Genomic DNA, 111,433 nt, shown 5'->3' on the forward strand with positions numbered 1-111,433 from the left:
AGTGTGAGAAAGTGGAACGGAGAAACTGATGTGAGAGGGCGGACATTTCCAAGAGCCCCTTCCCCAACTGTAAGCTCAACCAAACTCACCTTCTTCCTCTTCCTTCTTCTTTTAAGTCTCCTCTCTCGCTTTAACCTCCCCAATCCCTCTATAAATCGCCGTCTCCAACCGTCTCTTCCATTTCTGCTTCGTCAATTCTCTCTCCTCATTTGGATTAGTGATGGAGTCCTCTGCTGTTCTCCGATCCTTCAACTGTAACTCTCTCTCTCTCTCTCTAATCACATATATAAGCATATCCATACTCATATTCGAAGCTTGAGTTAGTATGCTCGCACTAGTGGTTCAGCTGTTGTTTAATTTGAGCTAGTATGTGTTTTCGTGTTTGATTTGCTGAATGAACTGTCAAAATTGGAATCGGAATGCTGTGGATTATTAAGTAGGTAGTAGATATTTTGAATGTGTTTGGTTATTTTCCGGTGAATCACTTATGAATGGATTAATGTACTGGTTATAAGTAAATATTGATATGGAGGTAAGAAGTTTGGGTTTGAGATCTGGTGTTAACCGGCACGGATTTCTATGATATAGGCTGAAGAAGGTGTGCATAGTTTCTTGTTGAGCTGAATGGATGTAATTTTACAGGCCTGATCAATTTTTTTTTTGCTTGTTTGTTTTGATAATTAAAATCTAGTATGGATAAGATCAACTGCTCGAGTTTAAGTATAAAGCGTTAAGATGTTATGCTGGATGGTATGCTTGCAGCTAATTGTTGGCCTCAAATGCTTCATCCATAGATATAGTGAATCTGGAAGGAAGTTACTGTGTAAAAAATTCACATACATGCTCTCTATTTGAAATTTGAAATCTGAAATGCAACAAAGTTGTAGTATAGTGAGTATATATCTTGATGTCATGAGACAGTCATTACATGTTTCCTATAATCGATTCTGTCATTTGATATTCCTTTTAGTTAGTGTACAGTAGTAAGTTAAGATTTGTTTCCACACACATGCTTATGGATGAACTATAACTATATGTATGAAGCTTTTTACATTTGTATGCAAAGTGAAAATTGTCAACTATTTTTTAAGCTTGATCTGAAATCTGATTGGACAACATCAAATTGCAGGTTCTGTTGGCACAGTTTCACAGATCCACTCATTTGTTGACAAGCCTGGTATGCTTCCAGTGTATAATGCCAGAAGGCCTACCTCTAGTAGATCATATTTCCAAGGATTGATGGTTAGTGAGAAGTTCATTTATTCTCCACAAAAGCGGAAGGGAGTCCTAATATCATGTGTGAAGACAACAGAAGCTGCCAAGACTGAGAATTCCAGTGGTAAGTTTTTCTATCTTCAGGCTGTAATTTTTTTTCTTTCTATTTAGCATTTAGTACACAAGTCTGTTTAACCAATCAATAACTGTGGATTCTTTACTTTATTTCCGTTCGGGTGGGTGTGAGAAAAAGAGAATTTGAGAGTGTGGTGGATTGGTAATGTAGATATCCAACTTTTTCACCACATTAAGAAACTATGGCTATTCCTTTTAGAAATAATCTAAAATGCGAAGCTTGTCAACATATTTTCATCCTAATGATATTTATGCTCCTGTAGTTTTGTCAGATAGCAAGCCAGAACGCACATCAGAGGGATCTCCTCAAAGCACTGTGTTTCCTAGTGGATATGAGGTGAGAATATCTCTTTAAAGGAAGAAAACAAAAAAGGGAATGGATATAGGAAGCCTGGTTTTGCTGCATAATCCTTCCTTTTTTCTGGGTGGATCAAGTGTATATTACTGTTCGTTATTAGTAGATTTGCTAAGGAATTTATGATCAATGATTCACACACTGCAATTAACTATAAGTTCTGTTACATATGTAGGTTATCCTTCAAATATATTATGATTTGTTATATTTGTGTATCCTGAGATTTATTCAACATCATTTTAGATCTTCCTTTGATATGCTTCATGTATTTTGATGCAGAACTGTCTTTTTTATATTTTCTATACCTAGTTATGGCTCAATGCATGAACCTCAATGAGGTTTTGAAGAGTTTCTATGAATTCTCTTTTAAGTGTATATTTTTTTCCCAAGAATGTGCTCCCGATGTGTATAGTTTAAGCTTTAAAAGAAAATGCTTAGGGAATGCCCTCCTGCCAGATGATGCTGGTTTTTTAATTCATTCCTTGTGTTTGGTTAATTTTTTTATTTGGCCAACTTTATCATTTAATTTTAGTTGATATTGAGGCTACCTAGTTAATGCTTCTCCATTCTTTCATTTAACACAAGTTTTCTTTATCATCAGGCTCTGATGCTAGAAGTCTGTGACGAGACAGAGATTGCTGAACTGAAACTTAAGGTGAATCTCTAAACCATCAAGCAACCTGGTGAACTTGCTATATCCATAAACCTTGTTTAACGTTCAAATAAAATAAGCATTTTATGGTAAATAAGAAAATGTCTCTTAAGAATCAGAAAAGCAGTGCATTTTATGATAGATGCATCCATTAGTTGGACCATGCAGTAAAGGCACAGAGGACACATATTAAATAGTTTGTTTTATCTCTATTTGTGTCAGTATTTCTGATGAATATATGTTTTTCATCTGAACACTGAGTATGGTGTATGAGAGGAGCTTGAGGCATGCGTTTGTGAGAGGTGATTTCTTAAGGCAGGAACATATAATATTTAGCATCTTACTAGAAAATCCACTTAGTATGTTCATAAAGGATTACATGTGAACCAACAGAACGGCTTGTGCTCTTGAACCCCTGTTGGGGAAAACTGCTAATTATGATAAAATTATTCCAGCAAAGAGCATGGATTCAATACCAGGTTAAAGTAAAAGTTCAGTAGACCTCTCAGGGCTTCTAATATTTTATCGTATAGCGTTTGTCTGGAATTTTTTGGTTGTATTTACATTCTATAATTTAACTGGCCATGCTCCGTGTTAGATTGGAGACTTTCAAATGCATTTGAAGCGGAACATTGGAGCCACCAATGCTCCAGTGTCTACCATCTCGCCAACAGTAGCACCACCTATTCCATCTCCACCCATGGTTGAATCAGCTCTTGCTTCCCCTCCAGCGTCTGCACCAAAACCTTCTCCTGCCAAAACTACTCCATTTAATAACGGTGCTGTATCCAAGTCACCAAAATTAGCAGCATTGGAGGCTTCTGGATCTAATGGATATGTTCTGGTTTCTTCTCCAACGGTATGTGTTGAGCCCTATGTAGGGAGGAGTAAATTTTTCTTATACTTTATTCAGGACAATATGTGTACAGCATCTAGGATTCACTTTTTTATATTTTCCTTTTCCAGGTTGGTTCGTTTCGAAGGGGCAGAACAGTGAAAGGAAAGAAGCAACCTCCTATCTTTCAAGAGGTATCTATTGCACACCTATTTTTAGTTTGCTATATGTTAAGATTTATAGTTCATAATTTCAGGATGAAAAGCACCTAAATATGTCATGCTTATGTGTTGTATGTTCATATCCTCGTTTTCCCATGTTAAATCTCAGAGTCAATGTTAAACTTTTATGTTCTTAAGTTTCATTTGCTGGAAACAAATTGTTCTTTGTGACAAAAGGTAGGTATCGTGTGAACAGTAACACTCCCAGAATTTCTAAGCTATTGATTTCATGAACTAATTCAAGAACTGAAATGGTCCTGTAGATAAGATGCATCTAGAGGATTGCACTTTTGGTAGGTAATGTTGCCAACACTGTGTGGCTTTGTGGCAACTTCACTTAACAACACTACAACTTGAGTCTATTAACAGCATCTTGCTATCATCATTTTCTTATCCAAATACTTAATGTAGTTTAACATATTTTATAACACCGTCTTGGCAACATAACCTTGATTGGCTTCTCTTCATACCAAATATGCAGGGTGATCTTATCAAAGAAGGACAGGTAATTGGATACGTGGATCAGTTTGGCACTGAACTTCCTGTGAAGGTTTGTCTCCCATTTTAGTTTCTTCATGCCATCTTTCCTGATAGACACTTCACTTATGATGGATTCTTATATCTTGAGCAGACTGATGTGGGTGGAGAAGTTTTGAAGCTCCTATTCAATGACGGAGGTATAAGACCTTATATCATTTTGAATTTATTGTACTCTTATAATATGAACATTTTGACACCAGAAACAAGTATTTATGCGAAATTCAGAGAACCAAATATTGTTAACAGAAGGTGACAGTATATTCTAAAACACATAACAATGTCAATACTTTCTTCTGATGTTTTTGGAAGGTGATTTTAGGTCAACCTAAGAAGAGTGTGTATATTGAAGTATTTCGCTTACCTGCAATTGTGTTTTATAACTTGAATGGCTATTGATTCCTTCTTTTGTCGTTTTGCTTTGAAATGTTAATGGTCCACAGATGCTGTTGGTTTTGGAGATGCACTTATTGCCGTCTTGCCATCATTCCCCGGAATCCAGTGAGCTATATCTCTCTTCCCAGTAATTGTTGTTGAGGACCGGCGAGGCTTGCAGTTTTCAAGAATCATTCTTTCCGTCTTTCTCTATTTACCTTATGGCAATTAGGGGACAGGCTATTTTGCGATATGTACTTGATATTTCTGGTCAGAAAAATTGACTGTAGATCGATCAAGGAATAATTTGAGCTTTTATAAACGCCATGTTGGACATTGTTCTTGTTATTAGTGGATACATTGTAGATGTGTTGCGTATGGAGGGAAACTACTTGCATGGGAGTGGTTTTGTACTATTTGAGTATTTGTAACATCTTTTTGGTCATTCATATTACATTTTTAAGAAAAGTGAATTCTTCCTAGATTCACAATTCCTCGCACCAATGATTTTCCCTCGAAAGTTTTCCATTTTATCCTCTCAACCCTGGAGCCGGTCGTCTGCTCAAAACTTTACTGTTGTTGGCTATCGAATGTTTTTACAGTGTTCGGTGGTTATCAAATGCTCATCTGAGTTGTTTATTTTAAGAGTTCGGAGTTCGCTACTGAAACATTGCGCTAGAGAATCATTGATCGAGTAAGTCCATGGTGTTCATTTAGACTCTTCCTAAAAGAATATTCATATCATGGAATATGGATGTTATATGACTTGGGACAAAAAAAAAAATATGACTAGGACAAAAACACACACAATCAAGATGGTGAGGTTTTTCCTTTTCTTTTCTTTACTGAAACCCTAATCGATCTCCCGCCACTTATTTTGTGTACCTGGCAGATAAGAATGATTGAGACAGTTGCACAAAATCTGGATAAAATTGATACAAGTAGCTATTTTACCTCCAGAAATGTATGTTTCAAATTTTAGATAAAATAAAATAAAATCCAAATTTATGTGACGGCAAAAAAAAAAAAAAAACTCAATATTGTAATTTGAAAAAAAAAACTTCATAATATTGAAAGCGCCTAAGCATTAACGAACAAACGAACCGGGAAGATGAAGCCGCACAGTAACACTGGCTTCGCCGCGAGTAGTCCACTCCACGTCACCTCTCCTCCCCGCGCCTCACCGGGAATCTCTCTCCGGCGACAACTCATCCACGTTTTCCGTCGATTATCTTACACTAAAGGCCGCCAAACTAGCCTCTCCGTCATTCTCCGTCGCAATCCTTCCGCGAATTCCGATAAAAACATCAGAGATTCAATACAAAATGAAAACTATTCAGACGAACCTGGCCGGAGTTCGCTCACGAGGAGACAAGCGCTACTCGCGCCGTCACTGGCGCTCGGCGCGTGGTTTTTAAAATCGGCAGTGGCGAGTGCGGCGGACGACTCGCCTCCTCCGCCGTCTTCGCCTTCAATGACGGTGCCGGTGCCCGTTCCGAGAGCTGAGGAGAAGAAAAAAGAGGATGATGTGATAACGTCGAGGATTTACGACGCGACGGCGATCGGAGAGCCAATGGCGGTGGGAAAAGACAAGAGCAAGGTCTGGGAGAAGCTGATGAAGGCTAGGGTTGTGTATCTAGGCGAAGCAGAGCAGGTTCCGATTCGCGACGATAAAGAATTGGAGCTCGAAATTGTGAGGAATATGAACAAGAGGTGCTTGGAGAGTGAGAAAGCCTTGGCTTTGGCTCTTGAATCTTTTCCTTGTGATCTTCAGGACCAGCTCAATCAGTACATGAACAAAAGGTAGTATATCTCCTATATTGAAATACTGCGTTTATTTCTCTTCAATTTGAGACTATGCATTTATTGCTTGTATTGTGTTGATGATTTTGTGAATATATGTATGATGGCAGCATAGATGGTGAAGCTTTGAAGTCATACACTTCACATTGGCCGCCGCAACGATGGCAGGAGTATGAGCCTCTTCTAAGTTACTGCCGAGATAATGGTGTTCGGCTTGTGGCTTGTGGTACTCCACTCGCGGTAATCTCTTACTCTTTACGCTTTCGTTTTTGTATCAATCAATCTAGCTAGCATTGATGAATGATGGTGTATTTATTGGATTGTGTTATTTGAAATTGAATAATTGGTAATACAAATGTGATTGCTTAAGATGTTAGTGTAAGTTCTCTGCTGCTGCATGGTTTTAGAGTGTGTTTCGTAAGTTCAGTAAGGATTGCATAGTGAACTAGTGGTTAATCTTGTATTCATAGGTCTTACGGACTGTACAAGCGGAGGGAATTCGTGGGCTTTCAAAGGCTGATCGTAAAATGTATGCCCCTCCAGCAGGTTCGGGGTTCATCTCAGGCCTCACTTCGATCACACACAGATCACCAGTTGATAGTAATTCTCTGACTCAAACTGTTCCATTTGGGCCAAGCTCATATCTATCTGCACAGGCAAGAGTGGTTGAGGATTATACCATGTCCCAGATTATTTTAAAGGCCATGGAAGGTGGAGGAGCAACTGGTATGCTAGTGGTTGTGACAGGTGCAGGCCATGTCAAGTATGGGCTTAGAGGGACAGGATTGCCAGCCAGAATTTCAAAAAAGATGCAAAAGAAAAACCAAGTAGTTATATTACTTGATCCTGAAAGACAGGACATACGGCGAGAGGGAGAAGTTCCTGTTGCTGATTTCTTGTGGTATTCCGCTGCCAGACCCTGCAATAGGAATTGTTTTGATCGTGCTGAAATTGCTCGAGTTATGAATGCAGCAGGCAGGAAAAGAGATGCCCTTCCACAGGTTAGCTCTGTTTCTTTATAGTCTTTCTTTGGGAAGTCATGGTTTCTAGTTTCTACTAATGTGGGTTCATTATTAAACTCTTAGGGGATTTTCAGATTAGAAACTTTTGTTTTAAAACTAAACTATTATTGAGTGGTTCATACAGGTGAATGACCTAGTGATTCCAGTATATGATTAAAGTATATGGGATTAAAAGTTTGATGTAATTGGGTTAAGAGTTTTGTTACTCGACAGCATTTTCCCAGCACAACTTATTCGTACCCAGTGTGACAACAAAATTTCCATCATGGAAGTACACTAACAGCTCATAATTGAATGAGTATATGGATTTGAGCACCTCATTATCTCTCCAATTCTCTTCTGAATTATGAATAGTTTTTAATGTAGGAGATCTACACTTACCAATAGTTTTTAATTTAAGTGTCTACCACTCATGTGTGCAGTAGGAAGTATGTAGTTTTAATGCAACTAGTAGTTAGCTGTTGGGATCTACAAGTGAGATCAGTTTAAACCACATCAATTGCTAATTTTGCTGAAATTTCGCCTTTACCAAAAAGCCATATTGGATTTAGCAGATGACATATGGAGGCAAGGTGAGATGTCCTATGGGGTGGGTTGGAAAGCTGCATATGCTTTTAGGAAATAAATATATATCAATTTCTTTAATGATGCTACTTTCCTTCTCTCAAGAAGACCATATTTTCATATGCTTTTCAGGACCTTCAGAAAGGACTGGATCTTGGTTTGGTATCTCCAGAGGTATTACAGAACTTCTTTGATCTGGAGCAATATCCTCTTGTTTCGGAACTTACTCAACGGTTCCAGGTCAGGTTTAAAACCTTTATACTTTTGTTAGAGTATGAATTTCATGTTATATTTCTATTTGGAAAGGTGAAGATAAATTGATGTGATTGAAGCTACATCTGAAGGGGCACATCAGTTGATCATGGCTCATTTTAGTGCAGGGTTTCAGGGAAAGATTGTTGGTAGATCCCAAATTCTTGCATAGATTAGCTATAGAAGAATCTATATCAATAACTACTACTCTAATAGCACAATATGAGAGGCGTAAAGAAAATTTCTTTGAGGAGCTGGACTACGTGATTACGGATACTTTAAGGGGGATTGTTGTTGATTTCTTTACAGTGTGGCTTCCTGCTCCGACGTTGTCGTTCCTTTCATATGCTGATGAAATGAATGCGCCTGATAGCATGGATGCTATTAAAGGTCTGCTTGGGTCCATTCCAGATAATGCGTTTCAGAAGAGTCTTGTGGGGCAGGATTGGAGTATCAATCATAGACTTGCATCTGTGCTTTTGGGTGGTCTAAAACTAGCTAGTGTTGGATTTATTTCCAGTATTGGGGCTGTTGCTTCCTCAAATTGTCTATTTGCAGTTCGCAAATTCATCAATCCAGCTCTGGTTACTAATCAGCAAAAGAAAAGAACTCCAATACTTAAAACAGCAATAATCTATGGAGGCTTTCTCGGAACTTCCGCAAATCTCCGTTATCAGGTAAAAAGAAGGGGTTGTCTTGTTTTCTCTTTTCCGGCAATTTAACAAAATAAAAACATGTTTATACATCTTGATCATGTCTTGGTGTTCTTTTGGCATTGACATGAGAATTGAATGCGATGCAGATTATTGCTGGACTAGTGGAGCATCGACTTTCTGACGAATTTTCTTCTCAAACAATACTTGTAAATATGCTGTCTTTCCTTTCTCGGACAATAAACTCTTATTGGGGAACTCAGGTTAGAATCATCTTGATACTTTTCCAAGTCGTCTTATGCTAAAGTTGATTTCTCCTTTACCTTTTCATGATCAACTATGCCATGGCAACAAAAGTTCATTTCTTACTCAGACTCAGGTTCCTTTATGGTTCATTACATTATCCTATACATGGTTCATTACATTATTGTATTTAGTAATTACATATGGTATTTGCTCAACTCTTCAGAGAATAGAAAGTAGCTACTAATGGTATACTACTGGTTTATGTGAAACTTTCATTACATCTGTAAATCTTTTTCCATTTGTGATATTGGTGATTTACAAAACCACATCTTCTATATGAAGCCTCGTTGCATCACAATAACTAAGAAGCAGTTTGTTGCATGATATTGGTTTTTAACATTTCCTCTTAACTACTGCAGCAATGGATTGATCTTGCACGCTTCACTGGACTGCAAGCTTCGAAGAGTGAACCTTCCATTTACCAAACACCGGATTCTACTATCCAGGTTGCATTGGAATGTAACAACACAGAGGAAACAAGTGTAGACGATATACAAAACAAATGAGGTGATATCCCTCTTTATACTATCATACGAATTTGCAGATTATTCTAAAAGATGCTGGCACAGATGACAGATCTCAAAGAAATGGATTTTGGACCTTAGCTTTACATATATCACTTCCATTACCCACATGTAAATTGTTTAATGTAAGTGAAACAGTTCTTGCAATTTTGGTAATCATAAAGAGTGTATTCTTGATTTGAATTCTTAGTGTTTGAGCAAATTTCTCAGTCTTGTTCGGTCTATAGGGAGGTAGGACTTGCATGGAAAAGAATGGAGAAATCTTTATGAAATCAATTTCACACAAGAAAAAGAAAAAAGAAAAACTGTTCTGTTTCTTTTCGCAGGAAATTAACAAAGGCCACTCTTAAATAACAAGAGAAACCAATCAACGAAAGAACGAAACAACAGAAAAAATCCCCAACCATGTCATATAAAGAAGCATGAATGGGTAAAGAAAGAGAACACGAAAAGGAAGAGTGAAATTCTAAACCCTATTTCCTATCATTTTCATTCACTGTAATTGTCCATGATCCTCTCATTTGTTCTACTGGGACATCATGAATTAGCGGTTCTTTATCAACAGGTTTTGCAGTCCGACTTATTGGTTTTCCTGATATTCTTTGTTGTTGCACGACTAGTACTGAAAGTGAGCACTGAAAATCCGCCGAAGAAAGCATATCGCCAATGATACCAAGCTCTGGGCACTCACTCCAGTTACCAATCCCCGAAAGAAGCTGGGAGTCCTGATGATGCATCCCCACCAACATCAAATCAAAGCAATCTACCATTGAACAGATGACAGAAGACAGCTTCGCTCCATCTTTTACCACTTCTTCCACCACAACAAACCGCTCATTTCCTGCATTAGCTCGCCTGTATTCTTCAAGCAAGTCACTGTCCTGCTTCCTTTCTTTACAATTTTCTTCTCCAAAGAGAAGAAACCGTGCAACTGTTAAGTCCACATTTGGATGACTTGCCATGCGAGAGCCATAGGCTAGTGCCTCTGCATCGTCTACACCACCTATGAAGATCACAGCAACATGGAATATAAACTGGCTGTTAAGAACTGATACCGAACCGCCTAGGATTCCCCGATCAATGAGGATTCCGACTGAGCAAGGTGCCTTTTCAATTAAATTGATGTTCAGGGACTGGTGAGCTCTGTTCACTAACCCGATGGTGCCATCTATTGCATAATGCTTGTGAAACGGCAGGATCACAATGTGTGCCTTCTTCTCAAATGCTATCCTTACAATGTCTTCGTGCATTGTTGGATAATGTGAGATGGAAGTGAACGGTTGGAGGCTGGCGCGCCGTTCATTGTACTCGGCATACTGACTCAAGCCTTTGATAATTTTGTTGGAGTTGGATGTGCTGCTGTTAACGCTGGTGTTTAGATTGTCATTGGGGTGGTGTGCTATGAGAACAGGGGTGATTCGTCCCACAAGCTCGACGAGGATAAGGGCAATGACTGCAACAGGGTTCTCTTCTGTTGCATTTGATAATTCTAGGACGTTTACCATTGTGGGAATGTTATCCTGGGAGTGGATGCAGGCCATGATTCGGAGCTCTGTCTCACGCTTCAAATGCTGGATTGTACTTCTTTTGGTAGCTGAGAATTGCTTTGAGGGATCATAGAGAAGTTTTATCAAGGGTGTCACAGCAGCTGTTACCGCTACTACATAGATCACAGCCAGGGCATATTCTTGATCGCTCAGCAGCTGCAAATTAAAGAGATTCACCATATCAGTCAAGGTTAGCATTCACAAAAATCCGATACAAAAACCAGCCAAATTATATAATCAGTGGCATATCCCAGAGCAGCTTCAATCTTTGAAGGAAAACATCTGCTGCTTGAGCATTCAAGGAAGCACTTGAAAAAAAAGAGTAAGAGAACTAATTTTGATAGAGACTTGAACCTTGGTTTGCTTCCAAATGTTGAACATAATAAGCTCAGTGATGCCTTTTGCATTGAGAATAAGCCCGAGCACAAAAGCTTCACGTATAGTCTGTTCATAATAGCAGGCTGGCAACATTACTGCTCCAATCTTGACCACGCTAGCGAAGAGAAAAATAACCCCGAGAACCCACGAAGACCGAGGATCAATCGTGTAGATGTTTGTTTTCAGCCCCGTGACGGCAAGGTATGTTGGGTAGAATAGTCCTGTAGCAAGAGTATCCACCCTGGCCACCACAGCTGAGCCTAAAGGCGGTCCGGCAGGTATTATAAAGCCAAACGCTAGCGGCCCCAATACGTAATGCTGGCTTGAGATCTCACTAAGAAATGCAAACACAAGCACAAAAACGAAAATGATGAAAATATGCGACTCCCTGACAGATTTTCTTTCCTGTGCCTGGTTTCGTATCCACATCATGATTGGCCTGGCCACAAGGAGAATGACCAACAAAAGAGCCGCTGCTTGTAGTACTGCGAGCCATGGTATTATTGTATTTTTGTTCCTCCTATCACTTATTGCAATAGCAATCGCACTCATCGTTATGCCAACAGCATCACAAAATATTGCCGTTGAGACCGCCGTGCGGCCAATGTCAGTGTTCAAAATCTTGAGCTCGGTAAGTAGAGAACCAATAACAGGGGAGCTTGTCAAAGCTTGCGTAGCAGATAAGAAGGGGAGTGAGTTCCGAAGCGAACTGTCCAATTTGGGGACATAGCGTATCAAGAGGAAGGTTAGTCCCTCAGGGAGTATCAATGTGCAAAGGAACAATGATGTTCCAATGGCCAAGCACTTCCGTTGGGGACGCACAATTCCTCCAGCATCCATCTTCACTCCCATCGAAAATAGGAAGAATATGAGGCCCCATGTTGCAAGTGTTTCGAGCACTATGATGCCTTCTACAGGGAAAAGGATGTCCGAGATTTTCTTGAGATTCCCCAGAAGTGATGGACCGAATACTATACCACTCTGCAGGCACACATTATATTTGTTCAAATTTCACAAGGCATTGCCGGGTACGTAATTTGCATTGATTTCATTTTTTACAGAGGAACATGACAGTTTTTTCCTGTTAATTCATGGTATTTACAATTTAGAGATTGAAAACGAAGCTTACAAATATGTTAGAAACGATGCTGGATTGTCCTATTTGTCGGAGCAAAAGATTGACGAAGTTAGAGAGTAATGCAACTACAGATAACTGCACCAGAAGAAGAGAAGTGGAGGAATCCAGGGGGTTTTTGCCGCTCCAAAAACCCTTGACGTTGATGGTGTTGTGAGGATTCTGACACACCACCGTTACATTATCTATTGACATTTCTCGCCTGTGCTGCCGAGGGAGAAGAAACAAGAAACAAGAACAAGAACACGAACACGAAAATTAGATGTCATGCGACACCCTACCTGCTACCACACACACTCGCAGAGACAAAATGAGCGGTCAAGCTGGTATTTTGGAAACTTTTATACTATTGACGCTTGTTCATAGATTTATAATTACATGGACTTCATCCATCTAGGCTAAAAATTTGGAACATCTAATTAAATTCGAGCAGTGAGAAAAGTGCGGTGACCACAGACCACAGTCAACCTCTGGTGACTTCCAAATCATCCGTAGTGATAGACTTGATACAATCTGCAGAATCATTTTCCTGACTTGAGCTGGAAACGGTTGGGATAGCTCTAAATGCTTTGTTACATACTTCATAGTTCATAGAGATAACCCTAAAAATAAGACGGAAAACACTATCGATTCGAACTCGCACTCATCAGATAAGGTTCTATTTTCATTGAAATATATCATTTATGTATCGAATTTTCAACCGTCAAATTTAATAAAATAATAAAAATACTATTGTAGAATCTATTTTTCTTTACTTTAATCCTAATGAAATTGTATCGCTACCCATGTACACCGACGCGCTCACAATGATGTGGGCTCTATACTTGTGGATCATATGTTTTTGTTAGAGATTGTCTAAATTTGTCTTATATCTAAGGATTTATATTTTTTCAAAATTACTGAAATTTTCTTAATTTAACTTTATTGTTGAAAAATATTCAAAATATTTTTGCAACTAATACTTCAATAAGTCTCATGTTTCATAGTTTTCAACTAAACTAAAATTACGAAACTTGCTTATATAGTTTGCGTCGCCAACAAGTGTCTCTCATGATTAATATAATGATTTATTCTATGGTTCATTAATATGCCAATACATAATACTAGTAAATCAGTCTGATATAGAAATAGATTAATCTTGAGCTAATCTACAATCGAAAGTTGGTCTGCTGGTATACCTAATAAGAAAAATTCTTACATACAGCAGCGGTCTGCTGGTATACCTAATAAGAAAAATTCTTACATACGGTAGCCGCACCACGTGGTCGTGCGGCTGCCCAATCAGAACCCACCAAAAATTTCTTTCATTCCAAAACTGCCTCTGCTTTTTAAAGTAAAATATCTAAAATACCCCCCTGCTAAAAGTCTGATTGATCAGCCCGTACGACGTATTCCTTACGTCTGCCGTACGCAGGAGTTTCTCTACCTAATAATTCAGTGTATATTTGATGTTTCATATCACTTTCCCAATGATATCATATTTTATCCTCTCATTATCCGAGTCATAAGGATAAGACTATAGCGCCCGCCTTCAATATCGTGCCTTGAATACAGTGGGCTGTGTCTGCCCATAATCATAAAAGAAAGAAAAAACATTGGGCCAGGTGGGCCCACCATTGGCACTTGTCCCTATTATAACCGGCCACATTTCTTCCTCGCGCTTCGAGCCAAATTTACCACTTTATCCTTTTAGTTTCCCTATTTATGAACCCAGAACCAAATTAGATATTTCACATTATCCTCCCCTTCAGCACACCTTGGTTCTTCTTCTACAGTTCTACTTGAAGGTTTTTACTCTCAAAGATTCTCACTTTTTAAGTCTTTCGTGGATTTTTAGTGATACCCAGATCTTTTGATCCGCAGTTTTTCAATCATGGACGTCATTTCCCGGCAGCAGCCGCAGTCGACTCTGAACCCGAACGCTCCGATGTTCGTTCCGTCGGCGTATCGGACGGTGGAGGACTTCTCCGCCGAGTGGTGGGCCCTGGTCCAGTCCTCCCCTTGGTTCCGCGACTACTGGCTCCAGGAGAACTTCCAGGATCCCCAGAATGACCCCTTCTTTTCCGATATTCCCGACGACTCCGACTACATCGACGACCTCTTCGACGAGGAACACTACCCCACCACCACCAACAACAACACACAACGTAAGTATTGGGTTTGTTTTACTTAGTCGACTCGGCCGAGTCACCGATCTAACTCGGTTCTTTCTTTCTTTTTGTCTTAGCAGAGGTGGAGGAGGAGGAGGAAGAAGAAGAAGAGGAGAAAGACTATCACAAGGAGCTGGTTTCGTTGGGACTGTTGAAGTGGCCGAGGGGTCGAGCTGTGGCGAAGGCCCCGAGGTTTATAGAGAAAGCTCCGAAGATTGTGAATGTCAAAGTGAGTCCCAGGGCGATTCAGCAGCCGAGGTAGACCGAGTTCAGTGACTCTTTTGACTCACCCGGTTTTGTAAATACTATGCAATGATTTAGCTTTCGGATCTTTGTAGTTCTTGTAATTTGCAGCCTTGTACTTTTGTGTTTGAGCAATAAAGATAACTAATTTCCGATCATGTTTGATTCGATGAGTGAAAGAAAGATGACAGCTTTTTATTGTAACTCATAGCTAGAAATTGAATTACACAAAATTTGAATTTGTGTGATCTATATACCACACTAGCTAGCAGGTGCTTAGATAGAAAAAACTAAATCATTCAAGAAGTTGCTTCGTCTTCCTGGCCCCAAGGGATTGCATTCTTCTTAATCTTCTGAAGAGCTCTGATGACTTGTTCTGTAGTAACATTACCAGTCACAATCACCTTGTTCAGCTCTGTGTCCACATTATATGTTTCGATATCTGCGAGGCAAAATCAAAACAAGGGTTTTGAGTAATTTACAAAATAAGGGATTAGATGGATGAAAGAATGAATGAGATATAGTTGATGATTTACCTTCGATCTTCTTGATGGCCTTCAGGATTTTCTTGATGCATTCCTCACAGTGCAAGCCCACCTTCAATTCCACAACCTAATGCACCAAAAATTTATGACATTAGTGCAATCAATATGAGAAGTCGATAGTAATAAGTGCCAAGGTTGTTCTTACATTTCCCATTCGAGTTTGATAGATATTTGAGGAACAATGGACCTCTCAACTCAACTGTGAGAAGAAGTAGGATTTGAGGATGGGTTTTGTTCTAATATCATATAGTGAATCCCAATTGACACATACTAATAAACAGTGGCGAGTGATTGTGGGTATTGGATTCTTCCCCGTGATTGGTGGGAATTGGCTTCAACTTTTTCTTTGTAAAGGTACTTTATTCTTGATTACTGACCTCAGAGCAACTAGCCTCCGCAGAAACCATTGAAGCTGCAGGGTTTGGCTGAGACAGAGATTGAGAATCTAATTGTTTTTTTACCTGCTTATTCATCAAAATGAGGGCCCATAGTTTGAAAGATGATTGAAAATTTCATATTCTATTCAGACAAAGAAATCTGGAATGAGCGGTGAAATTCTATGCCAGAGTAACACAAAGAAAATGTTCCCTTCTTTTTACCAGTTCATACTTTTTCTTTTTGGGTCAAATATCAAGTTATCCCACTCAGTATTTTTTTCGATGATAAATATCCCACTTTACTCCCTTTTGTTGTCTCCCACTGTTATAAAGCTAAGCCAAAGGTCAAATGGGGAAGAAAGGAGATTCATGGGTGTCATGATGAAAACTAGGGCCGGCAATTTGGGCCAAAGCAACAGAACTAACCGAATTTCAAACCGGCCCGAACCATGTTGGGCCGAAATCTCGGCCTGCCGACTATTGATCAAATCCATAGATAATTGACTTGCAGAAGCTTTATAGCCGAAATAAATTCTCCTAAATTTCAACAGATTCACCCAAAAATCTAAAAATTCTGGAAAATTGTTGTTTCCTTCACCGAATGCAAGGTAATATTGTTGATTACTATCCCTAATCTATGTTGTTGTTCAGTTTTTATTGTCAATTAGTCGAGCTGGATTTCAATATGTTAGTTGAAAAGAGACATTAGCTCTCACTATGCGTCGAGCTGGGTTTTGATTAATTTCTTCAAGTTGCATGAACTCTTCTGCGTGGTTGTTCTGTAGCGTTATTGCTTGATAGTAGGCCTGGCACGTTAAAAGCCCGCACTATTGTTAATCCGGGCTGAAAAAAGCCCGCACGTCAAAAACCCGCAAATAAACGGGCCGGGCCGTGCTAAACCCGTTGAACCCGTTAACTAAAACTCATTTCTTTCGACAACCAAGAGCAGCCTCCATCTCTCCCTCCAAACCCAAAACCCAAAACCCAGAGAAGCTAGAGGTTTCCTCATTCTCTTCTTCACCGTTAATCACTGTTCGAGCTTCTTCCACTGCCTTCGTGGAGACCTCCCCAACTGTAAGTCGGCTTCTTTTTCAAGCTTGGATTTCAATGTAATCAGTCGAAATTGGAAAACCCAGTTTCAGTTTCAAAGCACTGGGCTTTTGGATTGTGTGTTTTGCCACTTGTTTCAGTAACTTTCTAGTTTCTACTAATGTTTGATTTGATGGTTGAGTCCTACTAGTTAAATTAATTGTCTAATTGTTTTTAGTTTTTCTGTTGCTTCATGTATATGAATCATCAGTAGGAATCTCTATTATGATCTAATGGATCTATGATTGTTGTTGGACCGTTTGTTGTTGGTTTTTGGAGTTCAAATTCCTTTTTCTTGTATCTCTATTTGTTAATTTTCTTGTTGGTGATGATAAAGTTTAAATTTTGACATTTTGCAATGGATTATTATCTATCTATAAAATGATTGAAAAAGAGTAGAGATCTGGGGTATAGGAAGTTGTTTGTCTAACACAGTAGTTGATGAGATGGAATTATTCCATCAAGAAAATTTCTGGCTTGTATTGTTGTATTTGGTATTGAAAAGTTTTCAGCCTTACTATTAAATGGGATAGCTGCAGTGCCGTGTTTGGTGTGTTCACTATGTACGTTGTATATTCCGATGAACAAAGAGCTCGATCTTATGCTGCATTGAGTAAATTCTAGTTGAATGAGGATGGAATAGTATATGGACGAAATTAAGATATCCGTTGTTTATGTAGTTGTGTTTTGGTTGATAATGTCTAGTGATGCTGGTTAGTAGCAGAAACAAGAAAGGTAAAAATTCACACTTTTTCCCGTTGTTGTTATTGACTTATTGATAGCGTAATTGCTGAGTTTTGTTAATTTTGTCTATGCCTTGAGTGCTTGGTCTATTGTAAGATTTGAATATTTCCTTCCCAATCTTTCTGAATTGCTGACAAGAACACCAAAGGACTATTTGGTGTCTTGCGTTTACTGGGTATGTGATGCATTATTTACACTGAGAACTCCAATAGATGGGCGGTGCTATCAAACTGATTCAGTTAGATATAGCAACTTAAAGGGTGAATTTAGATACTATGCACAAAAATCTTATTTGTGGTTGTGGACCATTGATCTTTCTTGCAATCAGTTTTGGCCTTTTTCTTATGGACTTGCAAATCCCCAAAGCAAAAATGAGTAATTGGATGTTTCTTATTTCCTTACTCTGCAACAGGTTATTAGATTCTCTTTCTGACTTGGTCTTGGTTTTATTAAACATGCTTGATTGTATATTTATAAACTATGCATAATTAAGTCTGTATGTTTTTTTTTTTTTTTTTTTGTAGATGAGTATAAATGATGAGTCCCAATTTATGGAGGAAAGAGGAGAAGATGCAACAGCTTGATTGTATATTTATAAACAAGCTTGATTGTATATTTATAAACTATGCATAATTAACTAGTTCTAGTTGCTTTGATAAAAAGTTAAAAAAAAAAAATAATAAAAAAAATCTATTTACGGGTTTTAACGGGTTCCAATGGAAAACCCGCAAACCCACCGGGTTTGGCCCGCGAAACCCGTTAAGAACCCGCACCGTACCCGCACTATACCCACACGTTGCCAGGCCTACTTGATAGGTCCTCTTCGATTAGCTAGCTTCATTACAGTATTTAGTTATATGCAGTCATGAATCTTCTCACTAATCAGTCTAGAATTGTTCATGAGGGTGTATTTTATTTTCATAATGTCAGCAGATTTAATTCAGTGAAGCAAAACTTTTTCTTCTTAGCTAGGTTTGGGAGAAGCACAAGAAATATGGCTTTGACAAACTTCATACTGACAGTGGCTGGTGTAAGTGCTGTAGTTCTTTTATTGAGGAGTGATGTGAAACAGTCAGCTACCATATTCAGGCGGAACGTCAAACATATCCGCAAGTGGCTTGAAGAAGAATCCAAGTATGCCCTTCAGTTTTTGTTTTATGAATTATTTTCTCTAACAAATTTGTTGATATATTTGCAAACTAGATTCAATTTTAATTCAATATGTATGGTTCAGCTTTATGTGCTATTGACATTTTTTAAATTGATTATGTTTGTGTTTTTCTGGGCATTGCTAGACCTGGATACCGGATGTTTTTATATTCTGATTGGATGAAGTTTATCATCAAAGCATAGTTCTAATTTATTATCTCCTGTTGTTTGAAAAGTTGGGGCAGTAAGTTAGCAAATTGAACTTTTGAAAATGGTTTTTCTTGTTAGAGATTTAGTTTGAATGGATTTTGAATTTCCAGGTCCTAGGTCTCCATGGCATCTTGATGATGATTTTCATTCCTATTTCATATGTTTTGCTCTTTCTCTTTGGCATTAGGGTAGTCTCATTTTTTTGGTTCAGTTGATGCATTCGTGATTGTATACAATCAGAACTAAGGTGCGAGCAGATTAGACCAATTTTCAGTAACTCCATCTTTGTGTCCATGAAAAATTTGCCAAGATTGTTTTTTTTTGGCGACAATATGGCAAGATTAATTTGCTGTCAAATGGTTAGGTCAGTTCAAAAGACTTGTTTGTCAAACCTGGGCTCTCAACGTCTGTCACTTGAGTATGATCTTAAAGACTAGAGGAACTGTGATTTGATATTTGCTCTGCCTTTTGTCTTCTTTATTTAGAGGTCTCTTGCATCCAAAGAGACGCATTATATGACTCCATAAATTATCTCTCTCAGGGCAGTCCCGAAGGAACTGGAAACAAAGGTTCCGCCAAAGGATGTTCCCAAGGAGGACAAACACTAGTATGGACATGGGCACCCCGAGTGGTTCGCAGGAGTTTTAGTTATTTTGGGATCAGTCTTTGGATTTTATGTTCATAAATTGCTTATCATGCTTTTCCTAGTAGTTTTGGGTTTTTAGATATACTGATTGTAACTAGTAACTACCGCGGGAGCTATATTTTCCTAATCTGAGGTACCCTTCTCTAGTCAAGCTTATCTTTGGAAGAGTGATATCCATGGTTTTGCCACAATTTGTATGCCATCTCCAGTGCACAAGATTTTTATTTTTCAAGATTTGCTTGGTTCTGCAGTAAACTTTCTCCCCAGTTCTAGCTGCATGTAGTTATGTGACTGGTATTGGCAATAAAATATCGAGTTACGTGAGGCACCAAGTGACTTGTTTGCTCTGGTTATCCAACTTCTTTTCTGTTAATAGAATAGCATGATCTCAACTGCTTGAACTAACTTGTTGGAACTCTACTTGTAGGAAAATCAAATCGTCTGATTTTGAAATAGTCTGATATCGAATCCAATCAGACTATTCTTTTGGTGTGCAATTGAATAGTCTGATTTTGAAATCACTGTGCACCAATTTCCCTACGTTCTTTTGGCCTTGACGAGTAGGTTATCTGGATCCAGTCGGTCGAGAAATTATCAAAATTTTCTGTAAATTTAAGAATTACTCCTGTGTTTTTACTAGGGTTTATTTTTGAGCTAGCTTACTCTAATTTATGGCTCTTAACCAAACTAACTGAAAGTAGCTTAGTATCATTAAGAACCCATTGATTTTGAAGTAAATGGTCCTCCCAATTTGGTACTTTGGTACTTGATTTCTTAGCTCGGGATTAAGACACCACGCCACACCATGTGAAATTGCAAGGACACAAAACAGATGAACATACACCAACGACAATAATATTGCCATATGATTTCATGCCCATTTGGTGAACCACCCTTGTAAGGAAACCCATCAAGCTCAACCCCCAGCCAACCACCTTAATTAAGACCCTGAAGTAAATCCCTTGGCCTCCAGGCTCTTAGCATTATATTAGTTCCAGCTCTCCTCCATCCTCTGAATCTGAAATTAATCAAGGCCAATTTGCTTAGACCTCACCACAGAAATGGCTCTTGTGGAAGACAAGCGCGCAGGTGCTGAGATTGTGCATGGAGCTCAAGAGTGCTACCAACAGTCCATAGATCTCTTGGAAGAGCTGGGATTTCCCAAAGGTGTTCTTCCCCTGCAAGACCTGGTGGAGTGTGGAAGGGTGAAGGAAACTGGGTTTGTGTGGATGAAGCAGAAGGCGCCATACGAGCACTTCTTCGTTGGGTCGAACACGCGTGTGAGCTACGCGACTGAGGTGACTGCGTATGTGGAGAAGGGCAGGATGAAGAAGATGACTGGGATCAAGAGCAAGCAGGTGTTTCTTTGGGTGCCTATTAGTGAGATGACCATGGAAGAGCCAGCAACCAAGAAGATCACTTTCAAGACTCCGATGGGGCTCGGAAGGACTTTTCCGGTCACGGCTTTCATGACCGAGGAGGAGAAGCAGAAGTATCTGGAGAATAGTAATGAGTAAACTTGGGATGTCCAGCATGTTATAGATGGTGGTTAATCTCGACTTTGAGTATTCGGAATCCAAATCGGCAGTCTATGCAGACATAATGTGTTAGATTTTCCTACTTGTAATCTGAATCCATGATTCTATGAATGTTATTTTTGAGTTCGGGTATTGATTTGTTAAGTATTTAGACTTCTTAAAAAATTAAAATGGTATTATTTCAATAAAAGTGAGCTACAAGTCTCGAACATACTTCATCTCCACAAAAAATAGAGAAGGAAGATTGAGTTTTTGGTTCACAAATCAGATTGCAATTTGGTGCAATATCAGACTATCACTAATACTACTTGGCAATTTTACAATTTTCTTTATTTTAATTACTATATTACTTATATAAATAGTCAACTTGTTAGGAAATTTTCTTACAAAACGCTCATACAACCTACTATTGCGATCTGGACAATAACTTGACTATTCATAACTTGATAAGCAACATTTTTATTCTCTTGTTTCATAACGACGAAGAAAATCAACATCATAAGCATCAGTTGATATACACAAAGCCAAACATCGTAGGCATTATTGATATACACAAAACCAAAATTGCGAAATCTAAACACAAAATGCAGCGAAAAGCAATCTTGTGTCTGTCTTCTTCCGCTACTGGGATCTGATGATAACCAGCGGTCCCATCCATAAAGGATAAGAGTTCGTGACCAGCTACTGCAACTACAACATATCCACAACCGGCATGGGGTAAACATATTTAGGAATAGCGTTGTTGAGATCCTGGTAATCAACGCATACCCTCATTTTGCCGTTCTTCTTTCGAACAGGCACAACGTTGGATAGCCACTGATTATACTTGGCGACCCTAATGATTCCAGACTTGTGCATTTTCTCGACTTCTTCCTTAACCAAGACTTGGGTCTCTGAATTCATTCGCCTGGACTCCTACTTCACCGGCTTTGGATCTGGGATGGTTGGCAGCTTGTGGCACACCAAATTAGGTGCTAAGCCTGGCATGTCTTCATATTTTTCATCGAAACAATCCTTGTACTCCTGCAACAAGTCGATGAGTCCCTGTTTTTCTCCGGGCTCTAAATTCGCACTGATTGTCACTTCCATTGGCTCAGCTTCGGTTCCCAAGTTCACTTTTTCTATAGGATCTCTGACTTTTGGCGGACTATCATCCAATGCTGCCGGGGCTAATTGGATTGGTTCCTCCTCTTCTTCATGATCAAAGAATTCTTCATTAACGTACTCCAGTTTGGCTATTCGATCGTAGGCCTCCCTTTCAATTAAATTTGAAGACAGTCTGCCATATAAAGAATGAAAGGCCTCTATCTCTTCTCCTGTCGGGTCGCAATACATTAGATAGCGTCTAGAGATGGCACAACGTGGCCAGGCCTGTCGAGGTCTCCTTTCGCGAGCGTCAAACCCCATTGTGCTAGTTCAGAGGTCGTCACCCCCGTGGAGCGGCCCTTGTTATCGATGCCACAGACCTGTAACGGAGTAATTGGCTCCAGGTAATACCTTACATCTACGTAGTTCGCGAAGACGAGGAATGGTCACGGGTCTGCTTTGATCACTTCCGCTTTGTCTGCGACCCTATCCCACATGATCAGCTCCTGGTGAAGGGTGGAAGGAACACAATAGCTCCTATGAATCCAGTCGCGACCCAAGATTGCGTTGTAGGTCACGTAGCTGTCCGTAATGAAGAAAGCGTAGACACCTTCTGCTGAACCCACCTAGATTTGCAAGAAAAGCAAACCTAGTGTCCTGGTCACTGTCCCCGCGAAATTCTTGAGGGTAAGGGATGGATTGGATCTTCTCCTTCTTGATCCCTAGTAGGTGCATGGTTCTGGTAGTCATGACGTTAACTGCCGCACCTATGTCTACCATAATCTTACTGACTTTGACACCGTTGATGTCAGCCGTGATGTATAAGGGTCTCATGTGTTGTACCATTACTGGTGCTGGCTTGCTGAAACCCATGCACTGGCCCCTTTCACTGGCGTCTTCTATCTTCTTCTCATTAATTTCCTCCGCCGCAGATTCTTTTGCTGCAGATTCCTTCTTGAACGTTGAAGCTACTGAGGTGACTTCAAGTGATCGCTTGCCCTGCAATTCGCTCTCCTCCACCTGGCATTCTTGAGCCTCTACTGGTAAGGCATACCTGGCTGGTAATACGTACACCATGCTGCATGTAGTATCTACCAACTCTAGTTCTTTTGCTGGGAAATTCAAGTCAACTTCTTCAGCAAACTTTTCTCCGACGTAGGCGACCAACGAACCTTCTTCCATAGCCATACTATGATCTTACTCATCCGCTTTGAAGGGAGATTCCTTCCGTGGTGGGTCCTGCCTCTACTCCGTTACTGAAGCGTCTTCTGAGGTTGCAACCACTATACTCTGAATCTTCTTAGGCCTCCACTGTACGGTCGCGGACGAATTCTCTTTGCCCCCCAGTCTCTCCAAAACTAAGGGTTTACTGTCTCGCTCCTCGTGGGACAGTCTACGCCAGACACTTGATTTCTGTATTGGTGGGGATCTCTGGTTCGCGGATGGCGGAGAACTTCTCCTAGCGATTCTACTGAAGATACTGGGCTTTGATATTTCCCTGGGGATTTCACAAACTGAGAGGGTTGCCTTAGGATGTCTCCGAAAAACTCATGGGATAACTAGAGGTTTGGCGGCCAACGCCTCCATATGTCTTTGGTATTGCCCTGGGGATTTCACCAACTGCGAAGGTTTGATCAGTCCTTGGTCCAAGGCTTCCAGCGTCCGTTTCGCTTCTCCAAATCTTCGCTGCAGCTTTCGCTTCCTTGAAGAGCTAATTTCCACGGCCTTGCCCTTCTCCTTTGTATAAAATTTTCCTTCCTTGATGATGGATGTTAGCGCCGGAGGGATATAGGGCTTGCTCAGGACATCCTGCTGCTTGTCTGCTTCTCGGATGTTTGTCCTCCTTTCATCTTTTGCAGTTTTCAACTTTTTGAACAAGTTCGAATCGCTTGGAGAAGACGACTCCCCCAATTGGCTCTTTTCCCTAGGGCTGAAGGGTTGGAAATTCCTGGCAGACGATCCTAGTTTAATTGGTGGAAAGGATCTTAAGCGGAAAGTCTGCTCATCTTCCTCGCGGGGTTCCTGGATGCTGCACTCTTCCTTGCATCACGAACAGAGATACACGGGCGAGACTTTCCTACTGGATCTTGACAGCGTCTTTGCATTGCTTCTTACACTCTCATCCCCTTTTTCCTTCGCGATGGGATCTAAGGTCTGCTTCTCTACACCTTCATCACTCCACACTATCAGCCCATATTGATCCCAGTGTCAGGGAAGGGGTTCAAGTAGACCTGCGCCGCCGCGGTTGTTGGCGATTCCACTTGTATACTGCCATTGTTCAACCAGACTTGGATCTGGTCCTTCTGCTTTACGCATTCAGCAGTGGTATGGTTCCACAAATTATGGAACTTGCAGTATCTCTTCCCTTTCAGCTGATCTGGCCTGGAGAAAGGTCCAAAGTCTATCTTCACCAACTTCGCGGCCAACATCTCGTCCAGGATCTCATGCGCTTTGTTCGCATCATAGGTATAGCTCGCGAATTCAGGCTTGGTAAACGCTGTTGACCTAAGCTTGATAGGCTCCTTACTCAGCTTGAGCTATTTAAGGGTCGAGCCCTTCTTCTCAGTCAGCTCTAACGCAGATACCTCACCTTCTTCAGGATCCTCATCTTCTTCCGCTGGGGGCACTTCCTCGCTCCGATAATAAGGGTCGTAAGCAGTTGACCCATAACTCATAGCGGCTACTACCCTATGCTTTCCTGGGATATAAGTCCCCTTAGAAGCATTCTTCCTTGCATCCATCTCTCTGAGCAGGTGCTCGAAACTCCCTACTGCTGTGATTAGTTCCCCCATAGAGTTGAACATGCTCCCATGTTGCTTCTTGCGTTGGCGAGGCTCTAAACTCTTGATTGCCAACTTCACCAGCTCCTTTTCTAGCAAGACCATGTTCAACTTCCCTTTCTGGATCTGGAAGCGTTGAAGATAGGCAACGGCAGACTCAGTGGGCTGCTGAGCCATCTGGGTGAGTGAAGCCAAGTCGACTTCGGGTTCGATAGTCCAGAAAGTTTCCCTGAACAGCTTTTCCATCGCGAGCCAATTCGCCACTGATCCTGCTGGTAGCTTGGTAAACCAGTTGAAAGCAGCCCCTGATAAAGAAATAGCAAAAATCTTGCACTTGAGGCTGTCATCATTCTGATATTGGCCACATTGCACTCGAAACCTAGCCAAATGGGTCGCGGCGCTCTCGACCTCCTCCCTAAAAAAAGTTGAGAATATGCTGTTCTTGTACCCTCTGGGGTAGGGTGTGAGCATGATGTGTGGAGGAAAATGCCCCTTATAAACCGCTTTCCAGGTTAGGCTTTTGGTTTGCAGCCCTGATCATCTCCTCTAATTCGTCCCTTCTTACATATTCTGGATTAGGAGGAGCATGTGCTGCCATTTCGGCACCTAGCCGGGTAAGAGGTGGTGCTAGCACAACCTGGTTAGCAGGCACCGGGCTACTTATACGGATCGTATGAGGCTGGGGTGATGGTTGTAGAGTGATACCAGATCCTGGCTGGCCCTTCGCTACAACGGTGATTCTGACTAGATTTTTCCTATCTGGTCTATCCCGTAGTAGCCTTCTGCCAACTCTTGGAAGACATTCTCTGCTCCCTCGCTATCATACTGCGAGAGGCCAAAGAGATCGGTGGTGGTGCCATTGCCAAACTTCGCGATCATGCTTTGTTTCTCGCCAGTCAAAGGAACTCTCCCCTTGCTAAAGCTAGACTGAGCTTTGTCTTTATTAACTAGAGGGGTAGTCCCCACAAAAGGTATGGCAACATTGGTACTACTCCCTCTCTCTCTAGCATTTGAGGGTACGTACTTTCCTGACCCCATCGGTTGGCCATGCATGTTGAGGATTGCGCTGGGCTCACCAATTGCCTTTTTCAATACGTCTTGATCCAAGTCAGTCTTCTGCATGGCGACTTGTGTAGCTAAGCTAGATCCTTCATTGTGGATAGCTGCCACCTTTGAAGCAATATTTGTGGTCTGGGCGGCCTGGGCAGCTATCATACCTACGAGTTGTTCGTGGTTTTCTTTGGCTTGGCTTGCCATATCTTCTATGCGACCGCTAGAATTCAGCATATCTCGCCCGATTCGCCTGACTATGTTGCAGGTAGCCCATTTTGTAGCCGCGAAATCCCTGCTCGTTTTATCCCAGAATGCGGTATTGTTGGTCGACATGATGGCTAACTGCTCCTCTATGCTCGCATCTTTTGGAATGAGGGTAGGTATGAACACATCAGTTGTCGAGTCCTCCAAGTCAATGTAGGTGTCGATAGAAATATCACTGACCTCCCTAGGTTGGGTGGTGGCAAGGTTATCGCCCCTAGGAGCAGGCTGAGGGCCTATTCCCTGCTCAGGATTCGTCATCTCTGATGATGGTAGGCTGAGAGAAAATCTTCTTGTAACTTGCTCTTCAGAAAGACCTCGACAATCCACACAAGAGTGCGGCTTGTAACTGGAGGTCTTATGCTTTGAGCAGTTGACGTAAACCTTCTGGTAAGGATTACTGCTTGACTTCCCAATGGTGATGGACTCGAAGGCACTTTATTGAAAATGTCCCACTGAGCGTGCCATAATGTTTGGCTCCAGCTTTACTTGGTCAACAGTCTCTTTTGAGTGATGTAGTGATTGTGCGGGCGTGCCAACACCGTGGGGTGTAGTCGTCAGGGATGTCCCTTGACCTGGCTTCTTTTTGAGCGACTGTGGACGAGGAGAGCACCAACCTCATCACGGAGTTCTTTTCTATGCCTCGTGAGTGAGGACTTTTGCCTGGTCTCTTCGTATCACCAAATTGATACTCAATATCGTAGATTGAGCAGAGCAATTACTGGGAAGTAGGAGAGAAGCAGGGGTTTTGCTAAAGCGTGACTTTAGCTTCGCTAGTTCGCGAGGGTGTTACCCTAGCTTTGCTGGTTCAACTGATGTTGATGGCAGACTGCTCCGAGGGAGGCTTTGCCTGAAGTGTGGTCACCGGTGCTAAAGCGTATCTTTAGCTTCGCGAGGTTGCAAGGGATAGGTTGGTTGTTTCAACCAAAGTTGAGGGATAGCTTGGCTGTTTCAATCGAAGTTGAGGGACAGGTTACTCCAGAAAGACTTTGATAATCTGTAGAGATTAATTCATTGATTCATTGTCCTTGTTTTTTCGCTTTAGCCCTGGATATAGGCCATTATGTGAATTCCCGATCCCCACAAAGGTAAAAGTATTATATTCTGGGCCATAGGTATTGGCCCTGAAATAAATTACCTTGGGAATCTTGCAGCCACCATAGATAGATAATTGTTAATTATCTGGTGGTCTAGATATAGCTAAAATATAAGTAAAGCCGACTACTTATTGGATGCGAACGGTTGGAATATGCTATTTTAACATATCCTTGTGAGCGTTCCGCAATGGTGGCGCACTTATATAGGCATGATGATATATTCCTGCTTCTCTGCAATTAAAGGTGTTGTCCAGTTTAGCACGCCCAGCACACTCCCTTAATTGCGCAAGAAAACCTTCGCTGTCTTTCCTGACTCCCACGTGCGTAGAGAATCTTAATGATTACTCGGGGTGGCCTGTGCAAAATGGGCTTTCTATGGGCCTTCTCCGACATCTGTCGAGAATCATGTAGTTTGGGCCGCTGACAACGGCCCGCTATGCTTAATCCATTAAAGGATTTTGCCAAAAATACTTTTTGGGCTCAAACAGTACGGTGCCTCCTTTTCTTATACACCATGCAATACGTAGTAATACGAGTACGTATGATTATCAGACATACGTTGTTGTTTCAATTTGTCTTGAAAAAAGTGGTCTTCATTTCTAAATAGTGGCTCTAATGAGATTAGAGAATTCAAAAAATGAGCGGAAATTTGGCTATATTTAAATAAAATTGGCCAAATTTGAGGGAAAGAATTGTTTTTGCTAAAAAATAACATACCTAGATTTTCGACATATCCAAATAGTGACCCAAACACGCTTGAATCTAGTTTAAAGTTAGCTTCGTACTTGATCGACATGCTTCAAGCTGAGTTTAAATGATGAGGCTGTAAACTATATATATATATATAATAAGAGTGTGTACAATTGTCCATAATTATCAATAACTAATTTTGAGTCTCCTAGCCTTTAACTTGGATCTTCAAATAACCACCTTATAAACTTGTTTCAAAATGTTAGCCTTTCGGCTATGGTTAAGACATCAGGAATACATAGAAACCAAACATCAAAGCTTAGGCTTGCCTCAAAAGTTTCTTTGCACCAGCTGCAAAAAGAAACCCAACATCTAAAAGTGAATAACAAAACTAGAGATTACTCCATCATCATCATTACTTCAAAAAGCTTAACAAGGTTTTATAGTATAGTTGAGGCCAAACAGATCACATTATATGATTTGCCTCGAAAACTGAAAGCCGATTTATTTAAGATATAACCGTTGACCAGAATACCTCATGGTCAACCACTTGTCCTTCCCCCATTGGTGCGTTGCCTGGCCTACGTTATAGCTTCTCCCCCATTTAGGTCCTGTTGTTTTATTAGCTTTGTGCTTTACCGATTGGCAATTTGGTTGAAAAGCTCTCATCTTTGCTTCTTTATTCAGCTTCTCTCAACTTTTGCTTGTAGCTGAGCCCACCTGAGGGATCAGATTACCAACAACATTGCACAATGGGAAACGCCTTTAGGCTTCTTTACGGTCATTGCTGCAAGCCCACCACCACAGACTCCGATTCTCTTGGCCCCCACGGCGTTTCCGCCGCCACTGTCGGCGTTTCGGCTCTCGCCCACGATCTCTTCCACTTTGAGAACACCGCCCAGGTACGTTTCCGAAACTTTTCGGCTATACAAGGCTTAAATTTGAGTGAGAATATTGTACACACATGCATAGTGATATATGAAGTTTCTGCCTTTCTGGGTTTTGTTAATGTTGATCCAATCAAGTAAAGTTGACTTTTTTTAATTTATTTTTTGTAACTGTGATTAAGGTCCCAGAAGGACTGAATCAGCATGTAGTTTCATCCAAGAAAGCTCAAGCTAACTGGTGAGTGATGATCAAAATCTATGTCATTAGTTTAGAAATGAGAGAGAAAAAATTGGTTTTCAAAGATTTGATCTTTTATGTGTCTGAATTTCAAAATGTGTGAAGGTATAGAAAACTAGTTGAGAGCTGGCGAGAAGCGAGGCCACCACCAATAACAGCTGAAGAAGCAGCTAGGCTTGTTATTCAAACCCTCAAGAATCACCAAAAGGCTGATGTTGAGGTACATTTTAAAAGCATTGCTGTTAGAATGTTCGGCTTGTTGTATAATGCTAATTACTATGATGGAATTTAGTGACATATATAGAAATGTTTTTGTGCTTGTTTTGGTTATAGGGATTATTGGCTTTCTATGGTCTCCCTCTTCCTCATACTCTGGTCCAACTTTCGGCTGGGGTCCCAACTTCATTGCCTCAAGGAGTGAAGTATGAATTCCAGACACTACCGGTAATAAAAACAGTATTGGTTATTTGCTTTCTTAGTACTCATTTTTGGCTGGACCAAGTGTTTTTGAACTAGTTCTGATGGGTAAATCATTTTTGATGAAACCACAGGTTGATGCAAAAGCAGTTCAAGATGGCGATTCAGTGACAGTCTATGTAAGTACAGCAGATCCCAGGGAGTCATCATGTGTTCCGAGCGAGGTACAGATGGCGACCATCCAAAGATCAAAAGCTCGCGAGAAGAAGAATTATACCAAGGCAGATGCACTTCACAAAAAGATCACTGACGCTGGATACCGGTTGGATATTCATATGCCCTCTTAATAAAACTCTTTTAATTGGTCATTTGGATTTACTACCATGTAGATTTCAGAAGAAAGGTTGTCAAAATTGCTTTTCACTCTCCATTCAGGGTATTGCAATTTCAAAACGAGGATGTCCTTGCACGAAAGTATAGGATTCGACTGAGGTAAGATTATCAGCTTATAGGAGTTCAACTAGCTGCAGGTTTTTCTACTAGTGAAAGTTAATTCATTCTAAGATAAAACAGGGGTATAGATGCACCAGAGGGTAAAATGCCTTATGGAAAAGAAGCCAGAGATGAGCTGGTTAAGCTTCTTCAGGGAAAGTGTTTGAGGGTCCTTGTCTATGGGGTAGATCGTTATGGCCGTGTTGTAGGTGACATATATAGCAATGGCATATTTGCACAGGTACTATATGATACCTAATAGGAATCTATCTCTTCTTTATAGTTTATCCTATTATCAAGTCTTCTAATCTATCTCTTTTCCTTCTCAACTAGGAAGTAATGCTGAAGAAGGGTTGTGCATGGCATTACACAGCCTATGACCGACGCCCGGAACTTGCAAAAGTGAGTAATATCATATTACTATATGTACTAGCATTTTACCAAAGTCACATATTATGATAAAATTGTAAAGTAATCTACCATCTGAGAGTATTTATGTTTAAAATTGAAAGAAAAGCACTTCAAGAACAAACCCTTTTAAGTTTTATGTGTTACTTCCGCTTACAAAAATTTATTTCCATCTATCAAACATATCAGTGGGAGAGAGAAGCTCAAGTGAAGCGAGTTGGGTTATGGGCTTCATCAAACCCTGAGAAGCCATGGGAATGGAGAAAAGATAAACGTGAAGGCAGATGATCAATTGCTGACAATTGTAACTTATCCAAACCACGTCTACGGACGTCTGAATGGAAAAATTACTAAGACACAAGATTATGTCTTTAGTGCTGGATGGAAGGTCTGGTGAAGAATATCTTTTGTAGTATATGCAAGTGTTGTAAGAGTAATATCCATCTCAGTGGGTGTACAAAGTTACAAACAATGAACTGTATCTAGAGTGAGTTGTGTATTCCTGCCTGCCTGATAGTCTTTCAGTGTATTTGAATTGTAGAATGCTCTGTACCTAATTTTCTTTGCAATATTAGTACTAGAGAAAAAGATACATTCTCATAAATAAAACAATGTGCTAACCTTCTTATGCATAGCACTGCATTCTGATAGGGTAATATATTAGTACTAGAGAAGAAGACTAATGGCCTTTACAGATTCTCCTAATAAAGGTTCGTTCCCCTTTATATGCGATACACTCGGTTTGTTTCGATTGAAAAATACAAAACATATATGTTAAAAATACAAAACATATATGTTTGATCTTTTTCTTTTTATAATTACAAGAGACGATTTGTTGAGGACTTGATTATATTTGTCATGCCAAGCTACACTCATTTTCATTGGCTAGTTGACGATTGAAAAAGCATTATATTTGAAAGCTTTTTCTTACTTGTGCTTTACTACATTGCTACAAAAATCAAACACTTCTGAAAAGAGAATACAATTTTTTGGTGGAAGCTCAATTATAAACATCTATATGCGGTCCATATGCGATTGATTCACATATAAATTACAAAACAAGCTGACAAGAGATTTTGATTCAAGGTGCCAGCAAACTTTAATTAGGCTGGAGCAGTGGTCCAATCAAAGTTGTGCTATTTGATTTATTAGTTTTCTCCAATATCACACCATCACACCCAGTGTAAATATTAACCATATGAAAAGTTGTTTCACCAGTGAAAATTGATAAGTTGTACTCCCTATTGTATATACAAAAGTGTCATTTATATGTAAGTTGAGGCGCCGATAAAATCATCTTTCACGCTAATTCCATTTTTCAGTGAATCATGATCATTAACATAGTAGTGTTCCCCTATGAAAATACAAATTTTATGATTTATGCTAACAGATGAAGCATGTTGACAAGCCCACAGGTTGAGGTTTGCAGATGGCGAAATAGTGACAATCATGTTAGTAATCACAGCAGATCCCAAAGAGTCATCCTGTGTTCTGGGTTCCGAGCGAGGTAAAACTAAAGAGGAAATCTCTACTGGTAAAGTATACACTTACTGAACATCATGGACATTCTTCTCATCTCTTCAAGTATCATGCTGACAATTCAAGCAGGCTGAGAGGATCACCTCATTCTTAGGTACATGGAGGTGAACCAACACTGTATAACCTAGAGGCTGCTCTTCTTGAAGTGTCCAAAACCATTGCCATCAGTACAGTTCTACATCTGGAGAAGATATCCACTGCCCTCAAAACCAACATTACATTATCGTACCTGATATGCTTTGAGATTTATTCGAATCACGTTTATGTGAATTGCAGAACGATCTGCATTACTCTTTGCTGTCTAGTTTTATTTTAGTAAGAGTTGTTAATAACAAAATGTCGCAGGAAAACATTTACTACACATTTCTATAGAAATTCCTTCCCATTTAATCTAGCAGCTAATTTCTTGGTGACCAGAATGCGATACCCCTTAATACAAAAGCTTCATGTAACTCCACAAAACTAAGTTCTTATACAGCTATAATAAGAACTACAACTCTTAATTTGTCATTATAGATTTCAGAACTCATTCACTTGCAAGTTGCATTAAAGGCATAACTTCATATAGATAACCAAAATACTTGCTTATGCAAAGTAAGGGTAGATATCAATTCTTATATTGCTGAGTTAGCAAGATCACATCAAAATCAAACCACAAAGCTTCTACATTAACAGTAAGAACGAAAGAAATTTAACCCAACCTCAAAAGTAATTTTGAAACGAAAGTGTAGTTGGCCTTTACTTTGCATCCTCTTCCAATTCATCCGAGTCGGAATCACTTGCGTGGTAACCTATCAGAGAACAACAAAAGATCAATTTAAACATGTCACAACTCACAACCAACCAATGATGCAACCAGAGAGAAGGAGACAGAGTCTACCTGGTTGCTTCTCGCTTACTTTCCAAACCGATCTTCGACTTCTTGAAGCTCTACTGATCCAAGCATGTCCCTAATATACAGATAAATCACTACCATCTTCAGAATGCACAATTCACAATTTCAGAACAAGAAAAGTGGACATCCTAAACATGATAACTTATAGTCTCATCTGCTCACAAAACACGAAAAGCCTAAAACTATCAAATGCTTCATTGCACAGAATCATACACTTACAAATCCACATTCTCTAAACTCATATACTAAATAACCATAATCATGTATCCAATCCTTGCATAAATTTCCCAGTTACCACATTAAGCACCCAGTTTCCTATACGAAAATAGACTACTTATAAGCCAAGAGATAACCAAAAACTGAGCAAAACCAAAGAAGCCCAAAAACGAAATGCAGAAAAAGATGTGAAATTGAAGCTAACCCAAATAAAAAACCAACCTTTTCTGGGTTTTTCTGAACACCATAGCCACTATGATACATCTGGCCCACCAAGACCTGCATTGCGGAGTCGCCGCCCTTGGCCTCCTTGAGCGTGTCCTGAAACCACCGCTTGGCGCAGTCCGATACGATCCGGGCCAGCGGGACCCGTCTCTGCTCTTCGGAGCTCTCCATCTTCAGCCCGGCTTTCTCCGGGTCGACCCGGAGAATACTACCCGTTTTCGCGGTTTGCGGCGGCGAAACCCGGACTTGGGTCGGGCGTTTCGGGGGGCGCGAGAACTTGTCGGAGGAGATGATTCGGGTCAAGTTTTGGAGCCGGGTCGAGGAAGGAAGTGACTTTCCCATTAAAGGTGGAATCTTTCTGGGTATTATGGATTGGATTTGTTATCTGGGTTTCATAGAATTAGTGGCTGCGTTTCTGGGATCTTCAAGTTCTTAACAACCTCCATTTTTCTTTTTCATGTTTGGAGTGGAAACCCAATTGAATTATATATTCAGACACGTGAGAAGCTCGTGCGTATGAGGTATATATATTGGTCTCTCTTTTGATGGACATGAGTTGGGTTGGGCTAATTGAAACTGACTTCTTTCTTTGTTAACCTACTTTCTTGGGTTTCAAGAACTGACAAAATCCACCATCGCCCAAACACCTAGGGTTTGCTTGATGAGTCATTGTTTTGGCGTTATTCCCAAGGACTACATGTGGTATTATCGGTGGCTTTTTATTGTCAATATGATGGCAGCGGTTTATCTTTGCACGTAGTCTGACTGTTTGGGGATACGGTGTTGATGAGGGTGACATGGTTATTTTCAGTGTTGGCGGTGAGAATTTACCGTGACTTTCGGGATTGGTCTCGTTTTGTAACTCTAAAAGATGGGGTATTAAGATGGTTAGGAATTGGGCTTGCTTGGCTCATGGATGTCATCATTGATGATCCACCCGTAACTCAAGCTATTTTTAGAGAGGAGAGTGGGGAACCTATGTTCACACTGATCATTCTCATATTGTGATTTAATAATAATTTACTAATAGACTATGTTCAAAAGTAATTGAACATAGACTTCTTTGGAAAATAGTTTAATTAGTCAAAGCACACGCATTCTGTAATCTGTGTAATTATGCTATTATAAAACAGTCTCCACCAAAACGTGGTTGATGCTCTGTTTTCATCCATCAAACTCTTATTTTCTCATGTGTTTCCCTCTTTTCAGGGTGTTTGTCGAAGCTCTTATCTAATTGTGCCTTTCTTATAAGGTTATGAGAAAAAACGTAAGAGCAAGTGCACCGGTGCTCTTTTGCCCGGGCACCACCTCAGCTTTCCTTGATTTTGACTGGCTATAATGAATATCAAGCTTCCACCGGTGCTTGCTTGACCGGGCAAGCTTTGGCTTTGCATGACCCAGGTCAAAAAAATGGGCAAGCAAATGACTAAATTCTTGACTGGGGGTGAGGGCTGCCAGCTCGGCTGAGGAGAGAGAAGAGAGAGTTTCAGGGGTGAAAGTGAAGAAAAGCAGAAAAATCTGTCCTTATGAAAAATGACCATAAATTTTTGCTATTTATAGAAAATTTTCAAATTTTCAAAAATTTATAACTAATTCATACGAACTCCGATTTTTGCATTCCACATATGCACGAATTCGTATCGACGATCTCTATAACTTTCATAAAGGAAGTTTTCCCAAATTATGTATGTGTAAAAAGTCGATTTTCGAGACCCCCCTAAAATTATATAATAATGAACAGTGTTGACCGGGCAAGAAAAACAACGAGTGTAAACCCATGTCCAGTGGCAGTGAATAGTAACTTGACTGGTCGAATTCTCGACTTCTCGACTTTACCTTTTCTTGACTACGGGTACACTTGCTCTAAGGTTGAATCTTTCTCCAATCCGGTGCTCATTAGTTTTTTCCTTCATTAGAGGAGAAAACATGCTTATCTTAAGCCATAATTAACAACTCTTTTACCAAAATATGGACAAGATCAAAGTTATTAAAGTCCCTTTGCCGGCTTAAAGCTTTATTGGACCTTAACTTGTACAAGCCGAATCAAAGTCTCACGTCATTAATTCGAAGACTTTTGGTACATGTTGCAGTACTTGTGTCTTGTTGTAATCTAAACACAATAGGATACATAATATATTAGCAGCTTGTAGATTGAAACTTGAGAAACCTTAATATACTACCTGAAAATCAGAAATACGTAAGTAAGTATCCGTACGTGATATGTAACGTGTCTATCTGTACAGTGTTAATTATATACTAATTAAGAAAAAGAAGACTGCATAACAAGGATTAAGAAACCTACAACTTGTTAATTGACCATTAATTACACGTAATTAATCATCCCCCACAATATAAGTACTAAAATTATCAAATACAAATATACAATAAACACCTAGGGTGCTTCTGTTAATCTCTACACGTAAGCTGATGCGTGTAATATATTAGGGCATCTTGTATTTTGATATAGACCTGAACATGCAAAGAAACTTACAATAACTTGTTAATCAACCATTTCTCAAATAATACTCACAAACATGAGCAATGAAATGATTGAAAACAGTAAACATATAGTGCAGGGTGACAAAGAACAATCAATAAATAATGACGTGTGAGACTTTGATTAAGAAAATAACGATAGTGATATCAACAATCCAAGATAAGACTAATCAGTAATCACTGAATGGATTTGAGTTTAGCTAGACATATGGCATTATACGCTATAATATGCGATAGATTTTTATCGAATATTAGCATCTTACCATAGGACTTTTTCTACTAATTAGATGAGTTTTCAAGTAACCTATCAATCAATTTCCGTAAGCGATCACTTAATTAACAACGATAATGGCCAAAGAAGTAGTCTTCATCTAATAGGAGCTGTAGATTATCAGCATGGCCCTAACATTATCATTTTTTTTTTAAATTCCAGTATCTCAAATTAGTCTATTCGATGTCCAGTTCTCCACGCATGCATGAACCGCAAATAGTTCAGGCCACTACCTTTGTTGGTTTTATTCTCTACTGAATATTATAGGGGAATCGATAATGCTGGATGGGTTTCTAGCTATTGGGCGTGCATGGACAATCTTTGTTGGGGTAAAGCAATTGAGAAACAGTTTGCTTTTCAATACATTTACTGAAAGTTTTTGATACTGCTGAGAATTATATGTACAATATATTCAAGGAATCTTTTGAAGATCATTGGAATAAATTCCAATCCAGATCCTTCTTCAAGTGTTGGATGAAAGGTTCCGAACTAGGTCCGAATCCACCTCACTCCACTCGATCAACTAGGAATATAGGTATAAATTTGTTCTTCAAAACCCTAGTTTCGATACAAAGAAGTTGAAATATAATCATACAAAGAAGTTTTCCCTACAAGTAAAATTGATAAGTACATGCAGTGAGTGGTGAATCATTCCCTAGATTGCTAAGTCTCCCATGCATATATAACTTTTATTTTTCAAGAGATAAAAGGCTAAGGGAAGTGATATTTACATACTCTTCTGTGTTAGAAATTATTAAGCACACACTCTTTGGGTGTTAATTATGACACAAAAATATGTATGTTTTACAAGATGTTCTCTTTATGTTTATTGTAATATGGGGTTCAGGCTTTATGTCCCCTCATGTATTCTACAATTTCATTAATCAAGATTTGAGGGTAGCCGCACCAGCCATATTTCAATATATATATATATATATATATATATATATATATATATATATATATATATATATTATGTTTTATATTTTTAAAGAAAAATGGTGTGTGAATATCATCTCCCATGATTAATAATTAGCTTTACTCATTTTCAGAGATGGTGCGCGCCATTGCTAGCTTTTATTATTTTATTTCTTAACATCAATTTTTTTTTATTCGCTTGATAATTGACAATTACTCACTCAATCATCCCTCACAATTATAAGCATTGAAATGATTTAAAACAATGAGCATATAGGGCAAGTAAATAAGGAATGATCTAATGAAGAAAAGAAAGAAAATATGACAGTGATGACAAGACAAAATTAAAGAACAAGACTAGTCATATTTCTTCAAGAATTACCAAATTAAAATGTGACTTTTTCTACCAAATAATTGAATGAGTTTTCAATTAAACTATCCAATGTCTTCCGTAATCGATCACTAAACACAGATCGAAATGGCCGAAGTAGTCTTTATCTAATAGGAGATTTAGGTTATCAAATATTGCATGGCTCTCTCATTATCATTTCCAGCATTTTTTGAATTCCAGCATCGCAAATCAAAATAAGTCTATATTCTAACTCTACGCATGAATTGCAAATAGTGCAAAGTACTATATTTATGGACCATCACCTTTTGTTGGTTTTATTCTCTACCTAATTGCAAATATATCGATACTAAAATTTGAGGATATATTACTAGTAATAAAGAACAGTTGTTAGAAACAGTTGATATGGGTGTTCCTAGTCTGCAATATCGGAATTATCGACAAATATTTCCATCTTTGGCATGATTACTGGAATTGATTGGATCAAATCATCTCTCTAGTGTTGGGTACCCGGAAGGTTCTAGACTAGGTTCAAATCCACCTCATGCCGCCCAACTCATCTAAAGTGAAAAGCAATTCAAGAATATTACCATATGTGAAGCATATATGTATCAACTATCAATTCCTAACTTTTCCCACATGGAGAAAATAGCTCAAAAAAGAGTAAAATATTATTGTAGAAGCAATCAAATTACTTAATCGATTCTTTATTCAATTTCATTTCAATAGTATGGGGGAATTTTAGGGAAGTCGAGAGTGACAACCGCGTTAGATTGATCCACAATATTTTCAATGAATAATTCCTAGCTTTCCACATCAATTGTAAGTTTGTAACATGAATATTAGTTAAGTTGTGTAATTTTCATAATAGTTGTTGGAGAGGCTTGGACGACCACGACCATGACCATCTATTCATGCGTTGCATAACTTGTAGTTTCTTAAATTAAAAAAAAAAAACTTTCTTAATCAGATCAAATATCTCCAATTAAAATAACAAAGCGATCTTAGGGCATCATACAATCATGTTCGATCGAATTTGAGGTTGGTGACAATGAAATCTAATAAACAAAACTCTTTGATGCATTCTATCGGGTTAGATTATCAGATCGGGTTTTTCAGGAACAATACGATAGAAATCCCCGAGCATTATTCGGTTGTTGGGGCCCGATTATAAGCAATCGGATGGAGATAACGTGATAAGGTCCCATGAAATGATGATCGCGTTGTCCTTGTGCTCCAACATGATGATATTGAACGATCTGATATGTTTCACTGTCCACGTGATCAAAGTTTCCCTCGAAGAACAGTGGACAATCCCAAACCTATGGAAATTGGACCATTTTGATTCTCCAACCCTAACTGGACCATTTTGATTTTCCAACCCTATCTATCTCCTCGTTCAAAATTCTTATCACTTTGTTTGAGAACCAACCATGGTCACGAGTCAGGTAGTCAACAATCACCACTTGAAGAAAGGAGTGACAATCGTGACTGTTGACTGTTGAGTTGCATATGTACACTCTTTCTGGGAAATTCAACCATTTTTTTTGTTCAATTTATCATTATTGATTGAGATGTAAGCGCTTTTCTTCCTTTGGGACAAGAACTTGGAGACTTGTAAACGGATGTTGGTTGTATGACTTTTATTTTTGTAGAATTAGTCAATTAGACTTGAACCTCCGTCGTAAAAAATGACTTCTTCATATTCATTAAAAAATTTAGCCGAAAATAGGCTTAACTTTCTAGTCAAATTATGATGTCAATATTGTTTAATGTGTTACAATACCTTAGAATTTTATGTAACCGTATGATAAGAACTACTAATCTTAAGTCCGGACTTGATTTTTTGACCACTTATCAAATCAATTGTCTTTAATTTAAAGCTTTCTAATTGACTCTAGCCAAACCGTGAAACAAATCAAGTTGTAACTCATCTTATCACTTGGTCTTTCGCTGATGAATTTTGCTCCGGCAATTCTCAAATAACTGTTAGTATAGATAATTTTCCTCTTATTAATTAAGATTATAACTTATTTCCAAAAAAAAAAAATTAAGGATATAACTAGGTGATTAAAATATGGTATCTGAGTTAAAATGCCGACTGTAATTGTAATTAGGTGGTTAATGAAAGTTAATTATCGCTAATCATCAGTCCAGATTCATTGCCAATACTAAACTCCACAGATTATCGAAAACACACGTTTTTATTGCTCGATAAGAATACCTTAACATAGACGCGTCAGGATATGACCAAAAGGCCCTCGACCCCATGGTTCCACCCAACACCAGCACACACACAAACAAACAACAAAACCAAACTAAACGACAACAACCCGAAACCAAACAAACAAATCCTTAACGGGTCTTACATCTCCGTGACCCCAGTAGCTTGCAGGAGCCACTCAGAGCACGACACGCAATCCCCCTCTTTATTTAGATAATAATAATACCTATTAAAAAGTAAAAACCACGCGCCACACGAACTGACTTAGATTGCGAGGACCAGACCCGGAACCGACTTCCCGACCCGGTTGGAGCTCTCCCAGACGGAGGGGCAGCGGTACGATGTAATCTCGGACGTCGATTTGGAGAACTTGGACGGTGTGGATTTGCCGGAGTTGCCGAGGCGGGTGACGGTGAGGGAAGTGTTGAAGTACTCCCTGACCTGGGTGATTATCCCATCCGTGACAGTCCAGGCGTGTACCCAGGAGATCTCCTGCTCTGGGTCACAGCCCTCCACTAGGACGACGGGGCCGACGGAGCAAATAGACTGAGGATTGAACAGAAACGACGCGTCGTTTTTGTTGTCGCAGCCGGTCAGCAGGCGCATCAAGAACTGGTGGGTCGGCGGACCATGGAACCACCACTCGAGGTCGGCGGCGAGGACGGCGTGCACGGTGGCCACGTCACGGGTGCTCAAGGCGTCATAGAGTTTGAGAACCAGCCGGTGATTGCTGGAATCGGAAGAAGAATCGTCGGTTTCTTGAGATAACGCCAGTTCTAGCCTAAGCCCACGAGGCGGGTGCTCAATATAGAGAGAGAGAGAGAGAGAAAGAGAGAGAGAGGAGATTTGAGTAATGGGGGAAGATGAAGATGAATGTGAAGAGAGAGAGAGAGAGAGAGAGAGAGTTGGGGTCTTTGTGTTGCAGATGAGGGTGGCTTTTATAGCCATGTGGAGGGGGTGATGAGGACGATGGGTTTGCAATACGCTGCAGCCGTTTTTACGTTTTTGTCGATCTTACCGACCAATGGGAACGGTTGAATTTGGAATGGGGGCGTGTGAGGGGGACGTGGCGTGTTTTGAGTGGTCTCGGTGTAGGGAACGTGTGGGGTGCAGTGCCGTATGGGAATTTTGGGCGCGTGCGAGGAAGGTGAGAAGCGAGGGAGGGGGCGAGGAGAGTGAGGGAGTCAAGCCAACTTTATCTGACAAAATCGACCCCACCATTTAAATCTAATTACTGCAATTTATGGGGTTTATGATTTTGCTAAGTAGGATTGACTTGATAATCTAATTACTTTACGCTAATGGGTTCCTGGTCAGTAGCCGCTCCTTTTTGGCCGGTCGTGGTCAGTAGCCTTTAACCACTACAAAATCAACGAGTCACTAGGTCGATTTTCTGTTACTGCTTGTTTTAAAGTTTACGATTTTTATGCTTTACGATAAAAGTTATACACGAGTCATTCATTTAAGACACGCGTTAAGTTTGATACAGAAAACGATTGAATATCTAGATATACATGCGTGGAACTTGGTCAGTTAGTCATACCAATATGTAGAAAAAAGAGACTGAAAAGCTAACTACCGTACTAGAGATTCTTACGTAGGCACCTGTGCCATGTGTCCGTAGAGCTAACCAATCAATGTACATGCAGGGGGTGTTTTGGGTATTTCACTTAATAAATTAAGGATAGCTTCAAATTTTTAAAAACTTGGTCCCATCTAGTTTCTGAGTTTTGATTGAACAGTTATACTAGACATGTAGCACAACTGCTCTGCGTAAGAATTTCTCCAATCATAATGACCAATTTTATAATAAGTTGTTATGTAATATGGCCAATATATATATATATATATATATATATATATATATATATATATATAATTTTTTTTAAGGACCGATATATCTGTTCTAACCTTAATTAAAACTTGATTTTAACGTCATTCTATACATTGAAGAAGAAATAGAGGACAGTCAGGGCACTGGAGAGGGTTTCAAAGGGCTTTACTCTTTTGTCAAAGGGTCGGTGGAAATTTATTTAACTATGGTCCTCGATCACAATCCTTGCAATTACATATCTTTTACTTAAACTAGACATTAAGTGAGATTGTGTCTGAATCACATTACCATAAAGTATTGGTGATTGAAAACTGAATCCGATCGATTTCAACTTTACAAAAGTAGGACTGTAGGAGGAAAGCCCGTTCTGGAACGGAAGCAAGGAATAACCTTGTTTACTTGAAAGCGAGGCTTTGAAAAGTGGAACTTGATAGAAACCCACGCATGGTCCGCAAATTAGTGGCGTCATGGACAAATTGAAGGAAGCTATTCCCTTTTTCATTAGGTAGTTGCTGATATGGACTGTATAGTCACAGCAATAAGAAAGTTATTTTCTTGGCAGTTGAGAGTTGAAACCAAATTCATGATTCTCCATTGATGGATTCAAAGCTTGGTGTCACTGAACCAGTCCTAGATGGCTTATTTATGAACATGGAGTGTGGCAGTAGTCTTCATAGGCAACTAGCTAGTTGAGCCAAGGCTATGTCTTCGAGCTGAGAAAATCTTCATATATGTATATTCATACGTATACATTATATGTGTCTATCTCTCTCATGTACTTACTTAGTCTTGATACGGATTTCCAATAATACGTTTGATCTTATACGATATAAAACTTTCTGCATGTAAACTTTGACTCAACGTGAGTCATGAGTGCAGCACAGCAAAGCACTTCTGTTTGCACATCGGACTGTCAAAATAGGGTTGCTTTCGGGGGAGTAATAATTGAAGACAAATTGATTTTGTTTTCTTCATAGCAAGAGGGTATAGAAAAGGCTCATATATAGTACAAAAAATGCTAGACTGGATTCACATCATCTGATCTGTAACTCACTCATTTTATACCATGGGATCCTAATCAGGCAGCTAGAGTAGTTCATGGTATACCAAACATGGATTACTGGTTTCATGGCTGTCCCTGTACTCACTCTCATCACTTCGAAAACAACAGATTTAGATTTAAGTTTGGAGTAACAATGTGCAAAGTTATTTAGGTCATATTAATTCATTCATGCCCATAAAGGATATGCCATGCATGTCTTTTCCCACTGTCTCTAATATTTGTCAAAGGATCATGATAAGTGATAAGGACTGGCACTAGTTGTGCAATTATATATCAAAGTGGATTGAGATATTAGTCGTCACTTTCCCTGGAATAGCATCAATTTGGAGATTCTTGTCATAATATGGATCCAAAATTAGGGTAAATAACCAAGTAACCATGATCGACTAACTTAGCATATGGACCTTGTAAATAGGTTAGATTTTGGTTAGTTTAGGGTTTCATTAACTTGGAGCTGGTAGGCAGGTACCTAACCCGTCAAATCTCTTATGCGGGCGGGTTGTTTTCTTAGGTAGTATACTTAAGCGAACTTAATGTAGCACGCGTGAGTCGGAAGATTAAAATTCGAATCTTCCCTTGCGCTAGGGAATCTAGATGTGTCATATTTGCAGTTTTATTCTTTCAATTTGTCATAGAATCACGTATAATAGGTTCTCAGCTCAGTATATAGGATTTACGTTGATGGTAACACAAGCATATATAAGGTATTACATCGGCATTTAACATCAATTATTGTAGACTAGATGATGATGATATAAGGTTTTACCAGTTCATATTGTCAACTTGTGCATAATGCACATTCCATTGGGCAAATATTCTGCATGACTGATTCATAATAGGTACCTAAAAAAAGTTATTCAAAAAAAAAAAAGATGTAAAAAAACAAAAAAACGAAAGTATAATATAGGGAAAATAAGATTCGAAGTTTTGAACTCAAGTGCAAGATTTCAAATGTGATTTTATCTTCAAGTTGCGGTTTAATACTATATGGGTCCTTAAACCCAGAAGGACGATGAACCTTTGGATAAACAGCGTTTTAAATTTTAATCCTGCTTGGTACTTAAGTTGCGACAAGTAAGTTTTTGTTTTTTTTCAAGATGAAATGAATGGACCTTATATGTGACACGTACTGTGAAAGGTGCAAAGAACAATGATCCCTTGCCAAACAACAAATTACCCGAAAAGAAGAAAGAAAAAGAGCTAAAGGAAACAATAAAATTAGAAATTTGAGTTTACAGACACAAAGAAATGACTCTGTATATAGGGAAAAGAAGTCACACTTTGTATCAATGAGGGTGCAGTTTACTCGCTCTCTTGGTCGCTCTCTTGCTATCGATTCGTATATTATGTTGCGATGTATAAAAATTTAAGGCCTAAAAATTGGGGTTCTGGGGAGGCTGCCTTCGCAGCCAGGCGCTTCCACATCCACGCCGGAATTAGGATCCTCCTTTTGCAAGGGGCCGAAAGTTTTGTATAGAACAGCAATTATAACTGAACTTATCGTAATCAATAAACTTATTCCAATTGCTTCAAAAGGTCGTTCAGAAATGCTGTAACCCCAGTGTAAACCACAAACAATGTATTGTGAAAAACAGTTCACTTGGAACAGAATGACAATGGCCACCATGTGTGCCCGTTCATGCGGCTTCTCTTTCGCAATTTTGCAGTAAAACCTTCGAAGCTTTGAAGCATCTTCTGGTCTCCATCTGCACAGCAGAAAGAGGTGGTGGCACCACCTTGGATGCTGGTACAAACACAAAATGGTGAAAAGTAAATTGATAATTTGGACATTTACTTCAAACCATAAATCGTGCTGGGACTTTGTTACTAGTCTGTGTTTCAACAATCCGCTCAGGAGAACAAGCATGCATATAAATGAAATACAAACACAGATGAACCACAGAAAATGAAGCATCTTCAATGGCTTTCTGCTCCATGCTTTGAAAACGTCCACTTTTTCTTTGAAGGAAGTCATCTTGAATTTTTTGAAGACACAGAAAGTTCTATAGGTTAAAGTTAAATCTTCAAAAACTAAGGATATGGAATCCTTGGTTACTCGGAAATGTTAAGACAAAGAAACTGTCTTTTTAAAAGAGCAATGTGAACAGTACAAAAAATGAACCAGAATTGAAACTGCAGAAGTCGTGTTTCTCATGGTTGAAAGAAACAAGAACACGTTCTAACAGTCTTATTATTTTTCAAAAATTTGTTTGTAATTTTCAAGCCTAAATGTCAGGGACACCACAATTATCTATTTCGTTATTTGTTTACAATTGGTTGCAACATCAGTCGGAGACACCAAAAGGATAAAATTTACTAGTCCAGGAAGGTACAAGTAACAGACGAAACTTCTAAAAACCTGCAGTCAAAAGCTACTGAATTTATACATGAATAATTCAAACAAACTTTCTAAAATTGTCATAATGTTAGAAAATGATAAACGATACATAATATATGTGAAGAGAATTTCAATGTACTAAGCACAAGTATACATATTGTCTAAATTAAAAAAAATATACGTGTATAGATAACAATAATTAACATACCGAACCTCTTACGGCCTCAAAAGCAATACACTGGATGACGATATAAGCTATTACCAGTCCATGCTGTCAACTTATGTAGGCATGCCAAATATTCAAACCAATCTATCTCTACACATTCCAAGGGACACGTATTATGTATGACTTATATGTAACAGAAAGAAAAAAAAAAAAAAAAACAGGAAAAAAGAAACAAAAAATTCACAATAGGGAAAGAAGGGTAAGAAGGAACAATTTACCACACCAAGCAGGGTGGTAAACAGTGCAGAAAATATTTCACAACGCCTCCAGACTCTGCTTCACAAAAGCATTGTCTTTTGCAGTTAGTATCCTTCCTGAATTCATCAGCAGTGTGCACATCTTAATAAGAACTTCTAAGCTTTTCAATCTGCTTTGCTTCTATGATTAACCCTCTATATCTTGTCCTTTTATCGCCGATGGAAAACAAGAACAGAAGCTACTGATCTTTTATATCAAATCACTACTGTATTACTTGTCATTCACTTGAGTTATTATTCTCATATACTTCATTGCTAACCCAACAGAAACAAAGCAAAAGTTCCAAATCTCTAAGCAGGCAAACTAATTCTTGACTTTTAAGTCAAATGCAGTAGTATTGCTCAGTGTCAGTACAGAAAGATTGCTGGGTCAAACGCAGGTAACTTAACCACAGTTCTAGTCAGATAAGAACAACAAAAGGAAAATTAACAACTATATTACTCAGAACAGAATAGATTGTTCATGTACGAATATCTAAGCAGATAATTTCTTCATGAATAAAGTACCATGTAACTATCAATTATCCTGTGTTAACTATTGATGAAACATTTCAAAAGAAAAAACAAGGATGCAGCTCAACACACAAAAGATTGGTGGAAGTTTTACAAACAAATCTACAGGAATTCATATACAAATCATAATGCTATATAAATCTTATGCCTAGTTTGTGGTGCTATATGGCCTCTCTTTGTATCACCGAGGGTGCAGGTGCGGTCATAGTTTCATCCTTACCTGTTGGATGAGATTCTTCTTTCACTGAAGAAAGCGCCCTATCTGGACTATACAGTCCCTTTGAAAATCTGCTAGGACTTGGAGAACCAACCATGCCAGTCTTAGTTGGGCTTGAGTAGTTCCCCAAAGGAGAACTTGGACCAGACCGAAGTTGACCCACTCCATCTTCACGGGGCAAGGGTGACATTGGTAGCTGGCTCCCAATATCTGTTTCTTTTTTACAAAACTTATCTTCTACAATGTCATAGGAATTCCCCGTCCTCACTTCCTGAGCAAGAGAACACCAACAACAGAAAAGCCACAATGCGCAATCAGACACTGCCGGTTCACCAAAACAGAAGTTATAAGAAGGCAAGTTAAATCTCTTTCTCATTTGGATCCTCCAAAAGCCACCATAGAGCAAACCAAAAACACAGAGAATAATGCCAGTTACTGCAAGAGACTCCCGAACAGTCTCATTGTCAATATTAACAGCAGCCAAGTTAAAGATCCAGAAAGGAGCCACGCAAAACAGAATAAATGTCAGAATATGAACATACATGTTCCCGAACCCAAGTCTGTCCATATTCCACCCAAATACACAAAAGCTACAGAACAGTGAGACATATGCAAGAGAAATGTCATCCCAAATATCCAGTATACCTCCAGTCCATTTTGGGGTAGTCTCAATGATTCGATGTTCATCCCTGGATGCAAAAGAATACCTTCTCACTAATCGCTTTAACCTCAACTTTTCAGCTGCTTCATCAGTGCTAAACTGAACCTGCGCTTCCTCATCCATGTCATAATCCTTCCCAAGGGGACTGACAATGTTGTATATACCAGCAATTGCAGGTGCACCAATTGCAAAAGATACACATATTCCAACTCCTATGGCTGGTCGTTCAGATCTTTTGTAACCCAAGTTTAAACCACAAAGCGCATATTGCGCAAAGCAATTCACATGGAGCAGAACAACAACAACCATCATGTGTGCCCATTCATGTGGCTTATAAGTCCCATTTTTACAGTAAATCTTTCTGAGTCTAGAAATGTCTTCCGGTTTCCATCTACACAGAAGTACAAGGTGGTAAAATCGCTTTGGATGCTGGTACAAACACATAAGAGTAAAAAGTGCATTGAGAATTTGATTATTCACCTCAAACCATGCATCTCTCGAGGACTTCTTTGGTAGTGCATGGTTCAACATTCCAGTCATGACAAGAAACAAAATTGCACCTGAAACAGCAACACAGGCAATCCACAGAAAAAGAGCCATGTTCATTGGATCTCTAATCCACTCTTTGCTCATTTTCATGAGCGAAGGCCAATCAATTTTCTTGGAAAAGACCCCATTGATCCTTTCTCTGAAACCATGTCCCCTTGGCGAAGCCACCGAGCGTGAAATCTCATCTCTATCCATAGCTAACCGCTTAAATCGGGCAGATGCAGAACCAAATTTCAGGAACCTTACCCTATCAGAAATAACATCATGAAACCTCCTCTGAGGCTTTTCATCGCTTAACAAATTCCTACTAGACACAGAAAGGTTGTCCAAGGGAACTGGAGCCTTCACTCCACCACCATTAGAGCCTTCAATTTCCTCTTTTTGGTTTCCATTATCAGTCGAAACCATCTCAAATCAGGACAAAATTGACAACCAATATCAAAACTGTGACATCAACCTCGCAGAATGTACCTTTTCTTCAATGTTTCCAATCAAGAGAGTTGCATGGAATCTCAAGTATAAACAGATGAAAAGTGCCCTCTCTCTTCTTTCCCAAGCAAGGAATCTACAGGCAAAAGAAACATTGAAACCGAAAGAATTTAAAACCAGGAAGCAAACCAACAAACCAAAATCACCAATACTCAAATTCCCAATATACAAACCAAGCATTGGACCCAGTTCATAAAACAAGAAGATAAATTGCCACAGTAAACCACAGAAACGGATTTTAAAGAACCAAACTTTCATCAATAAGAGTGGTTACACAAACAATTGAGAATTGCCCAGGAAGTAAAGACATCAGATTCGACTAAAAAATCATAAGAACTCTACCCAGAAAAAAGAAGAAGAAAAAAAGACAACAAATACAACCATTCAAATAAATTGCCACAGTAAACCACAGAAACTGATTATAAAGAACCAAACTTTCATCAACAAGAGAGGTTACCGAGAGAATTGACAAATACCCAGAAAGTAAAACTCACAGATTCGACTAAAAAATTCATAAGAACTCAACCCAGAAATAGAAAAAGAAGAAATCAAACAGAAAGCAACCTTTACAAATGAAGAAATGAGAGCATAAAAGAACAAAGCTTGGACATACCTAAGAGAGCAGAACAACAAGCTCTCATTGAAGGCTGCAGGTTACAAAGGAGGAGGTCAAACAAAGCGTTAAAGCGTCAAGTGGCTGGCAGAGGCTGGCTCTTCCCCTAAGAGGAAACCACCAAACGCCGTCGTTTCGAAGATAAAGAAAGAGACAGCCATGTGGATGGTGGTGATTCGAATTTCACGCTGGTTTAAACTTTAAATTGCGTTAGAGGGACTTGATCACCTTTTGCCACGTCGATCCTTTGCTCTTTGGTGTACTCAATTAAAGAAAGGAATCATATTCTTTGTTTAGTGGGGGGTCAAACTGCTCATCTCAATTATTCATTTGCCAACTACATCTTCCTCATCTGTCTATGATTATGATGAAAACGGATTCAGACCTCCACTTGATCAACTTGGTAACATCTTTCATGTTCAATGAAGAGTCAAAGTTTTGTGATTGTTGTTTTTGAATTAACAGTATAATATTTCAATTATTGAACCATATTATAAGGTTGCCTGCATGAGAAAGTTTTCAGACATGCAATATTACAAGATTATCAGAATGAGCAAGTCTTCGTTTGGCATGTAGGAGATTTTACCAAAGCAATCTTTCAAAACTCACCTTTGTGAAAAGACTGCTCATGGAGGATACATGACAACTTTTAACCATGTCGTTCTATTTTCATAGAGTTTGGCTAATTTTGAAATATTTACCGTATATTAATGAGAGTTGTTACTTTTCATGGAAGCCAAATATCTTTTTGAATCAGGTACATCACCAATTATAAGTTAAATGAAATCACTGCAAGTGTCCTAGTGGTTCTTGCCTAATTGGATGTGCTCCCCAACCTAGGTTCGAACCCCGAAGCTGTCAAAGTGGCCAGACACTGTGCTGCAATGCACAGTTGGAACATTTCACATGCGCCGAAGGGGTTTATCTTGGGCCTAGGAAGCCTTTGGGTTCCCCTTGACAAAGTCAAAAAAAAAAAAAAAAAAAGTTAAATGAAAGTTAACAATTAATGTTAAGTTTGTAACAAAATTCAGATTCTTATTGAGGCCATTATTATAAACTTGCATTCCAGACCATAGACTTATGGACTTTTTTTTATTAATAGTTCATTCTTTTACGGTGCGTTTTGTTAATAGTTCATTCTTATGGATGAAATTTTTTTGAAATTCATAGGAATTTATAAATGATGGAATCTTTAACTCCATTAATCTAAAATTCCATTAATTGCAATTTCTATTGAGATATTTAGGATTTGAAATCTGTAATAAATTAAGAAAGTTTAAAATAAATAAAAAAATAAAATAGAAAAAAGCCTTGTTTCGCAAATGACACATATTTGGGTGGAAATTGAAGTGAGAAATTTAAATAATGAATTCATTCGTTTTTTTCCACAGAGAAATTTAAAATTTCCAATCTGATAATGTCAAACGAGGGAATTAGCTTGTAGGAATTATGAAATCCTAATTTTCAATTAAATTCCATCATTTTTTCCCTCATCCAAACACACTCCAATATCACATTGTTCAATTTTTTATTTTATTTTTTTATTTTCAAAGAGGAATATCACATTGTTCAATTGAGTTGAAACCAGATTGATTATAAAAAAAAATGACCACATCAAGAACATGGAAAACTATATATGTAGACATGTAATGTGGAGTGATAAAGATTTTCATGCACTTCCATCAAATTACCATGGCTGTTAAAGAAAGAAATAATATGCTGAATTCCCAATTTCCCACGAATGATACACAAACAAAATGCAATACGAGATCATCAGACGCAAGACAATGAAATAAAAAACTATCAGAAGAGAGGATACTAAAAATGAATCCACGTATTTCTTTTTCTATTGATGGACTATATACAAGTACACCAGACCAAGAAATAGTACTTGATATGAACTATACAACTATTCTAAGTTTTCAGACAACAATGTATTTTGAAGAAAACAATCTCTTGACTATATACATTAGTATTCTGCTCTACTTTTGAGTATATCTTCTTTGTTGGTTCTAGAAGTTATACTCTCGAGCATTTCTACTTCTTTCTAGCTAGAACTCGAATGGAGTGTTTGAGACACGGTTGGAGTCAAAAGCCTTCTTGTCCTGAAAAAGAAAGCAAACAACTGTCCCAACATTTCCATGAAAACTAAGCAAATTAACTTGTATAAGGGGCAGTAAGATGTGCTTACCTTACAGAAGAGCAGTATTTCTCAACTGCTTCGTTTGTTTCTGCGCCAAATAGGAACCATTTTTCATTAGAAGATATACATGGATCCCAAGTTCCCAAATCTACACGATATAAAAGAATTTAGTATCCATGCTCACAAGACTGAAAAACCACATTACACACATTATATTTACAAAGGTAAAGCAAACCTTGAAGCAGCACATCATCTCCATCATCATAGACTTTCAATTTCTAAAAGGCACGACCATCAGCGTCAAATAGATAAGACACTCTACAAAAAGAATTAGGTTGTTCCATCCATGTAAAGTAACAATTAGCAAAGTGAAAACCAAACACCCATGATGAAGAAACCGAAAAGGCATTTCATCTATTCTTAAAAACAGTATATATGAACTGAAGATAATAGAAAGTGGAACATACATTTTGATTCAAGACTTTTGCTTCAAGCAACTTTTGCATGAGCTTGAGCTGCTTCACTCTTTAGTACGTTGCAAAACAGTAGATTCATTATCTGAAGTTGAAGCATCATCTCCTGTAGTTGTGGCCTTGGCCAAGGCCACCTTATATACCTTTCAACTGTCGCTTGACTCATCGATCTCATGTGAAAAAGATTAGTTTGTATAAGTCAGAAACTACATGTAGGCTTCAAAAGAAATTGTCAAAATCTAATTTCATGTTACCTTAGCCTTAGCAGCATAAACTTTTCCGTTTGGTCTAATCTAACTTCAGATGAGTGTCCCTTAGATCTGAATAGTTTGCATTTGCTTAGGTAGGTTTACCAGATTTTCTTACTGTAAACGCATGATCAGTGATCAGTTATAAGTTTGAAGTACATTTCATAAACTTGTGACAGTGTTAAAATTCTCTATCGATTTCAATTATTTTTGTAGCTTAATAATACATGAATAAAATTTGCCAGGTGATGTCTTCATTAGGTGTGATATCATACATTGAAGTTAACAAGACCGCAAAGTACTGTGAAAAAGAGAGGATCTTCCTGAGAGAAAGTCAGAAACAAAGTACGATAAATAATTACTAAACGCATAGACGATAGAGTGATGTTTGGTGAACTGCCTCCGTAGATTAAAATCTGACATGGAGTTCGATAACCACGGTTAGTCTCTCGGTGCAGCAATATTATTGTTCTAACTCTATACGTAAACTTCCGCCAATCTTTCAACTCGGCATATACCTGGTTTTCTTATTTCAAACAAACTGTCACAATTTTTTCAAGGAAATCAAGCTTCCAGTGAAACTGTAGATATTATCAACTCCTCTTCCTCTTCTGGCACATTTTATGGTGTCACATCTTAGATCCAAAAAGTAGCACACATGATCCTAATGCCGTGCTCCCATTCAAGACAAGTAGTTTAGGACATCCTACAAGTTTTTGGGTATTGACCCAAAATGTAATCTAAAGCCCACGCTTTCTTAAGGTAACTTTTCATTATCCAAATGTGAACATACTCTTCTCTTGAATTATTATCCACCAAAGCCATAGATCCTTATATATTAAGCAAGTGAATATCCTCAAGCAAATCAGAGAGTTTCCAAGTCCAAATTCACCATGTAATTTCAATCCTTTTAAGGCGGGATGAGAAGTCCAACAAAACTCTTCTTTCTTGAAGTCGAAGGAAATTATATGGCTTCCTCCTCCTGCAATATTAACATGGCTTCCTTGTTCAACCAACCAATGCATGTCACCATATGCACATACATTTTTTTCACTTAATAAACGAGGAGGAACTGATGGTATCTCTAGCCATGAGGATGAGTCGGTGCCTAATACATAAACATAAGCTGTTATTTGGTAATTTGGCTGAGCCCCACTCTCCCAAACGCAAACAAGTTTGTATACATAAACATTCCACGATTTGGAACTTTCATGTAATTCTCCAACCCTAATCATCAATCAAACATAAATAAAAAAAGTGGAATATCCGAGCAGTAACAAACTAAGTAATGTTCAAAAAATAATATACGCAAATATTCTATATGTCAACGATTTAACTTTGATAACTAAAATTCTACTAGACATACATTTGAAAATAAAATATTCATTATGTAGTTGATCGATGGATCTGATAATATGTATTAAAGTAAATTTCAATCTTATAACAAGGAATAATGGAGTAGTTGAAACATACTTTTGATCGAGAACAAGAGAAGAAGATGCGGTATCAAGAACTTTGAGACATCGACACATACAGTTCAAAAATCTATTCCAAAACCTGCCATCATTTATCGATTTTTCGAGAAGTAGGATAATCTGTCTACGTTTTTGTGAAGGAGGATTGTTGGGTAAAGCGTACCGCGGCTACGTATTACGTAAGCAATCTCGGCATTTCCGATGCATAGCTGAGTTCGCAATCACCTTTTTTATTTTTTATTTTTTCTGATTAAAAGAAAAAAACAGCCAACCAATCATAATTGCCATGGGAACTTACTTACATAACAAGTTTACTTAATTGAAACAATTTACTCGCGCACCAAAGTCGGCAATAAAACGAAAGACCCCATACATTATCTGATTATCACACAAGAAACCCAATAAAATTTGTGCACATCCACTCTGATTAGATACCAAACTACAGTAGTACACATCGTCAAAGAAGTGCAACTGAATGACAATTCCAGTGCAATGAAATTCAATCTTCGAAAACCAATAAGAGGACCACACAACATCTTGTACTACTATTAGTTTAGGTCAGATCATCTTCCTCCAACTCCTTGGCTTTCAGCTTTTCCTTCACTCTCAACAGTAAGGTGGTCTTCCAAGAATCCTACATGGAGTTTCATGCAACAAAATTAACATAAATGCAAGAACCGCAAAATTAAGTTTATAATGGAAGCAAGCATTATGATTATATCAAATTTGAAGAGACGTGTACCAGTGGGGTCATGCTATCAAATTCCTTCACCACATCAGTGAACTTAGCAACATCTTCTTCATCAAGCGAAGCAGCAATATCCTGTCACAAAGCACAAAGCAAAGTTAAAACCAGTTGACAATTACAAGTCATAACTAAAAGAAATCTTCTAGTTGATAAACACTACACATACACAAGACACGTTATAACAAAGAAAACAAGAGTGTAAGTTATCCTTTTCTCAGTTCGATTGGAGATCAAACTTACTACTTGCAAACAGAATAATCCAAAACTGAACGGCTTTCTATATAATAGCAACTCACCTTTAAAAATCTGTACTCCCTTGTTCCTGAGAAAGTTGGATCCAAATCCTGTAGAAGTACAAAAATTATGTAAATTTTCCGAAAGATAAAGGGTACAACATGAAAATTCTAAACAAGTCACAAACTTAAAACCTCATATTTCTCTAATGCATTGCTGATTGCAACAGGATCTCCTTTGCAGAGTTGGCATATCCCAGCATTAAGAAGATGTCCTTTGACCCCATACTTCAGCAAGTTGTTGTTGAGCGAGTGCCGTGCAATTTCCTCATAAATTTGAATAGACTTGGGATATCTGCAGAAACATTAGCAATATGTGCATTGATAAGAAGCCATCACCTCTAAATACGCCTCCTAACTAACCATATTGATAATTAATATCTACTAGAGCCATTGTTCACAAAATTCAATAATAGGTTTAATCAAATAAAAAGTGACAAGAATCCACACAAAAAAAACTAATGTTTCTGCAATCAAAATGATTAGACACATCAAGTGAAGTTCATTCAATGAAGGAAAGTCCAGTCTGGTTGCATGCTTTCCTCAATGCTGTTTTACCAAGTCATTTATCTTTTTTGTTTAGTTTGATGTAACCTGTGTTAGCTGGAAGGGGATTGTAGGCAAGTGTTCTAATGAGGCAATTGTTTGCAACCATATACTTCCCAACCATTTTTACATAGTTTTCAATGAAACTGCAGTTTCAAATATAATATATTAGACCAAAACTTTTCCCTGAATTTAATTGACAACGAAAAAGAGTTGAATAATAACACTAAATGACACTAATAAACATTAAGGAAATGTCCTAAGGTACTGCAGGTAAAAATGAAAGGTCATGAAAGGGTGATGTCATATCATGACATATAGTTGCAGATAAGAATAATAATATTGCTAAGCTTTATAATTAAAACTAGTTGCAAATATTAAGAAAGCACAGTACAACTAGCAGTCACGAGATGATCAGGTAGGTATATTCTATAAGATCAAATTCACCAGCCAGACAAAACATAGGATTCTCCAAAACAACAACTTGGTGCAAATTGCAAAATATGTAGGATATGTGACAAACAAAACAATAACTTTTGACTGCCAGAATATTAGCAAAATGTAGACAACTTACTGTTCAATCTGAGCAGCAAATTGAGCAACTTTCTGCTTGCACTGGTTGGCAGAAGTTGTTACTTCTTCATTTTGGAAAAAATCAGCAGCTCTTTCATAGAAGTCAATAGCCTTCTCAATGTTTTGTTCAGATTCATATAACTCGGCAATTTCCTGCATGGGAAAAAAACAGACCCCGATGTTACAGAATGACTAGAATGGTTTCTATAACATTATATGCTACAGATGTAGACTGCAGAAAACATCGAGATCAAGAAGAAAGCAGGATGAAAACTAGTCATAATCATATGAATATGAGGTTTAGCCATTTGAATTCGCATCTTCCATTTTTCTTCTACACTTTCAAGTGATCTAATCTAACATTTTAGTTCCTTTCCCATATCAGTCACTAAGTTGCATCTGTCTATATCTAAGACACAGTTCCTCTTAACTTATCACTAATAGGTGTCCCAGATCTTTGTAACAATACTAACCCAGGGAGTGTAGGCTTGTGACTGAACCTAACCAGGTGGAGGGTAGTCTTGGTATGTTCACTTTAGTAAAATCACAGTGAGTATGCCCCTAAACCCTCAGCCTAGGAGGTCCTCCATCCCGGAACAGGTTAGTAGCAAAAATAAAATAAAAAAATAGGAAATTTTATTAAACAAAATACCTTATAGTATCTTGCAGCCATATTAAGCCTTCCAATATCACAAAGCAAATTTACACCCTGCTCTAAGCAAGAAATGGACTCTGCAGAAAACAAGAATCAAAATGTATGATTATGACTAACCTATGTATAAATAAGTACAAAGAAAAGAACAATAGAAAATTAAGAATGAAAATGCAAGTAGAAATGGTTCGAGTCTATTACATCACAAACTGGCATTATTAGCAACATTAAAACAAGATAAACCAAAGGCAGGTCCTGACAGTACCAAATCTTTTGTGCGAGTAGTACAATATAAACTGTTAAAGGAGGCTATGTACCAGCTAACAAGGGTGAACTTCTACCTATAGCTAGAGTAAGTACAACAAACGTTGTAATTCTAACTTAACAACTTGATTTCAGGTCACTTATTCAACCAAGAATACAGACTGCATCTTAATTCATTTGACCATCTCAGTTTAAAATACTGAAATGCAAACAATGCCCTCCCCAATGATTAATAGATTATTTCCCTGTATGAGCCGTGAACCAAAGCTACACACGTAAGATGTAACACAATACATAACATACCATTTACAGATGTTTTCTTGTAGCAATGTGCAGCATCAACATAAGCTGTGGCGGCTTCATGTTTGCTCTCAGTCTACATGGAAAAGTATTATCATCATGTATTGTTAGGGACATTTAAAATAAAAAAGATATTTCTGGATTCTGAAACACCAAAAGCACCAACCTTTAAATGACAGTTTGCCAACTTGACATATGTTGCTCCAGCTTTGTCCCCTGAAACACCACGTCCCAAAGATTAGAAAGCAATAAAAACGGCATTGGAAAAATCTAATAACAAGTTTAAAAGACATTATCATTGCTTGTCAGAGAGTTAACAAAGCACTACTTCCAAATTAACGAGAATAGGAACCACCACATGTACAATAAGGCTTTCCAGGCCCATCAGTTAGAAACCGCGATAATAAGTCAGAACTTGATGGTACATGAACACCATATCAAGCATAATATCTATTTCATCTCATTAATCGACAACTTCCATTTATTAACACTTCATTGCATAATTTCATTGCAAATTTCTCCCAAAACAACTTTGAAACACCATTCCCTATCACGGTAATACACTTATCATTAAAACCTATAAGCCTAATTCATCAAAGTTCTAAGCTCAGACCTTTTGCCATCCCTAAAATCCCAATTAAATCAAAAAATCAAACAGAATATCATTATCAGATCCTCAATGCAACACTAACTATCCGATTTAACTGAACCAGCAGAAACATACACGATCAAATCCGAGACGGATTCGATGCAATCACACACAAAATCCCAAAGGCACCGTAACACCTCGATCCAAAATTTCACCGCAAAGCAAAAAGATGACGGGAAAAACAAAACGATCGGGGCGAAATCGAGGAATTAGAGAGAGTGAAACTCACAGGATTTGGCGAGCTTGTAAGAATTGGCAGCTTTATCGAAGAGTTCAGCGGCGTCTTCGTATTTGGAGCCGAAGAGGCCCCAACCGCCGAGCTTCTTCTCCGCTTTGCGTTCGAAATCTTCAGCCTTAGCTATCTGATCTCCCATTGGTTTTAGATTTTTTTTAATTTTTTTTTTTTGGTTCAAAATCTCTCTCTCTCTCTCTCTGGAGAAGAATGGAAGGGTTTGAGTTGAATGGAAGGGGAAAACAGGAGTCTTGAAGAGTTCTTCGGATTTCTGAGGACGGTGACGCGGCTAAGTCAAGGAAAGCGGGCTTATTTGAGGTTGAGAGGCCCAAGGTTGTTTAACAAGTCAAGGCCCATTGGGAATTGTCAACTATACCAAATTATTCTCTATTTTGTCTATTGCAATTGAATAGAATTACATGTATGAAACTAGAGTTTTGGAAACTAATCAGAATCTAGGGGTACTTCTCCATGGTAAGTTAAGGAGAAGTCAGTTTTAAAGCTGTATGATCATTAAATAAGTTAAAAAAAAATTGGTTAGACTTTAGAATCATATATCTTCTTCTTTTTCTTTAAACGAAATTATACCGATTTAACTCTTAATTAAGAGCATTAATCCAACGTCACTAGATTTCTTTAGGGGAAAGGAAGCAACACATTATGTCAAAGGGGGGTTTTGACTTTTTCTCATATTGGAATAATTCATTTGAACGCGGTAAAGAAACGCATTAATTAATAAATAAATAATTTTTTCAGAATAACAATCGTATTAGATAGAAGCACGATATCATGCACATTTTCTCTTTGAAAGATTATTATTATTTTTTTTAAATAAAGAGTTAGTGCGGCAGATGATTTGAATTTCATAGTTTTGAATGTTTGGCTTATGAATCGTGTATCCATGATTTGCGTGAAAATCAAATAGAACACTATGGGTTTAACATTAATTCCCCTTATCTATGGATATCCTTGTATCCATATTTATCATCACAAACTCGTTGAACAACTATATATCTGGATACGACCAAAAGATCTCCATTAAAATAATGAGCGCACCAACTATATATGCTCTGATAATGCAGGTTGCACTGTTGCGGGCTAACCCAAAACTGAAGGAAGATGACGAACCAGCAAAACAACGATGAAGCCGGAGTGGTCGCTCATCCTCTTCTCCATGACTTCAAAATCCTAGAAGGTCAAACTTCTTCATCATCCTCCATACAAGGCGCTTCATTTTCCGGCGCCGTTTTCAACATCTCAACCACCATGATCGGAGCCGGAATCATGTCTATCCCGGCCACCATGAAAGTGCTGGGAATAATTCCCGGGTTCATAGCTATCTTAGTAGTGGCAGTCTTGACAGAGGTCACGGTGGAGTTCATGCTAAGATACACGAACTCCGGCAAGTCGGAAACCTACGCCGGCATGGTGGGGGAGTCGTTTGGACCGTTGGGTTCGATTGCTGTGCAAGTCTGTATCATCATAACCAACCTGGGTTGCCTCATCATTTATTTCATCATCATCGGTAAGCTCTTCAATTTTTTTTTTTTTTTTTTTGTTACAGGGGAGGCCTCAAATTCAATGTGCATGTCTTTAATTCATAATTGTTGCATTATCCAATATGCCTAATAAAACAAAGAAGACCCATAACTGGGTTGATGTCTGATCGGGACATACAACCACCCACCGCCCGTATCCAAACAACAGAGCAAAATTCATTAGGGGTTGCAGTGATTCAGAGTATTAGCGTCGAAAGTTAGTTCGATTAGCTCACTCCTGACTTGCGGTGTTCTAGAAAACTAAAAAAAAAATTGATTCAAAACGGAGTACTAGTGATGTTCCTTTTGCTTTTGACAACAGTTAAATCTCTGTGACATTTTTTGGTATACACTAATGGAAGAAAGTTTCAAACTTTTCGTTAGGGGATGTGCTATGTGGGAGTACTCAATCTGGAGGAACTTTGCATTTGGGAATGTTACAAGAATGGTTTGGCATCCATTGGTGGAATTCTCGAGCTTATGCGCTTCTTTTCATTGCAATATTTGTGATGCTTCCATTAGTCTTGTTACGCCGAGTAGGTCAGTGAACTTTGATCAAATGGTTGATGAACAAAAATGTGAAGTTGCGCAGGTCTAGTTTTCCCTCATTGCTTGTTGCTTGAATTGCAGATTCACTGAGGCACACTTCAGCAATATCCATTTTGTTAGCAGTGGTTTTTGTTGCCATATGCTCTGCAATGGCGATTTATGCTGTGTGTAAAGGGAAAGCTCACAAACTGAGACTATTTCCGGACTTTGCAATGGTCTCAATATTTGATATTTTCACCAGTATCCCAGTCGTTGTGACAAGTTTTGGATTCCATGTCAATGGTGAGGAGGATACCTCAATTTTTGGTCTATTATATGGTAATGTTATATGTAACACTAAATTCTGATGCATTTCAAATGTGTGAGTGAATGAATGCAGTTCATCCAATTAGAGCAGAGCTCGGTGAGCCTTCTGATATGAAGTTAGCTGGTCGGATTTCTCTGCTGATCTGTGTTGCCATTTACTTCTCGATTGGCTTCTTTGGCTACCTATTGTTCGGGGACTCAATAATGGCTGACATGCTAGTAAACTTTGATCAAAACTCTGGCTCCACATTCGGGCAGATGCTCAATGTTGTTGTTCGATCAAGCTATGCAATGCACCTCTTGCTTGTGTTCCCCGTTATGAACTTTTCATTAAGGGCCAACATAGATGAACTGCTCTTCCCAAACAAGCCTGTTTTGGCGGAAAGCAACTCAAGATTTCTAATCCTCACTTGTGTCTTGCTCTCATTTTCTTACTTTGTGGCAATAGCTATCCCAAACATATGGTACTTCTTTCAGTTTATGGGATCAACCACTGTGGTTTGCCTCTCATTTATATTCCCTGGTGCTCTCATTCTCAGGTAACCACATTCTGACCCTTTTCACTTCTCTAGCTTAGCGCTTGCAAGCAAGTGCAATACTTTTCGCTATTACTAAATCGAATTTGGTTTTTGATTCAAATTTGTTAACAGGGATGGACATGGGATATCAACAACAAAGGACAAGATAATAGCAATATTGGTGATAGTTTTGGCTGTGGTGACGAGCTCAGTTGCAATCTCTAGCAATTTCTACACTTCAACTCAAAGCTCTTAAAGCCAGCAAATGCTACATATATAACTCTGCAGATTGGGCACAGGTTTTTTTAATGCCACAAATTCTGCTCCAGCTAGAGAACCAAATTGGATTCATTACATTTGTCTTCCTGCGAAATTTGATGTATTAATGTGGAACCGAATTTAGAGATAGAAGTTTGATCTTTTCCTTCAATTATCATATAGGGGCCAACTCCCTTCATCATCAAGTTCATCAAATTTGTCTACAACTATAAGAACAAGATCATTAGTAGTATCTCTGGCTTTCCAATCCACCATTAGTTAATTTCGATCATATAAACAAACTTATCTGTTTCTTTCCACGTTGGAAAGCTATATCTATCAATCTATGTTCCTCTTGAAATGACCCCTCAACTACTTGTCTCCAAAAAGAGAAAATAATTTCCAGAAGTGCATGATCTATCGAGAAACAAAATATAAAAAATAAAAATTGAATTAATCATAATCAAATCAAATTGTGTTGGTAATTTCGGTAGAAAAAAAAAACAAATTAGTAAAGATCATGTTACTTTCACTAATTTATGGATTTAGATGTTTTGTGGCTTGATATATGCTTATTCAATAATTTATTAATACGTTCTTTTAAAACAATTTAAACGCATTAGTAAAGTTTACTTGTTCACAAAACAAGAGCAAGACTAGTCAATAAGAGCTTGCTAGAACCAACTTTACAAGTTAAAAACTCACAGATTATGAAGAAAAACTTCATGTATATTTCATACACGTTTAAAAGATGATTACTTTAGGTTGGTACGTGTCTCATAAAGGGTAGGCCTTCAATTGTCTATATCTATAATTTAAATGATGCCTAATCATGAACAACTATGCTCAAATACTACCGCAATATGAATACCAAACTCATGAACAATCATTTTCAACAGCTAAAAAGACGTGGGGATTTCAATTTACTTCGTCAAAAATCATATTCAAGATTATGCTTAATGTTCGTTGTTCATAAGAAAATTCAATTACTTTAAGGCCTCGTTTGGTTCGCATAATGGAAAGCTTGGGAATAGAAACTTTATCTTTTTCTGTGTTTGGCATGCCCAAGGAAATGAATAACTTTTCTGCATGAAGGGAAAATAGGCGGAAAGTGGATCCTCCCACACCTCATGGGATTCATTTTCCCTTCTACCTTCCCTTCATTAATTGCACATTAATTGCCTATTATAAATATTATTTTAAAGATTATTATACCAATTTATCCAAGAAAATTTTGAATATTGAAGTGTTTATGTTTTTATATTAAGAATACTATTGGAAATTTGATGTTGCTTACTTTCCTATTCATGCACAAACCAAACATTGGAAAGGAAAGTAAAATACATTTTCAAATTACTTTCTTGACATTCCCAAATATTGGAAGGGAAACTAGTGGGAAATTTAGCTTCATATGCTCATGGAAAAGGCCAAGGAACCAATTTTCTTTCCTCAAGCCAAATGAGGCCTAAGTTTAAATTCAAGACGAAAATATGCTAATTAAGATGATTGACTATGATTTCCCTAATTGGTAAATGACCATGTGAAAACAACTCTTCAATAACACACAACTCAGAATCGATGTATAATCAACAACCAAATGTGGAAATTTCCCTAATTGGTAAACTCAACGAGATCGTTTTGATACATTACGCAAAATACTCGTGAAATTAAAGTCATAAAAATTGATCGACGAAATTCAATTTCTGTCGATGCATAATCAACAACCAAATCTGGAAATTTAAATTTATACCTGATATGACCAAAACTGTCACTATATTTTTGTTTTGGCCAATAATAAAAGGTTGCCAGACACGACTCATCGTCTACACCATTGATTTTTAAGAAATCCCACAGCGCCCACTTTTCCATCCAGATACAATTTGGTCCAAGTACACAGTAACCCCCACTCCAAGCTCAAATTCCAATCCTACCCTCGCCTTAACCCCCTCACCATAATCCCATCCCCCACATGTATTAATGATATTTTGGTAAATTAAACCCACTTCCTAGTCATAGCCCACATCTTAGCCATCTGATATAAATCACGTTCAAGTTCATGATGTAGAAAGTGACAACACCATTTTGACCCCCTCCCTCCCTCTTCTCCTCATCGGAATGTCGCCGGCGGCCGGAGTTCACGCGCCACTGCTGCCGGAGAACAAGAAAGTAAGGCATGGAGGCTCGGTTTCCGGGGCGGTGTTCAATGTTTCGACTAGCATTATTGGTGCTGGGATTATGTCCATACCTGCCACTCTTAAGGTGTTGGGGGTCATACCGGCCTTTGTGCTCATTGTGATCATTGCTTTCTTGGCCGACGTTTCGGTAGAGTTTCTGATGAGGTTTACGCATTCCGGCGAGACGAGGACGTACGCCGGTGTCATGAGGGAGTCGTTTGGGGAGGTCGGATCGGTTGCAACACAAGTATGTGTTATGATCACTAATCTAGGGTGCTTGATCATGTACCAGATTATAATAGGTAAGCTAGCTTCAAATTCTCTCTACTTATTTATGTTCTAATATTCTAAAGATTGGGAGAAGTTTCTAATATTGAATGGTTTTATACTTTTTTCTTTAGGGGATGTCCTTTCTGGAAATAAAACGGGGCATTTGGGTGTTCTGCAAGAATGGTTTGGAGTTCAGTGGTGGAACTCACGTGACATCGCTCTCATGTTCACTCTGGTTTTGATAATGCTACCGTTGGTGTTGTTAAGGCGTGTAGGTTAGTACTTGAACACAAGGAAACAATCCTTTTTTGTCTAGTTTGGTTTACGGATTAGAAGTTTGAAATCGGGAAAAGAAATTACCCAAAAATGGGGAAGTTTATACGGACCATTCTTGGAGTTGCTTTTCCGTGAACCAAACGAGGCTCAGGTGTTGAAACATGTATGTCGGATTACTTAAATCTTGGTTTTGTTGTGGACTGCAGAATCTCTGAGGTTCAGTTCAGCTATATCAGTTCTTCTTGCTGTGGTTTTTGTTGGGATAAGTTCTGCAATGGCAATCCTCGCAATCTTTGAAGGGAAAACCAAAACCCCAAGATTGGTTCCAAGTTTAGACCAACAAACCACCTTCTTTGATCTGTTCACTGCTGTTCCAGTCATTGTGACAGCCTTCACTTTTCATTTCAATGGTAAGAAAGGCATCTTTTCACCATTCATACACAGCTTTTAGTCGAGTTGCAGCTCGAATTACTCACCATTCTGATCTCTGATCTGCTTTGCATACAGTTCACCCTATCGGTTTCGAGCTTGGGAAGCCTTCAGATATGATCTTGGCTGTCCAAATCTCATTAGTGCTTTGTGCAGCCATCTACTTCACCATAGGACTATTTGGGTACCTATTGTTTGGAGATTCAATCATGCCTGACATACTTGTAAACTTTGATAGAAGCTCTGATTCAGCAATGGGGGCACTACTTAATGATGTGGTCAGATTGAGCTATGCACTCCACTTGATGTTGGTGTTTCCACTCTTGAACTTCTCTTTAAGAGCAAACTTGGATGAGTTTCTTTTCCCTAAGAAACCACTACTGGCAACAGATACCAAAAGATTTATGTTCCTCACTTTTGGTTTGCTAGTCTTTTCTTACCTAGCAGCAATAGCATTCCCAAACATTTGGTATCTCTTTCAGTTTCTGGGTTCAACCTCTGCAGTCTGCCTTGCATTCATTTTCCCTGGTGCTATTGTTCTGAGGTAATCTAATCTCTTGATCTCTTCCTCTCCTATTTGTTTTCGAGAAGATGGAAAAACTTCACACTAATATATTTACTGTATATGAATTATAGGGATGTACATGGGATATCTACAAAGAGGGATAAGATCATGGCGACGATAATGGTATTCCTGGCAGTAGTAACAAGCGCAATTGCCATTTCCACCAATGTGTATAACTCATTCGGAAACAAGTTGTAATTGAATATCCTTCTCTGCCGTTCCATTTTTGTAGTAGTTGAGGTACTTGTATTGGTGTGTATTATTCATAATAGTGCTGTCTATGTAGAGATTACAAACATTACTACATGAATGCAAGAGAGATGATGAAGATTACTGGCAAATGGACTCTTGAAGAATTGCTTACTGTGTATTGAATATGCATTAAATTACTAATTACTCAAGTAAAAAGCATTTATAGATTGTTTTTATGAGATTGCTCGCCAATCTTGAAGCAGGATATCTGTGTAAGAGGAGATGTGTTATAGATAATTCTCCACCAATCATCATTCATAAGAAAATTGAATCTAATAGTCTGATCTCAAACTCTATTTATTACATTTAAGAACTAAAACGAAGGAAACTACAAGTCATATTCATCTATCCTTACAAAAGGGAGTGCCATGCGCATACAGAAATGACATTTCATCATATCTGAATTGGAGACTAGGGACTTGATACATCTTCAGAAGGACTATCATATCTCAGATCTTGGAATCTCTGGAGCAAACCTGACTTGTATTTCTCAATGTCGGCATGTTCCAAGGAATCAGGGGCAGCTTGGATGACTGAGATTGCCCCAGCTTGGTGTAAAGCTCCAAGAGCTTGATCTGCAGTAAATAGAAAATAGATTAGAGAACCAAAAGGAATAAGAGATAACTGGTTGGTACAATAACAGTTGCAGTGTTGACATTAAACTTTTGCAGAAATCACCAAGTTAATTGTGCAATTAACATGTTTTCTGACATCTAAAAGTAAAATGCTGTGCTAATATGTTTGGCCTCACATTTTGCTCACACGCTCTTTTAAGAACTGCTGTACAAAAGCAGTCAAATCTATTACTGCCACAAATTAACAAAGGTTTGATTATGCTGATTAGTGATAAAACTATTCTTAGCAACAACTATATTGGTTCTGTATGGGGCATACAATGAGGTCTGCCTTGTAGATCGAAAGATTTTAAAGCCCCAGTTTGCCGGAATTCCATTCTTCCATAGTTCCGTTCATATAAACAGAAACTAAACTCATTTCAATGTTCAACCAGCAATAGTGTGTTGGCGGTTATAGTGTCTGCATTCCCCAGAGGTGTGACCGTGTGAGTACAAGCATTCCAAGGTTCCACCAGTCAAGCAATTAGTCATTGTTCCAATTGCATTGCAGAATAGTTGTTAGTGGGAACACTTATCATCGAAAAACCCGCAGTTGCAGTTGATTACTATTCTGGAAATGGAACAATGTGTCAAAGTATACAGGCATAGGAGATATGCAGTATCAACACAATAATCTGACCTGATTGTGAAATAGCAGAAAGAGCTTTCAAAGCTTCCTTCCTTGTGCTGTCATCTTTAGCATTCCCCAACATATTTACGAGCTCCTGAGCACCACCCATCTCCACTATTTTCATCCTCCTTTCATCTACAAGCCAAGAGAAAAGAAAAATGTTGTACACATTATCAATACAGAGCACATGGTCCTCAAACTTCATTCCCAAACCCAACAAGTTTCATATGCTACCAATTTTACAAGTCCTAATGAAAATCCGAGAAATACTCTTCAATAGCATTACGCAGCTCAACCACATGGCAGATTCTATTCATTAACAGATTGTAACAACTGAACTCAAGAATTACCAACCGAAAAAAGAGAACAGGGGGTTACTACACTTACCATCTATCGCAAACTGCGCTAATCTAGAAGCCCCCATCCTCTTGAACAAAGGATCCTTCACTTGCAAAAGCGACACCGACTGTTGCAACAAATTATCTCCTGCAAAATGTATCAAATCACAAGAACAATGTCGGCCAAAAACCGCATAATGGGAAAATCATCAAAACTAGTGAAAGATTGTGAATTCGTAATCAAATCAATACTTAGAGTCAGATTCTGACAGACCCATATATGGCATGATGTTGTAAGCTACAGCAGTGGCAGTGCCAGCAAATAACAACTTCAGCAACCACCCGATTTTTCTATCAGCTTCTTGTTCAAGTGAGAGCTCATCTGCAATTCAAACTAACTTCCAAATCAACCTTCTTGTTTTTTTTTTTCTTTCCCAAATTATTCAAATTGGGTAAAATTCAGAACTTTTTGAACTTCATTACCCAGCAAACCAAACGAAATATACAGAATTACCGAATCGACAACAAGAATAACAAAGTGACTGACCTCTTCCATTGTAAGATGAGAAACTGCGAGACTGCGCATTCCGTACTGGGTTTGTTCTACAGTAATGCTTTGCACACTGATCGGAGAATTTACATCAAAATTGGGAACAATTAAGACCCAGAATGAGGTGGGGTAACAAAATTTCAATCCGGAGAAGAAAACTTACAGTGGTGAGTTTGGTTGCTAACGTGCGCATAGTGCCCGACAGATTACTCCGATGCTCGCCGAGGTTGAAGAAGGGTCTGTTTCTTCAATTAGGGACCGGTTCGGTGGTTTGGTTTTTCTGTTGATTTTGGACGGAGCCCACTGGGCCTCCTCAGCCTGAAAGTCAATTAATTTTTTTTTTTTTTAAAGAAATTCCTTCAATAAAACCCGCGGTATTAGTATTGCTCACCTAAGAAACAGTTTTAAAGACTAACGGGGATAAATGTATCTTAACCGCATGTATTTATTCTCAACCGTCGGATGCACTTATTTCTTACGGTCAGTCAAAAACTGTCTCTTAAGTGAACAACTCTGATAAAACCCGACACTGAAACTGATTTTTTCGGAAAGTTTCCTTAGAGTTGAGCTAAAACAGTAAAACTGATGAGGGGTAAATTTTCTTCCTTAACCATCATTTCCCACTGAAATGGGGTAAGATGTCATCACTTAGAAAACACAATTGAATAAAGAAGTAATATGAATTAAACTGGGAATCACTGCTATAAATATTCGGGTCAAGTACAACCAAGTGATGTTTGAACTGAGAATTTTCAACCAAATAGAAAGATGAAACAAATATACTGGCAACAGAAGGAAACATGAAGAACAAAGAGGCGAAAATTGATATAAGCTATAAACTAATGAACTAGTGAGCTTGATTGTGACAAAATTTTCATATTCTTCGGCATAAGTAGGCGATCTTGCATAAACCCCAATTGATGAGACTTTATTTTCACCTTTCATTGCCATCTTGTGAAATCAATTAATATTTCCTGTCCAAGTACACATCCAACAAGTAGATGAATCAGTCAAATGTATGCGAGGAAGAACAGGTTCGATTAACTCAACACAAACTCAGTGAAGGAAATTGGACAAACCTTTTGTTGGCCTTCACTGGGATTAATCCTCTTTTTTCAAGACTCTTGAAGCGATCCTTGACAAGGGTGCAACAACCCTTCACACAGATGAGAAAAAAAACAAACAATCAGACCTTCCTCTAGTTTTATGGATCTCAGCCATACACAAGACAAGAATGAAACATTTAATAGAAGAAACATTTGGCAAGGTAAAAACACAGTCCTCTGTACCTTCAGTTTACGGATGGATCCAGTTCTTTCTTCAGTCAGAAGGACTTGAACTGGGGCAGGTTCAAATCTGTAATAAAAGAAGAAAAACACTTAATATCCAATCGAGAGAGAGAGAGAGAGAGAGTATTGTAAACATACTTGTGCTTCCCCAAGCGCGGGGGACATGACTTAGATTTTTCCTTTTTAGCTACAACTCGTCGAAGATGTCTTTTTAGCTTCTCCTCGTCGTCTTCAGCTATTTCCTGAAGGATATCTGGTAAGCTGTGACCAAAGCACCGAGCAATTTATTAGAATGTAATCTTGACCAGAGTATTCTAGAAGCAAACAAGTTGTATAAATACATTACCCATCAATTTCTTTGGAAAGCTTCTGCACCTTCTTTGCTTCTGCTTCCCTTTTCAGCTGTTCTTTACGCCTAGCTCTCTTATTTAATTCGACTGTTGTCACCCTCTTTGTTTTAAAGGGCCTGTACCATTTTCATTCAAAAATGAGCTCATGGAATAGCTAAATGACAGGAAGAAATATTGCAAAGTGACAAAAAGGTGAAAATGTACCAAAACAAGCACATATTTTAGAATGAGGCATTTTCATATTGGCAGAGAAACGCAATCAATTAGTGCTACTTAAAAATGTTCTGTTTTTATATACCAAAAATAGTAGGGCATCTTCTCAGAAGTCAAATAAGCAAACAAACAAATAACACATGGAATGGAATGATAGCAATATCGAACAAAATACGGCTCACCTTTTCTCAGATGCACCATGCTCATTCTCATCCAAGTTTTCTGGATTCATATCATCATCACTGCCTTCATCTGCTTCAATAAAATACATCTGACAAAGTACATGGGGTACAATAAGGCTCTCATATATGTATTGAGAATTTCAAGTAATATGTAAAGTATAACATTTATTAAAAGTTCAATCAATTTCATTATTCATGGCACCAGTTGGAAGTACTTTATAAGTATATAATGACATGTAAAGCCCTAGACTAAAGGCTTATAACATCTCTGGTGAATAATGTGTGAAAGAACAAACGACACTCACTTCTTCTTCATCAATAGTCTCCCCTGGAACAGTTAGAGGCACTGGTTCAGGCCCTAGCTCATTTCTATAGACTTTCTGCATTTCATCTGCAACAGCATGAGCCAATGCTTCCTGGATTGACAAAGAGGACCAGATGGAAAACATTTATGACATGTAAGCCAAAAGAATCAACCACATAGAGATGGTACCAAGTGTCAAAGATTGAGAAAATACCTGATGACTTTCATCTGTGGGATTATATGAGCAACCTGGAGGCTCAACTTCTACAGCAGGAATAGGTGAAGGCTTCATCATCTTCAAAAATATAAAAATAAAATCAATGAACATACATCAACTAAGAGCTATGGAATATTATCTAAGAAAATGCACCGTATTAAGACAACAAAACATCAATAGAGTACTGCTCCGGTGTCTTTTATTTTATATTTCAAAACTCAGAATTTCCCAAACCCACTTCGTGGATGAGGGCCCAAACTGGGACCTCCTGCCACATCCTACATTCTTTATGAGACAGGTTCTTGCAAATAGCTAGGTAGGTACCGTAAAGGGATTCAAACCCAGACCACATGGGAGCAAACCACGGGCATGACTAACCCCTTGTTGGTGGTCACGTGCATCCTATCACTAATGACCTGTAGGCCAACACTGGCATATAGCAGTTCATGGTATTGGAATAAAAATAACAAAAACAGCCAAGAACCAAACAAACAAGAATATGATCATATCCTCGAACTTAAAAGATGAGGCATACCTTCTTGACCACACGATTGTCACCACCTTTATCACCCCATAGGTCAGCCATGCCAGAAGTTGAGACAGAACCCTGAAAGATACCAAACAACATTGATCAAAATGGCTATAAACTTGAAAACCTGTGTAAATACACATTTTACAATATAACTATCTCACCTCAGTGCCGCATTCAGTCACATCTTTGGCATTTGCAATCTGTTTTCGCTTTTTCTTGGACTTCTTTAGTGTTGAAGAAGGCACTGCTTTTACAAATGGGTTTTTCTGTAGCATGCTGTCAATGTGAAGCACTTTCTCTCTATGCTTTTCAATCTTCCTCTTCACCGAAAGATCTGATCATACAAAAGCAGATAAGTTTCAATTGATTAGAAACACACAGAACAAAACATAAGGAACAATTGTTCAGAACTGTACTCTTAGATACAACTTTATGTATGTTGGTCAGTGACCATTTGGCTGGCTCCAGATTATAAATTCTTTAAAAACGCAGATTGCTTATACTAGATTTCTATTGAGTGACTAAGCCTGAATGTCGAGGTCGAGCTCACTTCTACTCAAATCAGCTACATTTTACACTCTCTACCTTGAATAATCGAGCTCAATACTCTTCATTCCAACAAAAGGGTCTTTTCTTTAAACCAAACTAGTCCTTGTTAAAGAATCAGGCTTGTTTCGGCAGTCATATGAAACCTAAATCAAATGCTTTCACAGAAAATGCAACAGGCGACTAAGCTTTTGGCATCAAATCAATAACAAAACTGTATAAAAATCCCACAACTTCAAGTATTCCCTATAAAATTTGATAAAAAGAAACAAAATTTAAACAAATTCAACTCTGCGACACACCCTAAGGATCCTTAACCAACCAGCTGATGAAGGTAGATAAGGACATGGAGGGAAATATGGGAATAGTAAAAGGGCATACAGGGGAACATAATGAAAAAGGAGGTACCTTTGGAGTTGTCGACGAAGAAGAGAGCTTCATCGGGAGCCTGAGAGAGATTGCCGCCGGAGAGAGCGTCTTTGGTGGACTGCTCGAAGAAGTCCTGGATGTCCTCCGTGCTAATGTTGGCTCTCCACGCCTTCTTTCCCTTCCTGGACGTCTTCGCTTTCTTCCCCATCTTCTTCTTCTTTGTCTCTCTGGTGGTTTCTGTTACTGCGCTTCGTTTCTGTGCTGGGTTTGTAGAATGAAGGACTTGGTGGATGGCGGGTATATAACCCTAACTCCGAATTGCACTTAAACGGCACCGTATGACCTTTTTTTTTTTTTTTTTTAATTACTGCAAATAATATAAAAATAAGAAATTGTCCAAATTAAAAAATATATAAATAAATAATAGCAAATTACCACTACCTACCTACATGTGAACCTCTCTTTGAGGTTGGATCCTTAAAAAAATAAAAATAAAAAAAAGTTAGTAGTTTTTCTTTGAGGTTGCCTTTGGAGTAGAGATTTCTAGGTTTAGATTATCTTTCCCTATTGAAGTTGGATTACGAAATCCTATAAATAAATAAATCTTCATTTAAACTCTAAAACACATAGATTTAGAGACACAATAACTTTAGAGAAGAGCGAGTGCTCGACCAGATGGATTGGTCCGCTTAACGAATCATAAGAGGCCAAACATGTCATGAATGATTTCACTCAACATCAAAGTAATAAAGTTGTTGTCTCAATCCATACTCTACAACAATCTCATGTAATTAATAGAAAATTGGGTGAATTCAGACAACACATACTTACCTATACATGTCATGTAAATGAGCAAACTGACAACCATACAAGACTATTGTCTGATGAGGCAATTAGACGACGTGTTATTAGACAACAACTCTGTTTTCATATAGACAACAGGTTTTTAACAGTTGTTTGATTAATTTTGTGTAATAATGAATTGTTTTATTTATCAATCGACTCATAACAAAAGAAAAAGAAACTAATAGTTTAAACTACTGTTTGGCACTTTCTGTAGTGTTTCTTGAGGATAAGCTAGGGCCTAGCAGGGAGTTGTTGTTGTTTTTTTTTTTTTTTACTTTTATATATATATATATATTTTTTTTTTAAAAAAAAAAAATTTAAAATTAATTTTATTTATAAAAAAAAAAAAAAAAAAAAAAAAAGAAGAAGAAATTAAACCCTGTGGCTTTCTTTTCTATTACACATGAGCCTCAGCTGCCGGATAAAAATGGCCATGTCAAATATGTGCGCCATCACTACTCTCCTTGCTTGAAAGCTACTGACCTTCAGGCCATGAGTCTCACCGTCAAACTGTGCTGTCCTCAACCAGCTCTGCTTCTGCCTACTTCAGCTTCCATAAACAAACCAGTAAGTAATTTTTACCACTCTTTTTCTTTTCTATTCTTCTTCTTCTTCTTCTTCTTCCATGCATATTTTGCCTCTCTGGCCTTTTCAGCTCAATCTTCACTCAACACTGTAGTAAAAAAAAGTATCGAAATTTCTCGCAGATTAGAAATTTGACTATAAATCCATCATCCCCAACAACCCAGAAACTTAAAGGAAGCAACTTTCTCAGTTCAGCTCCCGTTGCTGAAACCCAGCAGAAGTCTGAAATCAAACCCTTAATTGATATTCTACGTGGTTGTGAGGACATTGGGTCTTTGAAACAAGTAAAATCTGTTCATGGGTTTGCGTCAAAATCCAATCTTTCGGGCCAAGACTTGCTCGTATTGTTGAACCATGTAGTCCATGCCTATTCGAAATGCTCGGATTTTGGCACAGCTCGTAAGGTGTTTGATGAAATGTCTGAGAGAAACATATTCTCTTGGACGGTCATGATTGTTGGGTGTACTGAGAATGGTTTGTTTTTCGATGGGTTTGAGTTGTTTAGGGAGATGGTGAACAATGGAGTTTTGGCTGACAAATTTGTATATACCGCAATTATCCAGACATGTATTGGTCTAGATTGTGTTGAATTGGGCAAAATGGTGCATGCCCAGATTGTTGTGAGAGGCTTTGAATACGATGGATTTGTTAGCACATCTCTGCTTAACATGTATGCGAAGTTTGGAGAGATTGAGGATTCATGTAGGATGTTTAATACCATGACAGAACATACACAAGTCTCCTGGAATGCAATGATTTCGGGCTTAACATCGAATGGTTTTCATATGGAAGCATTTGATCAGTTTCTCAGTATGAAGAGAAAAGGAATTAGACCGAATAAGTATACTCTCGTCAGTGTATCAAAAGCTGTTGGGCAACTAGGTGATGGTAACAAGTGCAAAATTATTCACAGTTGTGCATCTGAATTGGGTGTTGAGTCTAGTGTTCTTGTGGGAACGGCTCTCATTGATATGTACTCCAAGTGCAAGTCTTCGTCGGATGCAAGATCAGTTTTTGACACGAATTTCATTAGCTGTGAAGTCAATATGCCATGGAATGCGATGATTTGTGGATATTCACTGTGTGGTTACAGCGAACAAGCGTTGGAACTTTTTGTGAGAATGTGCAGAAACAATGTACAACCAGACCTTTACACTTATTGCAGCGTGTTCAATGCAATAGCTGCATTAAAATTCTTGCATTTAGGTCAGGAAATTCATGCTATGGTTTTAAAGTCTGGGGCAGAAATGAAGGGAACAAGTGTTTCCAATGCAATTGCTGATGCATATGCCAAATGTGGCTTACTTGAAGATGTACAGAAGGTTTTTGACAAAACAGAAGAGAGAGATATGGTGTCTTGGACGACTTTGGTGACTGCTTATTCTCAATGTTCTGAGTGGGAGGATGCGCTGACAATCTTCTCAAAGATGAGGGATGAAGGATTTACACCAAATCAGTTCACTCTCTCTAGTGTACTTGTTGCATGTGCCAGCCTTTGTTCACTTGAGTATGGTCAGCAAGTCCATGGCCTCCTGTGCAAGGCTGGCTTGGACACAGGCAGGTGCACTGAAAGCGCTCTTGTTGATATGTACGCCAAATGTGGTAATATAACTGAGGCGCAGGAGGTCTTTGAGAGGATTACTGACCCCGATACAATTTCGTGGACTGCCATTATATCAGCCTATGCTCAACATGGTCTTGTGGAGGATGCCCTTGAACTCTATGGTAGAATGGAGCAGTCGGGTGTGAAGGTCAATGATGTTACCTTATTGTGTGTTCTCTTTGCGTGCAGCCACAGAGGTATGGTAGAAGAAGGTCTCCATCATTTCAGTTTGATGGAACAATCTTGTGATCTGGTGCCGAAGATGGAACATTACGCTTGTATTGTTGATCTCTTAGGCCGCGTGGGCCGTCTTAATGATGCAATGGACTTCATCAAAAGGATGCCAATTGAGCCCAACGAAATGGTTTGGCAGGCTTTGTTGGCAGCATGTAGGGTCCATGAAAATGTGGAGTTGGGGGAGATTGCAGCTGAGAAGATCCTTTCCATTAGGCCAGAACACTCAGCTACCTATGTTCTTCTATCCAACACATATATCAGGACAGGGAGTTATGAAGATGGACTTAGTTTGAGAGATGCGATGAAAGACCGCGGTGTCAAGAAGGAACCAGGATGTAGTTGGATTTCTGTGAAAGGTAGAGTCCACAAATTTTATGCAGGGGATCAACAACATTCAGAAAAACATGACATATATGCAATCTTAGAAGAGCTAAGAGTGAAGATTAAGTCCTTGGGTTACATCCCGGACTTGAATTATGTATTGCAAGATCCACATCTAGCATTAAATACAGGAATGCCGGAATGAGATTTTGAACTACATTGATTTGTTATTGCCCAATATATGTGGCACACAACGAGGAAACGAGAACGAGATGAAATTCTAAGGGAGGATTTGGGAAATTCGCATGCACGTTTAATGATTATTCTCCACTTGTTTTACACATCAAGGAGCATCAGGTCGTAAAAGGCTACAAATGCAAACTCCACAAAACTTTCATGACAAAACTGGTTTGATGATATGGTGTGGGGTTAATGACTGATTAGGGGGAATGTACTGCTTGTAAATAGGAATTGGGGGCTCCTGAACAGATTATTAAAGTAACTTTTTCTGATACATTACAATATGTTGATTTAATTGTGGAGATTATTATGAGTACTAGACTTATAACACCAGTATATCTGTGCAGAAATTTGGGTTGCCATGCTTGTTTGTTGTTGGATGGAAACTAAACATTGTCGTATTGTTAAATATGGAGCTTATTTAACTGTGGATAGAGTACAAGGCAGTGGATGTACTCAACAAGCTCCATATAAGGTCGAGTGGCAGAACTGGATTCATGTTAAGGACCCTTGAGCTCCACCGCTGAGGAAGATCCACCAAGATCGACAAAGCAGTGGGACCAGAATGCAGGATCCTCAATGCTGTAGAAGAATTCAGGTTGATGCACCCAACTTCGCTGCAAAATCAGTCAACATAGTGTTCTGAAAAGCCAGGCTGTTCAAGTCCCCAATAATGAGATGCATTATTGATATAGAGGGATCAGCTTGTTTTAGGTCATGAGTTGGTGATAATAAGGTGAATGCAGGATCCTCAATGCTGTAGAAGAATTCAGGTTGATGCACCCCAACTTCGCTGCAAAATCAGTCAACATAGTGTTCTGAAAAGCAGGCTGTTCAAGTCCTAATAATGAGATGCATTATTGATATGGAGGGATCAGCTTGTTTTAGGTCATCGATTTGATCATAATAAGGTTCTCTCTGTTATTGGTTCATCGATTTGATCTTTGTTAAGTCATCAATCTCCCACTATCCCTACTTCAATTTCTCAGTTGTATAAGCAACCTTGTACTATATGTTGAAACACAAGAATGTAGCTACTTTCTTTCACAGCTGTGTGCAACTGTAGAGCTTTACGTGGCTAACACAGCCGCAGAGAACTCATTGCTTACATGAACAGAACCATGAAAGAAAGTGTTTCTATTATGCAATAAATTCTTCTTTGGATCGGAGTTTGATTGGGGTTTTACGTTCTGCGCTTTTAATCTCATACTATGATCTAAAATCTGAAAAGTACGTGTGTCTCCTATCTTCATGGGGCCTAAGAAATGCAGGACATCGATCAACAGGAGACGGTAGAATGTGTGCCTTTGATTCAGCATCCAAAAATCAACAAGAAGACAGCTAGCACCTTCCTGAAACGTCTTGCTGAAATGTACATATGATGGGCTCAGAACCTCTTCTGCAATCGCTGTAGGATCTTGCAGCAGCCCTAACATGTGATGAAGAAGACGCAACTACTCTCTCATGCATTCACAAGGGACTAACTGGCATGATCATCATCCAGGGTTCTCGTATGCTCCATACAACTTTTACCGAATTCATTTCTGGATCATTGTAAATCCAACTGTGTCATGTTCGATGGCTACAACCAACCCCGTGACCTAAATTTTGCGATGTCTCTTTTGTCAAGAAGAGAAGTGGGGTATGAGATTGCTCTACTCGAAGTAGAAGAATTAGCTGCTTCCCTCGATCTGTGACCTAATGCCATGCATAATGATGCTATATATATAGAGAGATTTTTGTCTTATACATGGGTCACCTCCAAGATGATGGGTACAGATTTCACGTCCTTGAACGTCACACACAGGCCACCACATGCACTCATTATGGCTCGAAATTACGAATACCCTTTATCAACTCTAAGCTTTGTATGACAATGTGTATTCTAATTTTAATGTCGGATTTAGAAGTTTTTCTTTATGGTTACACACTGTTTTGCTAATTCACCCTCCTTGCCTTGAGAGGTTTTAGCAGTTAAAACATCTTGTTCGCACACATTAGAAGAAAAAAGAACATGAAGCTAATTGCCTACTACAATGGCATCATCGATCAAGACATCAACACTTTGAGTGCCGACGATTCCTTAGACTCGTACACCTCTACACCTATAATCAGACTTGTGAATGGATTAGACTTTCGATAAGAATCCAATCCAAATCCAATGTTTGTAATAATTAAAGATGGACGAGGTTTTTGAATCCGATCGATAGTCGATCTATCTCAAACTTTATACTTAACTCTTGAACATAGTATCTCGGAGAATTCTCTACATCACTCTGATATGCAGTTCATCTATGTGGTTGCTGGTTCAGTCCAGCCACACATAAGGGATGGCTTGAAGCCAAAGAGTCAATGACCTAAATTGTGAATGATAAGTAACTCCCCATTTTGCATAGTACTCGTACTTTTTCTTTTATGGCCTACCAGAGAGAATAGGGTCATAGACCGATTGACCACTCATGACCAAACAACACACCCTTTATTCATTTATGTGAAGTAACAAGAATAATACACACGTAATCTGGTATTATTCATTGAAGATAATCAGGTGTTGGTCTGAATCTAATAGTATATTCAAGAACATGCATTACAGAATCAATGAAAAATATATTAGAAGCTAGAAAACAATGCGTGCCGATATCGATCGCTTTCAATACAATATATCACAGAAGAATTGTTTTGGCTGGAATGAAAGAGGACAAAGCGATATAGCTGTATGAAGTCTAAAGCTTTCTTTGTAATTGCATGGCTGCTCTGCTGCTTTCTCAGCACACAACAAGCTTATATTACAGCAAAGCAATTTGTAGGGGCGTTCGATTATGTAAGCTCCAATTCTGGAATGACGACGTTTCGACAGTGACCCTTTTTATTCTTCAGGGAAGAAGAAGAAGAAGTTATATACATACATAATAAGAAGATCGAGCTAGCTAGGTCATTTTCATTGCGTTAAACTAAGTCATATATACTAACATGAAATTATATGCAAGTATATATCCAACCAAACATTTGGGTAATGGGCACTATTATTTATATTATCCTTGCATGTATATGTAGATTCTTCATGGATTGCCAACAAGAAACTCTCTGTATATATGAACAACAGAGGCACTTATCACTCAACTTTATACTTCGATTGAGTTTTGTTTTCATTGTCACATTTGCATGTGAATGTACTTTCCCGAAGTGCAGCTAGCTCACGTGAGGTTTTGCTAGCAAGTCACAAGAATCCCATAATACTACTGTACTATACTACAGGATAATTTATCTTAAAACAAGTAAAGGAAAAGAATGTATTGCTCGATTGGACAGAATAGTTGTTGATTTGAAAGAAAAGTTTCTACATTGTGAAAATTATTACGGTACAAAACATTAATAAGTGTATTTGTTGCATCCGAATTTCGTATGTATGTATGACGGTATAAAACCATGTTGGGCAGTAGAATGCATGGCGATAATGATTTAGGGTTGATGAATAGTTCATGTAATAATATTAGAGTGAAGTTATACACCACATTAGCAGTATATTGGATACGCTAAATAATCACTCTTATTCTATATATAATGTAATGGGTTTTCCTGGATAGTGAATTACCAAATTTTGGAACCCTAATGAAAGGATCACAGATGTTATGTGAAGCACCGTAAAAAGATGGCTCTATGCATGTGGAGATTGGTGGTGGCATTCCTTGTCATTTTATGAGATTAATGGAATTTTAAAATAATATGGAATGTCACGAGAAACATTTCTGAATAAAGAAATACTTTGGTTGCATGATTGTGCCCTAATCAAATGGGGTTCCTTCTTTGTTGTTATTTTGTTTTTCATTTTGATTTGTTTAGTCACAAGATTGGATTATATACATAGACACCAAAACGCGTACAGGTCATGAGTGTGCACCATAATCACTCACATCACTAATCACTCCCTAATGCATGAGATTATTATAATTAATCAGTCTATATAGAATAGGGTTTAGCACATATGCCTTATGTAAATTAATCAAGAAATAAAAAGAAAGGAATGTCTTATATATTTTTCGCTTCGCTAGTGTTTATAGTTACTCCAAAAGCTTTCTTGTCATCATAAAACATGTGAAGGAGAACAATCAAATCCTTAAAGAATCTTCTCCATATATCAACCTCCAACTTTGTGGCAACTAACGAAGACCTCAAGAAGACCATATGTTAATTATCAGCACAAAACCTGTGATAATAAAAATATATAGCTTAGTTAACCTTTCCTTTCATCTGCAATTAGTCTTCAGAATAAGAAAACAAAGCAAAAAACAAAGATCAAAAGGTATGGGGGTAAGCTAGCTATTGGTTATTAAAACAAATCATGCAAGTGCCTGAGAATAATATGGCCTGCAATGAACCAGAAAGCTAGAAACCAATTACCACATTTGATGATGAAGAAATGTATTACTAGCTAATAGGTTTCAAATGTATTATGTATGAAGACAAATTGCTTATCTGTTTAATTTGGTTTCTTGCTACTTTTCCTCAGAATTGTGATTTCGATAAGCATCAAGTCACGCTCATTCGACAAAATGTTGAAGGTGGGTATTTTGTTGATTCACGCCCTTAGAGCATATTACAAGTGGAGGATATTTCCTGGAGATAAAACAGACTAATCATGTACTACCTGATTAATCAGTGAGGACCGAGCATGAAATATCACATCAGTATATTACATATAAATTGAAAGAGTGTGTGTGTCTATATATATATATATATATATATATATATATATATACACACACACTGTGTGTGTGTGTGAAGATAGCCAATATAAAGGAATTACTAATACATGTATATAATTCTATGGAGCTAGGGCAAGAGACAAAGGTTAGAGCAGGTATGTGTATGGAGAGTATTGTTTGGTTGTAATGATTAAGGGGCACACATGTGAATAGGGTTCGGTACGTGATTTGTCTGTGTCGAATGGCGACAATGTTGGAAGCAACAAAGGACTGGCTAGCTAGTGCAAAATTTTCTTATAATATATGTATATCAATTTTGTGATATAATCATGCTAGTAACCAAAAGACTATGATACATATTCTAAGGTCTCGTGATATACATAGTACTTTCTCCTCATCTAACTGTCCATGGAAGTAGTAATAGTTTTGGGAAATTAATGTTGAACTAAAATTCCAAGATTCATATATGCATGGAGGTGGTGAAACACTGAAACTGAGTAATTGTTCTAGATATCGGAATACTATAGTGTACTTGATGAATAACTGTATGACATGTTCCGTAATCTACAACTTCTATCTCACTCAGCGCTTTAGGTTTAGAATGTTACTTCATGGTTTTGTTGGAAGAAGAGCAGCTAACGTTATACCCAAATTCTAGCAATTCTATTTCCTAACATAATCAACTAAGTTTTTAATCTTCATGATATTTCAAATAATAATTTGGATCGTTACATACACTATTTGACATACAAAATAATTTTTCCGTGTAACATAAACTTAAGAGTATACAGATCTAATCAAGAGTTGCCTCAAAATTAATTCCATGCATTTCACTCGTTTGCAGTTACTATTTTTTTGCTCGGATGAGTTTTCATAATTGCTCTCAAACATATATATAGGTTGTGATTGGACTGGTAAAGATAGAACTAGCTAGTTAGATTGATGGAACATGATGGAAAGCTATTGTCCTCATGCATGCACAGGGATATCCTAATATTATTGCATGGTATGTTTTTTTTTAGTCTCCAAGAAATTAAATAGACTGTGAAATTCAACTTGTATGTCATTAGCTAGCTAGAGATGATCTATGAGAAGGTTTTGAAATGGCGCACGTGTAGAGAGAGAGAGAGAGATACTGAGAGAGAGATCGAGAGGGAGAGGAGAGGTTTGTGATGAGCCTAAAAAAGCCCCCGTGAGGAGTGTTTGGAGGCATTCCAAAATCACAAAACTAAAACATACATATCGATCCTTTGTTTTTGTTGCTTCCTCGATCCCTCTTCTTCACTCCTTTCGATGTGGTTTGCTCGAATGGCCTATTAACATTCACAGAGTTACCTCCATCACGAGTTCATGATTCCTCCATTCCTATTCCCTTCCCGCCTTTACTTCTTTACCCCATCGTTTCCCATTCTACCCCTTCTATAAATCATTATGCTCATTGTTTTTTTTTTATGGAATCATTATGCTCATTGTTTTTCCCTTCATTATTACATTACTCTGTTAGTGGGAATCCAATATCTGAATAGAGCAATTCGACAACATTATTTCGAGTCTTTTATTTATCAATAATTGATTTTAGGTTCAATGCTCTCTTTTATTTGCAAGTTTTGTATTTGATTATTAGAGATTGTTAACATTTTCCTTTGTAGCATAATTAAGTGCCTTTTTGTCATTTGATTGGAGAATTTTGATTATTAGAGATTGTTAACATTTTCCTTAATTTGTAGCATAATCAAGTGGCTTCTTGGCATTTGATTGGAAAATTTTGTTGGGGAGTTTGTTGCATTTCAACTTGCAGATTACTCCAAAAACAGGCATGTGAAAGTGATCACTCTTAATCTACATCAATGTTACTGTTTTTAGTATCAAAAAGCATTAGTTGGTGTTGATTTATTAGCTACTTGATCAATAATTAGCAACATGTTTTACAGTGTTTATCTTCCAAGGTTCTTTTCTCGGCATATAAAGGGAATCATTTTCAAATGGAACATATTGGGTATTTTATATGGGGAGTGAAACTCACACTTCTCATTTTACAATCCACACTTCATGTCCTTTGTTAGTATCTTAACATCACATTTTTACAATCCACACTACAAAAATACGAAACTTAAGATATTAAAAAAGGAAACATAGAATGTAGATTGTAAAATGAGGAGTGTGAATTTCAATCTCCTTTTGTATATGCATGTCCTTTTTAATCTAAAATGGGAGAAAACTTGAACTTAAGACCTCATTTAACATGATGGAGAAAACTTATTGTAGATCCAGTATTTAATTTGTTTCTGGGTGCAGATGTCAAAAGGTGATGACTTTATTACAAGGGGACACTAAATTGATAACAATCAAGTGACAATGCCATCAAATTTCCCTATATATTGGATCACTAGTCAACATCTAAAAATCTCTTATAATGTATACTTAATTATTTCACCGCTTACAAATAGACACAAACTTAAACAGTTGACGTTTATACTTTCTAATATACGTAGGAATTAATCTTTGATGTTCTTTAGGGTTCTAGGAAATGCTATAGATTTAGATCGAAATTACACATTGAAACAATTTCACCTCTCTCAAATTGATATCTTTGTTGCCTTTTTTTTTTTTTTTTTTTTGAAAGAGGGCCAGTACGTACGGCTGCCCTTGAGCCTTGACAACAAGAAGAGTTCATAATAATTTCATATCAATTTATATGTCTTTGCCTCATGAAAAGTAAGTATTGATTCCACCATTACTTCATTTGTTTGATTAGTTAGCTAGAGGATTTGATTATTAGCAACTTTCCAGATAATCAAATTTTTATGCACAACAGCTCAAATTAAGTTGGAAACGATACCTATTTAAGTAATTATTTAATATGGCTCTTTAAGAATGAGAAAATACATATGAGCACTGAAAAAAATATATATATATGAGCTTTTGGATTAATTTAAGTGATAGAAAAATGTGAAAAAAAAAATCAAACTAAGATAGGTCAGAGTTATCGATTCCTTCTGATATTAAAAATACAAATATCCCTCAGTATCATTTATAGGGTAACTCATCTAATTTTAGTATTTCTCACAATAATCTTTTCCCACTTTTCCTGGAATTTATATGGCCAATGAAATCTGCTATATCTAGCAAGGAATTAAGAAATAAGAATTAAAGATGATTTTTTTTTTTTTTTGAAACGATTAAAGATGATTAAATAGGTGCAGTCATCCCAAGGACCAAGGAATGTTTTCACTAGGTTTTCCATATTTGCCAATGTAGCTCGCAACACAGATATAAAAACCTAAAAGTACGTCTTAAGGCATTAATTTGTACTATGATCAGAAGGGCAGTATAGTAATTGGCTACATAATATAATAATATTATATATTTTGTTGTGAAAAAACTGAGGCAGTCATGTGGGAAGCAAACAGGTGATCATATAGATTTGAGAGCTCATCCCCCTCCTTTATAAACAGCTTTCAGAGCTTTTCAGAGTTGTAAGGAAGAGAAACAAAGAGAGAGACGCATAAGAGAGAAAGGGAAATCAGAAGCTGAAAGATAAAACTCATAAAAGAGAGAAAGATATCGAATCCGATATGGTTTCTAGGGAGCACAAGAGAGCAGCACTTTATGAGAAGCTGCAACTTCTTCGTTCCATTACTAACTCTCATGCTGTAATTCCCTGAAGCCTTTGCTTCCATTGGCTTAAAGCTTCTTATCCTTAACCGAGCACCGAATTGCATGCTACTCATTTTTGTTTCCTTTTGCATCATATTTCGTTTATCAAAACTATATACTTTGATTTCCTTCCTTTGTCTTTGCATACCTCTCAGAAACCTCTGAAACTCTAGCTCTTCCCCAGTATAATTATCTTCCTTCTATGTATCTATATGTTTTCCATGGTTTTCCTTCCGTTTGTTATCATACGAGAGATTAATTGTTTCTGTAATCTATAAAATCTACTTATAGAGAAAGACTAGCATGTAAATGCAGTTATAGCCATTGTGTTTATTTCATGATTAATTTTCATTATGTTCTTAATTTATTTCTGAAAAGTCTCATTCTGTAGGCTTTCTTGATTTTTAAACTGATGAGATTAATCAGATAGTAATTATTGTTTATCTACTTCTATGATTTACTTTAAAGAGAGGATTGGAATTTCCTTAAAATTAGGAAACTGTCAGTTGTAGTAGGCAAAAATTTCTTACACATGTCAGTACTTCTTGAATTATCTAAATCTATGATGGAGACTGGGAGAGCATGTAATTCTACAAATTTAACTGTACATTTTTATTTATTTTTTATTTTGTGAATATCTGGGTGACAGCTAAACCAAACCTCAATCATAGTAGACGCATCAAAGTATATTGAAGAGCTAAAACAGAAAGTGGAAAAACTCAATCAAGACATTGCAAATGCAACTTCAAGTCATGACCAAAATCAATTGCCAGTGGTACTTACTATACTGTAAACACGATGAAAGCATGCACTTAATTGTTTTTTTTTTTTTTTTGCCTCGTTTTTTATATTCTCATTTGATATTTGCTTCCAGTATTTCTTTATGATCATTGATCTAGTACTAATTGATACAAGGATATATGTATGTCCCTTTTATCATATCAGCAGGTTACAGTGGAAACCCTAGAAAAGGGGTTTCTGATAAATGTGTATTCGGAAAAGAGCTGCCCCGGTTTGCTTGTGTCTGTACTGGAAGCCTTCGAAGAGTTGGGTCTAAATGTGCTTGAAGCTAGGGTTTCCTGTGCAGAAAGTTTCAGACTGCAGGCAGTTGGAGGAGAAGTAAGACATTTAATATAAGCATATAGTAGAACGTACTATTTATTAATGAAAGAAATAACTTACTTTTGTATTGCAGAATGAAGAAGAAGGCGAAGGGATTGATGCTCACGCAGTCAAACAGGCAGTGGCTGTGGCTATTAAGAGCTGGAGTGAAAGTACCGAACAAGAGTAATCAAGCTTCGGTTAACATATTAATGCTCTACCTAAGTACCTAGCTAATTATATATCTCAATTTGGGATCATCAACTTCCATCCCCTTCTTATTTCTTGTGTAGCTAGCTATAGCTAGCTAAGCTAGGTTGGCATGAATGATCTTGATCAAGGAATCAAGCTTTTAAAAGAATGAGTTATGTGCGATTATTTGATCATATAACAAAATTCGACTATATGAACAAGCTTCATCATAATCAAAAAATATCAACATTGGGTTACCAACTAGTGAATAGAGTCCTTAAATCACGACTTCTCATTTTTTTTTTTGAAATAACGACTTCTCATCTTTGCATAACATAATATGAAATTTCGGGTCTCTCCACTTATTGCTAAAATTTGAGTAGAATATTGGTATCAAAAGTAGTCAAACTCCAACAGATCTTCCAAAAACTTTAATAATTAGGTCCGAAGAATTTCGACTGAAGGCTTTCAATCATTCCTTTGTTGGAACAGTCGATCAATGTCATTATTCTCATATGTTTCAGACCAAATGCGGACCTACATGTAAAGCCCAGTGAAGGATGCTGGTCATGCTGCCATGCATCACTGATTTTTTTTTTTTTAATTCTTTTTCTAGCGATGCATACCAAATATTAGACTTAACTTTAGTTTCTTTACTATATCCTAATGCGCGGTGGTGCGATCCGATCAAGGCTATCTCATGGGGAGGAGTGGTTGGCCAGTCGGGCGATCCAGTTCGTTTTTTCTTTGGTTTCTAGTTTTGATGATGGGTTGTGCGAGGGTGTTGACTGGGACGTTTGGCTGAGCTGCGTTTGGCGGGGTGGCTACCAGGCGGTTTCGACCGCGGGTGTCTGGTGTCTGGTGTCGAATGTCGATGCTTTGACGGCGGGGTTCAGTCATGAACCTGTGTTGATTCTGGGCCTGAGCTACGCTTGCTATTTTGTTTGGGCCTTGGGCTGGATATATTGTTGGGCTTTGGGGTTCTTTAGGATTTGGTTCTTTCCAATAACTTCCTAACTTTGTTTGGGGAAGCTAGTGGGCGTAGGCCCAATAAAGGCACTTCGTGTGTTTTGTAGTCTACAAGCTATGGGTTCTTTTTATATCTCCCAGAGTACTACAAGTGAGTGCATTGACGAAGGGAAATTCACAATATTTTTCTTTGTGTTGGTGGAATTGTCATAAGGCTTTCAAATAAGTGAGCTTCATTGTACTAGTGGATGGTGCCCGTATTTCCTTACCTGCTTGACCACTGAGTTAGGGTACAAGCATATAGGGTTTATTTGTATGTGCCGTTCTGGCTTTTGGATTAAACAAAATCTCTATTACTCTGTCAAAATAAATAATAGTTTAATATCCTAATGCTTATCACTCCACCGTTAATCTACCTTCGTATGAACAAAATTCTAGGTCCTCCATATCAATTTATCTTTTAATCTAATTAATCAGGTTCTTACTTTACACATTCGTTGATGTCAATAAAGGATTAAGGCTTCTCAAAATTACGTTACTAGGAAAAGAATTAAGTAAAGTGGGAAAGAAATTTCTGGCAGGGTATAGAAAATAGGGGAAATGATCATTTACCCAATTTCAGCTTAAAAATTACCCACTTGCTCCACTAACAGTTTTTTAACCCCGTTTACCCAAAACACTCTAAGAGATTATTTCCCTAATACCCAATTAATTTTTTTTATTCTATTTAATTTATTTTTGGGACTTTTTTGCCCTCTCCTTCTTTCTCACTTAGAGGGAGAAGTCATCCTCCACCTTGCCGGACTCCGGTGACCAGTGGCCGGCCGCCGACTCCGGTGATGGGAATCCGGCTACCGATTTGGTGACCAGATTCCGGCGTCTGATTTTACTACCCCCCAATAATACCCAGTAATCATATTATTGCCTCCCAATAATCATGTTATTGCCCCCCAATAAACATATTATTGCTCCTCAATAACAATATTATTGTGGATCAATAATTAGTGAAAAATGAAGGTGTTTTGAATTTTGAAAGCTTTCGGAGGTTTATCCAAATAAATAATCTTATTATTGCCACCCAATAATCTTATTATTGCCCCAATAAACATTTTATTGTCCCTCAGTAATCTTATTATTGCCTTCCAATAATCTTATTATTGCCAACCAAATCATAATAAAAAAAAGCAATCACTACTGGCAAAATTTCCTTCCATTCTCATAGTTCACAGTTTACCATAAAAAATAAAGAAATGCTGTGGGTAGCAAAAAATAAATAAATAAAAAAACTAGAAATTGATTTGGGCACCCATAAAAGATCTGGGCACCCAATCACCATCTTCGCCGCTCTCTGTTTTTTATGCAACTTCCTCCCGAGTAAATCCAAGGCCCCTGGCGTCTTGGTGTATGTGGCAATTGGCAAGTGAAGAAGCAACCCAGATTATACTAATGCAAGATCTAGAGGAGAACAAGAACTCAGCGAGGTCAGTGGCGGCGCAGTCGGTGGATCTCAGTTGGACGAACCCGATCTGGGTTGGTTTTCTCGGATCCGAGCTGGAGAAGGCGTTGTTTAGCTGGGGTGGTGATCCATGGCGCGACGGTGGCAGAAGGATGATGAAGCGGTCTGGCGAAATCCGCTGGGCGATGCAGTCAGTCGGAGGTAGAGAGAGAGAGAGAGAGAGAGAGAGACTGGAGGTTGAGATCGGTGGGGGAGAGAGAGAGTCTGAGAGGAGAGGGTTGAGTTTCAATTTAATTGTAGGGGTAAAAATGTCAACAAATGTTATATTGGGTAAATGGGGTTAAAAAACTCTTAGTGGAATAAGTAGACAATTTTTAAGTTGAAATTGTGTCAGTGGTCACAACTCCTAGAAAATATATTTTACCATTTACCAAAGCCAGTCATAGTTATAAAAAAAAAAATCAAATAAATATATAAATAAAAACCATACCAATGAAATTCCAAATAAAAAAAAAAAAAAAAAACCATGTCCTTAGGAGACCCTCACCATTATTGATAGACTAATTATGGCATAAATAAATAACTATACCTAATCTGAGTAATTTTCTTCAATCAGCAAATGCCCTTGTAATCTGCATGCATAATCGTGGACTTTTAAGTGCCAATGCCTCATATTTAGCAGAGAAAAGGTATGTCCCCCTTGTTTTTGAGTTTTGACTATGAACTCCAATGTGTTAATGTGATAGAAGAGAGTCAAAGTCAAGAAAGTCATGGTCAAAGGTGCATACGAAAGCTAAGCAGTACAAATAGGGAAAATCTCTTTTACTGTATAGTCTGTATTCAGTCGCAACGATTGTACAATTACCAAAGAATTTCAATACCAATTGCCTCTTACTTCTCTCTCTGTTTCCTCGTCTTCAACCTCTAGTTAGGTTTTCACTTTTTGCCATTGTTGCTTTACCTTCAAGCTTTCATCATTATGACCTTCAAGGTCATATAGCACAAAGCACCCTTCTTGACCGGGGCTAGATAGGAACAAACATTCGCAACCTCTAACACATCAAGAACATTAGATAAGCTCAGATTTTTTTTATCAAATGACGCTCACAGAACTTCAGTGAGTATGGGATTCGCTACTTAATTGTCAGCTGCGAGAGACAATGCGTAGACATGCTTGTTCATCTTTTCTTCAGGCAACTCCGCAGTATAGAGGAATTCTATGAAAGACTCGAGCTCATCATACTTCAATTCAGGCAATACTACGAAGTCCATGTTTTTTTGTCGTAGAGGTTTGCAAACATCCGATGAGTTAGTTGTTGAAATCTTCTGCTCTGCTTCTCTACAATGAATAACAATGTTTTGAGTCCCTGGCTCCCCACTAGCTTAACTAGCATGTACATAAATATGCTATAGTATTAGTGGAAGTTGATTTTATGAAGAGGGGAAAGAGATAGAGAGAGTCACCAATATTGGCTTTGTGTGCAGGTCTCGAAGGTCCCTTATCACCAGAGCGAATTCACTAGTATGTCATTGTCAATTTGATCTCCAAATGTAGAGGAAAACCTCAGGAATCTATTCTTTTCTCTGGGTTCTGGTATTTCTTTCAATTATTTCAGAGGATTAGTAAACCGTTTTGACACATCCGCGAGAGATTGAAGGAGTAAACCAAATTAGCAACATACGACAAAATAATGCTATTGAAAATGTTAGAACTTTGTTTTGAACTTGTGACCATTAAGAACAAGTCCTTTGGACTTTTATAACTGTGTACATAGTACACATATTAAATGGACTAGTTGAAAGGCAAGGCCCATTTGCTCTGAATGTCTATCTTATAGATATCACAATGCAAATATTTAAAGAAGGGCAAATTACTGGTCACACCCTCATCTTTTTGGGATTCGACAGTTCAGTCCCTCGTATCGTAATTTTAACAAGTAACTCCTCAGACATTCAAATTTCACACAATTTGGTCTAAAATGACCATTTTACCCCTCACTTCATTTAAAAAAAAAAAAAAAATTATTCTTCTCTCTCTCTGATACAAATCTACAAACCCCCTCTAAAGCTCCAGTCTTTCTTTCCCCAACTATTTCTTCTTCAAATTGCAGCAATGGATCCCTATTATGAACAAAGACTCAGAGACGAAGTCATATACCTCCACTCTCTCTGGCACCAAGGTCCCCCTAATCGCCGAAACCCCATTCCCATTCCCTTTCCCAATTCCACAATCCGAGCCACCCCAAATGGCGGAAACCCCCAATTGCCGTACCCGATCGCCGCCCAAGAAGGCCCCACCACCAAGAGGAAAACAAGAACCGAAATTGAATTGCCCAGCAGCAACAAGAAGCCCTCCCAACCCGACCCGCGTTCGGAATGCCCGGGTCCGGCTTTGAACGATGACTCAACCTCTGAGTGGCCCTCGTCTGGGTGGACAGTGACTTCAGCCAAGCTCAATTTGGCTCCAGCATCGGCGGAAGAGCAGTTGAGGCACCACGCGCTTCGGCTACACAACAAGGCCTTGGAGGCCTGCAGCGGATTCTTTGAGGGCAATGCCGGGTCGGGTGGTGGGTCCGAGAGTGAGGAGGAAGAAAAGGATTGCAAGGTTGGAGATGAGGAGAATGAGGAGTACAAGTTGTTGTTGAATTTGTTTGTGGAGGAGAGTGGGTTGAGGAGTTATTACGAGGGGAATTGGGATAGTGGTGATTTCTATTGCTTGGTGTGTGGTGGGTTGGGGAAGACGAAGAGGATCAAGGGTTGTATCGGGCTTGTTCAGCACGCGGTTTTGATAAGCAAGACGAAGAAGAAGAGAGCTCACAGGGCTTTTGCTCAGGTTGTGTGTAGGGTTTCAGGGTGGGTGGGATTTTGGCCGAAAAAAAAAACAGAGAGAGAGAGAGAGAAGAATTTTTTTTTTTTTTTTAAAAAAAGGAAGTGAGGGGTAAAATGGTCGTTTTAGACCAAATTGTGTGAAATTTGAATGTCTGAGGAGTTACTTGTTAAAATTACGATACGAGGGACTGAACTGTCGAATCCCAAAAAGATGAGGGTGTGACCAGTAATTTGCCCTTTAAAGAATTAGAGATCAAATTCTTATCGATCTACTACTCGATCCCGGGGACAAGAGTTCTCCAATACCAGCACATTGCAAAATGCACATATTTAAAGATTCAGAGATCAAATTCCTACCGATGTACTACTCGATCCCGGGGACAATAGTTCTCACTACTACAAAAAGGGACAAGAGTTCTCCAATACCAGCACATAGTTGCAAAAGCTCTGTGAGTGAAGTTGAAGGAGAGTGCCTTGGAGTACATTGCCACAAACATGCGTGAGCTAGTATTTTCCGAGTATTATACATATGCGCTTAAGAAACCACATTCAGCCGTGCAAATCACAAGGGCATCATATCGTTGATGGATGCTAGAAAATATTGTGTGGATAAATCATAGTTAATTAGGTACCCGAGCACCAATATGCAATTTACCGTTAATAGTTTAATACATAGGTCAAATACCTAATCTATCTAGAATTGGCTTTGGTAAAAGAATATATGGATTCTTCAGAATTTCTTTACAAGTGACTCAAAGTCTCAAAATATATGGATTGACTTTTAGGTCCGTATCATGGCTGAATGAATGTATGATGCTGATGAAGGAAAACAAGATCACAATTTGAGCTTATTTTCTATCTTTGATAGCAGTACTTCTATGCATGTTTTTGTTGATAAACATTACCAATGGATTAAAATTTTGAGCTGGCCGGCATGGACAATTTACCAAAAAAATAATTTTAGCAGGCAGAGAACGTAGAAGGTTTTGCTGAATGTGATTCATCCTCTAACCTTTTAGATCAACTTAACTAAATAATGTTATCATGCGGGTATACACGAACAAAACAGTGAAAACACTAACCCACGCAATTTCTTCTAGCATCCATCAATGATGCCCTTGTAATTTGCACGCTTAAATGCGGATTCTTAAGTGCAAATGTATCATACTTAGCAGAAAACACGATCTCTTTCATGTTTTTGACAATGTAGTTCAAGGCATTCTCCTTCAACAGTAGAAAAGAACAAGTGTCTGCGACCTCTAAAACATCGAGAGCATTGGACGAACTCAAAGACTTGAGCATATGGCGTTCACAGAGCTTTTGTAAGAATGATACTCCGTACTTATCAGCTGCAAGGGATAATGAATAGACATGCTTGCTCATCCTTTCTTCAGCCAAGTCACCACTATAGAGGAGTTCCAAGAAACACTCGAGCTCTTCATGATTCAACTCGGGCAATGTTATGGTGTCATCACTAGGAGGGGCTTTGCATCCGTCTGAGTCGAGCATGTTGCTAAAGATTTCCGATCTAATTGCCTAAAGTAAAATATACACGATGTAAAATTGTAAATGCATATGTCCCAAGTAATAGAAAATATGGAACATGCAGGGGGGGATGGGGCGCAGAGAGAGAGAGAGAGAGTTACCAATAACGCTCTATGTGCAGGTATTGGAGGTCTGTTTTCACCAGAACGAAGTTGTATGTCGGTGTGAATTTGATCTCTAAATGCAACAACAAACCCGCTTACGAATTTAATTTTCTCATCCAGTTCTTCTGATGAATCTTTCATATCAAGCACCCATGTTGACACATTCATCAAATTCTGCACAAGAAAAAGAAATAGCAACATATCAAGATGATACAATGTAGCAGATACTAATAAATTCGATTAGTTTTGTACCGACTAATCGACTATAACCAAAAGTTCATAAACTTTTTTCCACTGCTACCGCTACTTAGCAAGACCGGGTTAAAACACGGCGAGGCAATAAGATTTCTGTTACTCATGGATACAAGCCTCGTTTATCAAAGCTTAAAAGTACATACGTATGGTTGGGAATCCAAAATCTGAAGTTACTATGGTACAAGTAATGGTTTGTGAGAGCCAAAATGATTTAGCACAAACGTTTTGTTGTATGGGTTTTCTGTATATGGAAGTAATATATAGTGAAAATGAAGAGAATGATCATAATATATACAGAATCCCAATGAATATCAAGCCTCTTAACGAAGAAAGATGAAATTAACTGAGCTTGCCTTACACAAATTTGCTTTATCAATTCCTTGAGCAGCTTCGAGCTTGTTTATGAAGGAGATGAGGCTTCTAGCTCCCTCATAACATGCCCCGCATATCGTATTTCTTGGAGGCCTTAATTGAGCCGGCATTGAAGTACAAACTGAGCAGTCCATATCTGCCTTAATCTCAAACCTTGAGCAACCACAGTTACAGAAAAAAGAAGAGGAAGCTGTAGGCCGGAGGAGAAGCTGCTTGTTATTAATTTTGAACGCACACAACTTAAATTAGAGGCATTCCATTTTCTCTTGCTTTATGGTAGAGGTTTGTTAGACCTTCCCCTATCCCCTTGGTTTTTTTTCGACAAATTCCCCTATCCCCTAGTTAATTAATCAATTTTATGAACCACCACGAAGATTATTGCCTTGAGAAGAATATTGAACTGTTTCGTATTCGAGTGAATTGACCAACCCAACCTTGACGTAGGCTTTTGAAAGAACAAGTTGGAGGGTGTAATCGTCAATTGGAGGAAATTGGAAAGTTGGTGCCACATTTTTGAGTGAGTTTTAGTTCAGACGTATAAACAAACAAATATCTTATTGCCAACAGAAGAATCAAAAGGTTAGGAAGAAGAAAACGACTTTCCAACGTTACAACAGCAAATATGTGCAAGGCAACTAGCACGTCCCATTTAGTAGGTCAATGACTTAAACTAATAAACTTACACAAATTAGGCTCTATAATGATATAAACCAGTCTGGCCGGTTTGTACACACCACTGGCCAATATGATTGCCACATTCCTGATTCTTTGTGTTCATCATTGGCCGGAATTCATTGATTATCATTTCATGAATAAACGAAGAATTATTTCGTCTACCATACGTGACAATTATTTAGTTTTTTCGGTGGTTTTGGTTTTAGGTGGAGAAAATTCTGACACCCTTTTGATCGAATTGGGTACTAAAACCTTTTGACGTTTTGAAACTACCATTAGTCGAAAAGTCAAAAGAAACGTATTGCTTGAACCAACATTGGTGTACTTATATGTTCATATATTTGCATTATACAACGTATAACTGGTGATCAAAAGGAAAAAACATAGAGAAATTAAGAAACTAAAATAGATCATTTAGGGAAAGCCGACAAATTATTAAGAAATTAAACGTTGAAATGAACTCATCCTAGGATAGATGAACTTAATAGAGATCGATGGTGCATTGGTGGAGCTTTAGTTCAGGCAGCTACGGCTAGCTAGCTGCGTGGTGACTGCATAGTTAATTTGGAGAAGCAGCAGCACTGTGTGCTTCTTCATAGTAATGGAAGACTGCCGCGGCAGATAGGACACCCAGCGTCAAGGCTTGTGCGTGCATCCTACCAACAGCAAGCATTCGAAATTAGTACTCGATCTGAAAATAAGATAAACATCTTCCATCAAAAGTATTTTTTCTTCACAATACTTTTGATGGAAGATGCTTGTTTGAAGCACATAAATTTCGGTTGAAGATAAAGTGCTTCTTGTAAATACATCTGAAAATACTTCATGGGATGCAACTATTGGGTGCTTTCTCCTTTTCTTCTCTGGTTGAAAAAAGAAGAAGGCCTAATTGTGGCTTCCTCATTAAATACTAGACTTTAGGAGGTTTTCAAGAGAGTAATATATGTGCAGAAAATTTTAGCTTTGTTTTTTTTAAATTTTTTTTTTAATTCCACTGTAAGGTACCAGAGTACCAATCAGACTCTTAATCGGATAAGTAGGAACATACCTAGCATGTATAAGCTTAAGGCTGGTCTTGAGAGGTGTTCTTGCAGTTGAATAAGCAAGGGATGCTACAACTCCTGATGCCCATAGTCCTCCTGTAACACCCATTTATTAATTCACATACTTCTTTACTTTTACCCAAAAAATTAAGAAGAAGAAGAAACTATATGATAATGCTAAAAGCACTTAAGCACCCACCAATGCTGGCCAGCTTGTTCTTTGAAACCCAAGACTGAATTGACTCCATCTGATTAATATCTTCCTTCTTCTTCTTTAACAGGTAGTACTTCACAGAGAAACTGAAAGAGAAAACAGGAATGATCGAGTATATATTGAACTGAATGAGATCGATGAGTAGAAAAGAGCTTTGGGAGGTTGGTATATATAGAGAGAAGTGGATGATCTTGGGAAGTGTGCTTGTGTTTATTACTTTGATAGGTTTAGTGTACGTACGTGGCCGCTGGTCTGGTATAGATGGTTTTATCTAGCTTTTAGTTTTCTAGGAACCCTGGTTTTGATGACATAAACTATAGGCTGCTTCCCTTAGTTTTCGGCCTCTCCAGTCTTCAGTGGATTTCTGCTGTGTTTTGCAGACACTATTGGATTGTGGCAACACACCGACCTTTGGACTCGTACAGTAATAATAGGGATTAAATAAAAATCTATGAGCCTTCAGAATCTGAGATAACAGGTCGATGGTGTTTGGTACTGGCATGGGATTTTGATCACCTCGAATATTTAACTCCATCATGAAAGGACAGGTGGCAGGCAGCTAGCCCGCACTTTCATTTTCATGCATGATGATGAAGCAGTTCAGTGTAAAATCAGTGTATGAATTTACCTTGCTGAAAACGTTGAGGTTAACCAAGAGATAATTAAAGACGAGATTAGCGTGTAAGATATGTATTAAGTTATTGGCTAATCACGTACTTGAAGAGTTGTTTGTGTTTAAAATATTTTCACTGCCCCATGTTTTTTTTTTTTGATACAAAAAACAGTTTCACTGCCCCATGTTACTGGACAAAGGTTATGGAATCTGGAGATAGGCACGTGTGTGATTACGAAAAAAAACTGAGAATTTGCCGTCGAAACCAGCAAAGCCACTGGATTTGGTTGAAAAAAGTGAAAGGTTTGAGGACTTGTCGGAAGTTAGTATATTACATCTTAACCCCTTTAAACTTTATGGTGATTCCCTTAATAATATTAGGTACATTTTCTTTTTGGCGAGAAAGATACAATGTAAGTGTGCAATCATCTATGAACTATAGTTCGAATGCTATTGGATGTCAGTAGTTTTAGTCACAAACCATAGCTCGAACGTTGATACAAGGTATTAAAGTCACTGTGATTACATGTATTTTCATAGAAATTGTAGCCCAAATTTTGATACAGGGTATTAGGATATCTACAAATCCTAGTTCGAAGACTATTGGTTTAGTCACAAATGATTTCATTCAATAAGGACGTTCCTTAAGGCCTCGTTTGGTTGGCTGGAATGTCAACATAGGAAAATTATTTATTTTCCTTTCCAGACTGATATAGAATGGAATAAGTTTTGTTATTTCCATGTGAGTATTTGGAACATTAGTGAAAATTAAATTATGGAATTTATTTTCTATTCCTATTGTAGTATTTGGTAATTCATAAAAATGAAATATTGTTTAAGGATATCTCTATTTGTGTTTGGCCCAAACTCTAGGTTACTTGACCTAGTAGTAATATGGTTAAATTAGAAGGATCTAGATTCCTATTCAATGTACTATTACTTTCCTTGTATGATTGAGATTCTATACATTGTAATCCTCTATATAAAGAGACCCCTATTATCAATGAGAATACACAACAAATTCCTCTCAATTTCAGTTTCTCTACAACACGTTATCAGCACGAAGCCCTAACCCTGAAACCCTAAATTCGTAGCCTTCAAACCACAGAAACCACCACCGCCCACCTTGAAGCTCTTAACCGGCGGCGCCACCCCCAGAACCGGCCGGAATCTACTTGAACCAGCCCCCAAGAAGAATCCGTCAATCTTCTGCCTGATTTCGCATCCTTCCCGTCCACCGATCACCGCCACATTTTGTCAGAAGATGCCACGCCACTCCAGGATCCAGGAACCGGTGGAAATTTTCCGGGAACCGGCCGGCAAGACCCCGAACCCGCCAGTAGATCACCTGATGTTTCCTTGCCGGTCTGCATCTGCCAGATTTCCTCCAGTCAAGCCCAACCCAGTCAAACTGCAGCACAGCCCAGCTTTCGGCCCAAAAAGCAATCAGACCCAGAGGCCCAGAAGACGGAAGTAAGCCCAGAAGCCCAGCATCCCAGAAGCTTGCCACGTCAGCGTCCACACAATCAGCGTCTAGTCAGCACCAGACTGCCACGTCAGCAGGCCGGTCAACCTTTTTCCGGCCACTTTCCTGCCAGTTTTCCAGCCACTTTCCGGCGACTTTTTCCGGCCATCTACAGTAATTTTTCCGGTCAAGAAATTCCGACAACTTTTCAAGGTAAATCTTTTCTAAGAGTTCCTGTTTTTGAAGTTTTTCAATTTCTTCTTCTTTTTCTCGAGGACTTCCAACATCCCTTCTTCTACCCCCCTTTCTTTATCATAGGGGAGACCGAATTAAGCCAAACTGTGGGGGTTCGTGCTCACTCTAAGCTTGGAGCTTGTAGAGTCCTCCAAACTTAGAGTTTGTTGAGATAAAACGATCGACTGCAAACCCTCTTGGAATTGAATTTCTTGGAAGTGACTACGCTCGGAAATTCCTAATTTCTTGGAAGCGACTACGCTCGAAAATTTTATATGTTTTCATGGTAGCCTTTCACGCTCCGACACTAACCCTAATTTCTTGTTCTCTTTCAGGATGAGTAACCTGAACAAATTGGTCTTTGCTCCATTGGGAACAACTGGCTCTGAATATCACAGGTGGGCTCGTGATGTCCGCCAGCATCTCAAGGCCGATGGAATCCTGGATACGATTCTCGAGCCTAGCCAGGACGTGCTAACTGTTGAGCAAGCTTAAACTTAGGAAGCAAATAGAGCAGCCTTAGAGGCAAATAAGGCGAAAGCCATCATCCTAATAACTCGTCATATGGATGATTCGCTCCAGTACGAGTGTATGAATGAAGAAGACCCCAGAAGGCTGTGGGTCTCACTCGAAGAAAGATTTGGCAACGTTTGTGACTCCTTGCTTCCTGACCTAGAAGTGAGATGGCATAGCCTCCGCTTCTATGATTTCAAGTCAGTTCTTGACTACAACTCGGAAGCACTTCGCATTAAATCCTAAGAACTATCGAATTGATATTACTGCAGGACGGATCACAAGGTTTCATAAGCTCATTGGAGCTATGAATGTCGCTGAAAAGTATGACAACATCCTTGTGAAGAACTATAATTCGAGATTTGTGGAAATAGAGCATATTCCGGAATCCAATTATAGTCGCGCCCCTAAGAGAAGGCGCCAAGAGCAAAACCCTAACATTAGGGATACTTCTGGACTTTCTGGTCCATATAATCGCTCTACTTGGGAATGTAATCGCCAAAATAGGCGAACACAGAACCGAAGAGGTCAACGTGGAAAGAGAGAGGGAGGCAACGCCTCTGGCCATGTTTGTGCCTCCACCAACACTAAGAGCCATCTTAATGACGCTTTCAAAGCGCCTCAATCAATGAAGTTTGAGCAAATAGATGTATGTTCTCAATATGGAGTGTCTGATCATTGGACGCACATTTGTTGAGCTCGTGAAGAACTTGTCACCGCCTACAAAGCATATTTGTGAAGCAAGAGAAGCTCACTATGTAGAACAAGAAGATCAAGAAGATGATCTAGAGTGAAGGATTGAAGACTACAAATCTGGCTGGGATCAATAGATCGCCAATTCTGTTTAAGTCTTTATTTTCTAAGAGATGTAGGCAATTGCCATATTATTTTTGTAGTAGATGCCTATGGTTTAGTCTTTCTTCAAAGTAGGCGTACTCAATGTAAATGTGATGTCTAGGAAGGTTTTGAGATAAGTGGTAATTAAGCGAGCTTTGCTCCACCGACATCTCCCTACTCACCTGGTCACATTTGCGTTGGAATTACAGAAAGAAGTTAGACGACTACCATTGTTTTGCATTAGCTAAGCATTTGGATTAGATTCTCCTAATGGTTAAGAGACAATGATGTACTCCGTTGGCTTATGAATAAAATTTTAAGTTCTTTTCATTATGACTCCATTTTGATTCATGAGTATGTTACTTTGTGACTACGATGGCTGGACCATCAGTATTAATTCAAGGACATGGAATAGCCCAAGTTCTCTTTGCCAAATGGCAACTTGATTAATGTCACAGAAACTCTCTACGCTCCTAGGGCAACTCGCACCTATGGATAGCCAACGGATTCCATGAGAAAACGCATGTAGAGAACAGAAATGAGTTCCTTTGCAATGCCTCTAATGATTGCGAACGAAGGCGCATCTTAGAGAAGTTTATGTGTCTCTCTAGTGGACTCTATGTCACTATTCGAGCTATTAAATCCAATAAAGTTATGAGAGAAGATCTCTTGGATTTAGACACATATTGGCTTTGTCTCGACAGGATAAGTCACCCTGGTCATGATATGATGATCCGTCTACTAAAGACTTCACATGGATACCCTCGAGCGAAATGAAGCAAGAATCAAAAATTGGTTCCTGGACTTAGCAAGACCGCAACAATTGCAGCATCTGGCGTTGCAGCTGTCTTGGGGCGCCATATGGCCGCCCAAGTCCCTTGTGACAACGCCATATATGGCGCTACCCATGGCCATAACGCAATGGATGTCAATCCCCATGGTTATAACGCCATGGATGCCACTTCCCATGGTCATGACACCATGATGGGTGATGTAGTCACAAATTTTGCTTCAATATGCGTTTCAAACGCTCAGGCCCAACCAAAACTCTTATTGGTTGCTTCTAAGGCCTCTCGCTCATTTTACAAAGCCACTTCCTTAGGAAAATTAGGACTGAGACCGTCCTATGCAAATGATATGAAAATACTCATTATGTTCTTACATAGAATCTGTAGGGATTCTGTGGACTGATTCCACCAACTTGCGGACGTTTAAATATCTCATGATGTTGGTTGATATGCCAACACGCTGGTCCCGTGTTGTGCCATTGTCCACCTGTAATGCTGCTTATGCTACACTCCTAGCACATATCATACAACAACGGGCTCACTCCCCAGATCATCCTATTCCGTCAATTGGACTTGACGATGCTAGAGAGTTTACATCGAAGACTTTCGATGGTTATTGCATTGGGACTAATGTTGGACATTATATTCCCATGAACACACTCAAATGGTCTCGCGGAAATGACTACGATGGTAGTCCAGACATTGGTAATGCGCACCAATTTCCTTATATCCGCCTGGGGTGATGCAATATCGCATGCAGCCATGCTAATTCGTCTACGACCTACCGCCACTCAATGTATCTCTGCGTTACAGCTAGTGACTGGGTACAAGTATTTTGTACTTACGCACATTTGAGTGAGCCATTTATGTGCCAATTGCGCTGCCACAGCTCACTATGATAGGTCCTCATAGACGAATGGGCAACTACGTTGGATTTGAGACTCCAACAATCGTCCGCCACTTAATGCCCTTGCTAGGCGATCTCCTTACCGCTAGATTTGCGGATGTCACTTTGATAAGACAGTCTTCCCGTCGTTAGGGGGAGATACGAACACGAATGTTCAACAGGAACGACAGGAATTGTCGTAGTCTGTCCCCACTATGTCTCATCTCGATCCCTGTTAAAGTGACGAGATCACACAAATATGCTGCAAACATGCCTACAAGGATGGACGTCCCTACGAGAGGACGTAGCGCCACCCTATATAGAGGTAGGCATGGCGCCAACTCCATAGAGAGTGGCACTCTGGCGTTACAGGCCATGGCCCCAGCTAGGATGCATGGGAGGCCCGTGGGTTTCGAAGGATACTTTGGCACATTACAATCCTTTGATCATCGACACTCAAAATACATCTCATGAGTATCTTCCGGGTTATGGTTATAGTTGGGGGACGCCTCAACGTTAGAACCTATTCCTGAGAATATAGAGCTCTATGAAACTTACACTAGTGTACATGAGATGTGGAATAGAAACTCCATCATAATTGATGATGTAGTCGCGCATTTCGTTGCCCATGAGTTTGTTGAGTCCGATGATATCGAACTACGCTCCGTTGATGAATGAATGCCAACGTAGAGAGATTTGGACTAAATGGAAAGATGCGATCCAGGTTAAGTTGGATTCTCTACCGAAGAGGAAGGTTTTTTGAGCCAGTGATGCCAACACCTCCTAACATAAAACCTATTGAATAATGGGTCTTCGTTAGAAAGCGTGATGAGAAAAAGATATGGCAATCTCGCCTTATGGCTCAAGGCTTCTCACAAAACGCCCTGGAATCGACTATGATGAGACATATTCTCTCGTAATGGATGTCATTGCACTCCACTACCTTGTCAGTTTGGTAGTTTCCGAATAACTAAACATGCAGCTTACAAATGTGGTCACTACGTATCTCTATGGGGATCTAGATACGGAATATACATGAAGGTTCATGGTGAACTTTATCTACCCAAGTCAAGTGGCTCTAGATCACGTAGCGCGTTTACAATAAGATTGAAACAGTCACTAAAGTGACTACTTGATTGGGAAGGGATATGCCCACGCGTTTCCATAACAAGTTTCGGATTCTATCGCGGTTCATGTTGGACATGATCTTCATTAGAAGCCCTTAAATAGTTAAGGAAAACCGCTAATACTTGAAATCCGAGTTTGAGATGAAGGATATTGGGAGAACACGATTATGTCTCGGTTTGGAACTTGAGCATCGTGTTGATAGATGCTTAGGCATTTTGACAAGGTCAAACCTTCAAACACCCCCATGATCGTTCGTAGTCTTGATCCTGAAAAGGATTCTCTTCGTTCGAAGGATGATAATGAAGATGTGCTAGAGGCAGGAGTGCCTTACTTAAGTACAATAGGCGCATTATTGTACTTAGCTCAATGCACAAGACCGGACATCTCATTTGCCATGAACTTGTTAGCTAAAGTATAGCTCTGCGCCAACGCGACGCCATTGGATTGGTGTAAAAGATATTTTTCTATACTTGAGATGTACGATTGATATGGGCTTGTTCTATCCCTACAGAAAGATGATGGATTCAGACCCATCACACACCAGAAACTCCGCCAACGCTGGCCTGCGTTCTCTATCCCCTCCCCAAAACGACATAAGTGTTTTGGAAGGTTTTGCTGATATTGGGTATCTCTCTGACCCACACAAAAGTCATTCCCAATCAGGTTAAGTGTTCACCATGGGAAAAGACCGTGACATCTTGGAGGTCTACAGAATAGATCCTAGTCGCTATATCTTCGAACAATGCAGAGATCATTGCTCTTCACGAAGTGGTTCGTGGATGTATATGGATTGGATCCATAATTACGCATGTTCGAATAATTGTGGTTTGAAGTCTACCATAGATGAGCCTACGAGCATTTAGGATAATGCAGCTTGTTTTGAACAAATGAAGCAAGGCTACATCAAAGCGACAACACCAAGCTTAATCAGCAACAACATACTCTCCTCGAGATCAAAGTGAACTAGGTTCAATCTGAGGACAGTGAGGCAAACTTGTTTACTAAGTCATTGCCCAAATCCACGTTCGAGAAACATGTGGCAAGAATTGGCTTGCGGAAATTATCTGAACTCCCATGATCGTAGTCATCAGGGGGAGGCACAGACATCAGGGGGAGATGTCTACATGGTCACCTCGAAACGTGAAGGGTGTGTTGTGCTCTTTTTCCCCTTCGACCGAGGTTATTTTTGTCCCACTGGGTTTTTGTTACTCGGCAAGGTTTTTAACGAGACAACGAGAGAAGCACCGCGTTTGGACAACACAAGGGGGAGTGTTTAAGGATATCTCTATTTGTGTTTGGCCCAAACTCTAGGTTACTTGACCTAGTGGTAATAGGGTTAAATTAGAATGATCTAGATTCCTATTCAATGTACGATTACTTTCCTTGTATGATTGAGTTTCTATGCATTGTAATCCTCTATATAAAGAGGCCCCTATTATCAATGAGAATACACAGCAAATTCCTCTCAATTTCAGTTTCTTTACAACAAATATAAAATTATAATTTTCAATAACACCTTTTTACTAATTAAAGTACAAATATGACATTAACTTCTAAGGAATGTTGGCGAATGGCGAGAGAATATAAATTTTTTAGAGGGATAATTTATGTAATTTTGCCTTTGATGGTGGGAAATTGAATTAGAATACCATCCCTTTCTAGATAATTTAATTCAGGCTTTATGAGGGAGTCAATTTCCAGTCAAACTCATTTTTTATTTCCTTTCCAATCTCTAGTAGTTATAACCAAATGGCATCTCTACATGGAAAATGAAATTAATTTTCATTCCATACCATGATTTCCTGCCATCCAAACGGGTCCTAAGTTGTTTGGAATTGACAAAAGTTTAGGAAAGAAAAATTTATATCATTGTAGTAATTGTTAGACCGTCATTTTTTATTTCTCGTGCGTAAACTTTTAGTTGATAATCTGATTACTTTTTTTTTCCTTTGCTAATTTCGGTTGTTTTCATTCAAACGTATTTATCAAAAATCTAATTCTGTGACAAATGTAGCTGTTATAGTATAAATCTAACTCTTAAATTTAGACGAGTTAGCTCATTCATTGAATCATTGATGTTAAAACAGTATTTACCTAATAATAAAAAATAAAAAAAAAGTATTTTGGTTGTATGTGTGTGCTTATTATCTACAATTTTCTCTTAAGCTAAAAAAAAAAAAAAGAATAATCATTCTTGGAAAAACTTTGTAAAATTAACTTTGGGGGTGAGCCCAGTACGGCAGTACCTATGGGGGCATGTTCTTAAGCGGGCAAATCAGTAGTTTCTCACTCTAGCCCAAACCCGAACCCGAACCCGCTCTCATAAAGCCCATAACCCGAATCCTTCTCACTTATCGTCAGGTAAACCAAAACCAATCCAGGTCTCCCACATAAAATTCCTGACTTTCTCTCTTCGAAACAGATTTTCCCGCCATCCCAAGCTTCTCTCGCACACTTTCTCTCTCTCTCTCTCTCTCTCTCTCTCTCTCCCTTAACTTTCATATAAAAGCCCAAAGAGAAATCCAGAATGAACGGAGTTCGACGAAGTAACAGAAAAACAGAAATGGAAGCTTCACTGAGAAAGCTGAAGCCTCTCTCCGATTGCAGCAACACCGTTACCGTCGCCGTCACCGATAGCACCGCCGCCTCCGCCTCTACGCAGTCGTCCACGGCCTCCTCCGGTACGATCAAACGCCAGAACCCGACTCTTTCCTCCGTCGCCAAGACACTGCACGCCTCCTTGACTACCAAAACCGACGCCGTTTCGGACCCTAGGGGATCCGCTCCTTCTACTCCTCTGGCTTCCTCCTCCGTTTCAGGTAATTTGTCTCCTCCGCTTCGTTTTTGTTCTTCGTTTACGGATGGAGAGGGCTGGGTGTTTAGTTTCAATTGCAGAATCTAGGGTTTCTGAAATTGAATACGTGGATTTTGGGATTGAGTTGTGAGTTATTTGATTTTGGATCTGGCAAGTTGATAAACCTTCTTAGAATTCGTTTTCATTCAATTCAGACTGAAATTAGTAGAGATTGGATTCTTCTGACTCTCGGTGTTAGTTAAATTGAACTTGATGCCATGCCCAGATACAACTGTAAATCCTCCTATAACTTTATTCCGTGCCGATTGTTGAAAATTGAATATGGTTTCAGAGCTTAGTGAGTAAATTCTGTGTTTTGTGAGGTTAGGTTCCAGCGATTATGAGGTTTCGGAGCCTTCTTCAGTGTACAGTCAAAGACAAACGGCACTAAAAAGGAAGACTACAGGGAAGGAAAATGATGTACAATTTAGTTGCCCTCGTACACCAAAGACCCGGAATGTTGGGTAAGCCTCTGATTTCGTATGTGTTACATTTGCTGCTCAGCAATCGTTGGATTATCATCACTATCATAATTGCAGAACAAAAGAGCATATATAGAAAGTATTGTATTGATTTCTGCCACTAGCTCATTTTCTAGACTTTTTACTTATGCCAATGAAACTTGTGATAAACTATTGTTCCGACCGCCAATAATTAGTCTGAAGAGACCTGAGAAAACTATGTTAGAAAAGATGATGGTGGAATAAAGATGGGTTGGATGATCTATGCTTTCAGGTGTCAAAAGGTTTATTTGTTGATAGGTGAAGATGTAGATGGTTTACTGGTATTACTTTTTTTAATTTCGTCAAAATTTTTGTTACTTATTTACCCTAATTTCAGTTACTGTCAATTGTAATTGGAGAAATTTACAGTTTTGAGTCATTTGATGCACTCTGATGTGAAATGAAGGGTGGTAATTAAGTATTTAAATGATTGAAGATTTATGAGAAAAAAAAAACTATAATCAGGCCTCTCTAGATCTCAAGTTTAGCTGCTATCTATATTGGGAGTCATTTTAACAAAGGAGCACTAGGATTATATCACCATTGTGTTCTTAAATGAGATAGGGGCAGGTGGAGGTTTATTGATAGTTCAGTTTTCATGACTAAGCTACCTTGTTGTAAGGAGTTATTTATCAAACATTGGGGGTTGCTAATATAAGAGTAGGATAAAATATTGATTCTGAAGGTGTAATCCTATAGCGTACCGCTTGAGTAATCCACTTGAATCAGCAAGCTTGACATGCAAAAGTTACTGGTTCCCATAACTTCTACTATTTCCATTCTCCATTCTTCATGCTTCTAGGTTGTTATTCTATTTATGTGGATATTATTGTACATAGATGGATGCGAGACATATTTTCTCCTTGCTAGATCTTAGAATGTCTTTCCATGTATTACTGATGTTGTTGTATGTATTCATTGCATGCAAAACAGGAAAAAAACTAAACAAGATGGACATAACATCCAATCTGAGATGGACAGAACACCAATTGCTTCCGCTCCTACACCTCGCATTTCATCATCAAGTTCTGGTAATTTGTTTACTCCACTTTGACTTTATGCCTTTCTAGTTGGATTGGTCATATCGAGATCCAATCTTAGACAAAATCAGAAACCTAGATTTCTCTTATCGAGATTCAATGTCATAGCTGTGTGACCCTGTGCCTTTCTAGGAAATTCAATTGGCTCAGTAGCTTCTCGATACTTAAGTTGGCTGTATTTGGTACTGTTGCTGTGATATATAGATTGGCTCTGCTTATGGTTATTTTGAGTTTTGTGCCTGCTGTGATATTATTATGAATATCGTACTAAGGTTCCAATAGTTGCACAAATCATTATACTCTGTGTGACTAATTACCTTGATGCTATGATCATATACAACTTGCAACTCCTCTATATAATGTTCTTCAAAACCATTTATTTGAAAACTCTTTTCGGTTTGGGACCTTAGAGTCTGCTGTTTGTGAGTTCAGATACCAGTAATCGTGAGGTATATGAACCTCATTCAGTCTATACTCGAAGACAGACTGCATCGAAAAGAAATAGCAAAGGGCAGGAAAACATTGGAGCTTCTAGTTGCCCTCCTGCACTGAAGATCCGGAATACTTGGTTAGTCTCATTTCCTTTACTGTAAAAGATAGTATTTGAGGTTGATATTGGAAGAGTAGGATAAGATATTGATTCTCAAGGAGCAAGGGCCGCATACTTGAGTGATCTGCTGAGATACTTATTAGTAACACCCTATGTTGTTTGAATGAGTGAGTTCTAAAATCACAATTTGTTGCTTCTTCAATGTAGCCATAACTCTTTTTATTTATTTATTTATTTTTCTTTTTTTCCTCTTCATGCTCGTATACTGATATTATATTATTGTGGATATTTTACATATCTATGCATGTGAGAAAGGCTCATTTTGCCCGATTCATGACATGTTTTTCCCTGTTGCCTGAAGTCTTTACTAATGATCATATTTGTTCCTTGCACTTAAAGCAGGGATAACTCATATGAAGATGGATACAACAGTCTATCAAGGAAATCCAAGGCTTCTTGCAGAAAGGTGTGTTTTTACTTTTTATCTTTCTTGGCACATGACTTATACACTCATTCGGTCAGTGTTTATTCCTTCTCAGCCTTGTGCTTTTTTGAGTAATCTATACGTACCTGGGTATATGAAATAACATGGTATTCTTCCGTCTTGACACACTTTGAAGGCTTATGGCACAATTGCTTGGTTCTTTGAAATGTGAATTTGAGTTGTTTGAGCTGTATTCTGAGAGATATGTACTCGTTGCAATAACTGTGCTGATTTTGGAGCTGAATGTCATATTCTTACTATCTTGTAGATTTTGTGTGTAAAAGAATTGGACATAAAGTATATAGGGGAACTAGTCCACATTATTATAAGATGGGTTGTTTATTGCATCTCAGTTGTGTAAAGTTTAAACAACGCTGACAGTTATAAGGTCCATACTTTATCCTAGGAGGTTGTATGTTTTTTGAATCACTGAGTTGATATTTGTCTCACTTTTGATCCATCTGTAATATGTGCAGAAGGTTGTACCAACTAAAAAAGAAGCTTCTGAGTACACTTCGCCAGACCTTGAAAAGCAGAGAGCTTACTTTGCAGAGCTTGATAAATATGAACTGCCAGTAGAGGAGGCTGAAGAATGGGAGTTGGATTGAATGGAAGAGCGCTAGTGCTTCTTATGGATGAGCAAAGCAGTCCAATCTTTAGTGTACTCTGTATAGTCAGAATAGTGTGCAGTTGACCGGTTATAAAGTAACTACCATACCACCACTTTCCAGTTTAATATCTATGCAAGTCTTTGATGGTTATAAATAGTTTCTTATGTAAAGTCTTTGAACGTACAGAGTATTCAGGAAGAAAGTAGTTCACTCTTTACGTATAGTTCATTGTGCTTGGCCATGATATCAATATACCACAAAGTTTTGGAAAGAAAATGGTGGCTGGATATGTTACAAGTACATATCCATCTTATTGTTCATGTCTACTTACATATTTGAATGCTACTTTGTTACTTCTAATTGACTTTTCTGCAATTGATTCTGATTTCACCCTGGCTTCCTGTGAGAGGCTTTATATTTCCCATTTTGACCATGGACTTGGCAAAGTCCTCGAAGAATTTGAAAGTGTCGCTTGCGTATATTTTTACCAGAGCATCTGCAGATGTTCCGTTGAAGAGCTCCTGGTCTGAATGAAGAAGACCCTTTTCTTTCAGCAGATTCTTGTAATATAAATTGTCAAAATATGTTGGGGTCTGGAGGTCAAGGCTTGCAAGGTTGTTATCATTTCCGGTTATTGGGCAATTGCTCTGCAATGACTTGGCAAAGACGGCATCAATAGTGGTGTCGTTGTAGATGCGTGCTCGGAATGATGTGCATCTTGCCAGGCCAATGGTGTGAGATCCTACAAATTGCATGAACTCAAATGAGCCACTTTCCAAAAACATAGAGCTGTTTCATATTCCATTTGTTACCTGCAAGTGCGACTAAATCCCTCGAGGATAGACCCTGAGCAGCAAAGCTCGAGAGGAGACTGCTTATATTTGATGTGGGTGGAGGGATGGAGGTGTTTGCAGCACTCCTACTAGCACTGGTGGAATCTCTTCTTCCCAAACCAACGTTCCATGAAGGACCTCCCAACTGTGATTTAAACGCCATGAAAAATAATGACTACATGACTTGAAGATATGATTCAAAATGCTATACTTACATGTACTACAGAGTCACGCGCAGCTAGAGCAAGAATATCAGCACACGACACCACTCCGGGGCATGCCTTCTCAAGCTTGGCTTTAATCTGATCAACTACTTCAAATCCTCTGACCGAGTTGTTATTTGGAACTGCTGTTTTCTCACCAATAAAGCCTGGTGTATCATCCAGCAGTATTGAAGCATCACAGCCCTGAAATTTTTCAAGGAAACCCCAAGTACAATTGAGAACATCACTAGACAAATGCAAGTGAATGAAGCTATGTTATATCTGGCTAGTAGTACTCACATTTACAAAGCAATCATGGAAATGCAGTCGGAGTAACGAAGCCCCTATGCGTGTTTCGTTCTTAATTGCTGCGATAACTTCGCCTTGCACGATAGACAATGCATTTGGGCATTTAGATGAGTAGTACTTTGGAGATAGCTTGCCATTAATGTATTGAATAAATGCACCAGCAAAGACCAAGATAAGCAGGAGTAATTTGTAAGAAGCCATGCTATACTGCACTGCACTTCTCTAATTTCACACACATATATACACTACATGTTGCGTGCCTAATAAGCAGGAGTAACTTGAAAGAAGACCAAGGTATGTAGGAGTAACTTGTAAGAAGCCATGTTATACTAGTATACTGCACTGCACTTCTCTATTTTCACACACACATATACACTACATGTTGCGTGCCTAATAACCACAAAGGTCAGAACTCACAATACAAATAATGCAGTGATTATTGACGGGTTAGTTAATCTGTCTGATTTTTCATTTATTAATATGTAAAGGGACTAAAGCCTAAAGGTACGTACCAAAAAGAAGAAGACATTTTTCAATTTTTCAATAAAGTGCATGTCTTTAGTTAAAGGGAAGGTTGAAATGTCCCTCTTTTGGGAACCTCTAGGGGTGAAGTCACATATGCATTATAATTGAAATATTTTTTTTAAAAAAAAAAAAAACCTTTTTACCTGCAGTGTCAAGGTGTTTGTTTTCTTTTTTCCTTTTGGTAGTGCCAAGTTTTCTTTGGAGATTCAGATAAAAAGAAGGAAAACAAAAAGTTTTCTTTGGAGATGATTTCATTGATAGGGCAGCAGTATAATGGGTGTGATAATGAAAAATAAATTTCAGAGAAAATTTGGCCCAAAGTTGCATGCAGGCTCTTTATGTGAATTTGGCCCAATACAAAAACATATCCATTAGGTGTGAATCTATGCAAAGCCCGCCCCAACTTGGTGCTTCGATTCCATCTAGAACAAGTACGGTAGGTCGGGTCCATGGTGCTTCCATTCCATCTAAAACGAGTAGGGTAAGTTGGATCCATGGACCATACAATCATTCACAAGGCTTTCAACTGGTTCGGGCTTTCATTCCCTCAACATCAAAAATGTAGATACGATAAATTACGAAGTCGTTTTCAACTTGAAATTCTCTCGTGCCAAAAGCTTATCATTCCTAGAGCATGATTTTTAGAAGGGGAGTGAAAAAAAATATGGAGTGTGGATTGTAAATTAGGGAGTGTGAATTTCACTTCCCTTTTTGGAATTTATTTCAATTGACGGAATACCAAAATCTCCAACTTTTTTTTTTGGATCAAATCAATAACTCCAATACAACAAATAGTCTATTGTGAGTCGAACTCACGACCTCTCACTTATAAGGAGGAGACTATGTCACTAGACCAAATGGTACTGGGCACCAAAATCTCTAATTAATTATTTTTGATGAATTTTGTTGTTTTCTAACTTTGAAATATAATTTTTTAAATGGTGCTGTGATATTTGAGTTCTGCCAATTCGAGAAGAGTTTAAAAATTAGAAATTAGTATTTGAGGGTGGAGAAATTTTTGTGAGAAAATAAGAACATGCAATTTTAACCAAAAATCATGTGCTATAATCCACAATTTTGGGTCTTTTCTATGATGATTTTTGAACTTTCCATTTGGTTTTAGATTTTATTTTATTATTATTATTTAAAAAAAAAAAAAAAGTTACAGGGTCCATATTGCACGAGTTGGGACATGAAATGTATAGGGTTTAGGGTGAGCCAATACCCACAGCATTCTGTCCCCGATAGAGCCAATAGCCATGAAAATCTAGTTGTGGCTATAGGCCAAATAACTAGTAATGATAGTTAGTTTCTGTAGTTTTAAACTCTCTTTATTTTTTCACCTTAAGAAGTGAAAATTTTGTATATCTAACCCTTTAATGGAGTATCGATCAACTTCAACATATTTGATCCAGTCATGTTAAACGGAATCATAAACTACGTAAATACTAGCCATGTTATCACGATGTAAAACCCATGAGCTGCTTAGACTAATCAAAACATGGGGAAATAATTACAATCAATCAAAGTGAACAGGTACTCTTCTAGATTATGGTCCCTGCTTCCAAGTTCCTCTAAAGTTCATCTTAGTTAATGTGTTGTCTTGTTGGAGTGGGAACTGGAAACAGTGATGTTCGATCGATGTCAATAGTTACTGTGACCACTACCATTCCTGAGCGCAACTTGCTTGGATTGCAATGGAGCTACTCCCAACTTGCAAATTATTAGAGCAACTCAATCACTTGGGATCATTTTTGTCACATAGTACCTCATGATTTCAATACTATTGAATTCAATAAAATGTGAAGAGTGCAAGGCTATCTATTTATGCATGCAATACTAGATTACATTTTTTAGAAAGCCAGATATTTAACACGGCCGGCCTAGCTCTCCCAGCAAAGCAATGAAAGCATCCCAATTAACTATGAAGTTAACATTATCAACGTTACAATTGCAAAATAAACTATACAGGTTTATATCTACATGCATATATACGTACATTTCATATTAGATACATTTTCTTTTACAAAATTTAACCGTTAAAAATTAAAAATATCACATATTCTAATACATGTTAGAATATCTATATATAAACCAAACTGTCTCTTTCTGGCCGGCCAAAAATAATTTGGGAGCTAGGGCACAAATCCAATTACAAGGTTAGGTTCAATTGGAGCTACATATATATACGAGTGAGTGATAAGCTTTGGCTTGGGTAGGCTACCTATAGTCAGGTTGCTGTCGCTGTTGCTGTTGCTGTTTACCCTCGCAGCCATGCAACACAGCATATGCTGACATTATTGTTAAATTCCAGTACTCCATATTGGCCATATATTTCATTGTAAAATGCTATTCTTGTCAAAACCTTTCTCCCCCAATAAATGATATGACACAATGCAAGGGGGCGCAATATTATTAAGAAAAGAGAAGGAAGGCGATAATCATCATTATTAACTTGAAGTTAATCCCAGCCAAGAAAAAGTATCAAAGCGATGGTTTTGTCTCTTGGGATATTTCAAGTTGTCAACTTTGCAGTGTTTACTAATCGAATGAAGCGTTTTCGATCGATCTTTCTCGTCAAGGATAAGGGTACGTAACGACTAATGACATATATGACTGATATTGTTTTATATGTATCTTCTTTGAAATAGCTTGCTAGCACCGCTATGCTTTGCTATAGATCATCTTTATATCGATTATTTTAAATTTCTGGTTGTTTTTGTTTAAGTAAAATAGATTCGAGAGAGAATTGTAATCATATTATTGAGAATATATAGGAGCCCTATATATAGGGATTACAAAGTACTAGTTCTAATGATACAAGGAATACCAATCCGTGTAGGATTGGGAAATCTAGAATCTTCTCTCCTATTCCTATTTCTAGTTTGATAAGGCACACTAAACTTGATTTTCCTTCAACACTCCCCCTTGTGCCGCTCAAACTTGGTGGTGACGCTTCATCCGTTGCCTCGTTAAAACCTTGCTCGAGTGAAAAACCCTGTGGGACAAAAACACGCTCGAGGAGGAGAAAAGAGTACAACACGTCCTCTACTCTTCGAGATCGAACATGTAGACATCATAACTCCCCCTGATGTCAATATCTCCCCCTGATTGCTACAATCATGGGAGTTCGGATAACTTTCTCAATCCGATGCTCTTCACATGTTTCTCGAATGTGGATTTAGGTAACGACTTAGTGAATAAGTCTGCTACATTATCCTCTGATCGGATTTGATTCACTTCAATCTTTAGAAGTGATTGTTGTTGCTGATTATAAAAGAACTTAGGCGATATATGCTTGGTGTTGTCGCCCTTGATGAAACCTAACTTCATTTGCTCAATACAAACTGCATTATCCTCATAAATGCATGTAGGTTCATCCGTGGTAGACTTCAAACCACAACTTCCTTGTATATGTCTAATTATAGACCTTAGCCATATACATTCACGTACGGCTTCATGTAGAGCAATAATCTCTGCATGATTTGAGGAAGTAGCAACAAGGGTCTGTTTTGTAGACCTCCAAGATATCGCAGTGCTTCCCATGGTAAAGACATAACCCGTTTGGGAGCGACCTTTGTGAGGGTCAGAGAGGTACCCTGCATCAGCAAAACCCATCAAAACATCACTGTCATTTTGATGAAGGGGGATAGGGTGAGGTCGGCCACCCTTGGTGGTGGTGGCGGCGTTGGCGGCAACATGGCCGGCCACTTTGTCATGGTGGACGGTGGCTCCATGCCTA

The 111,433-nt window shown here is 38.5% G+C and overlaps 22 protein-coding genes across 32 annotated transcripts in view; 12 read left to right on the plus strand and 10 right to left on the minus strand.

Annotated features, from left to right (window-relative positions):
• The window catches only part of LOC133717551 (uncharacterized), a 4,868-nt gene extending 59 nt beyond the window's left edge, over window positions 1-4,809 (plus strand). The window contains exons 1-9 of one of the 3 annotated variants that reach the window (XM_062144276.1): window positions 1-69; window positions 1,130-1,339; window positions 1,614-1,687; window positions 2,307-2,360; window positions 2,956-3,216; window positions 3,324-3,386; window positions 3,895-3,963; window positions 4,045-4,090; window positions 4,394-4,809. The exon at window positions 1-69 is cut by the window's left edge and continues 59 nt beyond it. In XM_062144276.1, the coding sequence (XP_062000260.1) occupies window positions 1,180-1,339; window positions 1,614-1,687; window positions 2,307-2,360; window positions 2,956-3,216; window positions 3,324-3,386; window positions 3,895-3,963; window positions 4,045-4,090; window positions 4,394-4,455 (789 nt within the window). In that variant the 5' untranslated portion in view covers window positions 1-69; window positions 1,130-1,179 and the 3' untranslated portion in view covers window positions 4,456-4,809. Of the gene's footprint in view, window positions 255-1,129; window positions 1,340-1,613; window positions 1,688-2,306; window positions 2,361-2,955; window positions 3,217-3,323; window positions 3,387-3,894; window positions 3,964-4,044; window positions 4,091-4,393 lie in introns of all 3 variants that reach the window. The other 2 variants (XM_062144275.1, XM_062144274.1) reach the window with 2 other exon arrangements.
• Window positions 4,810-5,387: 578 nt separating this feature from the next.
• On the plus strand, window positions 5,388-9,632 carry LOC133713959 (protein RETICULATA-RELATED 5, chloroplastic). The gene is made up of 7 exons (XM_062139975.1): window positions 5,388-6,128; window positions 6,239-6,368; window positions 6,599-7,129; window positions 7,847-7,954; window positions 8,095-8,643; window positions 8,769-8,882; window positions 9,285-9,632. Exons 1-7 carry the CDS (start codon window positions 5,437-5,439, stop codon window positions 9,429-9,431), a joined length of 2,271 nt encoding a protein of 756 aa, XP_061995959.1. The 5' UTR covers window positions 5,388-5,436; the 3' UTR covers window positions 9,432-9,632.
• A 119-nt stretch (window positions 9,633-9,751) lies between these two features.
• LOC133713958 (cation/H(+) antiporter 15-like) lies at window positions 9,752-13,194 on the minus strand. The gene is made up of 3 exons (XM_062139974.1): window positions 12,504-13,194; window positions 11,351-12,355; window positions 9,752-11,152 (listed from the first exon to the last, which is right to left on the minus strand). The coding sequence occupies exons 1-3, from the start codon at window positions 12,702-12,704 to the stop codon at window positions 9,923-9,925; spliced, it is 2,436 nt and encodes an 811-aa protein (XP_061995958.1). The 5' UTR covers window positions 12,705-13,194; the 3' UTR covers window positions 9,752-9,922.
• A 970-nt stretch (window positions 13,195-14,164) lies between these two features.
• On the plus strand, window positions 14,165-15,060 carry LOC133714820 (protein EARLY RESPONSIVE TO DEHYDRATION 15-like). Of its 3 annotated transcripts, XM_062141074.1 has the most exons (3): window positions 14,165-14,296; window positions 14,373-14,656; window positions 14,737-15,060. In XM_062141074.1, the coding sequence occupies exons 2-3, from the start codon at window positions 14,383-14,385 to the stop codon at window positions 14,919-14,921; spliced, it is 459 nt and encodes a 152-aa protein (XP_061997058.1). In that variant the 5' UTR covers window positions 14,165-14,296; window positions 14,373-14,382; the 3' UTR covers window positions 14,922-15,060. The 3 variants fall into 3 exon arrangements, with proteins under 3 accessions (XP_061997058.1, XP_061997059.1, XP_061997060.1); XM_062141075.1 differs by having other exon boundaries at window positions 14,237-14,656; XM_062141076.1 differs by having other exon boundaries at window positions 14,238-14,656; window positions 14,740-15,060.
• A 16-nt stretch (window positions 15,061-15,076) lies between these two features.
• LOC133714821 (protein SODIUM POTASSIUM ROOT DEFECTIVE 1) lies at window positions 15,077-15,741 on the minus strand. Its single transcript, XM_062141077.1, has 3 exons — window positions 15,593-15,741; window positions 15,439-15,514; window positions 15,077-15,344 (listed from the first exon to the last, which is right to left on the minus strand). The coding sequence occupies exons 1-3, from the start codon at window positions 15,599-15,601 to the stop codon at window positions 15,202-15,204; spliced, it is 228 nt and encodes a 75-aa protein (XP_061997061.1). The 5' UTR covers window positions 15,602-15,741; the 3' UTR covers window positions 15,077-15,201.
• Window positions 15,742-16,750: 1,009 nt separating this feature from the next.
• Window positions 16,751-20,159, plus strand: LOC133713961 (uncharacterized). 3 transcript variants are annotated; one of them, XM_062139977.1, is made up of 4 exons: window positions 16,773-16,898; window positions 18,182-18,243; window positions 18,626-18,791; window positions 19,558-20,159. In XM_062139977.1, exons 2-4 carry the CDS (start codon window positions 18,192-18,194, stop codon window positions 19,622-19,624), a joined length of 285 nt encoding a protein of 94 aa, XP_061995961.1. In that variant the 5' UTR covers window positions 16,773-16,898; window positions 18,182-18,191; the 3' UTR covers window positions 19,625-20,159. The 3 variants fall into 3 exon arrangements, with proteins under 3 accessions (XP_061995962.1, XP_061995961.1, XP_061995963.1); XM_062139978.1 differs by lacking the exon at window positions 18,182-18,243 and having other exon boundaries at window positions 16,751-16,898; XM_062139979.1 differs by lacking the exon at window positions 18,182-18,243 and having other exon boundaries at window positions 16,798-16,899; window positions 18,632-18,791.
• A 304-nt stretch (window positions 20,160-20,463) lies between these two features.
• Window positions 20,464-21,326, plus strand: LOC133713960 (uncharacterized). Its single transcript, XM_062139976.1, has one exon. The coding sequence runs from the start codon at window positions 20,724-20,726 to the stop codon at window positions 21,177-21,179; it is 456 nt and encodes a 151-aa protein (XP_061995960.1). The 5' UTR covers window positions 20,464-20,723; the 3' UTR covers window positions 21,180-21,326.
• A 7,467-nt stretch (window positions 21,327-28,793) lies between these two features.
• Window positions 28,794-31,241, plus strand: LOC133715530 (staphylococcal-like nuclease CAN2). The gene is made up of 9 exons (XM_062142048.1): window positions 28,794-29,069; window positions 29,237-29,292; window positions 29,398-29,512; window positions 29,626-29,736; window positions 29,844-30,031; window positions 30,145-30,201; window positions 30,283-30,442; window positions 30,535-30,603; window positions 30,799-31,241. Exons 1-9 carry the CDS (start codon window positions 28,920-28,922, stop codon window positions 30,895-30,897), a joined length of 1,005 nt encoding a protein of 334 aa, XP_061998032.1. The 5' UTR covers window positions 28,794-28,919; the 3' UTR covers window positions 30,898-31,241.
• A 1,472-nt stretch (window positions 31,242-32,713) lies between these two features.
• On the minus strand, window positions 32,714-33,967 carry LOC133715414 (uncharacterized). Its single transcript, XM_062141903.1, has 3 exons — window positions 33,482-33,967; window positions 33,029-33,098; window positions 32,714-32,939 (listed from the first exon to the last, which is right to left on the minus strand). The coding sequence occupies exons 1-3, from the start codon at window positions 33,824-33,826 to the stop codon at window positions 32,887-32,889; spliced, it is 468 nt and encodes a 155-aa protein (XP_061997887.1). The 5' UTR covers window positions 33,827-33,967; the 3' UTR covers window positions 32,714-32,886.
• Window positions 33,968-39,703: 5,736 nt separating this feature from the next.
• On the minus strand, window positions 39,704-40,642 carry LOC133715975 (wound-induced protein 1). The gene has a single exon (XM_062142697.1). It carries the CDS (start codon window positions 40,346-40,348, stop codon window positions 40,007-40,009), a length of 342 nt encoding a protein of 113 aa, XP_061998681.1. The 5' UTR covers window positions 40,349-40,642; the 3' UTR covers window positions 39,704-40,006.
• Window positions 40,643-45,877: 5,235 nt separating this feature from the next.
• Window positions 45,878-48,666, minus strand: LOC133714933 (uncharacterized). Its single transcript, XM_062141218.1, has 2 exons — window positions 48,503-48,666; window positions 45,878-47,965 (listed from the first exon to the last, which is right to left on the minus strand). The coding sequence occupies exon 2, from the start codon at window positions 47,806-47,808 to the stop codon at window positions 46,135-46,137; it is 1,674 nt and encodes a 557-aa protein (XP_061997202.1). The 5' UTR covers window positions 47,809-47,965; window positions 48,503-48,666; the 3' UTR covers window positions 45,878-46,134.
• A 4,473-nt stretch (window positions 48,667-53,139) lies between these two features.
• LOC133717489 (alpha-soluble NSF attachment protein 2) lies at window positions 53,140-57,366 on the minus strand. The gene is made up of 9 exons (XM_062144211.1): window positions 57,096-57,366; window positions 56,384-56,433; window positions 56,221-56,293; window positions 55,654-55,733; window positions 55,003-55,154; window positions 54,018-54,177; window positions 53,886-53,933; window positions 53,584-53,664; window positions 53,140-53,475 (listed from the first exon to the last, which is right to left on the minus strand). The coding sequence occupies exons 1-9, from the start codon at window positions 57,238-57,240 to the stop codon at window positions 53,395-53,397; spliced, it is 870 nt and encodes a 289-aa protein (XP_062000195.1). The 5' UTR covers window positions 57,241-57,366; the 3' UTR covers window positions 53,140-53,394.
• A 628-nt stretch (window positions 57,367-57,994) lies between these two features.
• LOC133715149 (amino acid transporter AVT6C-like) lies at window positions 57,995-60,445 on the plus strand. The gene is made up of 5 exons (XM_062141530.1): window positions 57,995-58,623; window positions 59,021-59,176; window positions 59,267-59,467; window positions 59,565-60,030; window positions 60,142-60,445. The coding sequence occupies exons 1-5, from the start codon at window positions 58,218-58,220 to the stop codon at window positions 60,263-60,265; spliced, it is 1,353 nt and encodes a 450-aa protein (XP_061997514.1). The 5' UTR covers window positions 57,995-58,217; the 3' UTR covers window positions 60,266-60,445.
• Window positions 60,446-62,289: 1,844 nt separating this feature from the next.
• LOC133714386 (amino acid transporter AVT6C-like) lies at window positions 62,290-64,322 on the plus strand. Its single transcript, XM_062140494.1, has 5 exons — window positions 62,290-62,743; window positions 62,843-62,986; window positions 63,194-63,397; window positions 63,495-63,960; window positions 64,053-64,322. Exons 1-5 carry the CDS (start codon window positions 62,383-62,385, stop codon window positions 64,177-64,179), a joined length of 1,302 nt encoding a protein of 433 aa, XP_061996478.1. The 5' UTR covers window positions 62,290-62,382; the 3' UTR covers window positions 64,180-64,322.
• Window positions 64,323-64,440: 118 nt separating this feature from the next.
• LOC133714388 (uncharacterized) lies at window positions 64,441-66,686 on the minus strand. The gene is made up of 6 exons (XM_062140496.1): window positions 66,530-66,686; window positions 66,364-66,439; window positions 66,091-66,198; window positions 65,866-65,964; window positions 65,488-65,613; window positions 64,441-64,808 (listed from the first exon to the last, which is right to left on the minus strand). The coding sequence occupies exons 1-6, from the start codon at window positions 66,557-66,559 to the stop codon at window positions 64,645-64,647; spliced, it is 603 nt and encodes a 200-aa protein (XP_061996480.1). The 5' UTR covers window positions 66,560-66,686; the 3' UTR covers window positions 64,441-64,644.
• Window positions 66,687-67,045: 359 nt separating this feature from the next.
• On the minus strand, window positions 67,046-70,647 carry LOC133714387 (ribosome biogenesis protein NOP53). Its single transcript, XM_062140495.1, has 11 exons — window positions 70,408-70,647; window positions 69,615-69,787; window positions 69,457-69,528; window positions 68,919-68,999; window positions 68,706-68,816; window positions 68,401-68,489; window positions 68,002-68,121; window positions 67,794-67,916; window positions 67,656-67,722; window positions 67,446-67,522; window positions 67,046-67,340 (listed from the first exon to the last, which is right to left on the minus strand). The coding sequence occupies exons 1-11, from the start codon at window positions 70,574-70,576 to the stop codon at window positions 67,331-67,333; spliced, it is 1,092 nt and encodes a 363-aa protein (XP_061996479.1). The 5' UTR covers window positions 70,577-70,647; the 3' UTR covers window positions 67,046-67,330.
• Window positions 70,648-71,622: 975 nt separating this feature from the next.
• LOC133718099 (pentatricopeptide repeat-containing protein At2g27610-like) lies at window positions 71,623-76,126 on the plus strand. 2 transcript variants are annotated; one of them, XR_009850099.1, is made up of 3 exons: window positions 71,623-71,781; window positions 71,922-74,458; window positions 74,548-76,126. XR_009850099.1 is itself a non-coding variant. In XM_062144908.1 (2 exons), the coding sequence occupies exons 1-2, from the start codon at window positions 71,707-71,709 to the stop codon at window positions 74,163-74,165; spliced, it is 2,319 nt and encodes a 772-aa protein (XP_062000892.1). In that variant the 5' UTR covers window positions 71,623-71,706; the 3' UTR covers window positions 74,166-76,126. The 2 variants fall into 2 exon arrangements, 1 of the variants encoding a protein (XP_062000892.1); XM_062144908.1 differs by having other exon boundaries at window positions 71,922-76,126.
• Window positions 76,127-82,304: 6,178 nt separating this feature from the next.
• LOC133715748 (transcription factor SCREAM2-like) lies at window positions 82,305-84,117 on the plus strand. Of its 2 annotated transcripts, none has more exons than XM_062142383.1 (4): window positions 82,305-82,556; window positions 83,210-83,335; window positions 83,506-83,679; window positions 83,756-84,117. In XM_062142383.1, the coding sequence occupies exons 1-4, from the start codon at window positions 82,479-82,481 to the stop codon at window positions 83,849-83,851; spliced, it is 474 nt and encodes a 157-aa protein (XP_061998367.1). In that variant the 5' UTR covers window positions 82,305-82,478; the 3' UTR covers window positions 83,852-84,117. The 2 variants fall into 2 exon arrangements, with proteins under 2 accessions (XP_061998367.1, XP_061998368.1); XM_062142384.1 differs by having other exon boundaries at window positions 83,509-83,679.
• A 4,274-nt stretch (window positions 84,118-88,391) lies between these two features.
• LOC133716917 (uncharacterized) lies at window positions 88,392-89,543 on the plus strand. Its single transcript, XM_062143553.1, has 2 exons — window positions 88,392-89,131; window positions 89,444-89,543. Exons 1-2 carry the CDS (start codon window positions 88,392-88,394, stop codon window positions 89,541-89,543), a joined length of 840 nt encoding a protein of 279 aa, XP_061999537.1.
• A 541-nt stretch (window positions 89,544-90,084) lies between these two features.
• On the minus strand, window positions 90,085-93,776 carry LOC133713515 (BTB/POZ domain-containing protein At3g56230). Of its 2 annotated transcripts, XM_062139560.1 has the most exons (5): window positions 93,301-93,776; window positions 93,107-93,197; window positions 91,365-92,714; window positions 90,754-90,930; window positions 90,085-90,643 (listed from the first exon to the last, which is right to left on the minus strand). In XM_062139560.1, exons 3-5 carry the CDS (start codon window positions 91,515-91,517, stop codon window positions 90,185-90,187), a joined length of 789 nt encoding a protein of 262 aa, XP_061995544.1. In that variant the 5' UTR covers window positions 91,518-92,714; window positions 93,107-93,197; window positions 93,301-93,776; the 3' UTR covers window positions 90,085-90,184. The 2 variants fall into 2 exon arrangements, with proteins under 2 accessions (XP_061995544.1, XP_061995545.1); XM_062139561.1 differs by lacking the exons at window positions 93,107-93,197; window positions 93,301-93,776 and having other exon boundaries at window positions 91,370-91,509.
• An 8,400-nt stretch (window positions 93,777-102,176) lies between these two features.
• On the plus strand, window positions 102,177-105,863 carry LOC133718326 (uncharacterized). 2 transcript variants are annotated; one of them, XM_062145147.1, is made up of 6 exons: window positions 102,177-102,598; window positions 102,962-103,097; window positions 104,070-104,167; window positions 104,609-104,744; window positions 105,126-105,192; window positions 105,687-105,863. In XM_062145147.1, the coding sequence occupies exons 1-6, from the start codon at window positions 102,307-102,309 to the stop codon at window positions 105,816-105,818; spliced, it is 861 nt and encodes a 286-aa protein (XP_062001131.1). In that variant the 5' UTR covers window positions 102,177-102,306; the 3' UTR covers window positions 105,819-105,863. The 2 variants fall into 2 exon arrangements, with proteins under 2 accessions (XP_062001131.1, XP_062001132.1); XM_062145148.1 differs by having other exon boundaries at window positions 105,129-105,192.
• A 148-nt stretch (window positions 105,864-106,011) lies between these two features.
• Window positions 106,012-107,532, minus strand: LOC133718325 (peroxidase 4-like). Its single transcript, XM_062145146.1, has 4 exons — window positions 107,158-107,532; window positions 106,870-107,061; window positions 106,634-106,799; window positions 106,012-106,563 (listed from the first exon to the last, which is right to left on the minus strand). Exons 1-4 carry the CDS (start codon window positions 107,365-107,367, stop codon window positions 106,178-106,180), a joined length of 954 nt encoding a protein of 317 aa, XP_062001130.1. The 5' UTR covers window positions 107,368-107,532; the 3' UTR covers window positions 106,012-106,177.
• Window positions 107,533-111,433: the final 3,901 nt, after the last annotated feature.

This window comes from Rosa rugosa, chromosome 6 (assembly GCF_958449725.1).
Source record: "Rosa rugosa chromosome 6, drRosRugo1.1, whole genome shotgun sequence".
NCBI lineage: Eukaryota > Viridiplantae > Streptophyta > Magnoliopsida > Rosales > Rosaceae > Rosa > Rosa rugosa.

What these genes read in the sequence shown, in the direction of transcription:
- LOC133714388 (XM_062140496.1), bottom strand. Translation starts at nt 66,559, where the DNA reads ATGCGCACGTTAGCAACCAAACTCACCACT. An exon ending in TAGCAACCAAACTCACCACT is followed by an intron (nt 66,440 to 66,529) that starts GTAAGTTTTCTT and finishes TTCTCCGATCAG; the next exon opens with TGTGCAAAGCATTACTGTAG. An exon ending in AGCGCAGTTTGCGATAGATG is followed by an intron (nt 65,614 to 65,865) that starts GTAAGTGTAGTA and finishes CTTGGCTTGTAG; the next exon opens with ATGAAAGGAGGATGAAAATA.
- LOC133714386 (XM_062140494.1), top strand. Translation starts at nt 62,383, where the DNA reads ATGTCGCCGGCGGCCGGAGTTCACGCGCCACTGCTGCCGGAGAACAAG. An exon ending in CATGTACCAGATTATAATAG is followed by an intron (nt 62,744 to 62,842) that starts GTAAGCTAGCTT and finishes TTTTTTCTTTAG; the next exon opens with GGGATGTCCTTTCTGGAAAT. An exon ending in CCTGGTGCTATTGTTCTGAG is followed by an intron (nt 63,961 to 64,052) that starts GTAATCTAATCT and finishes TATGAATTATAG; the next exon opens with GGATGTACATGGGATATCTA.
- LOC133718325 (XM_062145146.1), bottom strand. Translation starts at nt 107,367, where the DNA reads ATGGCTTCTTACAAATTACTCCTGCTTATCTTGGTCTTTGCTGGTGCA. An exon ending in CGCGTGACTCTGTAGTACAT is followed by an intron (nt 106,800 to 106,869) that starts GTAAGTATAGCA and finishes TTTAAATCACAG; the next exon opens with TTGGGAGGTCCTTCATGGAA. An exon ending in GGATTTAGTCGCACTTGCAG is followed by an intron (nt 106,564 to 106,633) that starts GTAACAAATGGA and finishes TGCAATTTGTAG; the next exon opens with GATCTCACACCATTGGCCTG.
- LOC133717489 (XM_062144211.1), bottom strand. Translation starts at nt 57,240, where the DNA reads ATGGGAGATCAGATAGCTAAGGCTGAAGATTTCGAACGCAAAGCGGAG. An exon ending in TGGCAAACTGTCATTTAAAG is followed by an intron (nt 56,294 to 56,383) that starts GTTGGTGCTTTT and finishes TTTTCCATGTAG; the next exon opens with ACTGAGAGCAAACATGAAGC. An exon ending in TGGCTGCAAGATACTATAAG is followed by an intron (nt 55,155 to 55,653) that starts GTATTTTGTTTA and finishes TTTCCCATGCAG; the next exon opens with GAAATTGCCGAGTTATATGA.
- LOC133714821 (XM_062141077.1), bottom strand. An exon ending in GGCCATCAAGAAGATCGAAG is followed by an intron (nt 15,345 to 15,438) that starts GTAAATCATCAA and finishes TTTGCCTCGCAG; the next exon opens with ATATCGAAACATATAATGTG.
- LOC133716917 (XM_062143553.1), top strand. Translation starts at nt 88,392, where the DNA reads ATGGATCCCTATTATGAACAAAGACTCAGAGACGAAGTCATATACCTC. An exon ending in GTTGTGTGTAGGGTTTCAGG is followed by an intron (nt 89,132 to 89,443) that starts GTGGGTGGGATT and finishes ACATATTTAAAG; the next exon opens with ATTCAGAGATCAAATTCCTA.
- LOC133715748 (XM_062142383.1), top strand. Translation starts at nt 82,479, where the DNA reads ATGGTTTCTAGGGAGCACAAGAGAGCAGCACTTTATGAGAAGCTGCAA. An exon ending in ACCAAAATCAATTGCCAGTG is followed by an intron (nt 83,336 to 83,505) that starts GTACTTACTATA and finishes TTATCATATCAG; the next exon opens with CAGGTTACAGTGGAAACCCT. An exon ending in TGCAGGCAGTTGGAGGAGAA is followed by an intron (nt 83,680 to 83,755) that starts GTAAGACATTTA and finishes TTTGTATTGCAG; the next exon opens with AATGAAGAAGAAGGCGAAGG.
- LOC133713515 (XM_062139560.1), bottom strand. Translation starts at nt 91,517, where the DNA reads ATGGACTGCTCAGTTTGTACTTCAATGCCGGCTCAATTAAGGCCTCCA. An exon ending in ATAAAGCAAATTTGTGTAAG is followed by an intron (nt 90,931 to 91,364) that starts GCAAGCTCAGTT and finishes TTTCTTGTGCAG; the next exon opens with AATTTGATGAATGTGTCAAC. An exon ending in CTGCACATAGAGCGTTATTG is followed by an intron (nt 90,644 to 90,753) that starts GTAACTCTCTCT and finishes ATTTTACTTTAG; the next exon opens with GCAATTAGATCGGAAATCTT.
- LOC133713958 (XM_062139974.1), bottom strand. Translation starts at nt 12,704, where the DNA reads ATGTCAATAGATAATGTAACGGTGGTGTGTCAGAATCCTCACAACACC. An exon ending in GCATCGTTTCTAACATATTT is followed by an intron (nt 12,356 to 12,503) that starts GTAAGCTTCGTT and finishes GTGTGCCTGCAG; the next exon opens with AGTGGTATAGTATTCGGTCC. An exon ending in ACATTTGGAAGCAAACCAAG is followed by an intron (nt 11,153 to 11,350) that starts GTTCAAGTCTCT and finishes TTTAATTTGCAG; the next exon opens with CTGCTGAGCGATCAAGAATA.
- LOC133718099 (XM_062144908.1), top strand. Translation starts at nt 71,707, where the DNA reads ATGAGTCTCACCGTCAAACTGTGCTGTCCTCAACCAGCTCTGCTTCTG. An exon ending in CAGCTTCCATAAACAAACCA is followed by an intron (nt 71,782 to 71,921) that starts GTAAGTAATTTT and finishes AATTTCTCGCAG; the next exon opens with ATTAGAAATTTGACTATAAA.
- LOC133713960 (XM_062139976.1), top strand. Translation starts at nt 20,724, where the DNA reads ATGGCTCTTGTGGAAGACAAGCGCGCAGGTGCTGAGATTGTGCATGGA.
- LOC133715414 (XM_062141903.1), bottom strand. Translation starts at nt 33,826, where the DNA reads ATGGGAAAGTCACTTCCTTCCTCGACCCGGCTCCAAAACTTGACCCGA. An exon ending in TTCAGAAAAACCCAGAAAAG is followed by an intron (nt 33,099 to 33,481) that starts GTTGGTTTTTTA and finishes TCTGTATATTAG; the next exon opens with GGACATGCTTGGATCAGTAG. An exon ending in AGTAAGCGAGAAGCAACCAG is followed by an intron (nt 32,940 to 33,028) that starts GTAGACTCTGTC and finishes GTTCTCTGATAG; the next exon opens with GTTACCACGCAAGTGATTCC.
- LOC133714933 (XM_062141218.1), bottom strand. Translation starts at nt 47,808, where the DNA reads ATGGTTTCGACTGATAATGGAAACCAAAAAGAGGAAATTGAAGGCTCT.
- LOC133714387 (XM_062140495.1), bottom strand. Translation starts at nt 70,576, where the DNA reads ATGGGGAAGAAAGCGAAGACGTCCAGGAAGGGAAAGAAGGCGTGGAGA. An exon ending in TGACTGAATGCGGCACTGAG is followed by an intron (nt 69,529 to 69,614) that starts GTGAGATAGTTA and finishes GGTATCTTTCAG; the next exon opens with GGTTCTGTCTCAACTTCTGG. An exon ending in CTTTCCAAAGAAATTGATGG is followed by an intron (nt 67,917 to 68,001) that starts GTAATGTATTTA and finishes CTTTGGTCACAG; the next exon opens with CTTACCAGATATCCTTCAGG.
- LOC133715149 (XM_062141530.1), top strand. Translation starts at nt 58,218, where the DNA reads ATGACGAACCAGCAAAACAACGATGAAGCCGGAGTGGTCGCTCATCCT. An exon ending in AGTCTTGTTACGCCGAGTAG is followed by an intron (nt 59,177 to 59,266) that starts GTCAGTGAACTT and finishes CTTGAATTGCAG; the next exon opens with ATTCACTGAGGCACACTTCA. An exon ending in TTTTGGATTCCATGTCAATG is followed by an intron (nt 59,468 to 59,564) that starts GTGAGGAGGATA and finishes GAATGAATGCAG; the next exon opens with TTCATCCAATTAGAGCAGAG.
- LOC133713961 (XM_062139977.1), top strand. Translation starts at nt 18,192, where the DNA reads ATGATGAGTCCCAATTTATGGAGGAAAGAGGAGAAGATGCAACAGCTT. An exon ending in GAAGATGCAACAGCTTGATT is followed by an intron (nt 18,244 to 18,625) that starts GTATATTTATAA and finishes TTTTCTTCTTAG; the next exon opens with CTAGGTTTGGGAGAAGCACA. An exon ending in TGGCTTGAAGAAGAATCCAA is followed by an intron (nt 18,792 to 19,557) that starts GTATGCCCTTCA and finishes TATCTCTCTCAG; the next exon opens with GGCAGTCCCGAAGGAACTGG.
- LOC133715530 (XM_062142048.1), top strand. Translation starts at nt 28,920, where the DNA reads ATGGGAAACGCCTTTAGGCTTCTTTACGGTCATTGCTGCAAGCCCACC. An exon ending in AAGAAAGCTCAAGCTAACTG is followed by an intron (nt 29,293 to 29,397) that starts GTGAGTGATGAT and finishes AAATGTGTGAAG; the next exon opens with GTATAGAAAACTAGTTGAGA. An exon ending in ATCACTGACGCTGGATACCG is followed by an intron (nt 30,032 to 30,144) that starts GTTGGATATTCA and finishes CTCTCCATTCAG; the next exon opens with GGTATTGCAATTTCAAAACG.
- LOC133713959 (XM_062139975.1), top strand. Translation starts at nt 5,437, where the DNA reads ATGAAGCCGCACAGTAACACTGGCTTCGCCGCGAGTAGTCCACTCCAC. An exon ending in AAAGAGATGCCCTTCCACAG is followed by an intron (nt 7,130 to 7,846) that starts GTTAGCTCTGTT and finishes TATGCTTTTCAG; the next exon opens with GACCTTCAGAAAGGACTGGA. An exon ending in ACTCTTATTGGGGAACTCAG is followed by an intron (nt 8,883 to 9,284) that starts GTTAGAATCATC and finishes TAACTACTGCAG; the next exon opens with CAATGGATTGATCTTGCACG.
- LOC133714820 (XM_062141074.1), top strand. Translation starts at nt 14,383, where the DNA reads ATGGACGTCATTTCCCGGCAGCAGCCGCAGTCGACTCTGAACCCGAAC. An exon ending in CACCAACAACAACACACAAC is followed by an intron (nt 14,657 to 14,736) that starts GTAAGTATTGGG and finishes TTTTTGTCTTAG; the next exon opens with CAGAGGTGGAGGAGGAGGAG.
- LOC133718326 (XM_062145147.1), top strand. Translation starts at nt 102,307, where the DNA reads ATGAACGGAGTTCGACGAAGTAACAGAAAAACAGAAATGGAAGCTTCA. An exon ending in CCAAAGACCCGGAATGTTGG is followed by an intron (nt 103,098 to 104,069) that starts GTAAGCCTCTGA and finishes CATGCAAAACAG; the next exon opens with GAAAAAAACTAAACAAGATG. An exon ending in CCAAGGCTTCTTGCAGAAAG is followed by an intron (nt 105,193 to 105,686) that starts GTGTGTTTTTAC and finishes TAATATGTGCAG; the next exon opens with AAGGTTGTACCAACTAAAAA.
- LOC133715975 (XM_062142697.1), bottom strand. Translation starts at nt 40,348, where the DNA reads ATGCGCCTGCTGACCGGCTGCGACAACAAAAACGACGCGTCGTTTCTG.